This window comes from Lissotriton vulgaris, chromosome 5, assembly GCF_964263255.1.
Source record: "Lissotriton vulgaris chromosome 5, aLisVul1.2, whole genome shotgun sequence".
Classification (NCBI taxonomy): domain Eukaryota; kingdom Metazoa; phylum Chordata; class Amphibia; order Caudata; family Salamandridae; genus Lissotriton; species Lissotriton vulgaris.
Genome location: NC_141693.1, coordinates 1,452,784,181 through 1,452,928,359, shown reverse-complemented (window position 1 = coordinate 1,452,928,359; position 144,179 = coordinate 1,452,784,181). Strand labels below are relative to the sequence as shown.

Below are 144,179 nucleotides of genomic sequence, written 5' to 3'. Positions count from 1 at the left end.
TTATATTAACTCCAGGAATATGTCTTGCCTTAAAAACAATGTTAAGTTGCAGACATTTCAGAATAAAGGCCTGTAAAAGCCGCAAAACTTTCAAATCCTTTACCCTCTGCTTGTTAATCAACTCAACCACAGCCAAATTATCTACATTGACAAGGACTGATCTGTCCTTGAATTCCTCTCCCCTAACAAACAATGCCACTAACAGTGGGAATAACTCTAAAAATGCTATGCTGTGACCTTGATTCAACCAATGTGCAGGCCAAATTTCGGTACACCAACGACCTCCCAAGAATATTCCAAAACCTTATGCACCAGACGCGTCAGAGAATATTTGAATTTGTCAGATCATATCTTCATCCGTAAAAAACAAAGACACTCCATTGAACTTCTCAAGAAACATCAACCAGATGCGAAGGTCAGCCCTGAAAGCCATAGATAACCGCACTCTGGATGAGGGAGAAAGGAACCTGACATGGACATGCCCAAACGCCTACAAAACGTTCTGCCTGCCCTGACCACTTTACATGCAAAATTCAGATAACCCAATAGTCTATGCACTTTTTTGAGTTCCAGTTTCTTTTCATTAATCACAGACAACAAGAAGGACGTTATCTCCTGAAATTTCACAGCTGGTAGCCTAGCTACCATCTCCATTGTTTCTATTTCAATTCCCAGAAAAGTTAATCTAGCGCTTGGACCTTCAGTTTACTCCTGTGCCAACGACACACCAAGGTCCTGAGCCATAGCCTGAAAAGTGTGCAAAGCCTTTCGGCATTGGTTATTGTTCCTTACTCCAATGAACATAAAAATGTCCATCCAAGTAGTAACAAAAAAGATTATAACCACTAAACTGGATAAAACACCATTGTAAGAAGGTGCTAAAGGTCTCAAATAGAGCGCAGAATATTGAACAGCCTATAGGAAGCACTTTGTCTACATTGAATGAGCCATTGGAATGCATGCCTAAAAGATAAAAATCAGAAGGATGGAAGGGCAAAAGACGAAAGGCTGGCTGTACGTCACTCTTTGCCAACTTTGCAGCTCTCCAAGCTGATCTGACCACCTTCAAAGCTTCATCCACTGATGCGTATGACACACTAGAACGTTCCTGTGCAATAAAGTCATTGACTGACCAGCCCTCTGGCCACGATAAATGATGTAATAAACTAAACTCCCTTCTGTTTTCTTAGGCACAACACCCAGAGGAGAAACAATTAAGTTGTCAATGGGACAGTTTAAGAAAGATCCTGCTACTCTGCCTGCCTCTGCTTCTGAATTAAGCTTCTGTTGAACGACCTGGGAAAACTCTTTAGAGGATTTTAAAATGTCTGACCTCCAGTTCTGCCTAGGTCCTTGGTAACCAATCTTAAAACCCCAAAATAGCTTTGATGCCGCCTCTGAATCTGGACAAAATTGTAACCAGTGCGACAAAACCTCCAATTAAATTGGCGTGTGGGCCCTTTGCTGTAAATGGAAATGGCTGGTCTCTTCCTCTCTGACCTCTCCCTTGCTCGCTAATTCGTCTGGCCCGCAAAACACTGAGTGAGTGGATGTTTCCCCCACAATGTGAACACTCATCCTTATGATAGCAGAATTGTCTGTTGCAGAAACATCTGTAAAAGTTTCAGCAAGTTCCTGAAACCTGCAGTTGTACCCTCCCATAAAACCCCACACCAGCCTGGGCAGGATGATACTGAAAGGGGCGATAAGTGACCAGTAAACTGCTTGCAGAGTGTGTTGTAGATGTGAAGAAGCCATTCATTACAGCCACAACTCTGAGTCACCATAACCCCAAGGTCTGTCATTAAAAATACTCATCCTGGCTCTAAAATCCTCATCATAACTTAACCAGGCTGAACGACCAAAATACATTTGTGCCTTCCTAATTATGTCCATGTATTTAAACATAGCTACCGCTCTATCTTCGTGCTTTTCACAATAAATGCTTGCAAAGATAAGAAAAGGGGATTTCCAATTCTCAATTGTTTTAGGTACTCTAGGTCTCTTCGCTAGTTCACACTCTCCCTCCTTGGAGCCTTCTTTGGCTTGAATATCTCTATGTAAAAGTTTAAAAACATCCACAAAATCATGTCCCCAAATTCTAAGTTTTGTCTTTTCTGATAAATGAGAATGCAATAGCATACAAATACCCATGTAAGGAAGTTTCTTATGAATATTCTTATCCTCCTCCTCGTCTTGGTCCTCTCTTGAATTGTCAGTTACCTCCTTATTGTGATTCATACTAATCTCCTGTACTGGCACATTCGCTTTTGTTTTGTTCCTAAGCACAACCTCATCCTGGAATTCCCTTTGTTTACTTGTCCAAATCAGAACCCAAAGTCCTCCCCCACCCCCAACACCAATGGATCTTGTCACTTTCTGCAATTTTTCAGATTGTTGCCATGCTGCCCACCATTTTGCCTTACCTCTTGGCAATTGTGGCAATCGTTTGCAAAATTCTTGAGGACCGACTTGGTGCTGTCCATCATTAGCTGTGTCCTGTTTAATTGCGCAGTTCACTTTTGACTTCTGCAACATGCTAAGAACACTGGTTTGCCCCCGAAAAAACCCCTTTGATCCCCAATGTCATGCATTGAAATTCCACCATCTTCCCACCAATCTGCTTCCCTTTATACACCTTCTTCCAGTTCATCACTTTCCTCCATCTGTTCTTCATCGCGGGCCAAAACAGCCCTGCTCCCACCTGGAATCTCCCTATCACCCACCCCACCATCATAAAATCTCCATTGAATTTTTTACATAGTCTTATCTTTTTCTGATTTAGAAAGAAAATCCATCCTGATCTTCCTTTGACTTCGGGTCAACGTGAAGAAGCTGCTACGTGCTCTGTTGGCAAACCACTCGCACCAGCCATCTCCGCTACTGAGCAAACTGGCGTTTTCCCTCTCAATCCGCTCAAACCCAACTTCTCTTTTGTGCCCACACCTCCTTCCCGCACCAAGGTATTGGTCCTAACGTCTGCCTTTGCCTTTAACGTTACGCTCTGCCCAAACCTACTGACCAGACCCAACTTAGGCAGTGCTGCCCAAAACTGGTCTAACAATGAATTTTTGCTCAACTGACTTTTCATTGGACGCACCCTCTAAAATTGAGGTATCCCGGTAAGCTTCTGGTTATGCCCATGTAGGCATGTTACCTAGCATGACACCGTCCCCAAGTTCCGGCTGCAAACCAACTGCCCCAACACTGGAAGTCTGCCTCAACAACAAACTCCACAATTCTCTCCTACCAATGTTTTCACTGGACAAAGCTGGGGAGCATACATATTGAAATGGGTGTGCAGCACTTAACAAGAATGTTTGTCCTGGAACATTAAACATATTTCTTTAACACGCATGGTAAGGTGTGGAGTCCAACCCACTGAGGAGGGGCCCATCTCCTTTAATTGTAATTGACCTGCACTTGCAGTGCAAATGCTCTTGGCCCACCTCCCCTCTCGCTCTTCAGAGTGGAAAAAGAGGCTCTATTGAGAGCGCCTGGATTTGGCCTCCTGGATCCACTCAGAGACCACCCCCTCCGCCTGCTAGCTGAAGCACGCTGTGCATGAAGCGAGTCTCGGGAGTTCAGAGTAACCTGCCCTGCTGCTGCCATGAAGACCGATGGCTCTTTCAAATCCTCAGTTGCAGTTTCTACGACTGGTGAGTGAACCGGTAATGCTTGTGCACCGTCCTCATTTAGAATCTGATACTTATCTGACTCAATAGAATTGAGTCAGATAAGTTCAGGTCCCGGAGAGTACTCCCGCCAACATCATCGCAACGATGATGTTGGCGGGAAAACTCAACGACTCAATCCTACTGGACCAGAATTCTGTCCTCTTTAAGAAATTTAGCCTCTAACCTTGTAGAATCACGAATGTTGCTTATGGAAGGAACCTTTTCCACCTATTAGACCTACATTGTATGGGACCTTATGTTATGTTATGTTATGTTATGTTATGTTATGTTATGTTAAGGCGGATTTATAGAGTGTCCCGGCGCTGAGACAGAGAAAAGATGCAGAAACACAGTCCGTGAGAGAGAGACGAGGGTCCTAAAAGTGGGGTGGTCAGCCTGCTTGTTGGAACAGCCATGTTTTCAGTTTCTTTCTGAAAACAAGAACATTTGCTGTTTGTCGAAGCGGTAGAGGAAGCTTATTCCAGGACCTGGTCACCAGGACCTGAAAAGAACGACCCCCACAACGTGCTTTAGCACATTTCGGAGTCACTACCAGATGTTGAGACGCAGACCTAAGAGGTCTGCCGGGGGAGTAGAATAAGATTCTTTTACTTGTGTAGAGTGCCCCCATACCATGCAGGACTTTGAAAGCGAGAACCAGAGCTTTAAAGAGTATTCTACAGTGGACTGGCAGCCAGTGCATTGCCTTCAGATGATGAGAGATCCGCTCTCTGGGCCCATGGCTGAGGACAGCCCTTGCAGCCGAATTCTGCACAACTTGCAATCTGTCGAGCAGACCTTCCGGGAGGCCCAAATAAAGGCTGTTGGCATAGTCGAGCCTAGAAGTAATAAGAGCCTGTATAACGGTCTTCCTATTGGAAATAGATAACAATAACAGAAACCTGCGGAGCATCTTCAGGAGGCCAAAACAGGTGCATACAACTGATTGTACTTGTGACTTAATGGGTAATGTCTCATCCAGCTTTACTCCTAAGTTCTTTACCGTCTTAACTGGGGTTTGAGGAGGGGACATATCAGGGGGCCACCATTGCTTCCAGGAGCGGGGTGCCGAAGAAGATGATTTCGGACTTCTCTGAGTTGCATTTAAGATGGTTCAATTGGAACCAATAGAAAACGACTTTCAGGCATTTATTAATTTTTTCCCCATTGAACGCCTCATTCTTTTGGCAGGTAAACAGCAGCTGGGTATCGTCGGCGTAAGATATAATAACAGCCTCACCAGCTTCCAACAGTGTGGCCAAAGTGGCCATATATAGATTAGAGAGAACAGGGCACAGGATGGATCCCTAAGGCACTCCCACATCAAGAGGAGGTAGGCCCGCTGAAAAAGGGGGTGACCACACCTCCTGATGCCTTGCCTCCAAGAAGGAGGACAACCATTTCAACACGGTGCCCCACTCCTGCAATCTCTGAAGGAGGCGGACATGGGGCACGGTGTCGAAATCTGCCGAAAGATCAAGTAGGACCAGTACTGCCTTACCGCTTTTATCAAGTGTCTCCTTAACATAATCCGAAATCTCCAGCAGTGCTGTTTCCGTACTAAGGTTCTGCGGGAAGCCAGATTGGCTAGGATGGAAAAGATTCTTAGTTTCCGCAAAATTGTAAATAACTGAATTGACATGTTTCTCAATAGTTTTGGCAAAGAAGGGCAGCAGAGAGATGAGTCTGTAATTGGTAAGCATGGTAGGATCAGCTGTTGGTTTTTTTAATAGAGGGATAATTTTAGCACACTTCCAGGCGGCCGGGACCCTGCCGCACATGAGTGACGTGTTCATTATCCTATTTACCGTAGGATTCAGAAACTCAGCCATCTCTTCCAGGAATTTCGCCGGACACGGATCGCTCGGCGACCCTGATTTCAGGCCCTTCATAATTGTCAAGGTGTCTCAAGGGACAGGGGGGTAAAGAAAGAAGGGAAGACTTATCTTTGTCATACTGAGGGGCAGTCTGTAAGGGGGCTGTAGGATCAGTTACCTCAGGGGCATCAAAAGAGGATTGAATTGTTATTATCTTGGAGTAAAAAAAGTTAGATAGTTTATTAGTCCAATCCAGGGAAGGGGGGGCCCTCCTCATGGCCTTCGGGGAGGAAAAACGTTTAACTATTTTAAATATAAGTCGTCGGGTGATTTTTCCCCCGAGACAAAACACGTGTCGGCTGTTTGGCTACATTTTGCGATGACAACTATACCGAATCACCATTGAGAAAATATTGCTTCAAACTTCTCTTTTTGTGTGACAAAGAAAATAAGAAAACAACAGAACTTTCACTGTGAACCATCAAATCTGGATGTTTTTTGGACTGATCAAATTGATATGATTGAATCTGATTACTAGGTTCTGTTTGCTCGGGATCAATACTTTGATTACATCATTAAGGGGAAGGTTGCATGTGTGCCAACTGGGGAGAGGGCTCTTAAGGGGAAGCTGTAGGGGGAAAGCAAACAGTGCTTTAAGGAGCACACCGAGGCATGCAAAACTAAAGAAAGGCATTCCAATAAGGAGAGAGGCACTGGAGGAGGTTGTCAATCAAGCAGTAAGGAAAAAACAAGCATTGGAAATGCAATAGGTCTCGCAGTAGTAAAGTTTGAGCTATAGGTGTTATTTATTTTTTTGTTTTTTATTTATGTGTTGTTTTTTCGAAATAGCTAAATTAATAGCTTTCTTCTTTACAAAGCCAATAGTTATAATTTTTGTAAATGTGACACCTCTAGCATTTGTAAAGCAACATGTTTTGTAATAACGGGACTTATATGTGACTTATAGGTATTGATATAAAAAAAATCAATGGCTTTAAAAAACAATTAATAATTAATACGTAAATCAAATAGATTTTATTTTATATTGGCAATAGCTTAAAGTTTATTAAATATATTTAGTGAAGATGCTGTGGTTGCGCTGAGTGAGGGTGAGGGTGAGTGAGGGTGAGGGTGAGTGAGGGGTTGAGGGTGAGTGAGGGGTTGAGGGTGAGTGAGGGTGAGGGGTTGAGGGTGAGTGAGGGTGGGTGAGGGGTTGAGGGTGAGTGAGGGTGGGTGAGGGTGAGTGAGGGTGAGTGAGGGTGAGTGGTTGAGGGTGAGTGAGGGTGAGGGAGGGTGAGGGTGAGTGAGGGTGAGGGGTTGAGGGTGAGTGAGGGTGAGGGGTTGAGGGTGGGTGAGGGTGAGTGAGGGTGAGGGATTGAGGGTGAGGGGTTGAGGGTGAGAATGGGTGAGGGTGAGTGAGGGTGAGGGTGAGTGAGGGTGAGGGGTTGAGGGTGAGTGAGGGTGAGGGTGAGTGAGGGTGAGGGTGAGTGAGGGTGAGGGGTTGAGGGTGAGTGAGGGTGAGTGAGGGTGAGGGGTTGAGTGTGAGTGAGGGTATTGCTACGAGCTTTACAATTCCCTGCATTGTATTCACTTAAAAAATTGTTTTCGCATCTGGTCCCTCCGTAATTAAAAAAAAAAATCCATCCATCCTCCTCTTTTTATTTTGTACAGTTTTATAGAGCGTGAACTTGACCCAAAGGTATTGAAGCACTTTAAAGGTCACATTAATTGGGGAGATGAAGTGATTTGCAGTGACAGGATGTTAAGCCGACTCCAGCACTTCAATCGGTCCCCAGTTAGAAAGTCGGCAGCTCCTGCAATAACCACTCCCTGTCCATTAGTGGTTAAAAGTAAATGTTAGGCCTCAGCCTTTGCTTTCAAAGAGCATATAAAGCCCCCTTCTGGTGCAAGCGGAAGGTTTGCTTTTAACACCAAAGGTGTTCAAACAGAGCCGAGATCCGTACACGTTTCTTGGTACTGCTGTGGTGGCTGTTTGGCAGCTGAATATTTTAGAAAATCTGGCATTTACTTACGTACGTTCGGCTCGAGTGCAGAGTTGGGTCCCAGGTGACGAGCTGGGAAAGGGTGTTGCTGGCTTGCAGCCTCTGAAGTGATTGACAGGCAGTCCCAGGAATGCAGGGCTTAGGCCCTAGATGCCCGGGACTGCTTGTAAATATGACACTTCTAAGCGTCATAAATGGGAGGTCTCTTTAGACCCAGATAATTGAAGTCCAGGGCCAGAATTTGGTCAGCCCTTAGCCTGCATAGTGATTGAAAAACATAAAAGGATACTGCTGTTTGGCACATGTTCACTGGAGCATGTCCCTCTCAAGATTGCTTGACTCTATTCTCAGAAGGAAGAGAGGCAGTCAGGCATTGAGGGCACCACTCTGCACAGGCTTAAAGCCCTTATTCTATTAAAAAAGAACTAATATGGATAGTAATTGCTCTTGACAATTCCCATCCATATAGCTTGCAAATCTTGGTGGGCGGTGCCCTGGTGCCCTCTACTGGCAGCCACTGCTGCCCGTTTCAATGCAGAAAGTAACCAGTAGATTTCAGTCCAACTCTATTCTACAGAAACAGGACGGACGCGTGTGTAAACAGTTATAAAAGTCGAAGAAATATTCGGCACGTAAAGGCTAATTATTAATTAATGTTCTAAGAATAATGTTAATTAGAATTTGAGGAAACCGAGATGAGAAGTTTTACGGATATGTAATACTTGTGGAAAAGATTTTCTACCAAATGCCATTCATGATAAAAGCAGATATTTTTCTCATCTTTTGAAAAGCTCATTGGTATTTTCGTCCAACATCCAGAAGATTAATTCAAATGAGTTAGAGATCTTACCAAAAACGAACAATAACTCAACTAGTAAATCAGTAAATATATGTGCACAGGTTAGGCAAACAATCCTTCCATTAAGTGATTACAAACCTCAGAGTGCTAAATAAAAAAAAAATACATGAACTAGCAACGGCTGCTGTTTCTGAGGTACCAAGGCTGTTTTGCTAGTCGGGCTTGACGATTTCTGATCTAATTTTTGCAAGAGACTACGCGTGGGGGAGGAGAGGGAAGTGAAGAGATCTAGAGAGCTGCTAACAAACAAATCTATGGCGGGGAGGGGGCGGAGCGGGGGAGAGGGTGTTAAGCAGCAGGGTACAGACGGCTGAGGGAACAGACGGCGAACAGACGGCGGGCATTCGGAAAAAAGTAAAGGCAAATACTAGTACACCTTTGGATATTCTTTTTTGAGTCTGTAAAACAAGGACTGGATGAAGAAATTCAGTGGATTATTACCAAACCCTGGTAATTACTAATACACACTGGTTGTTTTCAGCTTTAAAGTTATACCTGGGTTAATAAATTGGTTACTGTGAGGTTTTACGAAGCCTTTCTATATACTAGTGACAACCCAGAGGTGTGCTTATCTATCCTCTTTAGGCTTGAAGAGGGCTTTCATGGGTATATGCAGGAATGGCCAGGTGTATGCTAAACATTAACATGGTCTTATATGCAGATCATAATTTTTCTGCCAAAAGTGAAAGGTAAGTGTCTTGATCCATCACTGCTAGTCGAGAATTCGATTTTCAGGAACCCCTAACAACTATTGCCTTTCACAAGTGCTTTTAAGGTAACTCTGTATGTCGAGAGTGTATATATATAAAAAATTCCCCCTCCTTTTCTTTGGGGGGTCCCTTATCGGTTGAGCACGTTTCCAATTGTTAAATTATCAGTATGCAGGGGTCTGGCCATTTGATCCAATAGGTAATAAATGTTCGGAGACTTCGACTTTACTTACAGCTGAATATTACATGCCCACAATTGACATCGTGTCGACATCAAGGTAGTCCGTTGTCTAAGTTTAGCGTAGGGCAGTCGCTTGCGACGTGGCATGAATTTGAAGAAACGATTACAGGAGACTTCGACTTTATTTTTAGGTATATATTATATGCCGGTACTTGATATCGCGTCGATACTACTCTAAGATGGCGACATAAAGTGAGTCCGCTGTCTATGACGTGGCATGAATGTGAAGAAACTATTACAGCTGATAGCTATTACAGCGTTCCACCTATCCGCTTGCGGGCTATTTAAGTTGGAAGCATGCCGTGCACTTCGCAGTATCTAATAACCCGAGGACGATGGCGGAGAAGATTTTTTACGGATATGTAATACTTGTTTTGCTAGTCGGGCTTGACGATTTCTGATCTAATTTTTCCAAGAGACTACGCGTGGGGGAGGAGAGGGAAGTGAAGAGATCTAGAGAGCTGCTAACAAACAAATCTATGGCGGGGAGGGGGCGGAGCGGGGGAGAGGGTGTTAAGCAGCAGGGTACAGACGGCTGAGGGAACAGACGGCGGGCAGGGGAGGGGGCGGAGCGGGGAGGGGGTGTGAAAGCAGCAGGGGCCTGGAGTGCGGCTGAGAGAACTGATGTGCATGCGCTTTTAAGCTCAATACGCATGCGCATTGAGCTTAAAAGTCACAGGCACTGCAAGGAATCGCCACGATTCCTTGCAAGTTGGATAAAGAGTGGATAAGCCCCCATAGTCTCGCTTGCTCGATGCGCATGCGCATCGACAGGCGAGACCTAAAAAAGCCACCATCATTGATGTTAATTAGAAGGCAGCTGCAGTGTTTTATAAAAGTGAGCACCTTAAGACAGTGCCTGCTTCAACAGCGTCCATGCCCTGGTGGAGGGAGGGGGGAAAGGAGCGTATTTACAAGTTATAGAGCGACGCCCTTTGAGCAGGCGCTGAGCTGAGTAACTAATACACTATGAAGTGGCAAAGAGTTTGCAAGCTGTGCATACATGCGCAGCCACTGATGTTACTTGGGTAAATAAATGTAAATAAATTGTATAAAAGAAAAGTAGTTGGGTGAGCCACAAATAAAAAGAGAAATGCAAATGCAAACTCTGTTAAGGAGTGCCCGTCATTACTGAAGGTGACGTCTCGTGAGTGCTTTCTACATTAACTAAGTAAATAGTTCTTGGAACAGCTTAATGAAAGCTCCTGAGTTTGGACCCATGTAAAAGGGCCAGTCCTCATGGGAGGTAACAACAGAAGGTAGCCCATGGAGGTACTAAAGAGGGACTAATAAACCTAGTAACAAATCAGAAGCCACCATTTACAAAGAACAATGACGCAAGCCAATGAAATATATGGGTGTAGAGTGGGTGGAGCTTCAATTCCATACCTCAATACAGCAACAACCAGAAGAAAAAAGCCACTGATAGATCCCAGGGATCCTCAGAAACAAACAGCAGGACTTAACTATAATGGCTCAGTATATAAATATGCAGGAAGAAAGCACTATGGGAAAGGGGCAAGGGAAGGTGGGTGGGGAAAAAAGCCACAATCAGAGCATATAGGAGAGATGGCAATATGGTGGTCAATGAAGAAGTGGTAGGTTTACTTAGTTGTACTTACTTGTAAGGAAAGGAAGGAACCCACACTGTCTCAGTATGCACTTTTTTGCTTGTATGTGAATCATTCATTCAGGCCACTCAAAGGAGTTCAAGCTGCCATTTCTTGTGTGACAAAAACCTATAGGGTTTAAGCCCAAAGGACCCGGGCAAGGTAGGGCTATTAAAAATTCAGAACACAAAACAATAAACCCGGCTCCGTACTACCATCCACTCCTACTACTCATGGAGTAATGAAAAGTCAACACATTTATCTGTCTGAATAGGACTGAAAAAGAAACAGACTTATCAAATTCACACATGAACTTACACATATATACAATTCACAATAACATACACTTAAAGAAAAAAATGGACTTAGAATTGAGTCACAACCAGGCGCGGCTGGTCCATTTGGGTGAAAGGGCCCCGCCCGCCCCCTTTTTTCCCGTTGGACCAGTGTCTGCCAGGCTGAACAAAAGTCAGCCTGACAGACACTATTCACTTTCAGTTTCAGCAGCCAGGAGATAACACATGCGCATTTAGCGTTGGCTCCTGGCTGCCTTAAATGAACTTTGCTGGGCTGAGAAAGTCACAGCTCCCTTGGGCGTGACTTTCTCAGCTTAGCAAAGGTTAGTGTGGCCCTCCCCTCAGTGACAAGGGATAGCGCCACTGATTGCCTCGCACCTGGGTGCTTCAGTTTTAAGCCCTGAAGCGCCCAGGGTCGAGTGTCAATCAATGACACTTCATCACAGAGTAGGGTGGGGTCAGTAGTCTCCCTGACCCCATCCCACTCTGTGATGGGTATAGGACTGCTGCCTTCCCTTATTGGCTGACCTTAGGTCAGCCAATGAGGGAAGGCAGCAGTCCCAAGCCTCCTGGAATCTACGAGGCAGAGTAGAGCTGGTTGAAGGTAAGTGTGATTTTATTTTCTTTTTACATTGTTTGGTGCGTGCGTGCATGCATGTATGAATGTTTGGGAAAGAGTGTTGTGAATGAATGTGTTTTGTGTGCGTGTTCACCTGGTTGTGAGTGTTATGTGTATGTGAGTGTGTGTGTGTGTGTGTGTCCCCCGTCCGCCTCTCCCCCCAAAACTTACCGGCCGCCACTGGTCAGAACCAGCATGGTGCACAAGGTGAATATTCCTTCTCTTTCTTGAGTGAAAAGTAAGTCACTGTTTTGCCCCTGTGTTTCTTTGGTTAAAAGTTACAATGCTAAAAAACATAGCACTGTATGCTTAAATGGGCTTACGTTTGTACTTCTTATAGATTATACCCGTGAGGGATAGCACGCCTGTATTGAGCAAAAGGATAGTCTATTGCATCCAGATTTTTGAATTGGTGAAGATGCGGTAAAGTGCGTCTGATTATTAATAGTGTTTTAAATTGCTTCATGCCCTTTGCCTGTTTCGATACATTGTTAAATGAGGACAATATCGTTTCTTCATTTGTAGAATAAAGAGTCTTCAAGGAACTCAGTCCTACCCATACTCTGCAGTAAAGTTACATATCTTTTAGTGCTTCTCTCCGGGTTGCAAGTTGAGAGTAGAAGTAGATATATTCAATACTTTGGTTCTTTCTTTTCAGAAATGTATACTGGCAAAGTTAAGGGAGTCTCGTAGGCAGTAACATAAACAAGTCCAGTGGCAGAAAAGCCAAAAACTCTTTAAGTAAACGAGCTGGAGCGGCTGCTCCAATGCTAGAAAACAGGTACACACTAAGTTAGTTACATGTACAAGAGAGAGAGTCAGTTCGGGTTGACGCTGTTTTTGAATCATTTATTTATTTTGGTTTTTGTAGAATATCCGGTCCATTTATATAAAGCCCTGATGATAGTCCCAGTACTATTCGCCTGGGTCTTGAAACGCATTGGCATTTTGGGAGGCATTTAGTTAATAATGAATGCGGCGAGTGTAGAAGGAAACTACTGGATAAAGGATTGATACATTATTCAGATACTCTTTTGGCGCTAGAGCTGGAATAACATATGTGGTTCATAACATTGGATATGTTTATGTTTATTACTAAATTTTGTATATGATGTAAATGTTTTTAAAAATGTGTTTTGCATCAGATTAATGTATGAATTAATTTGCTCATTTTGTCATGTTGCAAGCTGTTGCTAATAATTTGTTCACAGTTTCTAAGTCCATTTTTTTCTTTAAGTGTATGTTATTGTGAAATGTATATACGTTTAAGTTCAAGTGTGAATTCGATAAGTCTATGTTTCTTTCTCAGTCCCCCCAAAAACGTTTTGATTAACTTTTGAAGAAACAGGAATGGTCTAATAAAAAATTCCATTCAGACAGATAAAAGAGTTGACTGTTTGTTACTCCATTAGTAGTAGGAGTGTATGGAGCCGGGTTTATTGTTTTCTGTTCTAAATTTCTTGTGTGACAGCAGCAGTGTGGGTTGTTGCCATTGGGGGAAGTATGCACTTCATAGACGTACTAAGCAAAGTAGCCATCCATCGATGTGCATGTGAGGATGTATCAGGGAAATAGGAGATATCATGGAAAATGACCAGCTGAGGAAGGGGCAAGATCAATATTCTTATGGGATTACGTTGTCAGAGTCTTCCCCACACATGTTCCCAATAAGCTAAAAGAGCAAGACAGTACATAGGATGTTGTAGAAGTTATAATGATCAGCACTTCACCTTCAGCAGAGGTCATGTGACAAATGGAAAAAGTATCCTAGGGGATCAGTACCAATCATTCACATTCTTGAAAAATAGAAATGCCATATCAGAACTCCTGGAGAACTCTGTAAAAGTCAAGGAGCATAGAGGCCCAAGTGCCCGGGCTATAGGCATTCCCTAGGATTAGCTACCAATGGAGTCTGCTAGCTGGAAGGGTCGGGAGAGGATGCAGGACTTTAATAAGAACCCTGTAGAGCAGCTGTCCCAAAGGGGGGTGATCAACCATGAAGTTAGTAGATCGCATCTTTATTCCCACCTTGTTGACCACAAATACTGGCGAGATAGTGGCTCCCTCAGCGCCTGAAAATTGGTTGTGACGGGCCTCCCAAGCAGGTCCAGGGAGTGCAGCCCCTCCCCCAGCCCAGAGTAATGAGTGTAGTGGTTTGCAGGAACACGGTTGTCCACTGCAGAGATGACGAGCGGCGGCCTAAAGATGGTGGTCGCTCATCAGTGAACAATGCAGATGACTACCGCCACAGGAAAGTCATGGCTGCCCACAAGACCCAGCAGGAAGACACAACAGCAAGACCTGACCTGATGTGCACTTTGACTGAATAGCTAGCCAGTGAGAAGTGTGTGCAAGGGTCTGGTGGACTTCTGAACCAGTGCATCACAGGGAAGGGGCAGCACCTGATGAGGGCACAGGTCAAATCGGAAAGGCAAAGCCTGGGGATCTGGGCCTCATACAGGGAGGTGCCCAGCAGCAGGCAAGGCTTCGTACTAGTACACTATTACTCCACCACTGAAGACGGGCGGAAAGAGTGTTGTTGCGGCACATAGAAGGAAAGCAGTGGCAAAAGATGATGGCTGTCTGACATTTACCCAGCGGTGTTCCACCTTCTCGAGGGCCCACTTGCAGCCAACATATACTATCACCACAGTCACTTTGAGCCACCACACAGAGCACTTAGATGCAGGGGCAAGGTCAGGAGAACTAGCCTAATATCTGCCTAGGAGTGGACAGAACATTAGGGGAGCCTGCATTATGCAGACTAGGTTCAACACAGACCAGGGGCACATCCCTAGGATGGCAGGGGGAAACTGGAGCAGATACAGCAGTGGGTGAGCACCCTACAACAAGTGCTTCCCTGACATTAGATTACTAGATGGGGATCTCACTTCAACAACCAATACTGTAAGAACTGAGATTTACAGAGGGCCGCAACAAGTTGTGGTGAGATAACATTTGTGGGACATTAAGAGCACTGAGAGAAGCTACTACGTCCCCACCCTGGGAGAACACACTCCGAGCCCACAACAGACCCCAGGATTGACAGCACAGCATCATGGCCTCCAGACAGCGAGGAAAACACCTGGAGACACCAAGACTAGGCTGAAGACCCAAACGCACCGGTGCCCCTGGTGGTATGAAGGCCAGATCAGAAGCTGGCACCAGACAAGCCCAACTGTGAACCATCCAAGCTCAACAGAATTTTTAGTGCCTCAAGGGAAGGATGAGAAGCTAAGATTGCTGCAGTAGTAATAGACCTGGAGCTCCTGCATCAGGATCATAGGAACTTGGTGGACAAGTTTTGCAATAGCGAATCAGTGCTTGAAGAAATTCAACCACCAATGGCTCGAATGAAAATGAAGTTGGCAGACTTTTTGAATAAGCTATTAACATTGAAAAGTAGAATGGAGGTCACAGAAGGATGCAACAACATTTGAATGATGGGTTTGCTGGAGGGGGAAGAGGCAATGGACATGGTTGCTTATTTAGAGAACTGGCTCAGCAAATAGGTGCTCCCTCCAGGCACTCACATAGTTTTTCGCACTGCGCACTCAATGCACCTCGTATGATGCACCGCCCAGGCAGGTGGTGGCCCGGTTGCTCCACCACAAAGACCGAGAGATTATTCTGCAGAAAGCTAGACTGGTGGGAAATTATAAAATTTGCAACCACAAAGTATCCATCTTTCTATATTATACCCTGGCAGTCCAGAGGTACCGAGTGAAATTTGTGTGGGTGAATAGAGAGCTCGAGGAACAAGGCATTCAATATGTGCTGCTGTAACCAGCTAGGATGAAAATTAAGCTGGATGGGAGATGGCTTCTTAACCCAGGCATCAGCTGCTTGGGACTAGTTGGAAGCATATAAGGCCAAACCGGGTGGGAAATGATTACACCAGCATCTTGTGCCTACATGGATGAGTCCCCCAAGACACTAGCAAAACGAGTGCACACAAACCTACCAAAAAAGAGGAGGAAAGCAGGGAAGCAGCGTTGGTGACGAAATGGCCCTAGCGGAACTCGCTAGAAGCTCCTTAGGAGAGGCCTCATCCCCAGAGGCCACATCCCGAGGCCTCGTTAAGGACTCAGAAAATGACCAAGAACCATAGGGGGGAGGAGGAATTGCCAACCATCACCCCAAGGACAGCTGATGATCTATAAAAGCCTTTCACCAGGCAAACTCATCGCCACCCTTTGAAGATTGACTGAACGACTGGAGAGAAGGGTTTGGAGGGCCTGGCTGACATGGTATATTAAGGGTCTGCCTGTATAACATGAATGATTGGGGAAAGCTGGACAATGAAAAGAGAGATGAAATTGTGAAGGGAATAGGTCATGTGGGGGACCCAGAGGTGTTTACACCAAACCACAACCCCCATCAACCTCTTGCCCGAGGAACAGGTGAAGAGTTGCTTGAGGCACACAAATCAGATGTTGGTTTTTCATTCAACGGGCAGTGACCATTCGTGGAGCCTGGGAGATATGGTATGCTATTGGTTACTGTTTTACAAGTCATTGGTTAAGAGCGATCAAGGGCGCTGACAGACATCAAGAAGCAACAAGCCTACACCATCAGAAGAAAGGGGGGAAGCTAAATACCATTATGACCTAGATGGCTATCGCTAAACATGCATTTCTTACTTGGAATATTGGGGGTCTGGGCTCAACAATTAAGAGATACAAAGTCCATGCATATTTGAAAAGAAAGGAGGTACAAATTGCATTTCTTCAAGAGACACATCTGGCACCGCTTGAGGCAGTGAGATTCTAAAAGAGACAGAGGGTATTCAGTACTGAATATTCCTCCTATCAAGTGCTTTGTGCATTCGGCCAAGGGCCCTATTTGCCTAGTCTGATATCAACAGGGATGCAGAAGGGAAGTTTGTTCTAGTTTTAGATATGCTGGATGGTGAATGGGTCACTCTAGTCTGTATATATGCACACAATGTAGACCAGCAGTCTTTCTTCCATTCACTCTTGGCAAAACTGGCTACGAAAACAGCTGCCCCACTCATATGTGGAGGTGATGCTAACCACGTGGTAGACCTGTCACTAGATTGATCTTACCCTCCCTTGCACGCAGCGTCAGTGGCCAAAGCAGATGACTCGCTCTGGAAGTGGCTATGAGTGTCAGGATCACGTAGCAGCGCCTACCTGATCATTAAACTACATGCCCCATAATGCACTGTGTGGTTCCTTGTCTTATAAATTGGGGCGGGCTCGGGACTCTTTGTGCGTGATTTTGATCTGCACCTGTTTCCGGAGTTTCCCGTGTTTGAAGAAGGACTCCTTGCTGTGCTCTGCCCCCTTTTGGTTGTCCCGGAGATTCCCTTGCTACGTGCCTTGTTTCTGCTCGGGGTCCCCCGAGCGCGTTGCTTGCCGAGCATCTTTTCTCTAGACCTTCTGCTTCCGGGTCATTGTTCTCTTCATCATGCCGAGTCGGCTGGTGAGCAGGCTGTTCACCGGCCGCGACCCGGGGTTTCTGTGCCGAGGATTCTTAAACATCCTAAGCGTCAGTAATAACGCTGAGTTACTTTGAACTATTGGCATCTATAACGGTTTGTGTTTTCTTTCATTGGCCACACGGAAACACAATCATTGTTTGCTTAGAGAGCGGAGCGCCGTGGCTTCGCTGCGCGTTACCGCTACGAAGTCCCACATAGCTGGGGGGAGTTGGAGGTATCATTTATAAGTGCCAAAGCAGAAAGTGGTAGAAGGATCTACACTTTACCGTGTTTGGAGACTGGTTTCTAGTTTGTTTGTTTTTCCTCTGCTAGAAGACTCATAACTGAACTTTGCAGCGGAAGATAGTAGTAGGAGGTTACATCTTACCGTTTGTTTACCAATTACTTTGATGTTTTCGATTCGGGTGAAGGAACCCTTTTCTACTGATTTTGGACTTAAATATTCTCGGAAAGAATAGGAGGAGAATTTCTCTTTCATTCCTGGGAATAGTGCTATGGAGCATCTTCACTGTATGAACACAATACTAGGGGGTGCGTTATTGTTCCAATAAAATGTTCTTATTAGCGTTGCCCACACATGTATGAGTCTGAGGAATAACTTGTCTTTTCTATCATCAGGGATCAGGATCATATATCGTTATATGTGTGTATATACCTACTGCAGCAGGAGGGCACCTTTGGATAATCTGAACCAGGTGAATAGAGAGACGTTAGCGAGAATGAAATGAGAGTAGCATTTCATTTGTGAAGTTAACAGCGGTGTGTTTTCTCTTTCAGCTATCCCTTCCCTGCTGTTCCCTTCTGTCCCTCCCTGTTTTCTTTATTTCCCTCGCCCGATCACTCAAGCACCCTGTGTAATTCATTATCAAGGTGTTGGGGAGGTCAGGAGGTGGAGCCAATATTGCTGCGATTGGACCCTGCGGAGTGCATCCTGACAATGAGATCGGTCTGAATGACTTGTGGCGCAATGGCCATTGGGTTGTTAGGGAGTTTTCCTTTTATTCAATACCACAAACCTTGCACACATCCTTGGATAGATTCATAACCTTAAGGGTGCTGACCTTGAAGGACACCCATTCTGAGTATTTGGGACAGACTATCTGACCACAACCACTTGGCATTGGATGTAGAGTGGGGTGCACCCAGATCTCCAGTGCCCATGTGGAGGTCTCAAACTGCAATTCTGCAGAACTTTACATTCTGGGAGGGGTTGCGAAAAGTGATAAAGACTATTTTGAAAAACAATCAGGGGACATCTTCCTTACCGATGGTTGAAAGAGAAGCCTTCAAGACACTAGTGTGGGTCATTGTGATGGAAAGGTGGTGAGGGTGCACAAAGCTCTGGAACGGGAAATACACTCATTGCAAAACTCATTATACACTTCTCTAAGACATATGAAGAGATGGGTAGTATCAAATCTCAATTGCAGGGCATTGATGAGGTAGAGATGGAGAGATATACCACCCTAATAGAGTAGCTATGATGCGTGAATAACAAATAATACCTTTGAAAGTAAGCATGTGGAGGGAAACAAGGCGGGCAGGCTTTTTGGTCCGGCTCATGAAAGTAGATACTAAAGAGGGAAAAATAATACAAGTCCTGGATGGACAGGGGGAAGTGAAAATTTAAGATTGGCTGTGTATTCTGTAAATACTACAAAACCGTATACATGGAGGGCTTACCGGCAACTGAGTAGGAAATCGAGGCCAATCTAGCATGCAGCCAACTGTCCCCCATGACTTCCGAGCTGCATTGTAGCCTTGGTGAACCGATGAAAAATAGATATCAATACAGCAGTCCAAGACCTGTGACTGACAAGATGCTGGAGCTCGCTGAGTTTTACAGCACCTATAAAGATATCTTGGCACAGCATCTTGCTAAAGTCTAATTAGTGGCTATGAGACAGTGGGTTCTTGGTTTAGTGGGGTGTTAGCCCTGCTATAGAAACAGCCACAATCCGTCAGGGTGAACCACTAATTCCACTAAATTAAACTGTGCTTAACCCTCTGGTACTTTGGCTCAAAGCAGTCAGGCTTAACTTGGAGGCAAGTATTTTCGTGAGTACTCATACCACCATGTCTGAGCTTGTGGACAAGCAACCACATCCTATGCTCACTGGGATCCAATCTAAGACCAGCAGTCTCGAAACCGTCCTCCGTGCCCTTACTTGACTTCAGCCATAGAGGTATAATCATAGGTCCCTATCGGTATCCTACAGTCCACTTATAGCCCCCTATTTATACCAGCTGTGGGATTGACCCCTTTCTGCTATTTTCTCTCCGATCTCAAACACATAGACCACTGATCGCCACCAGCTAGGAGGGGCACAGGGTGAGAACACTTCTTAAAATCTCTCTCCTTGTCAAAAGGATTAAAAAAACACCCATGTCCCACCCAGGGTCTGAGGAAGCCAGGCCCTGGTCTACAGTATCACCCTTGTAATCCAAGAAGAATCAACTTTGGGTTTACCTCCATTGCCCTCCCAAAGATATGTGCAAACGTTTTACCCACCAGGGACCAGAAATGAGCTCGAGCTGGACAGGAAGCAAACTTTTAGAGCTCATCAGCATCCAGACTTCCACCTCTTCTAAATCTCGGGCCTCTGGTATTACTAATCTTTGCCAGTTTCTTGAGTGACAAATAAATCCTGTGGAGAGTGAACAAGGGATTTTTCTTGAGAGGGGCAGATTTCACTGTAGAATAGAATAAGTTAAAAGATAGTTGCCAAAGATCCTGTAGGACCTCTTGCAACATGAAGTCTTCCATACGCTGTATACCAGCTTCACGTTCTTCTCAGCTGCCTTAGTCAGATGTAAATACCACTTAGTTACTTACTTCTTCAAAGCCCTAGTGTCCTGCAATTGCATATCCGCAATGTCAAGGAGTTCGCAATTTGTCCAGTCTTTCGTTTTAAACCAATTTACCACCTGACAATACTTGAATCTTGACATACCAGTTCTTACAAGCCTTGACCACTCATTCTCAGACAACAGAGCATTCACAGTCCCGTGCACAAGTTTAGAATTATAATTAATATTTATATTGATAATGGGAACAAAAATTTCAATCTTGTTGTCTTCCTCTTTTCTTTATTCTTTTTCTGTAATTGTGTTAAGTTTTTAGCCAGCCAAAACGTGTTTTGTCGCCAGAAGGGAAATTGTCCCGCGACTTTTTCAAGGCTAAATAAACAGATAAAAGCACAAAGCCACTGTACACCATACAGATCTCTGGTCTACAACAGACAAGTTAAAAAAACTTTACTGTGACTTTTCACAAATCCAATCACAGATTGAACTTGTGCTGGGGACTGTGCATGCTCTGTTGGGATGGCCTAGGCCACTTTATAGGGGGATTGGTGGTTTTCTCTACCCTGCAACACCGTCACACAACTAGTAATTTGAACGGGTATATGTGTGGACTTTTCTTAGTGGCGCCATCATCCCTATAAAAGCACCACTGATCCAGTTTCTCCATTCCCCTGGCAACAACTTATCTCCTCTGGTTATCTTCCCCCTACTCATAATCCCTGCCTTTCACAGAATGGCCACTGAAAAGTCCTTTAGGCATTCCAGAGTCCCCGGAGAGTGCCAGATTGGTGATGAGCTACTGTATAGTCCTCAAGAACCCCAGAGGACCAAAAGCCCTTTGCTAATTGCCTAAGAACTCCCTTGGAGTGGAAGAGCTACTCCCTTGCAGCTGCAGGCACCTAACTGCAGATGGCGGTCCACAGACTTGCAGCTCCCTGGCCCAACTGGCACAGCAACCAACCAGGAAGAAGTACTCGCGCTCTGGAAGGTCAGATCTCTCTCCCCACAAAGTGTTGAAGCACCACGACCAACCGGAGTCATGCCCTACCAATCCTCGGAGTACCGGACGCCCTGCAACAAAGAATGACTATAAGAGTCTAGTTGGGACTCCAACTGCCCAGGAAGCAAGCACCGGACGAGGGACATCAGCATCCTCGAGACCCGCTAAGTGAGTAGGCCAGCAGTCCTGATTCAGTCTCTCCAAGTTGCTTGCCCCTGACTGCGAGGAGCACCTTTACGCATCGAGCGCAGCCGACTTACCTGCTCTGTACTTTACCTGCCCGGCCTGGGTAATGACAAACCAGCTGGGCTGTCTTCTCTCTAAGGCCCTTGCGACATCAACCCATTTGGGAGCCCTCAGACTTGCTCACAAGTGCTCTTTTTCAGCCGATTTACTGTAGCACACCAGCTATCAGCTCACCAGCACCCTGCTCCCGGCAGAATCCAGGCCAATCCCAACATTCTGCTGGTAGTCCTATGAACCTTGGCCCGTTACTACCAATAACTCTGAAGGTAAACCCTTGAATCTAACTGTACTTACTGATATTGTATTGTGCATAATTGCGCACAACTGTAAAAGCTTGATTTTCCTTGCACGATTTATTGCGAAAGAATGTACTTCCCTTTGAATATAGTTCTTGGTTCAAATTTGTATAAAAAAGTGTATTTTTCTAATTTGGGCTCGGATTTATTCTTTGAGTGTGTCTCGTTTATTGCCTCTGTGAGTACACGTGCTTAGCACTACCCCCTGATGAGCCTAACTGTTCACCTACACTACCACATAAGAGAGTATTAGTATTCTCTACCGTTACTCTGTAAGCCAATTGGGAACATTCTGAACTCTCTGCACAGTGTACGTCATTTTAGTACACAACATAGAGTGCCAGTTTCCTACATAGTCTCACATCAGACCATAGTCTGGCTGCAGACCTCAGACACTTCAATCCTACTTTCTTGAAGTATTTGGGGGCCCAAACTTGTGGAGGAACCCTCCATTCTTTCCCTCACCTAAGATTGCCTTATAGAGAATTAGCTGAAATGCCTAGAAACACAACTGGATATCAGGAAGTGCAGGACCAGCTTCGACTAGTTTCCTTATTTTCTTTTTCCAGTATAACCTGATATCTTTTGAAGTCCTGGCAATGGATGACATTCTTCCCTGTTTCTCATTTAGGATATTTTCAAATAAGAAGGTAAACATGAGCAAAATAGTCATCTTCACAAGATTAACCCACCCATAAATCATGCCACTTGACCATCAATTTGGCTACTTCTTTCCTCACCTTCTTCTTTTTAATCTTGATGAGACTATAAAGGTCATGTGCTATACTTATTCCCAAATACCTGATAGCTTCCTTGACCTGATCACCCTCCAAACCCATGTTCCACACCATTATCTCAGTCTTAGCTTCGTTAACTTTGTATCCAGAAAAATTCCCAAAAAAGTACAACTCCTGTTTTATGTGTGGTAATGACTGGGCGATGTCTAAGGTGTACAACACCAAATCATCTGCATATAATGCTACCTTCCTAGTCACTTCCCTGTACTTAAAAGGAACTGTTTCTGCGTTTAACGTTGCAACAATGGTTCTATGTATAATGCAAGCAAAAGTGGAGATAGAAATCATCCCTGCCTGGTTCCCCTCCTAATATTAAATGAAGCAGATAGGGACCCATTAACTAGAACCTTTGCCGTAGGAGTGGAATACATTTTCCGTATCGCCTCATCCATGGCAGCTTCGACTCCTAGGTATCGAGATTACCAGCAACAACTACTCCCAGTTAACTTGGTCAAAGGCCTTGTCCGTGTCAAAAGTAAAAATAGCAAGGGGTAAAGATTGTTCGGTGGCAATATCAATCATACCAATTAAGCTGCACATTAATTCCTTTACCTGGCCTAAAAACCCTTTTGATCGTGATGGGTAACCCTGCCATTTACTTTGCTCAAACATTTAGCTAAATAATTAGCGAAAACTTTATAGTCACAGTTTAACATAGATATGGGTTGATATGACTGGCACTCTCTCAGCTTCTTGCCCCATTTTAAGTTAGCAAAACAGTTGCCTCATTCTACGATGAGGAAATGGGAAAGCTCTCCAACAAGATCGAATTAAAAAATGCTGCCCAGATGGGACTATCTTGTCTGCCAGAGAGATATAACACTCATTTGGGACCCCCATCTAGACCACCTGCCTTCCCTCTTTTAATACTTTTAATAGCAGACTTTGGGCCCCATCCAGAATACAGTGAATGTTTCAAGCTACTGAGATGGGGCTGCGCTGCTGGGGCCGAGGTGTGGAGTAATACCTTTGGGCCGAATAGTGTGGCGACGCGATGAGACCCCATATCGTGCCCTGCAGACGTAGGACCTCTATACAATACTGGATTACTCCGCAATTCAAGAAGTTGGCCTTGCCAGACGGAGACGGTTGGAGGCGAGGGGTGTGCTGGTGGTCCAGCGAGCTAGGTCCAGATAGGAGGCTATGCTCTCTGCTGCAGGCTGCGGAGGCGGCTTGCTTAGTCTCAGTGCGTCTTGCGACCTGGCAGTAGGGGATTCTGTGAGGACCAGCATGTAAAACACTCCCTGGGGAGACCCCAGAGTGGCATTGTCTCATCGCGACTTAAAGCAGAATATCCAACCGTGTCCCCCGGCTCATGTGAGGTGCCTCATTCGTGGAACGCAATGGGGAAAGATAAACAGGGCTCAGCGGGTTTGAAACAAAGTACACTGGATCAATACGCTTTGTAAGCTAGTGGAGGAGTAGCAGATAACTGGCCCAGTAGCAGATAATGCAGCCCTCTTGGCGGCCATTACGGATGCCAGGGACACACTTGAGGGTAAGATTGGTGCTGTTGGCACCAAAGTCTCCTTCCTGCGCCAAGACCCGTGGAAAGCCATAGATTGCATTACATAGGCTGAAACACGGGTGTCCTCCATAGAGGATAACATAACGATCCCACAGCAGCAATAAACTGACGGTCATTGCTCAAGAAATTGCGCCTGAGCCGAAGATGCGTAAGGCCGCACTAGGTGCAATAATCTCCAATTTGTTGGTTTTACAGAGGGTTGTGAGGGCAATTCGATAAATCACTTCCTCACCCCATGGCTCAAAGATTTGCTGCCCGCCAATTCGATCTCTACGTGCTTTGTATTCAAGAGGGCCCACCGGGCACTAGCAAGCAAACCACCTCCCGGCGAAACTCCACTGCCAGTCCTCATCAAGCTGCTCAATTACGCAGACAGAGACGTAGTGCTACAGTTTGCTCAGACACATAAAGACAAACTTATCTTTGACTCAAAGCCTATAATGTTCTTACCGGATTACACCCCTTTGGCACAACAGCAGAGACAGACCTTCACAGCAGCAAAACGGAGACTGCAGGAGCTTAATATCTCATAAACGTTGCTTTACCCTGCCAGGCTTCAGGTTGTGTATAACTCTAAGACCCACTTTTTTGATTCGCCCAAAGCAGTTTTCATCTGGTCTGATGAAAGAGCCCATTTGAAACAAAATTCACCGCCAAAATGGAGTCTGACTGTTCCAGGGCGTCGCAGAGGAACAGATCGCGTAGGACGAATACAAAGAGACGACATCACTCCGGGTCCTCCTGGCGCTCCTCCAGTCCTAAGTGTACCTCCTGATCACTCCACAGCCTGTGAATCCTCTTTCTTGCTCGTATTAGAATGTCCAATGGTTGGATACACTCTGTCTATCTCACTCCAAGTGGAGATGGACATAGTACATGGTGGCTGACCTGACCCGGACTCTTATACCCCAATGTTAATGTTCTATGGGAATGTTGGCATCCATTGCATTGAGAGCCCTAGGGTCTCCAGTTGGGGTCCTTGGGTGGTCTGTACCGCAACAGACGCTCCCAGTTCTTGGCAGTATCAGGGGAGGGGGGACGGTAGGGGAAGTGGGGTTCATCCAGTTTTAAGTTTTGCTGTTTTCAGTTTTCTTTCCTTCGCAGACGCTCATTCCAGACCTCATTAGGTAGGCCAGTATCTTTAGACCAAAGATCGCCATATGGCCACACAGCAATTTGCCTCTCCTTTGGGTGGCCTAACCGCAGTAACGTGTAATATTCGTGGGCTGCTTAATAGAATCAAGCGGGGGCTGTCCTTCGTCAAGCTAAACGATATGGTGCTGACATTTTTCTCCTGCAAGAGACTCATCTCTTCGGCAGCAAGGCCCTCTGTTTGGCCAGGTTTGGATTCCAGCAGGTCTATCACGCGGGTTTCACTAGGGGCTCCAGAGGAACAGCTATCCTCATTCACCGACGAGTCCCCTTCATTCATAGTAAACATTGGGTGGATCCTGGAAGTTGATATCTCATTCTGCTGGGCACAGTCTATGGGGAACCACTTAACGTAGGTCGTGTATTCGCACCTCCGCCTTTAGGGAACACGTTTGTCAAGTGCATCACTTGTCAGTGGAGTGATCTCCCAGAGGGCCTGTCTCTCCTGGGAGGCGACTGGAATGACACTTTGTCATTTCTTGATAGGCGACGGGGCTCAGGTACACACCCTCCCACAGTGACCTCTAAGCTGTCACTGCTGGTCTATGCATTGGAATGGGCAGACAAATGGCGCAAATATCATCCCACTGATATAGGTTACACATACATGTCCACGGTTCATGGTTCCTTGTCTCGTTTAGATTACATGTTCACAGCATGCAATTACATTGATAGGGGGTTCCACCATCCCAGAGGACTGTCTGATCATTCCCCAGTCACAGTGATACTCCTCCTACACTTTCAAAACCCTTGGGCAGTCCAGGCATCTCTGCTTGCTCCTGAAGCATGTCGACCTCTTCTTCTGGCGTCCTGTGCTTTTACAGCGTGTTATCATCTTTCACCTGTTCCTCCATCTCAGATTTTCTCCCGATCTCCTTCTCTCCCAGTGTTCCTGCTGTCAGCATCTTTTGACGTTCTAGGCCCCCCTTTGTGAACGGGGCTGATGTTTGGAGACTTCCGGGTTGTACCTGCCCTGCTAGAGCGGGATGTCTGTTTCCTATTCGGGACAGAGCAGCAGCTATGTTGAAATTATCAGGTCATTCGCCAGTGTCGGAATCAGAGCTGTCACATAGCCCATCGTCCTCCTTCATCCATTCTACTTCCTAACCTTAATCCCCACATTCGTCCTTATAAGAACTGCCACCATCTTTGTACAATACGGCTGGTCCGTTGCCACCATCTTACTGACCCAACCCTGATTCAACAACAGTTCCCTACACTCTGACCTCAATAAGTGGGTCTCTTGCAAAGGCATAACCATAGCACCACAATCTTTCAAATAACTCAAAACCTGAGATTGCTTGCTCTTAATTCTAAGGCCATTCACATTCCAACACAGTAACTGTAGTGCTGGTCCCCGACGTAACCCTCTTCCTGCACCTACGAACATCCTGACCAGTTAAGCTGGAGGTAGAATTTAACCCTTATACATCCATTGTGACTTTTAAAAAGAGGACTCAATTTTTTTGATTTTTCTACCCCATGCTCTCCACCCGGTGCTACAACCCCCAAACTACCTGTGAGCACCCTTTCTTCTTACGGGTTAGGCATACAGAATGTCTGTTTGAGCTCCACGTCCACCGGTCATCATCCTATCACACCTAAACATTGAATTCCTTCCTTGCCTGAATTCAAGTTTTGCAGAAACACATCTACCTCTTCGGAGTTACTAAAGTTGTACATTTTGTTATTACTCATATCTCTCAATAGCCCTGGAACCCTGATCTGAGCACTGATACAAAGAGGGAGATATAAAAGCCCCTTGCACCACTTTTGCATCATTTTTAACATGGGAAAAGTGAAGCAAGAGTGGGGCAAGGGGCTTGTAAATTCCTCCATTCTCTTGCCCAGTTCCCACTGACTGTCTAAAGTAAAATAGGAGGAATCTGACTTAATGGAGAAAGAAGCACCCTGTACCATAAGGAATTTCTCCCTTATTGCAGATTCTAAAATTCTCTCTAACTGTTTAGGATGCAAAATTAACCAGAATATTACTAGGTTTTATCCTCCTAGAGCTCAGCTTAAAGGGTTCTCTGTGTATTCTCAGAATTTCAGCTTCAAGATTGTTGGGCTTGGCCCTTTTTGGCTAAAGTTCCCTAAACTTTTTGCCTTCTCCTAGACCTTTTTTCTGACATGGTGTTGCCAACTTAGATACTTTTGGCACTTTTCCACTGCTAAACAGTGTCAAAGTGCAAGTGCTTCCTGTATAAAGTGTCATGGTAATTGATTGTCCATAACTGGTATGTTTGCCTTACGAGTAAAGTCCCTAGTAAAGTACATTATGTGTGACAGGACTGGTAATGCAAATGCTACTCATGGGCCAGCAGCACTAATTGTGCCACCCACAAAAGAAGCCTTAAAGAGAGAACTCAGGCCTGCCACTGCAGTGCCTGTGCACAGTTTGCTAACTGCCTTGTTGTCCTGACAAGTGCACCCAATAGCCAGGCCTTACCCTTCCCTTTTTATGCACATCAGACAATCCTATGGTAGGCCCAAAGTGCCCCTGGGCAGGGTGCAGTGTTTGTGAAAGGGAGGACATGTACAGAGGTGTGTACCCTGTCCTGATAGGGATATACTCTCCATTTCGGTTTTCACTGTTGCAAGGCCATCTTGCCCATAGGACAGAATGGGGAAGGCTGTGTAATATGTTTCCAGCCTATCTTCCCATAGGCTTAAGATGGAGAGGTGAGGTTTAGTGTGCCTGAACTCACAATTTAATAACATCTTTTGGTGAAGGTGGTTTTTGCTTTGTGTGTTTAGAACCCGCACTTTCAGAAGAGACTGGTTTATTTGTTATAACAATTCTGTGTGTCTCTGCCTGGTTGTGGATTGACTGTCTGGATTTGAATGTGATAGGCTCTGGAGAATGTCTTGACCCAGGGGAGGAGGTGAGACAGCAACAGGCTGACCTGCAACTGGAGTGTAGAAGGGAGGAGTAGCCCCTGGAGTTAAAGAGGCTTGGGCTGCTGTCATAAAATAACGGCTCCATCTCCTGCTGAGTGATTGAGGATCCAGACCCCCACTATCAAAGGAAGAAGGTGTCAATGGCAGGGGGACACCCAGAACTGGTTTGGATAGGTGTCAGTGCCCCCTGAACACAAGGACTTCAAAGACATTTAGGGGGGGTATAACTATGAGAGTTGAAACCCCTGAATCTAGGAATGATCAAGACTGAAAATGATTAAAACTACTTTGTGGTCAAGAGGGCCCTCTGCCAAGGAAGAGCAGCTGAAGCGACTGAAGAGAAGGACTGACCCTTGCTGTGTCTTCTGGGGCTGGCCTGCAGTTTGCTGATTTAACTAAGGAGAGGCAAAGGGACTCTGCTGTGTCCTGAAGTAACTTATCCCCAAGGGCCCAAGGAGAGCTGGCTCCCTGTTGTGGTAACTTGTCCCCAAGGGCCCAAAGAGAGCTGGCTCCCTGTTGTGGAAACTCAAGAACATAAAAGTTTCCAAGTGTGTCTCAGCAACGCTGTGTGTGTGCTTTTTGCAGCCTGAGACCGTCGTCGTCATTCCAATATAAATTTGTTTATGAAAACTTCACCCATTATACATTACCTGCATTGCCTCTGCAAATCAACCTTAAGTTGCTTGAAGGCAGCATGCTTTTCACTTTATACCAGCATAAATAAATCTACCCCACAATTGAAAGCGCAAGAGCTAACTAGGTTTTAGCAACCCCAAGCCGGAGTGGAGAGATAGAAAGAGGATCCCCACTGCCATTCCGTGACTAATGAAGCAAAGTATGACGAATCCGTCTTTGTCAACCTTAGGAGAAGCTACATACGCTTACAAGGAAAATGTTCTTCTCTGCATTTGGATAATATATTACTTTCTCCTCCTTTGCATCCACTACTGTTCCAAATGTGTATTTGCTATCCTTTTAATTGTACTTACATTTTGCCATTTTTTATTGTTCCTGTGAGTGTTTGTAATATTAAACTGGAGATATTGCATTAACATGCCTCCCCTGCCCCGCCCTGCCTCTCCCCTCTTTTTCACCATTACTTAACAAGTCTTGTTGTGTTGTGTTATACGTATATATACTCAAACTCTGCTAATCTTCTGCGCAACAGTACCCTTCGCCCCTGCACGTTCAACCACGGCATCCGATTATTGGCACGGGAACTATGTGATTCTGCTAACATGAAAATGTCCACATACTTATTGTTTTTGCGATTTTGATGCATAATCTTACATCTGCTACATCATTAGCAGATTTAAACAGAAATGTTGGCTCCAATAGAGCAGGGTCTGGTGGCCTAGTAGACTAATTTGTGACTGTAGGGCCTTGTGTTTGACCTCAAGGTCACATTTCAAATCCCGGCGGGTAGACTCGGGTTCACCCTTTTGAGTCTCGATAGAGTTGGTAACAATAAATATCTGTTCTTCAGGGCAAGGATACCCACGGGTGAACGTGCACTTTAAAAATAGATGGTTCCGAAATACCGGTTAGATCAAAAGCTATTTAAAAAGTGTCACACACGTTGTTGGGCAGTAGCAGTTTCTGACTCCTGCATTAAGGTGTTAAACCTGTAGTAAGGATATGAAACTTTTCTTCAGTAACAAAATAGTTAACTAATACTCCCAAAGAATGTGCCGCCTTAGGATGAACATCTGGTATTTTCTTCTCGTATAAATTAATCAACAATGCCATATCATTTGACCTTCCACTACTGTAAAATTCAGATGGATCTGCCTATAATACAGTGTGCGCTGCTTTTCTTCTCTCCTTTCCCCCTTGTCCTCCTATCAACTGTAAAAACCCCAATGTGTACAGAGGTCCTTTGCGTTGCAGCCAGTTTCGAGCTACAGATGTCACCCAAGTTAAATGCGTGGCAAAAAACTGAATGATATTTCCAAGCACTGAAGCCTATTTTAGGCGAGTTCATTTATGTACAAATAAGGTTACGATTATTAACTTTAAGTTTCCAGACGTGGCCGTTTTTTTGTGTATTTTAAGAAGAAGCACCATAGAAAATATTAACATTCCTAAATCCACAGCGTATCCCACCCCTTTCTGAAAGAATGCTTTGTTCCACTCCAGTTCAGAACAAGCACTTCTCCTTAGACTGCTCAGGCGGGTCCTTCAGAAACACACGCACCGGCACTTTGTGACTTTCCGAGGTGTAAATTCACGGGCTGCGCGAGGCTTCCCTATGAGACACAGCGGTGCTGCTTTTCCCACAACGAACATGGGCACATGAATGGGGCACGGCTCCTGCACCCGGAGAAAGATTTTTAAAAAAGGAGAACTGAGAGAAGATGGTCAGGGCATTGAAAACTGAAGGGCAGCTAGACAATAAATAGCGCCAACAATTACAACAAGCGCATGCCGCCTTCGATGGCAGCAGGGGTAGGGGAGAGAGGAGGGGGCCGGTGCGATTCCCTCGTGGGAGCGAGGGGCTGGCGCCCCGATAAATGATAACATTTGGCACCAGCTGCTCGTTCCCGCGAGTGAATAGCCAGACGTGCATGCATTGCCATTGTAAGCAATGCAACCTGTGCACGTTTTTGACCGGAAAGCTCCACTGATGGCTTAAGGTCTCTTTCCTCTGCAGCGCATGCACACTGCTGAGGCGAGACCTAAAAACACTGCTGAAACAGGAGTAAAGCAGAGGCCACAGGAAATACCCCATGGCAGACTATGGAGGGAACTCATATTGGTGTTTGAATGCCCAGACCAGACTTAAGCCTGCGACCAGAGGCGCTGACACAGGGACCTATCAAGCCTTACAAGGAGGTCTGGGTGGAAACCTGCATACTGTCCTTGATACGCAAAAAATGCAAAAACAAGCAAATCACATATCATCTCACGACATCAGACACCAATGAATGTTTTGTTAAATGTCACAATGCTGTTCAATTTCAATATATACTTTATTCGCCACAAAAACAACACCAAAAAAGCACAGGTTAAAAAACAATTCATACATATGAAATTTCGACGTCAGGGGAGCATAAATAAATGAAAGTTGCTAACCCTGCTACCATCAAGTTGCTAGCCTAAAAGAGAACTCCCTCCTCCATAAATTTCATTACACCCACTTCCTATCTCACTGGGGGGAGGGGGGGGGAGGACAAGCAACGGGCAGATCACACATTCCCTCTGGTGTTCCTGAGACGCATTGCCACTCTTAAAAAATTTACAGTACAATACAAGGTTAAAATCTCAGAGGAGAGGTTCAAATATAAAAGAGCCACTTTAGCCTGCCTAAACCCAACTTTTTTTTAAAAATCTTAAAAAAAATATTTCCTAGGGTGCATATAAAACGGACATAGGAGTACAAAGTGAAGGGTATCCTTCATAGATCAATGATCGCAGCCACAGGGGCCCTTCTGGCCTACCATCTTAGTAAAGCCTGCTGGGACCGCAAGGCTATGATGTAAGGAATCCAGCCTAAAACGTGTCATTAAAAATCAGTCTTGGGCACTGTGAATGAGATATAAATAAGGTTCAATGCCCAGGCAGGATTTAGTTAGAATGTGCATTCTCACCGCAAGTTTTCTTATCTCATAATCTTCCCTGCTGGAACCCAAATGTTTTCAAAAACTCCCCCTTGACCATAACCTTGTCCTTGGCCAGCAATTACATTGGGTGAGTAAAAAATTCGGGATGACCCAGGGCCTCAAAGGATTCCCTAGCCATGGGATTTTCATCCCTTTATAGCTTGCCATGCAATCCTTTAGGAGTTCTCTTCTCAATGTGGCCTCTGGGTTAGTCCACATTTTAACCCAGCAACTAATGGTTTTTAAAATAAGCAGCACCCAATTCCTCATGAACAGTGAAGCCTGGGGTACTTTGTGGCACTTTTAATAATCTTCTAAAAAATGTGTTCTCTTGAATATGGAGAGACTTAGCGTCCACAAAGCCCCATACCTTACTGCCATAGAGTACTTTGTCACAGCATATTGAATTATAAAGATTCAAAATCTAATCAGGAGCCCAACCTTTGTGCATAATTCATAATTGAACCCATATTTCTGGTAAGGCTACAACATTTGTCCTCCAACAAAGGTTTAAAATTGAGTCTAGAGTCAACTAATATCCCCAGGTATGAAAAAGACTGGACTTTTTCTATACAATGTGCCCCAATCATGTATTTATAATTCTTTTTGGGCACCTTTCCTACCTCCCTTATGTATGATTTGGCCAACTTTGCTGACAGATCCAGCCCCTCCATGAAATGGACAAACCCGTCTAACAATCTTTGGAGGCCCCGAGGGGTTCGGCCCAGCAATACTGCGTCATCTGCATCAAGCAGAACCCAAACCCCCCTGGCCCCTATCCTTGGCGAGTCTACTCCCAGACCGGCCAATGATTTCTCTAGACCATTAATGTACAAGGTGAATAGAAAGGGCGCCAATATTCAGCCCTGTCTGACTCCCCGTGTACATGAAAACAAGTCAGTCATGCTACCCTCTTCATTGTACCGAACTTGGGGGATGGGTATCCAGTGTAGGGATCTCAGGATACCCAATTTCCACTCCCAACTCTTCCATGAGTTCCCATAATTTTATTAGATTCAGCCGATCGTATGCCGCCGTCAGGTCCATAAAGGGCAAGTAGACGGTCTCTTGACTAGCAATCGTGTACTTGGCCGTCAGGAGGTACAGATTGAGGAATTGGTCAGTTGTAGAGCCTCCGACCCTAAACCCATACTGTGTGTCCGTAATAATCGTATTATCCTCTGCCCATTCTAATAAACGATTGGGTATGGCCTGACCAAGGACTTTCATGGACACAGCAATAAGGGAGATAGGTGGATAACAGGACGGGCTCTCCCGGTCTCCCTTTTTAATGATTGGTACAATTATTGCTGTTGACCAAGATGCAGGCATACCCGTACTTACTACAGCATTTTATTTTCCTCTGCCCATTCTAATAAACGATTGAGTGTGGCCTGACCAAGGACTTTCATGGACACATCAGCAAGGGAGATAGGTCGATAAAAGGACGGGCTCTCTCTGTCTCACTTTTTAAAGATTGGTACAATTATTGCTGTTGACCAAGATGTAGGCATACCCGTACTTACTGCAGCATTTATAATCCTGGTCAAAATTGGGAGCCACAAATCAGCTTGAGCTAAAAACAAATCAGGGGGGACCCCGTCTGGCCCCGTCGCTTTATTGCTAGTCAATCCCTCCACACCCGCCTTGATTTCATTCAGTGTAAAAATGATTTGTTCTTCCCCTCCTTGCCCCTCCTTAGTTGCTAGACAATCCTCCAGGGTGGTGTAATTGTATAGGCCATTAAAATGCTTGAATTATGACTCCGGCAAGATATGGTTTACGATCTTAGGCTTATCCCTATCTTGGAAGCATGGCTCATTATTGACCTGCCAGAATGCCATCATATTTTTGGTCTCAGCTGCTTCCCTTAAGTTTTCCCAGGCCTGCTGTTGAAGAGAGGTTTTGCGGCACTTAACCGCCTCTTTATATTGGCCTCGACATGCCGTAACCATATTTTTGTCCCTGGGGCAGGTTTTCAGTGCCAATTTCAGCTCTCTCAGGGCCTTGGAGCAGGCCTGATCAAACCACCCTTGTTCCGCCGTGCCTTTTTTCCCAGGCTTGGCCCTGAGGAGTCTATCGATATACATGGTTACCCCTTCATAGGCCTTGACTAAATCAGTCCCTTTTACTGCAGGGTTCAGGCACTTCCACACATGGCGGTGTTTGTCCGCCATTAATGCTCCGTAAAAGGCATCGACGCCCGTCTCGGACCATCTCAGCCTTATCCCCCGATCAACCGCTGTTAACACACCATTCACGCCCCTCTTTGCTTGGGGTATTGTCCTATTGGGGTCCCTCAGTACAATAACTAAGGAATTATGATCACTGAAAGCGCTCAATTCTATATCAAACAGCATGACCTCGTGTTTCAGTGAGTTTGGTACCAAAGATAAAATCTATAACTGAGTTGCAGCCTCTACCTTTAAAAGTTGGGCACACCCAACCTGAATCCCCTCCTTTCAATAGATCCAGAGTGTGTTGAAATGCATAAGTTCCCAGCACCTTTTCGAGCTCTTTTCCCTCTGTAGTATCCTCTAAATGGGGCCCTTTTCCAATGGGCAAGAAGACCAATTGTCCCTTCTATTTTTCACATTAGGATAAAGGTGACAATTGAAATGTCCTGCGAGCACCAACTGAGACATGCGTCCCCCCTGGTCAGCCAGCCTCTTATCCAATACTTTAAATCTAATCAGTGGGGACCCTGCCTCTATCGAATTGTAAAAGTTCACAAAGAGTATCTTCTGGCCCCTCATGCATAGTTTTAAGCCCTGTAGGACATCCGAGTCCCTGCTCATATCTTCCCATGTCCCTTTCAGTTTTAAGTCCACATACGTGACCAGCCCTCCCTTGGCTCTTCCCACCAGCCCTTTATTTGCAGGAACAAAAAACATTTTAAATCCTTCCAGGGCTAGTTGGTCTCTATTCCATTCCCATGTCTCCTGTAAACATATGACCTGGAATTATTTTATATAAGGCAGCCACTCGTGATTTATTAATTTAGCTGAAAGGCCTGCTATATTCCAAAATATCATCTATATAGTACCTTGGCCTGGAATAACTATACTGGGCAATGTCTGGCCGCCTGTAAGCAGGTGCTGGGCTTGTAGTGTCTGCAAATTCCCATTTTTACAGCAGCTATCATGTGCTCTCTCCAGAGGGACAATAATTGGTGAGCTCCCTGGTCTTTCTACGGAGCCTTCAACTAGATAACTACGTGGTGCTATGGCCTTGCTAGAGCTATCCCCAAGGCCAGAGCTCTCTTTGCGTCAATCGACATCTTCTAGACCCTGGCTTTTTGCTAGTGGGGCATAACGATTGTTTGTGAGTAACAGGGGCCCTACTCCAACACTTCCACTATGCTTTCGCCATTCGATCTCACTAGGAGGTCTTGTCCTTGGATCCTGATAGAAGAAGCCCAGCGGTAGCAGTTGGATAGATTGTCCGCTCTCCCCCCGAAAGCCGCCCGAGAAGAAGCAAGAAGATCCTGTACCAGCCCCATGAATCTAAAATTTAAAATCACTGTGTCTCCAGCAAAACACTTCCTGCTAGGGCCTATCCAGGACACCCTTCTGGTCATTAAAATGTGCCTATAATGCTCAAGCTTGAACTGGGCGTTATTACTTAACCAGTGGGCTGCCTTATTGATTAGCTTTTGTGTAGTTTCTTCTAGAGATTCAGTTGATGCAGGGACCCCCGTCAACACTATTGTATATGGGCTGGCTGTGAGCAGGAGGTCCAAGACGGGCAGGTCCACCGAACTCCTGACGTGCTCATCCCCACCAGGCACAACGGGTTTCAGAGCACCCGCACCCTCCCCTTTGCCCCCCGGTACCCTCAAACTTTTCAGCCGATTTAAAGGTTGCCCTAACTGCCCTTCTTTCTTTTGGGTCAGGGCTCTCTCCTCCCACCTGTTTCTCCCGTCTTTGTCAGACCTCTGTGGCCCCACTAGGTCATTACCCATGTCATCGGCTTCCCTTTCTCCTTGTTTTAAATCCATATATAATGCTCCCCCCTGCCCGTTGGTGCATCGGGCTACCCTATCTTGAACTTCAATAGATTTGGAGGTAACTATACTAGGGGAATCCCTCTTCAGTTCTAACAGTAAGTTCACTTTTTCTTCAATCGCATTGATTTTTATATGGAGCGGAGCTAATTGGCTGGTGAGGAAAGTTTCTAACCTTGACCATAATGCCGATTCCGCCCCATCACCCTTCTCCGCTCCTCTACACTTGATGCAATAAGAAGAACCCTCCCCCTCCTGGGTGCCTTTAGTCCCTCCCTTCTTTTTCCCTTTGCTATTGCCCATCTTGCTCCCCCCACCTTGCCCCCCCTTCTTGGACACTTAATTATAACTGGGGGAACGCTTACAGGCGCACCGGCCCTACTAGTCAAGTGTTTGTCTAAGAGCGCCCTTCTGGACTGGGTTACCACCTCTGCGATTCCCTTTTGAGCTGATTCACCATTCTCCAAAACTTCAACCAGCGACAACCCCTCTTCCCCAGCTCCCTCCCCATTTAGAAACGTCATATCTAAAAACGTAGGGCTGCCCTCCTCACTCTACAGTGGTGTGGTCATTCTTTTCAAACATATTTTGTGGCGACTCCACTCTTTGTTTATCCACTGTGCTCCCCTGGGGCGATAACACAATTACTGCCGCATTAGTATCGGGAATCTCGGACACTCTCTGTGGCGTATTCTCACCAACTAGAGGTCTCGTGGTTACTACCTTCGTTGTCCCTTTCTTTGCGTAAGCCCCCAATGATAACCTTTTCTGTGCCTTGGTCGAGTCCATAGAGAGTCTTTTTTCCGTTGAAGAGATTTCTTGCGCCAAAGCAGACTCAGCCCTTACAAAAAAGGCATCAAGTGTCCCTTTTAGACTCTCCCCCCCCCCCGCCCCTTGTATAACTTAGGCCTCCCTTTATTCTTCACAGAGGTATTTTTCAATAACCTACCCGGGCGAACCAAAAACCACCCTTCTTGCTATATACACATGTCTAAACAATAATATGTGTTTAGGTTAACAGTCCCCGGCAACACTGTAGTCCTCACTCATGTGTGTAGGTCAAGTTTTTTACCGTTCTCCGTGACCAAGCTATTCAGTCCCAGAACAAATGCTTCCTTAATTTGGGATGACAATGCCGCCCGGTATTCCTCACCTCTACTCGTTACCAACGGGTTGACGCAGAAACAGTCCAGTCGCAGAGTAGAAAGGAGAATGTCAGGGCCCTGGCCCAGCCCTGCCTCCTCTGGCTACGACGGGCTTAGACGGGCCCGCGCACGTCCCGCGGGGCAGGTGGTATAAAGTGCTTAAATACCCCCAGTGCTGGCAAGGGAGGGGGCTGCGGGTCGGCTTCCTGGCACGTTGACTCCTGGGATTTAAGTCCTTCACGGAGCCCCCAGCTGTTGCGCGATGAGTCTCCCACGAAGCAGGAGGCGTGAGAGGTATTTGTAAAGCCCCGGTGATGGCAAGGGAGGCTCTGCGGGTCGGCTTCCTGGCACGTTGACTCCTGGGCTTTGAAGTCCTTCACGGAGCCCCCAGCTGTTGCGCAATGCGTCTCCCGCGAAGCGGGAGGCGCAAAAGGTATTTTAAAAGCCCCGGTGATGGCAAGGGAGGGGCTGCGGGTCGGCTTCCTGGCACGTTGACTCCTGGGTTTTGAAGTCCTTCACGGAGCCCCCAGCTGTTGCGCAATGCTGTTAATTGAAAAGAAAAACTAAACAAGCTGCCACCAGACCAGAAAGAGAAATGTATTGAAGGACATATAGATTACATAAACATTGTATTGCCTGACTAAAATGCAGATATATGAACTCTAACATTGTGATGGAGTGTCATTGTACTTTATTAAAAACACAACTGATTTTTATTTATTAAAAAAATGCTCAGCTTTTCCCAAACTGTGGTTCATGACCTGAGTTGATATTTGATGGATTGTGAAAGTCCAAGCAACAAATAATGATGCCTTTAAAATCTGTATTAATCTTGTCACGTATTCTGTGCTTAAACGACAGAGATCAAATGTCAGTTTGTCTTCTGACAAATCGCTGCTTATGTTTTGTAACATGGGTTTTATGTTTACAAACTCCTCTTACTTTGCAGTCAGACAAAGTAAAGTGAATTATGAGACAATCTCGTTGGGGTACAGAGTGTGACTACAGGTTATCCTGATGCACAAATCAAGCATCTTAAATGAAATGTTATGTTAAGTGATCTTTTATAGCACTCTACTTCACCCGGGGGCATCTCAGCGCTTGGCTAGCACTATTCCGGAGGATGAGAGAGAGGAAAGGTGAAGGTTTTAGAATAAAAAGGCTTTCAGCTGTTCCTGAAGATGCTGTAGGTCTCCATTTTGCGCAGATGGTCAGGTAACTCATTCCAGTACCTTGGCGCTAAATGTGAGAAGGATTTTCCTCCCAACCGGCAACGCCTGATCCGCGGTACAAGTAGGAGGCCCTGTTCACCTGACCGGAGATAACTGTTGGGTACATACTTAAGTCTTTTCTGGAGATATTTGGAGCCTCTGCCTCCAAGCGTTGTATAAGTGAGGCAGCAGATCTTAAAAAAAGATCTTTTCCTCACTGTTAGCCAATGGAGTTCCCGCAATAGAGGGGCCGAAGGGGTACCCTCTGTGGGATTCAGTACCATCCTAGCTGTAGTATTTTTGAGATACCTGCAGTCTGCTCAGCAAAGTCTCTCCTACTCCTGCTAACAAAGCGTTACCATAGTCAAGGCGGCTGATAAGCATGGCCTGGACCAAGGTTTTATGATGGGGAGTAGGCATAAATGGAAGAATTTTTTGCAGCAGCTGCAGACTGTAAAAACAGGAGCTAGTCGTTGGGGCAACGTGATTTTTCATGGATAGAAGCTGGTCCAATCTCAGCCCTTAATTTTTAACACATTGGGCAGGGATGGGGGTCGCCCCCAATTGGGCAGGTCACCAATCGTCCAACCACTTATCAGAGGCTTTGCCCATGCGCATTAGCTCAGTCTTACCTGGATTCAGCTGGAGACAATTCTGTTTCATCCAATTGGAGATCTCAAGCATTCCTCTGGCAAAACGTACTTTCTCAGCTCCTATATCAGAACCAATCGAGAATAGGAGCCGAGTATCATCCGCGTAGGATATGATCTCAAAGTATAATTGTTCAGCTATCCCTGCCAAGGGAGCCTTGTACAGATTGAATAGGGCCGGGCTCAGGCAGGAGCCCTAAGGGACACCCTTGTCAAGGCTGAATGAATCTGACAGATGTGGGCCCAATAGGACTGTTTGAGCTCGGCCAGACAAAGTTTTGCAGCCACTTTAATGCAGAACCCTGATTACCACACAAGACGTATCTCACCACAAGCCTTTCATGAGACATAGTATCAAATGCTGCGGAGAGATCTAATAAAATAAGTATTGCCGATCCCCCTTTATCCATTTGTGTTCATAACGAATCCGTGACTGCTAAAATCCTTTCGAAATCCTGATTGGGAGGAATCCAGAACTTCGTTTAGCTCCAAATATTGGCTAAGTTGTTTATTAATCCTACTCTTCAGTATTTTAGCCAGTAGCGGCAGGAGGGAGATTGGCCGATAATTGCTGAGTTCTTGTGGGTCTGCTGTGTTTTTTTTAGGATGGGGCGTACAAAGGCTTCCTTCCAGGTTCTAAGAATGACCTCCGATTGAATAGAAGAGTTAAATAATTGGAGAATCGCAGGAGCACAACTAGAGCCTAGCAGAGCCATAATCTTACGTGGGCAGGGATCCGTAGCTGAACCTGATTTAGCTAAGACAAGTGAAATAGAGACTTCCTCCAAGGTAATCAAGATAAAGCAATCCAAAGTACTTTCAGTCCTTTTTACCAACTCCACCTGCCTGTTAGGGCTCACAGGGATGTTTAGACTTTTTGAAGGGAAATTAGCATAGATTTTGTAAATTTTTTCTTGAAATAAAACGCTATTTGGTTACAAAAAACCTTTGTTTCTATGACAGAATGCCTGCAGGCATGGGGAGATACAAAGTCTTTTACAATGTTGAAGAGCGCTCTGGGGCTATTAGCAGCACCTTCCATTTGATTAATAATAAAAGGACATCTTGCTTTTTTTAAATTCGAGTGATAGGTGGTTAAGGACTGTCCTGTGTTGCCTTACTGGTACACCAGACTCTCTCCAATCTTTTACATTTGGACTTTTCTAACCTCAGCTCATTAGTGTATCAAGGGGCTGAGGGTTGGCTATGCAAATGACCCCTGCTTTTCTTTTGGGGGATCACAGCGTCTAAGGCAGTGATGAAGGCCTCATTAAAGTCCTCGAGGGTTAACTCGTTTCCCTGCTCCCTTTTCCCTATTTTTGAAACAAAGACCTCCTCAAAGTCTACAACCGAGAGATCACTCCAGGCCATGAACATACTGAATTTCTTAACTAGGTTTGGGATTGGCAACTCAGGGGTGCGCACTTTGATGGAAAAACGAATTATCGTATGGTCAGACCATGTCAGAGGTTCTGGGGGGCTACAAGCCAAGAAATCCATATTAGAAAAAACAAGGTCCAACATATGCCCTGCAATATGGGTTGGGCCGGTCACTCTTTGGGAAAGGCCCAGCATGTCGATAGTGGAAACAAGTTTGTTCACCTCCAGGCATGTAGAGTTTTCTCTATGAAAGTTAAAATCCCCCAACAGGAGGATTGTTTTTGTTGCAAGCACATGTGTAGCAATCAGTTTGGTCAATTTATCCGAAAAACCAGACTTACATCCCGGAGGGCGATATAACAAAGCTCCGTTCCAGCTATCATTTGGAGAGGTTGAAACCATAAAATTTTCCAATTCCATACTATCATTTCTAACTGTAGAGATCCATGTGATTCAGAGGTGATTTTTAAAAGCTGTCGCTATCCCACCACCTGTATTTATTTCCCTGTTCAAGTGCAAAAAGGAATAGCCATCCGGGATCGCCACCTGAATCAGTGGATAGTTAGTGGAGTTCAGCCATGTTTCTGTGAGAAAACATATGTCTGGGGTATGCAATGATATCATATCCCAAAATTCACACGGATGCTTTGCCAGCGATCTCACATTACACAATATACCCCTGAGATCCCTGGCATTATATTCTGTACCATTTTTTCCCGTCTCCGTGCCCATAGTCACCCTGAAACTGGCAAGAACTAAACACCACTGGGCACTTCAATGTACTAGGAAATTTCTGCTGACAGCACAGATAAATCTGCTGGTTGCCTAACTCTCTCTTTCTAAGCCCCGCTAGCGCCTCACTAGAGTAAGAAATCCGAGTGAAAGGGGAAGAAATTACCTCAAATCGGGCATGGGTTGTGGCCTCTGGGCTCGGTTGGGCTCAGACGGGCGCAGACTGGCTTGCCTTTGGCGCATCAACGGCACACCCGCTGCACACATCCCGTGCGCGAGCGCTCAGACACGTTCATTTGTGTCGTCAGCCAAGCTCCAACAACTAGCCCACCACCCTTCTTTACCCTCAAGATGTGCGCCCGCTCCCCAGGCCGCCTCCGAGGTTTCTGCAGTCGTTCCTGCCCAGCACCTAAATCGGCTGAGTCAGGTAGGTGGGGGGGTGTAATATCCCTAGTGCAATATAAAGGAGAAAATGAGGAGGAAATTTTTAAAAGCACAGTTCTATTAAAAAATAAAGCAGCAGCCAGATACGTGCGCAATTAGCATCAAGGATATCCCAATATGAAGAAGAAGTTTTTTTTTAAAACCCATTTAAAAACAACACATCAAGCAGTGCACAATTCGTAGCAAAGAAATCCAAAGCAAGACTTCTCCCGGCTTTCCGCCTCAGGAGATGCTAGGAAAGCGCGAGCGCACAGGCATGCACATTTATGTCGTTAGCCGCGCTCCGACAACTAGCCCGCCACCCTTCTTTACCCTCAAGATGTACGCCCAAGATACAGACTGTAATCGCCAAGTAGGTGGTAAATTTATAAGGACTAATTTCTAAGCAGAGAATGAGTGTGTTCAAAGCAGTACAGAAGGAGTGGTGCCAGGGAGTTAGGTGCCCTAGGTTCTGATGAAAAGCCATAGTTCAATAGTAAACATATCAACCTTTTTAGAAAAATAGGCACATGATATGCTTCTTTTCAATTGCCCCACTGATTTTAATCATACTGACTAGAGACCAGAATAAATAGGTTGAACATACTAGCCAGGTATTTTTTGTTTCACTTTACCATAGACCCACCCTCCTATTTTTGTCTCCACCTCCTTTATCATTGAACACTCTTGCAAGTGCTCCCGCATAGTTTGTAGGTTGCAGCATGGCCCGTTCCGTAGTGGAACGGGATGGACACAATGATGAAGCATGCCACCAAGGGGTCACTTCAGTTTTCTTCAATGGAGGTTTAGTTTCCACAATACAGCCAGGTTCCCATTTTGAGTTGATGTTTTACACCACGACAAAATGTAAGTGGCTGTAGATGAACTGTAGAGTCAGCAAAGCAAAAATTGTGGAAATTGTTTTGCCATTCTGAAGTGTGATGAAGCAAAGATTTTAATAGGATCAAAACAAATGTAGACACTTTACTTGGTAATGCACAACGGATACATTTCACTGAAACCCACATTATCATTTGTGTGCAATATAATTTTATCAATAAAACTAAGTTTGTGACAAGTCAGTGGCCATTTTAATGGAAAGTGTAAGGTCTGTAAATGATTGGATGCTGCCATACAATGCTTTTGTTACATATAAAACTTATTTTAAATCCCCTTTTAAATCCCCTCCTCTTGTCCATTAAAGCTTGGTGGGCTGCGAAAGATTGTAGTTCTAAAAAGTGGATCATGGATCTAAAAAGTGTGGAAAGCACTGCCATAAAAGCCAGAAGGCTAGTGTCTATCGTTATTGGAGAAGACAATGCAAAGGCAGCCCAAATTGTGTCCTTAATGATGAGAACAGCCATCGCAGGTCACCCTCATACCAGGGTGCCCAGTAGAAACTGCATTATACCATAGTGGGGCCTTATGGCGTAAAAAGGCGGGAATGGCCATGGATTCATTAGCCTCCTTCCATGCTGTTGTCATCATATCCAGGATCAGGTTTGACGCTATCGTGGAGTTGGCAGCATCGGGTTCTGGGAGTTAAGAAGCTCAATGACTTTCTGATACTAAATTGCTGTAAGCCTGTGCACATGTCAAAGTCGAGTGCAGAGTAAGAAAGTGGGTGTTCTTCAAATATAAGAGGGGTCCGGAATTCAGAGCAAGAGGTGGAGCCAAAGTATGGGCTTCACTCAATACCGGTTATACTTCCATCCTGGCTCTAGTAAAGAGGTGAGGGTTTCTAGGTGACAAATGGTCCAGAGTAGGGACCATGAGATGAGGCCAGAGAGAGGGCTTGTCTTACACAGTGTGCTGTCTGTCATTTACGATCACAGCGTCTTGGACCCACTTTCTTTAACCAGCCGGGACCGAGGTACAACCGGCAGAGAGAATTAAGATCTCTTTTTGGTATTGCCTTAACCCCTGAAGAAGTCTTGGGGTACTTCCCCAGACGAAACACGTGTTGGCTGGGAAATCGTTCAGGAGTAAAAGAAAAACATACTACTCAAGATTGTAGGTCATGTTTTTATTCTCATTTTTTTGTACATTAAATGTTCCATCATAGTTTCTTAAGGCAAGGAGTACTTACTCTGCACTCAACTTTGAAGTGTGCACAGGCTTGCAGCAATTTTGTGTGATCTATGATTTAGGGGCTTCAGGGTGTTTCCCCCTCCTGTTGGCACAGTCTCACACACATATAAACCCAAGAACATGCACACTCGTTGTAGGCGCCATTTCCGAACCACATATTTTCAAATCCCTGTCCTTTGTCCACTTTCCGATACTAGAAGGGAATTTTGGATTGATTTTGCTGCTCATTTGGGACCTAGGATAATTTTTACTCAGCTTATTTTCTGTATTATCTGATTACAGAGAGCATTTATGGCGATGACTTATTGCATCAATATTAATAATTACTATATTGCACCTTTATATTTTTTGTCATATATCTTCCTAAAACATCTATTTGTGTCTTGTATTTGGATACGTTGTATGGTGCCTTATCAGGGGGAGGAGGGGGCATCGCCTTGTGAGATTGAGTTTAACACAGTCTATGATTCACCCACCCATCAGCATTTTGTTGAGTTGTATTCCGGGTGTACAATATAAGTGGTTTCCCTGGGCCCTCAAGTTGTACATGATTAAGATCTGGGGCCAAATGTTATCTGCAAAAAATGAAAAGTTAGTGTTTGGGGCAAAATACCAGCTTTTATTTGTGGAACTAGTGTTAATTTATCCAAAATAAAAATGTGATATTTCATATTTAGGAGAAAAATGTGAGCAATTTCAGAACACAGAAAGCTGATGTGTCGGAACTTTTTACTTTCCAAAAATATTTTTGAAGCTTCTAGTTGAGCGGCAATTCACGTTGCATTAAGACATTAGTACTTACTTTACTTTGTACTGGAACAAACTTGGTTTTGTGGCTACTGCAACACAACACATCCTAGGGATACTTTAGTACCAGTCCTTATTTTGATCCTGTGGTTCCGGCGCTCAGCATCCCCACTTAATTGTCAGCACCAGAGCTTTGTGACAGTCTACCACAAGGTGGCGATGTCTGTCTAATTTAGAAATGACCACAACAGTTTATTATTAATCCGATATACATTAAAAATGACTTATCAGTCACCCAAGCCATTCTTATAGCTTTGGGGCCTGAAATAGTCTGAACTGTCACACCAGTAGGAGTGTGATGGTTAGTAGTTGTGTTGTTACCATCATTGCGGTGCAATGTGTGGTGCAGGGGCCCAGGTTCAGATATATTAAGAGCAGCGCACCGTTAGTTATATTTTCTAAACACGAAAGGTCTCAGCTACACAAGTGGTAGGCCGAATATTGGAGTCTGTGAGGTCTGCCAAACCTGAGGGATAGCTCGAAGTAACACTCCTTACACATAGTTTCTCAGTCTTAATATAGGACTGGAAACCCACATTGAAATAATAGGATGGCAACATGAAAGGAAGTGTCAGGTAGAAGTAAAGAAGAATGGATGGGAAGTTGGAAGACTTTGGATAGGTAGTGAGGAGAAAGCTGTTGGGGGAACTGTGGTCTAAGCACTTATTTTCTTTTATATGTGATCGCTCTTTGACAAATATTTAGCAGAGTGACTTTATAGTTGGCTTGTTAGGGTCAAAGCATTTTTGACAAATGTAAGTCAAGTAACATATGTGTTAATCTGTCACTGTTTAAGGGCCTTTCAGAGAGCTCATTTAAAGTTTAGGTCGAAGGAATGTGGAATTGTCTGAAGCTAGATTTGAACTAATTCTTTATTGGAGCTTGTAAGAAACTGGGTTATTAGTTGCGCAGTATGGGAGTCCTGTAATAGGTCCTACATTGTCTCCTTACTAGGAACCAAGTACCCCATTGTCGCACTTGACTCTTTCAGGGTAGCGAAGCCAAGCAGCCCAAGGTCTACTCCGGGAAGGTGGTGTGGGGCAGTAATCTCTATCCACTGGCATGCAACAATACCATTCAATAAATCATTGTCCAGTCAGTGCTTTTTTTAAAGAGGGAAAAATACATTTATTATACACACCACTAATACTATGAATTAATGTACAAATATATACAACAGGCAGATGCAAATTTGTTTGGTGAAATTCCGAAATTATATTTGATCTCTAGTGGGGTATGAAAAGGGTTACTGGAATATAAGAAAAATCTAAGGCTGAGGTAATATTCGCATAATTAAAGATTTACTGCATTCATCACATAATCCATTATCTGCTGTAAAATTTCCAGATTTTAACAATAAAGTGTTTCTTGCTCAAACGTATCAAAAGTTACTAAAATATGGCGACTCAGGTGCCCGTGCACCAGAAGGTTTTTCACAAAGGTTCACTTCTCATCTATTAGTTGCTTGGTGCCGCATTTGGGTGTTAAATTGGTACTAATAAGGTGATCTCTTTTCCCAGACACTGTTGCCAGGTGTAAAAATGACAAAATAGTGAAGTCATACCATCACAACATGTGCCACATTATGCTGCATAATTTGTATATACTTGAAGCATAATTGAGTCAACAGTGCAATAGAATTGGTCCTCCTCTACCGCATAATTCCAGTAGCCCTGTTATTTTCCCCAAAATCACATTATCCCCGCTTATACCAGCTAGAACATCACAATATAGTGGTGGGGGCATCATTCCAAAGAAAACAGGCCTGTTGGCTTTGTCAAGGGGTCATCTGATCTATATATAATGCTGGCCTGTGGGCTTCGTCAAGTAATAACCACATGAGAACAAACCAGAACTGGTTCATTGGTAGAGAAGACCTTTAAAAAGACTCTTAAAAAAAAGCAGGTGACAATACAGAAGAAGATGACACCGCTTTTTTCAACTCCATCCAAAAGAGTAGCCTAAAGTAAAACTAAAAAAGACTATTCAATTACTCATAATCTCTGAAAGTCAGTTCTAATAAAAAAAAAAAAAAAAAAATAGAACAGGACTGTGCAGAATAGAAAGCTCAAAATGAGGCGAACTACACCACACCTGCGTGTTAACTATTACAACATCGAATCTGGCACATCAGTTAAACATTTCTATGACGTGTGTGGCGTTCTAATAGAAAACAAACATGAACAAATGACTCCATTCAAGCAAAAATCCTGCAAAGCCAGATACGCCCTCACAACAAAATAAATGAATCATTTCATAAAAACGAGAGAGAGAAAGGTGAGAATATCAAACTATCACCTTGCTGTTTTTTTTTAATAGACCGCAGGACTCTTTCAATGAACTTTGGTCCTGACAATCGAATAATTCGAGTCTGGAGTTAAATAAATCGGAGGGCTAGCAAACTACTTATTCACATTCTAGAAAACTCATTCTGCCGCTCTATCCCGTAAAATTATTTTGTAAACTTTTTACCATCTTCAACTTTTAATATGTCACAAAAAAATGCCTCTGGAAAGTGGTATAAAAACATAAGGCAGAACATTCACTTAGGCATCAAAAACGTTAAGGCTCTTATCCATTTGAATAGATTGTGTTTTATTGGTGCCTTTAGGCTTGCAGACGCTGTACTGGAACAGCAGAGTCTAAAATGAACATTAATTTTGCATCCGCATAATCTGAATATAATAATTATTTGCGGATCAATATTCAGCCTCGCAAGCACCAAATTGTTAAATCAAGATGCGAAGACACTAGGCGAGTAGCAGAAAGGATGAAGAAAGACAGACTGGAATGCAGGAGTTGCTGAAATGCCGCTGGCCGCGCGACGCGAAGGGGAGATAACGCGAGACAGCGTCTTAGTGCCACATGCCGCGCGAGTAAAACGTCAGCGCGCTGGCCCGGGTGCCGCCCCCTGTATGAACGGCCAATGAATGGTGAGCTTGAAGAGCGGGAGGCGGACCCACGGGCCTTTATCTGGAACAGCTTGGCTTTGTTCGGTCTTTTCTCGCCGCGTTTCCTGACTGCTCTGCGCTGTTCGTGCGTCGTTGGACTCGTCGATTGCAGGTATGAGTTGCTACAGGCCTCCCCCCGGCCCCGTCCCCGTCCCTGGGCATGACCAGGTTGATAGGGCCCAGTGGTTCGTCCACGGGGGGGGGGTTGGTAGTAGCTGGACGGCCGTTGGCATCGGACGATAGGCCGAGTGGGTCGAATAGGGTCTCGCTGGGCGGGCAGTGGGGGAATATGGCGGCGGGGGGCAGTTTGGATGCGCAGTCGGGTATAGCGGCCGTGCGGGGTCTTTGTGCCGGGCCGCGGAGTAGTGAGACGGAGTGAAGCGGGAGGTGTGTAGACGGGCCTGGTGGGCCACCCCGGAAATTGCTTTGTTTCTGTCCTCTTAAACAGTCAGTACTCAGCGGCATGATGCAAGAAACTTGTTGCGAAAGTGCAGGATTAAAATAGAACAGACATTAAACAACTGTTTCAGTGGCTGGCACTTCCATTCTCTGATTTGTATTCTTGGTGTGTCGTCAAATCGTTGTGCTGCCAAAGGGATGCACTTTTCATTCAACCGCGCTGGGCATACTGGTGCTCGTAGTTTTCCCCCCCTGTTAGCCAAGCAGCGTGATTAAGGTTTGGGCAGGCAGGGCTGTGGGCCGGTGTGATCGGAGCTAGGCGGGAAAGGAGCGTAAAGTAATCGTACTTCACTATAAAATTCAGGATACACCTAGCTGCTGTAACATGGTATCGGGATTGCCTAGCAAGGATGGCACGGGCCACAAGCGAAGTGTTTCCCAGATATTCAACATGGCCACGGGGACTCAAAACCACGCGAGACGTCTTGGCTTTCCTGGTGTAGGTGGGGTTATGGGGGTTGGCTCCGGCGGTTTACCTTCTCTCGCCAGTCACTCTCCTGGACCCAAGTGTTTCCCAGATATTCAACACGGCCACGGGGACTCCAAACCACGCGAGACGTCTTGGCTTTCCTGGTGTAGGTGGGGTTTTGGGGGTTGGCTGCGGCGGGTTACCGTCTCTTCGCCAGTCACTCTCCTGGACCCTCGGTGTCTCGTGGGTGTTAGGCGGGGCTTTGAACGCGGTTTCCATCTTAGTAGCCTGGCTTTGCGGGTTGATTACCGGGACAACATAGCACTGTTAGGCCTGCTGTCGGGTGCGGGTAGGAAGTGTTTCGCATGTGACTATTATGAGTTGCAGTAAAGGGGTCCGCCTTACCATGCCTTACTTCAGCGGGAAACTCGAGAGATCACCCGTAAACTATTTAAGGTTTAGGACGTCCCGCATAATCCCCCGCAGCCTGCAAGTCTGCGTGGTATCCTCAATACTGCTGATAAGTGGCATCCTGCACCTAATAAAGGGTGCATCAATCTCATTTAACGGGCCGCTCTGGTCGACCCACTCAGACCTTCATCCTCTCCGGTCGCAAACAAAATCGAACAACCAAACGTCCCCGGGATTATATTGAGACCACATGTGAATCTGTGCTGTGCTGCTGCAAATGCGCACCTTGGCTCTGCATTAGAGTGACTAGGTCGTTAATATCGCTAGCAATGGGTATCACAACAATGCACCAGAAGAGGCGCATTTCAGAGTAAACAAAGTCAGGGGAACCAGACGTAAGCGACCGAGCTCGCAAGGGCCCAGGGTCCAGGTGGGAGTGGCGCTGCTAGTCCGGTTTTATATTTTGATAGTTGTTGTGTAGTTTGCCGGGCTTTTCACGTACACGGCATTACTATCCGGCGTGTTTAATTTACTGCGTCAACGGAAGCGGATAAGACTACAACGCCCAGAATGCATTAAGCAACTCCCGCGTTTTAGGATTACAGCCACACGTGTAATGCCGCGTCTACACAATGGTGATGCGAGATTAGACGGAGGACACGTTTCATGTAAATTAGGACATTCTCACACCTCACCTTGATTAGTTCCTTTCCAAAAGATAATTAATTCTGCAGCATCCTCATCCAATCACATAGCTTGATTAATGTTTTATGGAGGCCTTAATGTCACTCTGCACTACAGGGCTGAGTTTAGATAAATTCCGTCTTGAATTGGCACGAGTATGTAGCAAATGTATTCTGCAATCCAGCGGGTCTGCTCTTGATTCATTGGTTTTCCTTTCTAATTTTGTGTTCAGTTCGCAGTATTCTGATTGGCAAGAGCTCAGCCTATTAAAGCAGGGAACTAGTAGCTTTGCCAAGGCTTGTTTAAGTCGGGCTTGACTGTGCGTCTGTCGCCGGACTTTTAGTGCTCACATACAAAAGAGTTTAAAGATGTAGTCCTGAGAGGGAGGTTTAGGCTCCACTCACATGTTGATTGTTCTTCTTCCACACACACTTCAGGAGAGTAGTGTGCTGGTTCAACAAAGGAATATTTCTGTTGCTCATACCTGTTAGGGGATGGTAACAATGACCCCCCAAGTGAAGAACAGTAGGAAGGGCCTTTCCATGGTGCTACCCCATGACCATCATTTCACATTATGTCTTACAAATGCAACAGAAGGGGGTTTTACTTTGTGAGCTTTGTGCCATACATTACGATGGAGTTTTACGGGGGCACTGGAGTGGAAGAATAATGGGTTGCTCGCATGTCTTCCTCCGCGATCTCTGATAAGTTACAAGGTTTAATGTGTGGCTTCAAGAAAATCCAAGTATTAGTGATAAAAAAAAATAAAAAAAAATAAAAAAAAAAAGTTGGCCAGGTTATAACACCATATTGTTCTTGCAGACGCCACGTGGGCCACGGCACGAGATTAGCTCCTGCGAGCGCGCGGGCAGGGATCGGCAGCGGCTACTTCGCAAGACTGTCAGGTAAAGCGGGGTTGCGTACGTCAATTACGAGCGGGGTGTCGGGCAAACCACGGTTCTTTCTACAGGTGCAGGCAAGGATCCGTGTGCAGTCGGTTAATGCAATTTATTTTACAGATACGTCCAGAATCGCGGGCAGCGACCGGTTGCGGCCATCTTAAAGAGCGCCAGGTAATATAGGTGTTACATACGTCGTTGTACGGGCCAGCGGGTAACGCGGGTTTCGTTTCAGGTTTGCGAGCAGGAAGTTCGTGCAGGTTGAGTAACACGTGTTGTTTTGCAGGTCGCGTCCGGCGCGTTCGGATCTCGGAAGGGTGTGACAGCGGACGTTTTTAAAGAGCAGCAGGTAACACTCGCTTCGATACATGGCACCGTTGTAGACTCTCGAGTTGCGTCATTTTAACCTGGAATAGAAAGCGGGAAAGTCCCTGTTGCATCAGAGTTATATATGTTATGCGCACTATGGGTCTAGTCGATTACGTTCCGCTACTGCTGGGACCTGGTAGGAACGCGGGGGGGGTAACGTGGGGTTCAGTGGGCATTTGCATTGAACTGATTTGGACAGATGTAGTGCATTGACGTTTACTTTCTCACTCGTAGGGATTCCGAGGGGTATGAGCATTCGCAATGAGCTCCCGCGGTGATGCCTTGCCACAGGATGGGCTGTGGGCAGAATTCCTGGCGGGCGCACAGTCGAAATACCGTGCAAGATGGCTAATTAGACATGCGGGTCAGCGAGGGGCTGCTTCATTGGATCGCCTGTAAGATGACCCACCTTATCTGCTACTTGTTATGCAAAATAAACCTGCACCACCGTTTTCCACAATTATGTCTCATGAGTCTCCTTGGTATGTAAGTGTATGGGGCGCAAGGTGGAGCGAGCGCTGGCGGTGTGGGCACTAAAGGAACCACAATTCAATGAGTGTTACATGTAATGTAAATGTAAAGGTAATTTTACTTGTAAAGCGCACCAATACCTCAACTAGGGTGTCCTGGCGCTGTAACGCATACCGCTGTGGAACCCTTCCTGGCTTTTCCCTGTGAAATGTCCACTCCTGGGCACCCCCAAGGTGAAGCCAGGCATCCCAGCACAGTTGGGACTGTTGTGGAGATTAAGCAAGCTATTGCCCAGAGTTGCAGAGTGGGACCCATGATTACAATAGGCACCAAGGCGAGAATTATCAGGTCCGAGGAAATTGAGCCCAAGACCCGCTGAGGCGAGAATTGAACCCTGGTCCCGGGCCAGACCTCTGCATCAGGGTCTGCCGCTCTAACCATTGAGCCACACTTCACCTGGTTACATAAACCCAATGTTCAAAATACCCCACAGGAAGGGCAACCAAGAGAAATTGGTGAGGTCCAACTAGGACATGGTGGGAGGATTTGTAGTTAGAAGCAGACGAAATTAACCCATCCCTTCCTGCCTCCCACCACCCCTTGCCCTGCGTGGGTGCCTCGCTCATCCCAAATCTAGCTGGAAGAAGTGACTTGCATATTAGAAATACTTCTACTTTGATTCTCAACTGGTATCTGGGCCCTACCAGTAGCATAATGAGGCAGGTTCAGAGAGTGCTGGACTCTCTCAAGAGGTTGAACTGTGATAGGAAAAGGGTGAATATGTAAATACAAACCCACTGCAGAAAAATCAGCCATTTGGCAACTCAGGACAGTGAAGGAAAGCAAATGATGATGATGATGATGTGATGCACCAGGAAGTATGTGCAGCTTATCAAGCAATTTATTATAGTGCATCAAGTTATACACGGCCCACCCATCAGGCTTCACTCCCGCAGATAGGAAGGAAAAATTACAAAGCCATTTGCTGTAAATGGAAATTGAATCGTGCTCATTTTGAAATAGATGCTATGGATGGTAAAATAAAGATTGAGAAAGTGCACACTCCCATCAACTGTGGACATTGTTCTGTGGGTAACCACTGGCAGATAAGACAGAGAATGACTTTGCTCAAACCAGTGGGTTTATATATAGGCAATGTGAAGGCACTTAGATATGAACGGAGATACATTTCCTCCCAAGATAACAGCATGGCATTAAGACAAAAATATAGGTAAACAGTTGATGGAGCAGGTTTTGCAAAAAGAAACCTGGTCGAATTAACACCCCCATAATACGTACTAACAGTGTGCGGTGTGAACTAATATGCATATTACATGAACACGAGGGAAACTACTTTTGCGCACGTATGCACTAACATGAAATAACACATGAAAGAACTAAAACCGTATTTATATTGTGTTTTGAAGGAAACAAGAATTAATACATGATTAGGCCGCATCTTGCATTCTGCTTTGAAATTAATAAGTAATGCCCACCTGTCCCTTCTCTCGCTACCCTTGTACAAAAAGAAACGCCTAGGTGGATCTCGCTTCGCCTACCTCGCCCCCAAAATCTGGAACTCCTTTCCCCTGTCTATTCGGAACTGCACTAAGCTAGTAGAATTCAGGAGAGCCTTGAAGACCTGGCTATTCAAACAAGCGCACGGTTAGAGCATTGTCACCTCTGCCTCATCAGTTACCTTCTGTCTCTCAGCGCCATGAAACCTCTGGGTGACCGTGCGCTTAACAAATTCCGAATAAGATAAGATGCCGCTTTTGCTTTAAGTTTTGCTAGGAAAAACATAACAGGGGATAGTGCAAAGGTGGGTGGTAAACAGTGAAAATTACATTCCTGTGTAATTAATGAATGTTTATGTTCCATTTGCCATAGTGAGCTGAAATGGGCCTCCATTACCCTAAAGTTGTCGGGATAGAGGAGGGTCTGGAAAAATTAGTGAAATAGACCTGTCAATGGCAGACAGAGGCACTGAGCACAGCAGAAGAGGGGCGGAGGTTCAAGGCCGATATGTTCGCCTGCCAAAGGATGTGACTGACCGTGGGACTAAAGTCTCCTTCCACAGACATTGCTATAAAACTATCTGTGAAAATGCTGAATTGTATCATGTTTTAAATTGTGTAAATGATTTGAATATGATGTAATATGAAGGGACCTAAAACAATAGTCTTTAGTAGACATGAATGGGAAGCTGATGGTGTGACCCACCACCTCCAAAATCAACCCAATCAACTGTTGCATTTTGTGAAATGTTTCAACTCATGTGGGACGGACATAAAGGTTTTATGGTATAACTGGGGTGCTTTTGGGGGTGTGGTTAAGGTCATCCTGGGTTGTCTTCCGAGGAGAGAGCACAGGGGTGATGCGTCGCTGTCCGTCGGTTTTGCAGAGAGGTCTAGCTGTTCCGGTCCGGTCCTGAAATCTTTGTTCCCTGACTCTATTTCAGGGAACCCCCACCACATCCTTGGCCAGGGGGGTGTTTTTCTGCAGATCCTTTGGGTCTGTTTTATTTCTCCGCTTCCTACTATGCATAATTATTTGCAAATATATTTTTGTCTCTGAATCTTATGTCTCTTCACCTAGCCACTCCATTAGAAGTATATTGTTTCGAATCATCGATCCTCTTCATTAGTTGTATTATGTTTTGCACCATTTTGCTGAAACTTTGGTCTCTTAATTTATCCACTCCTTCATGTGCATTGTTGAAATTGAACGATGAGTTTGTCACCATTTGCAATTTGCAGATGTTTTCTCCCCCTTTTGTGAATTTCATTGTTTGCATTTGTGACCGTTTGCATTGAGGATTTTATTAGGCATTTTTTAGATAAAACTTTATTAACTTTGGGAGTCTGATTATTTAGCTGACTGGTTAGTTGGATAGTACTATCATTACCATCAACTATTCAACTAATTGGTCCATCGACCAAGAAGATGGAAAGTTGATATACAAGTTAGATATATATATTTTGGAAATGTCAACATGAATCTGTGATGGAAACAGAAATTTGAAGTCACTATAAATTCGACCCCCAGCACATTAGGGATTTGGGTGAATTTGTATGGGTCATAGTTCTGTGATGTTATAGAGTATTGATCCCTGATCAATTATGGTGAGCGCTGGATTCAGTGTATAAGCCCAGTAATATAGTACAACAGAATGTAAGATCCTGTGAACAGAAGTGATCCTCACTTTGGTGAGAAAATAGAGCAACAGTTTTCTAGCTACATAGAACACCCACAGATTTGCTTAGTGCCTAGAAGACAAAAAGACATTGAGCAAGTAATGTATTGAAGGTTCAAGGACCAATTATGTGCATTCAGCTCAGGCCCCCTACCCAGGACCAAGCCAAGAAGAGGGTCCGACCCCATGTGCGAACTGATTGCTTTGGTACCAAAATCCTCATTTGCTTTATCCCTCAGCTCTAGAAGAGTAGTAAACTGAAGCCTGGGGCCTGCTTTCTTGCCTAAGGCAAAGAATGTGGTGCCCATCCAAGAGAGAATCAGTTAAGTCACATTGGCTAAGTGGAGAGAACAGGGTTTACAACGATATGCAGTTGAGGATTACGGACATGCATTGTTGAAGATTGAGAATCGCATTAAGTTCAAAACCCTCTGCTATATGCATAGGATTAATGCAGGAATAGCACCACACTACTTTCAGGCGCTAGTGCATCAATATCGTCCCTCACGATCCCTTCGATCTGCAAACCAGCACAACTTTCAAGTTCCGAGGATTAAAAGAACTAGGATGGGGGGGCAATCCTTTTCCTATTTGGCCCCAATACTTTGGAACTCTATGCCTTTCTCGTTGCGTATCGAACCTCAGTACCAGAAGATCCGCAGGAACTTAAAGACCTGGCTTTTTAACCAATAGATTGTCTGCACCGGTTATATGCTTATCTCTGTTTTTAGCGTGTTATAGCACCGGGAATCCGGCGGGTAGCTGTTGCGCTGAATAAAATCAATTAACATAACTTAACATAATAGCATCAACCAAATCATTGCATCACCCCTTCCCCACCACATAATCTCCATGGCAGAGCATATCTGGAGAGGACTTCGTTACTATGACCACAATTTGAGACCATGAATTCAAGGTACCAGAGATCCAGGGCCAAAACATTCTAATCAATACCTGTGAATATCAGGATATCCTATTGCCTCAACTGGAATTTGAAAGAGGACAGCCTGCAGAAAGCCCAGCTAGAAGCTTGGAGACTCCATCCATATTTACAACTCCCATTGGTCAATGAATACGAACTACTTGAGTGGTGACCAAATTGAGTAAAGATTAAATAGTATCCTTATACTTAAGGATGGGTGCTAAAGTTCAACAGCAGCTACCGATGGCTTGGAGAGCAACCACCTTCCATCTGTTGCGTTGCTGATGGTTAAAGCTTTGGAGATGGCAAAGAGTAAAGGACTAGACTCAAGAAAAAGTCACTGCAGGTTAGTAAAATGGCCCCTGGATCAATAGCAACAGTAAATAAAATTCACGGGATATCAAAATTTGGTAGTGACGACAAACAGCATGGGGAGTGGTAGCACATTGTTCTTTTAAATTCAAGCCACGTTAAAAATGAATAAAGCTACATAAACTCACATAGGAGGTTAAATCCGGTTCTGAAGTCATCCCAGTTACATACAATACAATAAAACAGTAAAAAACTATAAAATGGATAACTTGTAATTTTGTCTTTCCAGAAAGAGTCATGAACAGACCTTTGTGAACATGAAGGTAAATTACTGTCAGACTTGACCTTTTTGGCTAAAGTTCCCTAAACCTTTTGCTTTTCCCCCAGACCCTTTTACTGACAGAGTTGCCAATTTAAATGCATTGGGTACTTTGCCACTGCTGATCAGTGTCAAAGTACAAGAGTTCCTTATGTAAATTGTAATGGTAATTATTTGGCCATGATTGGTATGTTTGCCTTACTAGTAAAGTCCCTAGTGATGTGCACTGTGTGTGCCAGGGCCAGTAATGCAATGGCGTGTGGAGAAGAAAACTCAGGCCTGCAGTGTAGGGCCTGCACACAGTTTGCTGAGTTAGCATGTTGTCCTGACAAGTGCAACCACTTGTCAGGCGTTACTTTCCCTTTTGCACACACCTGTGGTAGGTCCCGGGTAACCCCTGGGCAGGGTGCAGTGTAAGTAAAAGGCAGGACATATACTGGAGATGTGTGCTATGTCCTGACAGTGAAAAACACTCCATTTAATTTTTCTCCAGTGAAAGGCCATCCTGCCCATAGGACAGAATGGGGGAGGCTGGGTATTGTCTTTTGGTAACCTAGTTTCCTATAAGTAGAAAATGGGGAGGTGAAGTTTAGTATGTATGAACTCAGTGTCCTAACACATCTTTCTGTGAAAGTGGTTTTGTCACTGTGTGTTCAGAAACCACTCTTTTAGAAAGTGGCTGTGTTTTGTGCTTTAAGCATTTCTGTGTGTCTCTGCTGAATGTGAATTGACTGTCTGGTTCTGAGAGGTGATAGGGAGGTCTTGACCGAAGGGAGGGGTTGAGATGGCACCAGGCTGACCTGCATCTGGTGAGTAGGCAAGGAGAAACCCCAGGAGTTGAAGAGGCCTGGGTTGCTGCTATAAAACAATTGACCCGGCTCCTGCTGAGTGATTAAGGATCCAGACCCCAGTATCAAAGGGAGAAAGGTGACACTTGGAGGAAGACACCCAGAACTGATGTAGGCAGGGGTCTGGGAGCCCTGAGCACAACGAACTTCAAAGATATTTAGGGATATAACAATGAGAGCTGAGAGCCCTGAACGTTGGAATAGAACAGAAATGGATTGGGATTGAAAAGGCTCGGACCCATTTTGTGGTCAAGAGGAACCTCTACTAAGGAAGGAACAACCGAAGAGACAGCTGGGGAAAGACCATCCCTTGCATCGGGATGAGGGGCTGGTCTGCAGTTTGTGATTTTAACCGAGGAAGACGCTGCCGGGACTGTACTTGATGCGCTGTGTCCCCCTGCTGACAAAGACTGTGCTTTGTGCTGTGTCTTGTTACCCCAAGGGCCCGAGGTGAGCTGGCTCCTTGTTTGGAAACACAGGAACATAAGTTTCTGCAGTAGTTTCAAGTGACGCGGTGGACGAGTGTTGTGGCAGTTGGAGACCCTTGGAAGATGTGTCCTGTGACCTTGGACACACGGAGGAAGAGTGAGACTTGGACGTGCTGGGTGCGTGTCATGGTGCACAGGAGGGGCAGGTGAAGAGCGCCTGCTCAGCGTGTGCACCAAAGCTGAAGTGAGACTCTGACACGCAGGGTGCATGTCGTGGTGCACCACAGGCACTGGTGAAGAGCGCCTGGTCGGCGTGTGCATCGGAGGTGGAGTGAGTCTCGGACGCACAGGGTGCATGTCGTGGTGCACAGGAGGCGTTGGGTGAGGAGCGCCTGATCAACGTGTGCATTAGAAGTGGAGTGAGTCTCGGACGCACAGGGTGTCGGGGTGCACTGGAAGCGTTGGAGAAGAGCGCCTGGTCGGCATGTGCACCAGAGGAGAAGTGAGGTTCGGACACGGTGAGAGTTTTGTGGTGTGGACAAAGGCGTTGGGGAAGAGCGCCTGGATATCGGGGCACTGGAGTTGGAGAATTCTCAGTGAAGCAGCGTGCGTGCTTTGGTGCCACCTGGGACTGTGGAGGTGATTGGCTGATCATAGTGTGCACCGGAAGAAAGTGAGTCTCTGTAGCGCGGTGTGCGTGTCTTGGTGCAGGAAGGATTGCCTGGTGAACGTGCACTCAGCATCGATGTGGAGTCCCATCAGCGTTGTGTGTGTAGCTACCTGCCAGAGGAGACCCGGAGGGTGCTGTGGTGAACATGCACCAGGAGTAAAGTAATCTCAGGGGCGTGGGGTACGTGTGCCCTTTGGCCACCTGAGACCTTCCCAACAGTCGCGGCCCAGACCAGCAGCCCCGGAGGAGCTGAGCTGCTAGGCCGAGCCGCTGAGGCCCTTTGAGAAAGTTCTGCAAGGAAGGCCCAGTTTGCTGAAGGAGGAGAGGAGAGTGGCATCGCACCCCAAGGTAACGTGGATCACTACCTGAGCAGGGTACGGGCTTGGAGGGACACTCTCTCGGCCTCTCAGTCCTTCTGATGATGTGAGCCTTTGCTTCGGCTCAGATTGGGGCCCGTACTGACAAAAGGAGAGGCAGTACTGGGACCAGAGTGAGAAGCTGTACTTTGTGGCATCATTGATATGTGTGTGGGCAACTGTTATCAAAGAGGCTGATTGTCATAATATACATTGCCAATTGTGCTGCTAACAAACTGCTGGACTGTCATAACGCCTGACATTATTTCTGCATAACGAAGTACACGATTGTAGCGCTACGCATTGCATTATTTCTCCATTGCAAAGTACAGGATTGTAGCGGCCCGCATTGCATTATCTCTTCATTACAAAGTACGTGATTGTAGTTATGCATTGCAAAGTACATGATTGTAGAGGTACACATTGCATTATTTCTCCCATTGCAAGGTACCAGGGTGTACCATTACGCATTGTTTTATTTCTCCTTTGCCCAGCACAGGATTGTATTGTTAAGCACTGCACTATTGTTTGTCCATTGCAACGTGTGCGATTCTAGCATTGCGACCAGCATAGCATTTTGAAAGTGGTGGTTGGGATATGAACCTACTAGCCAGCCGGAATGAATACTACCCTTTATTATATGTTGGCTTTTGTATTGTGTGGTCTGATCGTATATCTTTTTGTATAAAGTTTATTATACTCGTATTTAACAAACATGTGTGGAGTCCATTTGTGGTGACCAGGGGGTTGCTGTGGGTGTGATTGCACATACTGTACATTTGTGCCTTGGAGATGGGTCTGGCTGCTCATGCCAAGCTATTGAGGGGGTGAGCAGGGCTATCTCAAACATTGTCCTGACTTGGCCTAAAGTTGAGTGAGGAGTCCCGGGTCTTGCATTTTGTGCCAATGGTGCAGGACGGGGAGTCTGGCTTCCAACAATCACCAAAAGAAAAAATATATATAAACCACAAAGACACTGCGTGATATAAAAAATATTTATTACTGGACTTAAAAAGCTTCTCCTGACAACTCAATGTGCACCCATAAAACAGCATACCATTCACTCAGAACACACTGGAAAACATACACTGCAGTGCTCCAGGAAGGAACAAAGCGCCAACTACAAATTGTTTCAAGGCACATAAAAGTCAAGCACATGGTCGTGTGACATCATAGATGCTTAAAAGCCACATACAATATTATTGGAATAGAACAGCACAGGAGAGAAACAGGTTAGACTAAAATATCATGTTAATCATTTAACACTTAGTAACATGGCTATTACATTTTGATGCACTCCCAACTTTTGCATATAACCACTTCGATGCGGATGACGAGCTGAGCTCGTCATGAGGCTTACCTGCCGTGTGCTGAGGACGAGCTGAGCTCGTCATGTAACGCGGTAATATTAAAAATGCAGCACACAGCGGTAAAAGCTGCCGCAGCGATGGGGTTAAAGAACGGAGGGGGTTTGTTTGTCGGGATTACAAACTTTTGTCAAGAGGGTAAATCAAGAATTACAACTGGTCTTCTGGTTCCAAGGTTAATTACAATTAGGGCATCAGATCACAACTCCCTTGAAGGTAATGGGGGAGTTTGGCAAGACTATCACATAATACACTGTTTACTTTCAGTGGGAAGCAGCACACCTTGATTTCATCCAGTCTCTGTGCCATCCCCACTGAAACCCATAATGAGGTCAACGGAACACAAAACTTCATTCAAAGGAATATGGATTGCTGTCTAAAAACTGAAAATCAAAACACCCTATTAAAAATATCATTGAGGTTCACTGCATAATACACACACATACTCAACATTGTACTCATAAATAACTATGCCATAGTTGCTTTCCATAAAATTTGTATACACATATGTACATAAAGAATTCCCTTTGGCTAGTATTTCATTCATAGGTTCACAGAAGTGACGATTTGAAGAACTCTTTTCCTCAATGGAAAAGTTACAATATATGCCACGTTTATTGTGCTTTGTGAAGCATGGGGAAACCGCCATTGGAGAACGTGAAGAACTGAGCTACAGAAGATTTGAGCCAACTCCCAGTGACTCTGAAAGTGCAGTAACTCTAGGAAGAACGAGTTACAGATCAGGCTGAAATAGAAGGCGGGACTACCGACTGCCCAAGTGCTTCTGACTATTCAGGAACACCGCCCAGTCAGGAATTCTTCAGACAGACTGTCTCAAGCCTGATATTTAGATGAACATTTAATCGAGGCAGCTCAAATATAGAAAGAGGAAAAAAAGACTAAAACAACTGACTCCAAAACTATATCCAGCCAAAATACCGACCATACATAAATATCCCCCTAGGAAAATGTCAATCCATAATCAAACCCACTTACCTCAAAACATGAAAAAATTGAGGATAAAATATTAAAAGTCTGCCCAGTTCTCTAATACGTGGACAGTGGGTTTGACATATGCCTCAGGAACAATGGGTCAAACGTTTGTATATATTTTTATATAGTAGCTATTTAGCCAGTAGATGTTTTGAGCCGTGTTTATATTTTACAAGATCGGTATATATTTATATTCTGTAGTAACGTCTGCTTTACCAGCGGTCCCCCTGCTGGGCAAGTTCACCTGAAGAATTGAGCTTGTCCATAACCATATGGAAAACGATATGTCTCCCTTACTGCTCGATATAAAAACAGAGGCTTACTTCCACACAACCTTGGGATGGCAGTGTCAGTAGCTTGGGCACAGCAAGTAGTTTAGGTTTGAAGAACAACTGGACTAGCAACAGGTCTCCTCATAAATTTCCGTAATAACTGCAACGTTTATTTCATATATAGATATGTATGTACCCGTACTACTGTTCAATGTTCAAACCTTCCCACATTGCTGTACATCCATCCACCTTTCTGAGATTTGAACATTTCGCATGCACCTACAGCAGTGTGGTTATGCTCTGGTAAGAACTAGATCTAGTGTGCACCATCCATTTACAAATACGTAGCAAACCATTTCGGAAAGAACAAGCGCTGTGCCAGAAAATATATAGGGCTATATTACTTCCAGCCGTGGCCCATCTATCATATCCCCCAAAAAGTGTAAGTTTCCACTTGAGACGGTTTTCATTGGACAAATTCTATTTTTCTGCATTTTTCTTACGTTTAGAGTCCATTCATATGGTTATACTTAGGGCAGATATTTTCATAACTATTCATGCAAAAGGCCTAGCTTCTTCAGAGCCTCTCTGTGTTCATCAGCAGAGTTTTTGGGAGTAATTTTGACACTGATGAGAGAGGTTGGACGAGGTCTGGAAGTAAAAAGGGTGAATGGAGAAGACCGACGGCTCTCAGGCTTGGCCACAGGTGAGTCACTGGCTGGGACACCAGCCGCCTCCTGGATAGCTTTGAAGTCCACCGCTGTTCCCATGGATGCTGGACGTGGCCTATTTTTCTTTAGAAAACTGGGAGTAAACTTGCTGGTTGGTGGTTTTAGGAACATAGAGTCACTACTAGAGTTGTTTTGTTCATGGTTATCCTTGTCAGTGCTCATGCCAATCCCAGAACGCTCCAGGGTGTTTGATTTGAAATTAACCTCCCTTAAACCAGGAGCTGGTCCCTGTGCAAACCGGAATCCAGGTCTTAGGTCATGTTGACTGCTGGACAGAACTTTTGTTTTCCCAGATAAGGATTCATTTTCGGTCATGATCTGGGAAGGTGGAAACTCAGACCGCAGACCTCCAGAAGTTTTTCCAGGGTTGTTAACTGGTTTGTTTTTCTGATCCTGCAGCCCATGTTTTGGACTGCTATGATCCTCCCGAACCTTGCCATTATTTGGTGGACACTCATTGCCAGATTCCGTATCAGTCTGGCGAGCAGGGAATTCCCTTGACCGCATGCCACCATAAACTTTCTCAGGGCTCACACTGAAGGCCTTTATTTTATCTTGCAATCCACCTTTTGGACCTGTGTAGTTATCTCCAACTTTTTCATGGTTTGGTGGATTGTTTTTGCTAGTCTGCGGAATAGGGATCGCATTGGTTTTGGACAGAACAGCAGGGTTTACTACGTTTGTATTTAGCGAGCTTGGGTTTTCCTGGGGAAGAGGAAATTGCCTTGACCGACTTTCAGAAATAGAGTTGCCATGAGTGATCGTTCGATTTGGTTTGTCTTGCAAACCAGTGTTTGTCTTGTCCTGCAGCCCAATTGTCTCGCTGGTCATCTTATCATTTGGCATCTTTTCCATTCCAGTCTGTGGAGTAGCAATCCGTTCCACCTTTGCAATAACCGAGGACGTAGCAGTACTGTCAATCACTGGATTAGCCATAACTTGTGACAATTTCAGTTTCTCCAGTGCCTCCTGTCTGGCGGTTTGCTGGTCTTTGATAATATGGGTTTTTACACTTGAAGGTCTATTTCTATTTGGAACAGGTAAATTAATTAGAGATTTTGTTCTAGCCCTCTGCTCGGGGTCTATGTTGTAATTAGTGTAGCTTGGTTTTACAATAATGTGAGAGGGTAGTTTTAAAGGCTTTGGGTGAGTAGGAGGTCCTTGTTTGAATTGTGTATCAACCATCTTTCCCTCTGGTTGTTGAAGATTTTCTTGCAATGCACTGTGCTCTTGCTGTGCGTGTGAAGTCAAAGGCACTTTCTTCTGGTCGGTATCACTACCAACCTGTTCAGCCATTGACAGTGGTAGGATTTTAGTCACGGCTTGCCCGTTCGGTGGGTGGGAGATCTCTGGTTTAGGAGACTTTAATTCAGAGGTCAACTGTGCATCTTGTTGAAATAAGAGTTTAGGACCTTGTGATTCCTTTGCAAATTCAACATTTCCAGGTACTACATGAATTCCTTGAACAGGCATCCAACGTGGGTTCCTCTGCACCTCCAGTTCTTTTTGTGGTTCAGAGATAACAGGTGACACAGGGTGCAACTGTTTAGACTGTTGACAGATAACAGGTCGAAGATTCACCTCTTCCTTTTCAGGTTTAAGGTCACCTGCTGATGCTGGAGTTGGAGGGTCATGTTGTTGTGGTGGTGCACATGTAAGATCTTTGGGGTATTTTGGAGGATCAGTGTTTCTCGGTGATGCAACAGGAGACTGATGCTTTTCCAAAGCTACCCCGGATTTCCCATTCAAGCCTGTACCATCCACGAAATCAGATTTCGGAGCTTTGTCCCTTATAGGAAGTGCATCTTTCTTCAAAGATGTGTGCTTCACAATTGGATGCATATCACGGAATGGCTCTGGGGGTGGAATGAGACCAATCTCTGAAACAGATGACACATGTTCACTCGCAGCTGCCAATGACCATCTTTTGGGCTTCTCAGGTGTCAATAAGGTGTGGACTGCAGAAGGTGGTGTGGTGTGAACTGAAGGTGGTGGTCGTGCTGTGTGAACTGGTGGTGCTGTGTGGGCTGGTGGTGGTGGTGCGGTGTGGGCTGGTGGTGGGGGTGGTGCTGTGTGGGCTGGTGGTGGTGGTGGTGTGTGGAATGCAGGCAGCGCTGCTTTAATCGGAGCTGGCACTTCTTGGACCACAGGAATCACGGATTGGTTCGGAGAATCCTTCGCAAGTTCTGCTCTTGGTATCACCAGGTTTTTAGGTAGGCTGCTGTAACCCGACTTTGTGGTCACGTCTGGGTTCCAGGAAGAAAAGCCTAAACTTCCGTTCTCATTCTTTTTAATCGTCTTTTGATGGGGACTTTCCTTCAAGGGGTCTTCATTCTCATATGGGTCTAGAGAGAAGAAAACATCTTTAATAAAAAATAAAATACAGAAGAATAAAATCATGTTAAAACATAAGACTCTTTGACAGCATCGCACAACTGAGTTCATCACAGAAAAGACCCCCCACCAAATTTGCTTCCATGATTTACTCCAGAAATAAACCTGCCTCCTCTCATGAATTTCAGAAAAACTAGCAAGACCTCAACCGAACTATACTCAGTCAGGGACACCCTCACAAGTTCTATAAAGAACTGTTAACTTGAAAGAAGCCCTTTATTGCTGAGGACCAATTCAGCTTCAGAGCTGCCTGTTAACAGAGCAAAAGCAGCATTACCTGGGGGCGGGTGGGGGAGGGGGGGAAAGGGGGGGTTGATGGACTGGTTTATACTTTCACATGGAGAATAACTCCACTTCCTTGTACATCCTCCCGACATGTTTTTGCCATTGTGTACTCTGAGATATACTAATAATGAACGTGTGCCCAGCGGAAAATATATTCATTACTAGGACAGACCGAAACCACACAATATAATGAAAAAAAATAATCCGACCTTGTTGGGGTTTGGTTTTTATGTGCTTCTATTTTCTTGTTCCTGTGGGTTTTCACCACACCCACAAGGCTATTTTTACTTTGTTTCTGGCACTCAGGAATGTTAATACATGCAAGCTGTACTCGTGGGCACAATTAAATTACGTATGCATGAAGCTTACGTAAGACTGGAAGGACAACATTCACTTGTGAGACACGCCCATTTACGCCATGACCAAAGGCAGAGGCAACTCCTCACATGCAATTTCATCCAAATCCCTGCTCATGTGCACTGAAACCTTGGGGTGTCTGCATTAAAACATTAGCAAAGTAGCTATGCGGAGTAGGAAAGGGACAGAAAAACACGTTCGCAAAATTTGATCTGTTTGCCAAGGATAAGGGACATGCATAAGTACCAAGTATGAAATAAAAACTGGAGGCAATGAGCAAACAAGGATTTGTGTTTAATGTTTTTAGAGCCAACAAAATATTTGCTTTCCTACTCCTCAGTAAGCTTTCAGTGATTTAATAACTCTTAAAGGTCTTGATTAACCAACTGAGCTAGAACCAAGTGAAGTGTCTGTACTGGTAAAAGTACACCCCATCAGCACAATCTGCAACAGTGAATTTCATGGCATCTCATCTGGCAGAGCCTCTGCCAGACCAGCACTCAAGGCCCTAAACTGGCTTCCAGTGCGACAGAGGATTGAATTTAAGGCTTTGTGTACCGCCCACAAACTCCTCAACGGCCTAGGACCTTCTATCCTGAGAGACATGGTCACCCCTTACAAGGCTCCCAGACTCTTGCGCTCGGATAATGAGCGTTTGGCCAATGTCCCTAGATTCAGGAAGGTGCGCACTGGCGGTCGACGCTTTGCAGTAAAAGCCTCCTCAGGATGGAACTCGTTCCCCCGCTGCCTGCGGCTGGAACCCTGCCACCTCCTCTTCCACAAAAAACTGAAAACCCTCCTTTTCCCTAAATAGTCCCTCTTCCTCCTTGGTCACTACAAGTTCCGGGTCACCATGCGCTCTACAAATCGTTAAATAATAATAATAATTGATGTGCCCAGGAACTCAAGTCCTACTTGTTGGGTGAGGGTTTCATACCTTGCATCCGTGTGTCCAGTCAGAGACCATGTCTGCATTTTTTTATCTGCATCTCACAAGGGCTAATCCTTTTTACTGATAGAACAAGGTGATTTGACCCAAAGGCTCAATCGAACTGCCCCAACTCTAGTAAATAAGTTTGTTCATGTACTTTGGGATTGCCATAAAACCCTCGTGCACTCAAACAAAGCTGGCATGTTTAGCACACCACAGTCCTGACCTTGGTGTCTCCCTAGCAGTTACCGTTCACCCTTCCTCACTGCTAGGCAGGATACAATGCTGCCAGTATACATCAATGTTGGGATACAACGCCCATTACTACTGAGATCATCAAGCCGAATTCTGATGTGCTGAGGGGCTACTTAAGGACTGGGGCTTACACAACTCTGGCAGTCTCCCTGATGTACCAAGCTAGTGAAGTACGGAAATCTCACGTCACTCGTGACATGCAGTGTCCATGGTTACTTAGATAGGGAGGTCCCACACCGCTCTACCAGAGCACTTCAATCTGGATAGGATTCAATCCTATTTTGGTTTTTCACGTATCACCTACCACTGCTACTTCACTGAAGGTCAATTTCACAAATCGTGAAAACTGGTCAGAAGCCTATAGTCCTAGACACAATTACATTTAAAAGAAACCATTAAAACATAGAGGATCTGAACACCAATAGTGAAAAAATACTTTGATTTACTTTCAGGGCTTGCTTTTCTTGGGGATGTGGGTGGCACAGGTACATCTTCGACACGTTCAGAGTCATCAGTGGAGAGTCCGCTGTCTCCCTCCGCATCCAGTGAATCAATGGTTTCTTCCAAGTACATAAGAACATCCCTTTCTTCGGCTGACAGGTAATCATAGCTCTCATCGCTCTGAAAAGACAAATGCACATTTGACTGCACCATTAAACAAACCACTCCCTCTATTCGCAAAGCGGGTCTCCCCAACCTATAGCTTTTTGAGCGCAGGGAAAAAATGTAAATGTATTGCGACTTATATAGCGCACGTATCACCCGAAGGCATCAAGGCGCTTGCCTTGGGAACCCATCCTGGCTTTTCGCTGTGAGATAACCCCTACTGGGCATCCCCAAGGTGAAAGCCAGGCATCCCGCAGCGGGCGGGCCGCCGTAGCGGAGATTAAGCAAGCTATTGCCCAGAGTTGCAGCGTGGGACCCCATGATTAGAATAGGCACCGAGGCGAGAATTATCGAGTCCGTGGACATTTTGGGCTCAGGACCCTGCCGCGTCGGGAATTGAACCCTGGTCCCGGGCCAGACCTCTGCATCAGGGTCTGCCGCTCTAATCAGTGAGCCACACTCCTCCACTGAAAAATCAGATGTACTTTAGCAGCTGAGCAAATCCAGGTAAAGATCTACCGTCATCCATCATAACTGGACCTTCAAGATCTCTACCCAACAAAACTTACCAAGGAATGGATCTTGAGCTACACAACTATAAAAATGATTCAAAACACATCCAGAGCAGAATCAGGCAGGAGCATTGCAGTGTAGACGTACGTCCATAGGAAGATCAGAAACCAGTTACATATAAAGGGGGTGAGAAGCTTTATTCCACAGTTTGATTTATTTACTTTGAGGCCAACTCCAGTGGTTTACAAAACTCAGAGTGCTTTAGGTACTAATCATCTTTCTGGTGAGCAATAAAATAAGTGTACAGTCAAGATGTAAAAACCTTCGAGAGGAAAAATACAGTTTACTTCTAGACCTTAGTGGAAGTTAGTGGTTTTAGGCATCTAACAGACTCAAAGGTCATGGAGTGAAGTCAAGTGGACAGCTCCTAGCCGACTAGCCACAAGAGTGACTGAAAAGATATGTTTTTAAAAGCTTTCTCAAGACTCTAACATACACTCCGGGCACGTTCCATAGGAATGATATTTGTGTGTAAACGGAGCGTACTCCAGATTTTTTGGGACGGTAATCAACTGATGGAAAGCAGGTTCTAGTTCATGGATCTCAAACTTGTGGATGGAAGTGACAGAATTATTAGCTTGGTCAAGTGGACAGATGATCTGATGTGTAGAGTTTTATAAAAGAGGCAGAGAGCTTTAATGTTCAGTATTTTTTTTTGTTGTTGTTTTTTTTTTTTACAGGGAGGCATTTAAGGGCTTTCAGAGAGTGTGAAATAGTCCTAGCAGTTCAGGCCAAACATACAAGTAACATGATTTTGAGTGGTTTCGAATTTCAGAAAGGATTTGGAAGGTAGGCTGATGTACAGGCTGTTACAATACGAAGATGGGAGATCATAAGGGCAAGCATTATTGCATTATTTTGAGAGAGGTGGAGGAAAGGAATGACGCCGCTCAGCAGACCAGGGCGACAGAAAGCAGATTTGGTGACAACAAATACTTGGAATATGAATGAAAGATCACTATCAAACCACAACCATGTTATTGGCTTAAAACACATGTTGGGGAGGAGAGCTCAGTGACCTGTTCATTTAAAAGGGCAGATGGATTTGGTTGGTAGTCCCCATGAAGAGGATCCAAGTTTTGTTCCCGTTCTTGCACAGCACATTTTCCTGCATCCAATGGTGAATGTGGAAGAGGCTCTACACCACATCAGATCGGTTTCCGGATTTTCTAGATAGCTTGAGATGGAGATATGTTTCATATGAATGGACGTGATAATCAATATCACAGGAATTAAGGACCATAGTGAGAGGATACATGTGGATATTAAAATGAAGTCTTGAGAGACTGTGTACAGAGTAATGGCGGACTTGGATAAAATGAACCAATTTTAACATGACGGGATGGTTGAACTGGAAGGAGGTTAACCAAGATATCAGAATTCCACGGATTCCAGTGCAAGGTTCTAGCCTGTTAATACGTATGCAGTTGTCAATGGGACCAATTCTGCCCTTGTGCAGGAGTACTATGGCATAAGGAGGATGATTTTCCCTAGAGCCAAATAACACTCATCTGATGTCTTGCAATACCATTTTGGTTTCCCTCTGGGGTCTAAAGCCATACTTAAAATCAGTTATGAGGCCCTTTCCTCCAGCTGGGATGAGAGTTGGTGGGAGACAACAGTTTTTAATGCATAAAAACACAAGGTAGGCTTCAGATAGCTCTATAGTTAGCAAAATTATTAGGATCTGCTGCACTTATTTTTGAGGATTTGTGTGAAATTGTCATGCTTTACAGATGGATACACTGTTGATGTAAGGAATTATTACCAAGAGGAGCAATGCTGGAAGGGCCAGATATTTAGAAATGTACATAACGTGGCATGAGAATGAAACCTTCCTTGCAATGAGGAATGGTGGTGCAGATTGTCAAGGTCATGATTCAGGGACAAGGTAGCACAGTATATCAACAAGCACATCCAACAGGCACTAGCTATGAAGGAGATCCGTCCCCTCTACTGGCTGTCATGATGACTTATGACATTTAATGATTAGAGAAGTCATAGCAGGGCAGATATTAAGTAGATCAAAGTCTGCCTAGAAAGGTGTGAGTGGATAGGGAGCGATAGATTAATTTTCAGCTCTTTTCTAAATTTACTGTAAGGAGAGCAAGTCTGTGGTACAGGCAGTAGTGGCCTCGCCAGCCTGGGAGCATGAAAATTAAAATGCCACACACTGAGCTCTAGACTGTACATCATTAATCCTCATCATACAGTCACACTCTGTTCTGATTACAAGCACACACAGTGTCACAACATTACATCTCCACCTTTGTTAAATAAAAAGTATAAAGACAGTTACGTTATATTTCTTTGATGAGTCATCGAGGCGCTCGGTCTAGTCATTGAGAAAGTCGCATGAAGTGCTTGAGAAGCACTTTGCTTAAACACTGATAGTACAGGTTCTTATGCTGGATCTCGGCTGTCCAGTGAAACTGCCTAGTTTGTAAGTGCAGGATCTGATGATCACAGAGGTAGGTGCTTAAAACATGACAAGTCCTGTGTGATGGACTGTCCAGGACGATGTGCAGTCACGATGCGTCGTTTGTACGTCACAACCCTCAGAGGATCGACAGCAAACGGAGTTTGTTTTCACTTCTGGTTGACCAGGACTGAGACATCTTCATTGAAAACTGTTTATTGGGCTCTCTGATGCCAATCAGCATACATGTTCATCTTGCACTTTCAAGAAGTGTCGGTGACACAAACCTTGTCAGCACTCAAGAAACTCCATTATACACTGTGGCAGTTTGGTTCTGATGGCACTCTCAAATGGCAAGGTAGTGGGACTGTCATACGTTGTGGAGTGAGGAGTTGAATGATAAGCGTAGAGAGCTTGCTTTAATTTAATTCTCTCTATTGATGCCCACTGAATTATTCTTTTGAGGGTACCCATAAATCGTTTTATGACACCGTTTGCATGGGAATCTGCTCGGGGTATTATGACTGAAACATAGATAATGCTGGGTGAAGTGAGTGATGGCATCTCACCAAATGTTAAGGAATGTCCTCACACACCACCTGGTGTCCTGCTTCATCATTAGCAGTCCTCACTCTCCAAAAACTTGGTTTGATGGAAAGCGGACCTACACCTGGAGACAGGGAGGCACTTTTAAAGCTAAGTGGGGGCCCATAAAGTGAGGGAGTTTAAAAATCAGTATAATCACCAGAACTAATTTCATTAGCGGAGGGAGATGTCATCACCAACAGAGAACAGATGCAGAGAACAGATGCACACAGTTTATGGCGAGAATTTAACATTGATGAAAGTGTGACTACAGGGGGCTCTCCCTCACTCTCCTCCCATGGGGCGTGTAGGTTTCCTTAATAGGACTTCATGACATGCATATTAGGTAGCGCATTGACACAGGTCAGCCTACACAGTGGTGTCATCCTACCAACGTGTGTGGTAAGATAAGGAGTCATTTTTCTATTTATCTTGTCCTGATGAATGCCACAGACCCCTTGGGCAGAAACATGTCAACAGCACTTACCACTATGGCGATGGTACAATTAGATCCCCACACTCACCGGTCTTGTATGTTAATATCATATATTCCCCTCCTCAGAATAAAATTTATTCTGGAAAATATACTGAATTTTAAACTCACTCACTTTATGGGCCCCCACTTAGTTTTAGAAGTGACTCCCTGTCTCCAGTTGTAGGCCCGCTCTCAATCAAACCAAGCTTTTGGAGAGCGAGGACTGTGGATGATGAAGCACGACACCAAGTGGTGTGTGAGGACACTCTTTAACTTTTTGTGAGATGCCATCACTCACTTCACCTAGCATTATCTATGTTTCAGTCACAATACTTGGAGCAGCTTCTATTGTATTTACATGTTAGGTTGGAGGCTAGCTGTCTCCAAGCGCCCCTCTTCCCCCTCCCCTGGTATCTGCTAGGTTTAGTGTGTTACAGCATTTGCATAGGACCACATAGGTGTACTCTTTTGATGCTTGATATACCTACTGACTAGAAAATCTCAGAATTTTGTGCTGTGGAATAGTAAACCGTGGTCAGATTTGAAACAAATGGTGGGGATATCCCACGCTTCAAAAATGTTGTCTAGCCACTCAATGACCTTGTGATGGGTTGTTGATGAGAACTTCTCTACTAAAGAAAAACGTGAATACTCATTAATGACTACCATGAGATGGTGTCAGTTTCTTAGGGCCCAAAGAAATCAACATCAATCCTTTTCCCAACATTTGTAGGAATGCAGACATGGTCAATGGATGTTGTGTCACTTTGGGAAAAAGGCAGTTGCAAAGATTACACTCTTAGTTCTCGCTCAACTCGCTTTTCCAAGTATGGGAACCACATTCTGTATTTTACGGCTCCTTGTTTAGCTAGAATGCCATGACGTACTTCATGGGCTATTTAAGTGACCCGTTGTCTTAGGCTCTCGGTTATGACAATTCAGGAGCCTTTCAATACAACACCTTCCTTGGTCACAGACTGTTCATACTGAACATTTTTGAATGTTTTAAATTTGAATTAGTCAGCAAGAGGTCGAACACTCCTTTTCCAAGATTGAGTTAAAATTATGTTTTTTTGTCAGCATTAGTGACCTCAATAATCTGTTTGATTGATATGGCCGCTGGTGTACTGGATTTCACAATGAAGTTGATGTACTCAGAGGTTTTGGATGTTGAACTGTGACAATGCAGTGGTACTAATGAGAAATAATCAGCAGGGTTCTAGTCTTTTCCTGGCTTGTGTACATTTGCATAATCTTATTTGTGCAGTCTCAAACCCACCTCTCAATATAAAGGGGCATCTTAGCTTTCGGATTTCTGAAGATATTGAGCAGCGCTTGGTGGTCCATCACAATAGTGAAACATTTGCCCACAATGCAGCAAGACTCTCCTTCTGTGGCTGAGAATAAGCATGTCCTGTGTCAGACAAACTCCGACTGGCATAGGCCACAATGTGTCTGAGCATTTAGATGACCATTATAATGAGAAGGATTGCCCCCAGGTCCAACCAGCTCGCTTCCATTATGATCTCATTCTGTAGCTTGGGGTCAAAGTAGGTCATCTTGGTTGCATTCTCAATTGCATGTTTTATGCTTTTGAAGCTTTTAGCACAATCAACAGACCATTGGAATGGTACATTTCAGTTTGTCAACTCTTTTAATGGGGCACTTGCAGTAGCAAAATCACAAATATACCTTGAGCAATAACTGGCCATGCCTAAAATGGATAGCAGCTTGGTGACATCTTGCGGGGGCAAGTAACTGACAGTGATTTAACTTTACCAGGGTCAGGAGTGATTCTCCCATAAGAATATAAGTGTCCAAAGAATTTGAGTTTGGTTTTGTGAAACACACACTTTGCTGTGTTCAGAGTGAGACCTGTGTCAGCCAGTAACCAGCACACTTTTGTAGGAGTCTTGTCATACTCCTTTTATTTTGCTCCAAATACCAGTAAACATGTCATCACTATAATTAAAAGCATTTGTGACAGATCACATTATTTGGTGTAAAACATCCTGAAATGTTTTTGCAGCTGATGACAATGTAAAACACAACCATTTACATCTAAAATACTCAACATTAGTCGAAAAAGTTGGGATGTTCCTGCAATTTCATTAAAAGACCTGGGGCTATCGTTATGCAATAGTTTTTTATTGCTGCCTCAACATGCAGCCCTTTAACGAACATAGTATATATCAAACAAATGTGTTTCATTCTGGAACCAATACACAACATATTTGTCCATAGCAACAATCCTCTTCCTCTTTTATTTGCTGCTCCTCAGTCAGATAAGTATCACTTTTGCTACTGGTCATTCCAGGATCATTTGTTATTGTTTCACTGTTTTATAATATCATCATCATCATCTTTGGCAATGCTATGCAGGTCACTTGTATACATAGACTTTTATTGTGCAAGATTTTAATTTGTGGAGTAGACTCATTTTTGTGGTCATTTTCTGGTTTTGATACAGTCTTTGTTTTGGTTTGTCCTGGGGTTACTCAAGTACTTCTTGTATGGTATCAGTAGTTAAAATGTAGAGCTGTGCTTGCAAATCACGCATTTAACTGCAAATTTTCATTCCCCAGCCCCAACCAATTCCGGTGTGTGCTGGGGTTGTGAAAAGGCTCGCCAGGAGAGGAAAAAAGTAAAAATATTTAGAGTGCTGGTCTCATTACACTCCGCTTGCACTTCCCGTACCATTGACCGCATCCTTCAAATGAAGTTCTGCTGCACCTGCTCAATTAGTCATTGACCACAGCTGCTCGATTAGTCATTGACTGGGCCTGCCCGATCAGCCGCTTCGAAATTGCTTTGATGTGCTGGGAAGCGGTCATCACACTTCGAACCATTGCAGTGACAGGCACAGTATGAGGGAAAAGGCAAGTCCCTTTCACTGGCCTCGGCGGGGACTGAGCCATTTGAGCATTACGAAGGCTCCCAAGAGGCGGACGCACCTTCATGGAAGTAAAAAAATGGCCTTCTGTTTTAGCTGCCATTTTGAATTGGGAATAACAGCATTGCCAACACAACATTTGTTTCAAAGCCAAATGCTGGTTATTGTAATTACTTCAAGCGGGGGTTTCTCTTAGGATCAGTTATTTTTTTGACGCATGTCGGTCAATCTAGTGTTCGACCTTAAAGATTGTGAACCAGGTTCGAGTCTAGGCAGGGACGCTCGACATCCTGTGATTATGGGCAAATCACAATCTCCCTATGCCTACCAAAAATGTAGGTGTCCATCTGAAACATAACTGGGGGCTCATGTAAAGTGCTCCAATACCTTTGGGGTAAGTTTGCGCTATACAAAACTCTTTTAAATAATAAAAATAAAAAAAAGGGAAGAAAAAAGTGTGGAACTGTTGCTAATCAACCTAAGGATCTATGCTTGGCATGCCTAATAACCCATAATTTCTAAATGTGACAATAGCATATTATCAGTGCTGATATTATTAGTTTTGAGTATTAACATTTTTGATTTAGTTAGGATGTTAGCTTTTCTGTCACATTATTTTGCACAAACTAAATTTTTACTAGGTGATTAGGGTCTTACTGCTATATTTATGATATACAGTTGACCGCAGTGGTGTTGCCGCGCTACTCCTTTTGGTCCTCTCGGCTGCCTTGGACACGGTTGACTATGACACTCTGAGACAAAGACTCTAAGAAGCCGGCATAGAGGGAACTGCTCTAAACTTGATTGCGCCCTACCTTTAATACAAAACTAATGTCATCCATATCCCACCTTTCTCGTCCAAACCATAATCCACAAAAGCAGGGGTCCCTCAAGGTTCTATTGTCTCGCCCATGCTTTTCAACATCTACATGAAGTTATAACTGGCACTTATCAATTTCTCCTCACGCGCTATAACTTTGCAAATGACATGCAAATACTCCTTCAACTGGAATGCCCCAAAGAGATTGAAAACTCCCAAATTTTCAGTTGTCTCAGAGCCATAGATCAGTGGATGACTTGGAGCGATCTTAAATTGAATGCTTCCAAAACGGAAATACTCGTGTGGCATTTGGAAACATTTCGACCTGCGTGCCGCCTGGCCTGATGAACTGGGATCACCACCTAAAGTATCTAAGGAAGCAAGAAACCTCGGAATGACCATGGACTCCAAGCGGTCGATAAATGCACAAGTGAACAAACTAGCAGGATCAAGCTTTTTCACTATAAAAACGCTGTAACATTTTCCCTCATTTGGGATTTCCAGAAAAGGTCCAAACTACTATATCGATTGTTCTGTCCAAAGTAGAATACGCCAATAACTCTACCACAGATCAACTTTAACGACCATTAAAAGACTATAACAGATGCTGAACTCGGCTGCCAGACTACTCTTGCATATCAAACCGCAAGACCACATCTTGCCTGCCTTGAAAGCCCTGCATTGGTTACCGGTTGCCAGAAGATCCACGTTCAAGCTACTTTGTATCACCCACAAAGCAATCCGTGGAATGGGACCACTCTTCATCAAGAATAAAATCACCAAACACATTCAACAAAGGAACCTTTGCTCTACAGGGGCATCTCGCCTCAAAATCCCAAGATACAAGAAAAAAAATGTGTGGCACATCCTTCTCTGTTCAAGCAGCCAAACTATGAAATTCTTTATCCCCCACATAAGATTCACCGACAACCACCTTCTCTTCAGAAAACTACTCAAGAATTGGCTTTTCCCCACATAAGCGCCATAAGCAAACAGAAATGTACAGCATATTCCTCTGTATATAAGCATTTATTTTCACTATAGATATGTACCTATCTTTGTGTATTGCTTTGTATAAACATGTAGAATAATTATGTTGTAAATAAATCAAAATCATCTTTGGTCTTACTTCCATTGTGCATCTATGTACCTTTCATGTACTTGGATCTGTGTGTCAGTTACCTTTCTCCTGAAAAAGGATATCCAATGCAGTACCCTATTTCTCATCATGCACTTCTATCAATATCTTTAATATATATACTTACCTCCTCTATGCATCTATATACTTTCAATGTACTTCTGGATTTATATATGTTTATCACTTTCTTCCTATTTAGCATTTCAAATGCACTACCCTATTTCTACATGAATGCAAACCTTTCTTCCCTTTTATCCCTCTGCTACCCTTCTCACTCCAAATAACTGACTAATAGCCACCACTCAAAATTTATTTGCATGTTTCACTATACAGATTCAACACTAATCCCCTATTGGTCCCGGAGTAGCGTGCTACTCCCCGAAAAAGCACTTTGAGGCCTTGTCAGGGGTAGTAAGCGCTATATAAATGCAATTACAATACAATTACAATACAATGAGTATATTTTGGGGCAATTTGGTTTACCTCAGCTAGGGTAGGTGAATACATATTTAAAAATACTTTGATTAAGTCTTTAAAGCTTCCATTAAGGAGGCGGTTGAGGCAGCAATGTCCAAAAGACCGAGAGGTGAACCCTCTGAGGAGTATCTTTCAATCTCAGACGTTGAGACACATTTGAATCCCAAGAGTGGCGGTAAGGCCCTATTCAAATCAAGGCATTTAAATAGACCCAGGACCGCAGGGTTCTCTACCTTTGGTAATCTAAGCGCTGCAAGAGATTATGGGAGCCACAGCGCTACAAATGACTAGGGTGTCCATCGTGGCCCAAAAGTAGATGGTGTTCTTCATGGCACAATAGAGGACCAGGACTCACAATGCCTGGATGTGTCAGAATTCAATTAGGATAATGACACAGGATTTTCAGAATTTGTGTTCGATCTTAATGAGGCCCCAGGTGCCCTTGATGGGCTAGATAATGACTTGCAGGAGACCTCTGCTACCAGCCCTGTGAAGGACCATTTGGGCCAGGACATGTTTAGCCCCGATTCAATCAAACACCCTTGTTGCTCCGAGTGGTGGCCACTCAACCATGTGGCAAAATTCATATCACAGTGGATTAGGAGCCCCTAGAAAGACAACACCGCAATCGGATAGGGGCCGAGTGCCCCATACCACTGCTGGATGATAAGGCAGCGTTACGTTCCCAAAAAGGGTATACCCAATTACTGTCCCTAGGACCTGGGTGTATAGTGGTACATTGGGAATGGGTCCCAGTACATGTTCATTACAGACCAGGAAAAAATTAGGAAGAAAATTTGAGAAAACAAGAATATAAACCTAGTCAGACAGTCAAACAGGAAAACTAGTATTTAATCACAATGGACCTCTAGATAGTATCTTACAAAAACATTGTATCATTTTATTTCAAAATACGTTGGTGCCCCAACCAGTGAGGGAGAAGGAATTGGGAAGAGGGTCTGTTTATTTACGTGCAGGGATGAAAGGTTATTCGGGAACGGAGTACAGTGCAGGTCAAGTGACCCTAATCAAAAGGCAAGTACAAATAGCTGGCTTCCACATAGAGCCACAACTGAAACAACAAATGTTAACAATCATTACATCACCATGCTTAGAAGGTCTTCGTGAGCATATTCTAACGGAGGCGTGCGCTGGCAGATACGTGAAATCAATTACTGAGGACACATAGAAAATAAATGTATAAGATACTGCATAAAAGAGCATCACCTTGTTGCATATAAACGGCCCTGCCATCCAGTCGGCCCTCTGCATCAGCACGGTTACAGCTTTTGGATCCCTGCAACGGAGGGACTGGTGATTGACCCCATCCCTAGTAAGTGTATGTGATACAGTCACCTTTACACTGCCCTTGAAGGATTGTTCTCTCCAAGGACCCTCTTCCCAATCCCTTCTTCCGCACTGGTTGGGGCACCAACGTATTTTGAATCAAAATGATGCAATGTTTTTGTAAGATACAATCTAGAGGTCCATTGTGATTAAATAACAGTGTTCCCGCTGGACTGTCTGACTTTGTTTATATTCTTGTTTTCTCAAATTACCTTCCCAATTTTTTCTTCCTCTGTAATGAACATGTACTGGGATGATAAGGCAGGACATACACCTAACTTGGACCCAGAACTAATTACGTTCTTATTTAAGGCAGGCAAAGATCAGGGAAGGGTCAGGAACTGGGCCTGAAGCAATGCCAGGATCGATTACTCGATGTGTTGGGCCCTGTGGCTCGTATTTTGGATATGGTAGAGGAATCTTATAATAATGACTTCGATACAGACCAAGACCATCTTAGGTAGTTGGAACCAGCTGGAAGGCTGAATGCTGCGAAATTTAAAGACTGGGGTCATAGCAGAAAGGAAGATGGGCATCCTTATGAGCCCAAAGCTTGCTGAGCCAGTTAATAGAGAACCAGAGGGTAAACTAGGAGGCCTTCTGTTTGGTCAGGATTTCATAAAATTACTTGGCAAATATGTGTCTATCTTAACTACTATGAGCAAAGCTCAGTATATTCTACGACGTGTATTTTGGTCATGTATTTTTGGAAGGGCCGAGGCGGTCTGCTGAGGTGGAACAAGAAAGTCCCAGTTTTATACGCAGAGCCCGTACAGTCAAGGAACCAGAGGCTACGGTCGAGGTTACCAAACCTTGCCAGGATTCTACCCACAGAGGGGTAGATCAAGACAAAGAGGGGAAGAGCTAAATCGACATCCTCTGAAGGTAGGTAGAACAAGGTTTGCCGTTTCTTCCTAACAAAAGTAGCCGGAAGGTTGGGACTTTACTCACAGATGGGAGGAGATCAAGCGACCCCTGATCTCCGGTTCAACATAGACCTCTGAGAGAACCCAATTCAGACTTCAACCCAGAGAGATTGTTTCGACAAGGAGAGAATGGCTTCAGTGGATATGGAAGTGGTCCAAATGTTACAAAAAGGTGCAATAATGGAGGTGGTGGACACTCAAGATGGTTTTATGAGCGTAATTTTTCCAACACTGGTTAGTGAAAAGATCTGAAGAATGCATATTTCACGATTCCTTTGGCAGAAAGTTCCTAAAAATATTTCAGTTTCAGGTGAAGAGGGGTAACATGTCAGTTTTGTTGCCTTCCCTTTGGGCTTTCTTCCACACCCTGGTGCTTTACCAAGGTTCTTTGACTTGTGGTAGCCTTCTTGAGGAAGAAAGGAATCCGGTTAATAATAGATCTGGATAATATTTTGTTGAGGAGTCCGGACAAAGCAGTGCTGTTAGTTCAGCTAAGTATGACAAAAGATCTCTTGGAGAATCTAGATTTCATCATAAAAGTGGAGAGGTTAGTGTTGATACCCAGCCAATCCTTGGAGTTTCTAGGCTTTCAGGTAGATCTCCTACAAGCCCCCTTCTTTAGCCCCAGAAAACGTTAAGGAAAATAAGAAAAGAGGTGAGTTACATCTTAAGAATGGAGGTTGTGACTCTTGAGAGACTTAGCACAGAAGCATTGGTCTACTAATGGCAAAACAATGTTTAGAAACAGATGCCAGGACTGTAGGCTGGGGAGCATGTATTAACTACCTGGAGACAGGAGGGGTAGACATTGGTCAAGTCAAGAGAGCTCTCTTTATATTCATTTTCTAGAACTAACGGATAGGTTGAGTAGTCTAATGAGTTTTAGCCACTTACAGGCACACAGTGTGGTCCTGATTTGTTTGGACAATGTCTCTGCAGTTTCTTACATTAATCGCCTTGGTTGTTCCAAGTCAACGAAATTGGCGGATTTAGCAAAAGACATATTATTGGTCTGGAAAAACAAAATTACTCCGACAGCAGGTCATATTCCAGGCACAAAGAATCGGAAGACAGATTGGACCTCTTGCCATCTCAGGAGTAGTAACAGAAATTGGATGTTGGACCCAGTGATTTTCAGAAGGTTTGGTGCACGTTATATTTAGATATTTGTGCCAGCATGCTCACCTATCAGGTGTTAAGGTTCTTCCGTTAGAGATCAGATCCAGAGGCACTAGCAGTAAAAACTTTCGCTCAGGGAGCTTATGCCTTTACACCTTTTGCCTTCATTCAGAAGGTTCTCTGGAAAGTGCGGAAGGAGAAGTGCAAGCTAGTACTAGTCATCCACTTTTGAACTTTCCGGGTTTGGTTCCCAGAGGTGATGGAACTTGCAGTGCAAGAGGTCTTCCTTATTTCTGTTGATCAGGGTTTGCGGATCGTCCCAGATGGGGATGAACGTCTGTTAGTGGTAGGATGGAAGTTGGACCTTCCTGTCTGAGGATATTAGGGGTCCCGCAAGATTCTCAGGACTTTCTGGAAAAGCTAAGGACTTACTGGATGAGTCTTGGGCACCAAAATTAGGAAAATATACAAAGGGGTTTACTGGACGAGGCTTGGGCACCAAGAACTAGGAAAAGATACAAAGGGAGTTTGGTGCAGATGGTGTTGTTGGTGAATGGAAAGGAATCTGGATCTCATGGAAACCCTTGAAACCAATTTAGCAAATTATTTAGAGGGATTTTATCAGTCTAGTTTGTCTTAAAGGACCAATAACTGTCATGGATAAGGAATCTCGGCTGTCCATGCTCTCTTTATAGACACCACAGTTGGCAATGGCCCACTTATTTGTAGCTTAATTAAGGGTATTAGGATCAACCGACCCCCTAGACCGTGTTACACCTCCCTTTTTTATGTAATTATGGTCTACAAACCTTATGATGAATGGCCAAGTAATTGGTATCCTTTCTTGAAACAGATTTTCCAGAAATTGGCTAATCTTCTTCGTATAATGCTACTCACAAGGGTTTTGGATGTCACGGATATCCTTCAGGATCTTGTTTGCGCTATATAAAACTTTATAAATACATTAATAAATAAAGTGTTGGAGATTTGCAGCAGAGTTGATTCAGCAGATGGTCTTAATTTTGATATCTTGAAGAAGAGGACAAAAACATGCTGGGTCATATTTTCTATCCCGGTTTCCAAGATTTGTGTTTCCAATCTTTGTGTGGTAGACTGTTGAGGGTTTATGGGCATTAGGATGCTTGAATTTAGACATGATGGTGAGTATAAATTACTGATTTCTTATGTGAAACCACACAAGGCATTATGTACTGCTATAATAGCTAGATGGGTCAGGACAAAGAGTGAAGCAGGTTTCAATGTCTCTCTCTTTGGTGCCCATTCAGCTAGGGGTGCAACGGCAGTAAGGAATTCTGGGCAGGTGGCACCCTTTCTGAGCTCCTCAAAGCGGCATACCGGTTGAAATCTGGTTCATAAGCACATTTTTTATTGGGGATCAGTTAAGCATGTGAACAATTTAGTAGTCAACAGCTTTAAACATTCATAATGATAGCCTCCGGTTTTGTAACCAAATGATGAGGCTTCAATTAACATGCAAAGAGAATCTTGATTTCATTAAAGACTATCGAGACCATTATTATCCCACCAACATGGGGTTGAGGCAATAAGGTTGGGTAAAAAGAAAATGGCAGTTTAAACTGCTTTGCAGAGTCTTAAAAATCAATTAAATCATATGAATTTGTATAATACTACGTTGCAATGTTTGCATATTTCCTTGCGACATGTTAAATTTTAAATATAGTTTTTCTTAACATTTCCTGTTATAGGAAATATTTCCTGAATGGATCACACCTCAATGGGTCTTTGGAATAGTTCCTGTTAGCATCCTGTTTATTCTGTATTACATCACCTTTCTTCAAGTCACAGCCTAAAAGATGATTGTTGCAAAGTACATATATGTTTTATAATGGTTCCATAATGGAAAATGTTTGTTTATGATATATACTATGTTCTTTAAAGGGCTGCATGTTGTGGCAGCAAAAAAAGGTAATTGCACAAGGATAGCCTCCGTAGGGTTTATGAAATCAAGATTTGCTTTGCATGTTAATTGGAGAACTGTCATTCTCTTCCAACTTATGTTAATTATCCCTTGTACAGGTCCAGACAGGAGAAGACTTTGATACCGTTCAGTTGCATGATCATATCTGCAATGTGTTAACCAGGATGTCATTCTCTCTCGATTGATTTGCTGGCCTGGTGCATATCAACACAGATGCGCACTTCACCCTCACTGTCCTTTTTTGGCACCACCACTAGGGGCAACACCCATGGCGTAGTACCAGTAAAGCGCTCAATGAAGTCTAGTTCTTTCTCAATTGCTTCATGTAATAAAAGGTCACAGGACAATTGTGTACCTTTATTGTAATCCTGGTTTTTGTTTTTTCATTTGGTAGCTGACTGTTGTCGTCAGTTCTTCCTTGCAAGCAGCCAGACATACATGTCCCTGTTCGAGGCCATCAGCACACATCCATCTCCTTCACTGGCACTCGATAAGGGTGTTAACGAGCCTTGGTAGGACAAGCTTGGTGATGACAGACTTGGTCTGGTTTCTACTCATCATAACTGATGTTGCCTTTTTGTGTGGGCATGGCGAGAATGCTTCAGGAACTTTCTGGAATCCATTTTCTCTTCTCGCTGTGAAGCAGTTAGTCTCACTCTCACTGCAGAACGTTATGAAGTGGTTCTCTAAAACATAGTCTTTGCATATTTGGCCTATGGCTGGACATTTGTCTTCAAATCCACACCGGAAGCCCAACCTTTTCTTCTCCGTAGACACCGACTTACATGCGTCTACTAAGGGTCTGTTCTTACTTTTCATCAGTCGGCCTGATTCACTTTACACTGTTCCACCTTCCATGTCATTAGCTTGTTGATCTGCACTTTCTTCGGCCCTGACTTCCATTAGTACATTCTATAAGAGGAGTGTCTCCCTCAACATACGTCTTCTGAAAGAATCTGAGAGACAGCCACCGATAACTCAAGGACGTATGGCTTTTTCATCATTAACTTCACTAAACTTGCTGTGATTTGCAGTATTTGATAAGCACATTAAGTCTTTCAAAAAGCTCATCCATCATTTAACCAGCTTGTGGTCGTGCTTAATTGAAAATGTACCTTTCATAGTAGACGTTCGGCATTGGATTGAACTTTGCTTCCAACGCTTCCTTGATTTGGCAGTTTGAGTTTATTTCTTTGTGATATTTTCTTTAGCACTTCTTTTACTCCATCACCATCAAAAGTCCTTTACTTCTTCTAGGGCAACTATGAAATCATGGAACGTCTTAATCCATGCAGTTCACCTGGTGCCAATGTTCGACATTTTCACTGTGTCGAATAGTGGCTGCGGTTTCAGAAACATAGCTGCATGATACCTAGAGCTTCTTTTGGCAACCATTGAAACATTACACTATTCCGAAGGCCTTTCTGTGCACCGAATGTCACTCTCCACTTTGCACATGTCGGAAATTCAAATGGGCTTAGTCATCCCGCTTGAGTTGAGGTTGTGCTGGTAAGTACATTTGTACTCTCGTACCTGGTTATCACTTCCTTTAGTGGTTATTTTGTATCTTCGATGGCTCAGTGTCAGGCTGTGGTGCAGTATCTCTTCTTTTGGCCTTACCAGTGGGTTTCTGCCGGATTTCTAATGCACTCTTCTGCAGAGCCTTCAACCTCTTTAAGAACCGCATATAGGCTGGAGCAGGCTTTGATTCCACACACAGCAACTGCTTCTCACTGAAATAGGGACATTGGGCACACAAGTAGTTTGCTGTACCATTGCAAAATCTCATGGAGAGCAGTGTGGTGTCTTCGGTGCACAGATCCCGCACACGTCGCCAGTGTCCACCTCAGACCGGGAACATGTAAATTAAGATGCAACTCACGGAGGTCTGGATTGTACGTCTTTATTCCTCAGCATACAATCACACTCTGTCCTCAGATTATGTCATAACTGTTAATAACCACACCTTAACACCCCCCAACAAGTCGAGTACTTCCTCTGTTGAGTCCGCCCAGAACCGCAAGGGTCCTAGCACACAGCCTCAAGACATTTCAAAGGGGTAGCTTATTACAGAGAGTATGAGTTTATGCAAAAATACGAAGCTTATTACAATTTTTTTCCATTATATACTTTCTGAATTTCTTGTCCAGTGATACTCAAAGTACTCCTGGGGGCCGCTTTCGTGTCCCCCAACATTTAAATGTGCCCCACCATCCCCTGTAAACAGCAGCATGGGAGCTACTGTTTACCGAGCGCTAACGTTCATAAAGATGTTAAAGTGGCAAGCATTTCTTTACACTTTCATTGAAATAAAGGAAAAGAAGCAACCATCTATTGCACCACTTAGCTTTAGCAACATGTTCATTTTTAAACATCTTGAAATGAACATGTAAAATATAATTACAATTCAAACATATTTAATTAACATGAAGAAACTTTTTAATTTATTACATCAGAATATATCACTGCACGGACAGGCATTTATTAAAAGTGATAGTTTACAAACATGAACGTATAACGATTCCTACTTCCACCCTCCTCTCTCAACAATGCCACTAGTGAACAAGTGGCACGTCAGTTGTCTTGAGCGCCTTCTGGATGACCTAGGTTGTTCATATACATGGCAAAACAATATAGTTTATTAAATCAAACACAAGAGAAGCTTTTCTGCAGAGCCCATCCTGAACTCCAGTGTTTCATTGTGCTTCCATATGCGATAATAAAGAAAGAGGAGGCACAATTAAATAAATCAATTGCCTAGGGCCACACAATTTGGTCAAGTGTCAAAGCTATGACTGAGCTCAGGTTTAGTGTCATCAAATTGTGCAATTCTGCCTTTAGATCGATATCGCTTTGTCGCTCTCATTTTATATCTAATGGTTATGCTGTGCCATTAATTCTTGCCACAAAGTATATAGTGTGGGTGAAGACAGAAGCCACATGAAGGCGTGCTGCTTCTTAGACTTAAATGTCCAAAAGATCCTCGAGTTGAGCCTCGCCCAGGCATGTGGCTCAAGCTGTTCCCACCAATTGTCGGGAGCCTGCTTTCCCCTACGCCGCAGGCGGACTCTGGCAGCCGCGAGTGCTATCTCTGTATAGATGTATTCCGTATTGGTCTGAATATGCACAAGTGAATGCTTCTTTCTGGGAGACTCGACATATATTTAGATTCATATTGCATTTTAAAACCCCATTTTGTGGAGCCTGAAGAGCACCTTGCTTGCCCACTCCTCAGCATCCATCATATTTTCTCAATCCTGTTTGTTTGAGCTGGTCTCAACTAATTTTTCTATTGCGTTTGAATTACCTGGATACCCCCCATTAAGGCACATCTTTTGTTGTGTCCCACATCTGACCTGATCGCCCTGATGAAGGTGTGACCCACATTGGGTTAGACATCAAAACACGTGTTGGCGCTGGAGAATCTCGTGCCTCCGTATATTTCCATCTTTCACAGTAAGAGGACGCACAAAAGACTACCGACTATGTTGATTCTTGCTGTTTATTTACATGAATTTGAACTGATTTGGATCTCCGACCATATTACTAATGATGAATTGCTCGTGAATGGTTAGAGTGTTTGAGCAGGTTTGTATTTCTGGTTGTTAGTATGTTCTGAGTGTGAGAATGTGGGACCTCATTTACATTTATTGTTTGTAGTAACGAAATTGTTATATGTTATTTTTGCAAACCTTGACAAAATATTATAAATAATAAAAAAAATACATATATTTTCTCCTAAACCTCTCTATTTGGGGGAATTTTTCTGTTTGTAAAGCGATGATCTAACGTATTAGTGACTTCACGAGCACCCCAATATCATTCGAAGGCAGCTTGGGTCTCTCAACTGTTTTGGTTCGCTCTCCCATGACTGACCTGCCTGCTATACGATCTCAGGGGCCACCTTTTGTAGTAATGGTCAAGCTTGGCTGAGCCTTCAGTGGCTCACCCACTTCTGCTGCATAATGGCAATGAAGGGGGATTTGACCATCATGAAACAATTTGAACAATTTGGTAAAGCTGTGGTAACACCAACACAGTGCAGCACTCTTAGTTTAGAGGTCAGTGGCGCAACACAGGCCCCCGCAACCACTGCAGTGTGGGGGGGGGCAAGCTCCAGGGGGCCCCCTCAGCACAGTAATCTTTTCGGAGAGCTCCTGCTTGAGTCCAGAAGAGGTCCCTCCTTGCCCAGCAGGTACCCCTAAAGTTTTGCTACGCCAATGTTAAAGATCAGCATTCTCACTATACCATAGTATAATGAGCATCCTATTTTCTTATCACATACTTCCTACCAGCGTTTAGTTTGTTATTCCTATCTTTGTATAAATAAAAGGATCAGAGAAATTCGTTCAGAAAGTAATCACTAAAGAATGCAACATTTGTCACAAAAGGAGGTGACAGTTACATTTAAAAAAACATGCCCTATGGTTCCATAATTTTCATCTTCTTCATTACACAACAACTTGGGTAGCTTGAATGGTGAGACTTGAGGACTACTCTCACCAAAGAAATGACTCTGTTGTGGAACATGCAAAGACTTAAATTCCAGAGTGTTAGACCTAGCATACCTTGGTGTGCTTACCCCTGACTTTTTGCCTCTGCCTCCTTTGCAATTAAGATGCTTTGGGTACTTTGCCACTGCTAATCAGTGTCAAAGTACAAGTGTTCTCTATGTAAAGTGTAACGGTAATTGGTTGGCCATGATTGCTATGTTTGCCTTACTAGTAAAGTCCCTAGTGATTTGCACTGTGTGTGCCAGGGGTAGTAATGCAGGGCGAGCGGAGAAGGAACTCAGGCCTGGAGTGTAGGGCCTGCATGCAGAATTTTAAGTTCGCATGTTATCCTGACAAATGCAACCACTTGTCAGGCCTGACTTTCCCTTTTACAAACACATTGGGCACCCCTGTGGTAGGTCCCAGGTAATCCCTGGGCAGGGTGCAGTGTAGGTAAAAGGCAGGATATATACTAAGGCGTGTATTATGTCCTGACAGTGAAAAACACTCCATTTAGTTTTTCACTGTTGAAAGGCTGGATAGCCTTTCCGTAGTGTGAGGAGGCTGGGTGTTGTGTTTGTTAGCCAAGTTTCCTGTAAGTTTATAATGGAGAGGTGAAGTTTAGTATGTATGAACTCAGTGTCACAACACATGGTGGTTTCTCACTGTGTTCAGAAAACACTCTTGAAGAAAGTGGCTGAGTTTTGTGCTATAGGCATTTATGTGTGTGTCTGCTGAAATGTGGCTGGTCTGTCTGGATCTGAAAGGTGAGAGGAGCTGGGAGAGGTCTTGACCCAGGTAGGGGTTGAAATGGCACCAGGCTACCCTGAATCTGAAGAGTAGGGGGGAGGAGAAGCCCGGGAGGTGAAAAGGCTGGGCTGGTGCTATAAACCAATTGACCCATCTCCTGCTTAGTGACTAAGGATCCAGACCCCCAGTATCAAAAGGGAGAGAGGTGACACTGGGAGGGAGACACCCAGAACTGATTTAGAGAGGGGTCAGGGCCACTTGAGCACAAACTAACTTCAAATACAGTATGGGGTATAACTATGAGAGCTGAAACCTGTGAACGGTGGAATGAAACCAAAATGGTTTGAAAATTAAAAGGCTTGGACCCATTCTGTGGTCAAGAGGAACCTCTGCTAAAGATGGAGCAACTGAAGAGACTGCTGTGGAAAAACCAATTGTTGCTTTGTGATCTGGGGCTGGTCTGCAGTTTGCTGTTCTAACCAAGGGAGAGGCTGTTGAGACTGTGCTTGGAGGCGCTGGGTCCCCCTGCTTGAAGAAGACTGTGCTTTGTGCTGTGTCTTGTTACATCAAGGGCCCGAGGTGTGGTGGCTCCCTGTTTGGAAATACAGGATCATAAAAGTTTCTTGGGAAGTCCCAAGCAACACATTGTGTGCATACTTTTGCATCTTGAGACCCTCAGAAGTTGTGCCTTGTGATCGTGGGCAGGCAGGAGTAAGATGAGACTCTGACGCGCTGGGTGTGAGTCGTGGTGCAGGCCAAGGTGTTGGTGAGGAGCGCCTGGTTGTTGTGTGCACCAAAGGAAGAAGCGAGTCTCAGACGCGCGGTGTGCGTGTCGTGGTGCAGCCAGGGCAAAGGTGAAGAGCGCCTGGTCATCGTGTGCACCGGGAGAAGACGTGAGACTTGGATGCACAGAGTGTGTGTAGTGGTGCAGCCAGGGCGTTGGTGAGGAGCGCCTGGTCATCGTGTGCACCAGGAGAAGGTGAGACTTGGACGCGCAGGGTGCATGTCGAGGTGCAAGCAGAGGCGCTGGTGTAGAGCACTGGTTCATTGTGAGCACTGGGGAAAAGGCGAGTTTCAGGCGCACAGTGTTCATGTTGAGGTGCAACCTGAGGCACTGGTAGGGTGCGACTCACATTTGAAGAAGTAAAGTCTTCACAGTGCTGAGGCCAGGTCTCGGTGTTCACTGAGACTGCCAGAAGGAGGGCCAAGTCAATGGGACCTTGGAGGAAAACAGCAGCTGCCCGGATCGGAAGCCCCAGGAGGAGCCGAGCCGCCAGCCCGAGCTCGCCACACCCTGTGATGGAGTTCTGGATCAAGGCCCAAGTTGCTGACGTCGGAGAGGAGAGTGGGGTCGCACCCCTCCCCCCCCCCCCAGGTAACGTAGATCACCACCTGGGTCGGGGTGCGAGCCCGGAAGGACACCCTCTCAGCCTCTCGTTTCTGTCAGCTGCGCTAGCCTGTTGCTTCGGCTCAGATCTCGGCCCGTGCTGACCCAAGGAGGGTCAGTACTGGGGATGGAGCGGGAAGCAGTACTTTTATGTCATCATTGCTTTGTTTCTTCCTAGTGCCGGACATGCTGGTAGTAATACACATTGCATTATTTCTTGTATTGCAGAGTACAAGACTGGGGCGCTACGTATGGCATTGTCTCTCTGTTGCACAGTACAAGAGAATATCGTTATGCATTGCAGTATTTGTTTTCTTTTGCAACATTTGAGATTTTAGCAATAAGACTGGCCTAACGTTTTGGAAACAGAAGTGAGGTTAACTGTGGGTTAGAAGTGGTGGTTGGGATTAGAACCTACCACACCAGAAAGAATACTACCCATTCTTGTATGTTGATTTTGTAGCGTGTGGTCTGATCGTAGCACCTCTTATATTAAGTTTATACTCATTTTATAAAAACTTGTGTGGAGTCTATTTGTGGTGACATCATTGAGTTACTGTGAGCGTGGTTGCACATACTGTACACCTGTGCTTTGGAGATAAGCTGGCTGCTCGTGCCAAGCTACTAAGAGGGTCAGCAGGTATATCGCAGATGGTGTCCTTACTTAGCCTAACGTTGAAGCGAGGGGTCAGGGACTCCCGCCTCCAGATATTGGTGGCGGTGGAAATCAATAAGGACCCCCCACTTCCAACACCGAGCATAATTTGATGATGCGATGAAGTCAAGATTAAGGACTACGTTTCACAGTGCGAAGGCTACAACGTTCCCACTGTCGCATGTCTAGCAGTGGAGGTTGGATGTATGCGTCTGTCCTGATCAGCGAATGGCACACTTTGCTGAGGGGAGCGGCTGAAGGAGGAGTCTTTGTCAAGGATTTTGTTTAGCAGTTGCTCCCTTAACTAAGCAATCCTAATGGTTACAGATAAAAGATTAAAGTCATTCTGAGATTGTAAGGCATTAGACTTTATTTTATTCCAATTCAATAATCAACTTACTTCCTTTGTACACTTAACTCACCAAAGGAAATGATAGAATATGCAGAAGGCTTACCACTGGTATGGTAGAGGGATAACAACTCTGGTACAGCACACCACTGTATTGTAAAATCTATGACGTGACTAGGGGCTTAATTTAGACGTCGGTATGGAATGAAAACCCTCACACAGTCACAGCGGTCATCAATGCAGCCCTAAATCATGCCACAGCCTATACTTTTTGGCCCCTGGATTCATGGTTGTGAGTGCCCTTATTCTAGTCCCACACATAGAGGTGCTGTTGTTTGGATTAGTCTGCAGAAAAGAACTAGCAGCAAGGTAGTTTGGGAAATGTGAGTGAATTGTTTATAATCCACAAATTACAATGTATATTGCATGTGGGTGGTTTTGGTTAACCAGTTAAGTGGTTTCAGGATTGAAGTGATGTGGTCGAAATCCCTTTAGTCTTTGAGGAGGAATGTGGCAAAACGTAGGATAGAAGTGTATTTCGGTAATTTAAGGGTTTTATTGAAGGTGCTGAGGTGCCAATGATTGGGATGCTGTGGGAATGAGTGTATTAGGTGGAATATAGCTGCAATGACATGTCTAAATAGGCATGCTTTGATCTTTGTTGATGTGGTTATTCTTTGTGGGGCAGCATGGGATAACTGAAAGGAATTTTCTGGCTATGGATAAGGGGTCATGACTGGTCAGGAATGATGTTGAAGTAACAACATCCGACATGTATTCTTTGGAGAGGATGTACACAGCTGTATGTAAGGTGAACTGTCATAATGCAGATGATACAAGCAAAGGTAGAATTCGTACTTTCTGTTAAAAGCACTAGGGAAGTTGGGAAGGCTCCAAGTCAGATGTTGCTGTTGGCTGTAGATGTGTAATTATGTGAATAATGAGATGACATACTAGCTGTAGCACAGTGGTATGTTTGTTAGGTTGAAGGGATGGCTATGAAGTGGTTGAGGATCAAAAGGCTTACGAAATAATCAAGTGAGGTGGGCAGGAACAATTTAAGTGTCCAGAGTTGCAGGGTGTTTTTCTGCAAAATGTCAAGCCGGTCACTGTAATCTTGTGGATGCCTTGCTGGTGAGCTAGCATTCATCTCGGAGGCCTTTGAATATGGAGGATGAGGTGGTGGCAGGTACTTCTATGATGAGGATGCTAAAGTTATTTTTTGCGTGTCGTGGAAGTGCAAGATTTGTGGGATTTGGAAGGAGTATATTTTTTGGAGAAGGTTGGGTAAAGATAGGGGAGCGGCATGGTATTTCCAGGTGATTGTAGGAAACTGGTCCAGCACCACAGAAGCACATAAAGCATTCATCGTGATTCAGATGCAGAGATGGCACCGATTACTCGGGTGGCACATTTATTTCACTTGCAGGGAGGCACTTCTTTGGAAAGAGTAGAACGATATCAGCTGCGTCAGTGAGATCAGTGCAGAGTAGGACAATATTCAGGTGCTTCAGAAGTCTGAATCCTGTCCAAAAAGGGAAGCTCTAGATATAGCGCAGTTTTGAGACGGCTAGAGGAGATAGCTTGTGATGAATCCCTTAATGGCATTGACGAGGCAAGTCTTCATTGGCTGAATAGAAACTGAGTTTTCCAGTGCTGTTTGTTCAACTCGGTTAGGTTCTTTGACAAGGGTGCATCAAAGTAACTAGTGTTCTCATTTTTGTGAAACAGGGTCTCATCCAAACACAGGCAGCCTAATCTGCGAGATGCCTGTCCACAGGACTCTCCCTCGACCGACAAGGTCCTATTTGCAGCCCCTTGAGTGAAAGCAGAGGGGTGCTGGCCGACCGTGCCCGCAGCGCTGTGGACCCTGCCTACAGTTCGGTCTAAGTAGTACAGGTGTATCAGTGGGGTCCCAAAAACAAAACTATCATACTGGTTCTTGGACCTGGTCTGCCATTTTCTCCAAGCTGCATGGTGGAGGTTTTCCAGAATTCTAGGGGAACGTGCAGGTTCCTCAGAGGCCTACTCCAGTCAGTTACCTTTTTTTAAGTTCAAGTTTATTGAAACCAAACACACAGCATAAAATACAAAATTAATACAAAATTAACACACTCTCAATAGCTTTACAATTTCGATATTTGCTAAGCACCTGAACAAACAAAACGATTAACCACCAGCAGTAAAATTAGACCCAGTGCTTCAGTTTCACTTACCAGAGCGGAGTGGTTGGAAGTAATGCTGGCCACGCTGTCGCAGCTGCCCACGCCGACTACGGATGCCATACCCACATACCCCGGCCCCAGTGCCTTCTCAGGCATCACACTGTGCCACGTCACAGGAGGCTGGGCCACCACTGCCTGCAAAGGGAGAGAACAAATAGCGTTTCATTGCTTATGTACAACTGGCCATTTGTCTTTCACCACATCATTTATTTTAATAAATTACAGTCCATCACGTTCAGTGGCAGAGGGAGTTTACACAACACCACAATCTGCTTCAAAATACTTCTAAATACTAGAGCAAACATTTAAATACAAACGTTTGACATGCTATCATATTGAAACGCATTGACCATTCACACACTATGCAGAATTGTCTTGTGAATAAGGATGCTGGTTTATGGAATTAACTCCAGTCGTTGGTATGCTTTTTATCAATCTCGCCAAGGACCAGTGTCATGAAAGTACTTCCCTTGCTGTCTTGGTTAATAAAAATAAAGAGGGGATATGCAAGCTGTTGGCAGCAGTGAGACAGAACTTAAGAGTTGAAGAAATCTGCAAGGTAAGATTCTACGAATTTCAGTCTTTTCATAAAAACCACTTCCCTAATTTTCAGAAGATTCTGAAAACGCCAGGAGCTGGTTCACCAGTAAAAAAAAAATATGTATTCTGTTTCTGCATTCGTTTTTCAAGGCTCTTAACAGGTCTAGTGCACGAATATCTGCCACTCAAAAGTAAAGTTATACTTATCATTTTTGCTCCTAAGGTGGGCCCCGCGCAGAGCATTGGTAAAGTCCGGGACGAGAGACAGCCTTGAACGGCGCTCGGTTTTCTAGAGATGTGGCATCCCCAGGTCAATGACCTCACCAGAGGGAACCAATAATGGTGTAGGAAAGTTTAGGGTGGACCAGGAGGGGAGTATCTTTGGGGGTCCCAGCAGAGGGTTTTGTATGTGTATTCACCTACCTCATCCCAAATTAAGGCGGGGGAGCGGGAGAATTGGGAGCGGCCCCAGGGAGGAGAAGTGGGGCCCAATGACAAGCATTGGCATAGCCAATAGGTCTCGCCTTTGGGACCGCCTGAGGGTTTAGGTATGGAGCAGTGAGCTGTGAACAGATGCGATTTTGTTCAGGGGATGAGAATATGATCGGTAATGAGATGGGGTCAGTTGGGAGAAGCTCCTAAAATCATGTGGATTGGGCAGCTTTCTCTTCAGCTGAGAAAACTGCACGAGTCCAACAAAGGTGTGTGTACTTTTCAGGGGAGGGCTGCTGGCTGGCTGTGTGGAGAGAGAGGTCACATGACGGTAGCCAGAGACACAAAGGGCTGTCTGAGAATCCAGGGAGGGAGAGGGGCTGGCAAAGGTGCAGGCAGGGAGCGCGCTTCTCTCTGCTGCTGGCTTTTATTTATTTATTTATGTATTTATTTATGCGTTTTTGTATAGCACTGACTTTACCCGAAGGTGTCAGAGCGCTTCACAATAGGAACAGAACTGATACATGAGAACATTACAAGTGAACAAATTACAAAAGCAAACGTTACATTACATGAGGCAAAAGTGACAATCGTGAGCAAACAAAATACAAGAGGTAGCAAACGGTTCATTACAGGAGGAAAAAGTGACATGTGTGCAGGTTACAAAAGCGTACAAAGTACAAGTAGAGGTAAAATACTGCAATAAATGGAAGACACTGAAACACAAGAACAAACGTTACATAGGCAATGGTGGCACTTGTGCAAGTGTCAAAAGCAAACAAAATGTAAGAGGTAGCAAACAGTGTGTTACAGAGAAAAGTGACGTGTGCAGGTTACAAAAAAGAGTACCAAACACAGGTAAAAGGGTAATACTGCAAAAACTGGCAGACTCTCAAACCACAAGAACACACTGGGAAGGCACTTCCATAGTCATGGAGAATAGAAGTTCATACTAAAAGGTCTTCCTTCAGATAATAGAGAGCATGTGACCAGCTCAATATTTGAATATTTCTCCAGCACCTGACATGTGTTGGTGAGAATTCACTTGTAGAAATAAAAAGTATGGGAACGCTCCACCCGGGCGAGATGGCAGTAACAAGGATCAGAACTTCATGCATTTGTTAATTGTCTTCTGCTGCACTGAGGGGTAGTTTGTGCGGCGGAAGCAAAAAGGTGTAAGTGTTGACTGTGAATACATTGCACGCACCAGCGTAGTGCACGTTGCGCTGCGCAGCTAATAAGAAAGGGCCAGCACTCGGCTAGGAACACATGGAGTTCTGTAGAGTCTTGCGCCAACAGTTTAAAACAGGCACACCTAGAATTAAAGTTTTTTTCACTCTCCGCAAATCACAGATGTTATAATATCTCAGAAAGTTCTGTAAACGGCTGCAATCCTTTGCATTACTTCCTTCCTCGTCTGATGTGATCCGTGAAGAATCAACCAGCAGACATGCCCGCAAATCCATGTCTAGGTACGCACACTGTATATGCCAATCGCTAAAATGTAATATTAAAACTCTTACACCAACATACTTCCAAAATGACATTAATATCAAGAAATGTATCCACGACCAAGTCAGGTATGGCAAGCCTCAGGTCCAGTATTTTAGGCCTGGTTGAGAACCAGGACACCAGCACGCACTACTCAATTTGCAATTTGGACGTTAGTACATTTATTTAAATTTTCATCAAAAAGTCAACTTAAATCAGCATAACATTTAAATCCATGTTACATTTGTTAAAGCGCATATTAATTTGTCAACATATACATAACTGTCTTCAAGTATATATCATACATCACAATGACAATACATTTGATGTCCACCCAATGCATTTCGGGGCACGAGCCCCTTCGTCAGGGGTCTGTATGTGTAAAAAAGAAGAAAAAAGAAGAAAAAGGAATCTTATTACTATTGATGCACTGTCATCAATGAGGATGGATAATTGCGTTGTTTATGTTTCTTACCGCAAACTAGATGGAGTAGTATTGCAAGTTACACTTCTGGTTGAAAGTCGATGTAATCTGGTGTCCTGGTTCTCAACCAGGCCTAAAATACTTCACATGTCATAGTTTGCAGGCTACATACCAACACAGCACACATACCGAATTAACGCTCTTAAACTGATTCAAAAGAGTGCAGCTGCCCTTCCAAATTCATAAGCCTCAGGTCCAGGCAGCAACTGACAAACCTGCCACTACCAGAGCCTGGTCTCACCAATTCAATTTCAGAACGTATGAAAATATAAAAAGAACAAGTTTTTCCTACTGTACAATAAATGGATGCTATGTAACTCCATACCGGTGGATAGAATAGGTAGTTCAGATGAGGGGCAGATGTTTTTGGAATGTATGAAGTGGAGGTGTAGTGTGCCTACACTCTGACGGGCACCACATTGATGTCAAACTTACAGAAGTTGCAAATCCGACTGACAAAATCGAAGACGTTGTGGACTTCTAAGCAAAATAGTTCTTCATCATCATATGCAATAACCAAGGAATACATGAGCAACAAAAGGACTATTTAGGAGTTTCTGAACGAAAGGAGTTCATCTAGTGCAGAGCCTCAACATGCTTCAAATAGAATGACTGGAGGCTTTGTCAAGGCGAGTGCCAACTGATATGGGAAATTTTCATCAGAAAACAAATCTACACAAAATCTAATATTGGTAGAGCGTCAGTGAAGTTGCAGAGAACAAATTCACCAATTGAGACGAGATGTGAAAAATATGAATGATAATGCTTACTATATTAAAATATTTATCATGCCAATTAATCACTCTGGTTCGAGCACTACTATTTGGGGATTTGTCTTATCTTAAATTCGAAGGTGTCCTTAACAAACTTTCATTTGATGGGCTACCATAGGCAAACAAAGCAAAACAAAAAAGACATGCACAAACGGATATTTCCTAAAGTATGGTAATGGAAAAGGCAACAGAAAGGCACATGCACACACATGAAATAAAGAGTTAATAACAGGAAGGAAACAAGAATGAAACAAGCTTTGGGAAAGACAATAGCTTTGGTTTTAATGTGCGAAAGCATTCAGATATAGGTATGCAGAAAAGTCAAACTCATTGGCTTTGTCAATGAGAGGCGTCTTGACAGTAAGCAGCACTGGCATGCAATACCACAGGTTGTTACTAGATATCTCGAGATTAAGCAGCGGTGCTTTAAAGTAATTTACATCATTTCAAAATTATTTAAAACACCAGGAAGTACTCATGTTAGCAAGGTTGCATGAAAAGGTTTTCACTGAATGTACTACATAAAAGAAGCACATCAGCATTGAAGAAGGATCACAGTGAAACAAGTAATGTTTGTGAAGGACACGTGCAGATTGAATAGCAACTGGCTAATCCAACCTCTAATCAAGCAGGAGCCAGAGTTAAGTAATAGCACAGCTCTTCAAGAACAATATGTAAATGCTGGGTACAAAATTCCAGATTTTCTTTAAAGAGAAATCCCTACTGTCACAGAAGTTCTTGACAAATTGAAGTCACCAACAATCCCCAAATGAACTTGTCCTCAACCCTCTTGTTGGGAAGCACAGAGCAGCCAGGCTTAACTTAGAGGCAATGTGTGAAGTGTTTGTGCAACACTTAAAACAATAATAAACTGAAAACACACCACAAAAACGATCCCACACCAGTTTAGAAAAATAGATTAAATGTTAATAAATAACACAAGCAATACGCCAAAAAAATAATTAGAACCAGAATATGCTGGTTTAAAGATTTCAGAGAAAACCGTGCCAAAAAGCACAAACTGCCAATCTAGATACTGGTCACAGTAGACAGGGACAAAGTCATAAGTTCAGGCTACCCATATTGGAACACAGGCCAGCTACAGGGACCCAGTTAGGCAGGATGAACAAGACTATCTTACCATCCTGGTTGCGGAGCTGTTGCAAAGTCATCCTGTGACCTGGGCACCCCCATTCTCTTTTTGGGTTGACTGGTACTGTTGGTAAATGACTAGGGCTATCACTGGGCTCTGCATCATCAGGCCCAGGGCCAATGCAATGCTGAAAACACTTTGAATACAGTAAAAACACCTCCACACACTAGGGTACTCTATGGGTTAGTGTACCCCTATGATTTGCATGACCTCTCCTAGAAGTCACAAGTACATAATAGGGCAGGGGGATTAAAACTAAAGAAAATCTGGAAAAGCCCCAAACTTTATTAAATGGGACGTGCATGGTAATCAATCACCCCTGATCCCCAGTACTAGAATTGCATGAGTTACCTAATTCAGTGTGCCTCATTAGTCGAAAAACAACACCCCACACTAACGCCCCAGTAGGCTAATAACACCTTCTGTAAACTGGAATCACACAATGATTCAATGTATGTTATGCTTTTCACTGTGTTTTACTAGTCCTTCGTTTTGTTTAGTAAGGATGTGTATAAGGATGCGCAAACTGTTCTGCTTCTCGGCGTGACCAAGACGAAAGTCGAAACGCGTTGCTGTGCAGTCTTTGTATGAATAAATTACCTGCAAACCCATTCAAGGCGTCCGTGAGATTTTTCCATATTGGAAATTGCTGTTGGCGATAGTGTACAGGGCTGCCGGTGCCCTGATCACGGACCGCCCTATCAGACGGCCTCTTTCACTACCGGAGCTATATATAAACAACAGCTCCGGTAGTGAAAGAGGCCGTCTGATAGGGCGGTCCGTGATCAGGGCACCGGCAGCCCTGTACACTATCACCAACAGCAATTTCCAATATGGAAAAATCTCACGGACGCCTTGAATGGGTTTGCAGGTAATTTATTCATACAAAGACTGCACAGCAACGCGTTTCGATTTTCGTCTTGGTCACGCTGAGAAGCAGAACAGTTTGCGCATCCTTATACACATCCTTACTAAACAAAACGAAGGACTAGTAAAACACAGTGAAAAGCATAACATACATTGAATCATTGTGTGATTCCAGTTTACAGAAGGTGTTATTAGCCCACTGGGGCGTTCGTGTGGGGTGTTGTTTTTCAACTAATGAGGCACACTGAATTAGGTAACTCATGCAATTCTAGTACTGGGGATCAGGGGTGATTGATTACCATGCACGTCCCATTTAATAAAGTTTGGGGTTTTTTGAATATATCGTGCATTCAACTCGGAATTCGAGCAATAGAGCCTTAAATATTTTATTCCACTGAAAGTCAGTCTAGTATGGTACAAAACGTTTTAATTTTGTGATAAAATCAATTAAGACAATATTATGACAATATCATGTTTATTAGTCTGCCATAACATTTTGAATTTGTATATAAGGCATTGGTTGTTTCACACCAGCTGTATTTATTGAACACCTCATAACAGTGTTGACCATGACAAAATGGCGGCGCCGTTCCTCACCTTTGATTCAATGTATGTTATGCTTTTCACTGTGTTTTACTAGTCCTTCGTTTATGTTTAGTAAGGATGTGTATAAGGATGCGCAAACTGTTCTGCTTCTCAGCGTGACCAAGACGAAAGTCGAAACGCATTGCTGTGCAGTCTTTGTATGAAATATCGTTGTACAGGGGTTTCAGGGGGGTTGAGAGAGGGAGTGATACTAAGTCTCTCACAAACTTATGCTCAGCTGTAACCAGATCTCTCGTGTTGTCATCTCCCCACAGTTCAGAGCATAAACCGCTGAGTCCAGCGCCTTCCCCTCATAAACCAGGAGGGCTGATGCTATTGGCCTACTAGTGGTCGCTCGCTGGTCTCTCAGGAGAACTCCCGAAACCCTTTTCAGGTTTAAGAGCATCTTCGCTAAGTGAGAGTCCCATTTTATATATATATATATATATATATATATATATATATATACACACATATATTTTACACACAAAACATAAGGGTTGCCCCCTCGGAAATGCCACACAAAAGGTAGGTATTTGTTTCTGTTTATTCAGGAGGTTGCAGTGCAGCTGGCTTGACACAAGGCATTAAAATATTCAAATCGCCGACGCATTTCATGCTATGAAGCACTTCTTCTTAGGCAAGTTAGTCTTGGCAGCGCAATGCAGTCTGTGCATACCTTTTCTAGTCCTGATACCTCGCCCATGTGGGCGTCAGCTTCCCGCAAAGCCAGGTTAGAGAAACCTTAGTGTGCATATCTGTTCGTCCGGCGAAACAGACATGTGCAATTATAAGTGCACGACATTCCTCCTCCCCCTCCCATGGAACGGCACGGCACGGCCCCTCCCTACATGCTCTGGCTCAGAGCCAGCAGCTGAAAACTAAAATAATAGTAAAATATGTTTTTATTTTTTAGCTGCTGGCTCTGAGCTAATGGGGAGACGCTACTCCACCATTGCGGAGGAGCCGCCGCTGTCTGCACTCTGATACTATAAAAAAAATATTGGCAGTCGGCAACCACTTTTAGACTGTCGCGCTTAGAATATAATTTCTTTAGACCCCCCTTCCCCAGACATTTTGGGAATTACAACTATTTAGCTATGAGGAAACATCCATAAACAGAGCCCCATAAACTGCCTCCGTCACCTAGCATACCCTATTAATGAGTCCACGCTTACATGCCATCTGCTGACAAATTAAGTCTTCCCGGCATCTGTTTCGCAGATCCAACCCTACTCAAAAGATTACCGACACTTTCTCCTTTAGGGATGCTCACGACCTATATTTTTGGGACGCCCTCCCTTAAGTTTACACCAGTGATTTCTTTTTTTTTTCTTGTTACACCTTGTGTAAGTGTTTTGCAAGTTATGGAAGACTGCATGAATTGGAGCTTGATGCAGGCATTTTTTGTTTTAATATCATGGAATTCAGCAGTAAAAACTGTCCCAGCAGGCCATAAAACAGACCCACAAACAGCCAAAAAATGACACACACTGACCTATCAAACCAGTCCACTGGGCACTGTCAGATTTCCCTATTGGTCAGTCAGACACTGCATAAAACCACAGTATACGTCCCCACAGGATTCCATCTCTCCATGAACCCTGCTCAGTCCAATGGCCATAACTAAAACAAACAAAAAAACGAACGTGTTCTCCACAGAACCCCTCACTTCTCTTTTACATCTCTGATCACCTTCTCTCTAACCTTCCTCCTGCCTTCTTTCCTCCATCCCTCTCTTAAAGCGTTCCCGTGCCTACTGCAGTTAATCTCAGGGTGTTGTGAAAAGCAACATACCACGAGCTGCCCTGAGGTTTCAGAACCAAACTCCAGGGGCTTCAGCCAACTAGGGAAATATCTGGTGAATTAAAAGGTCAGTCCAACCCTGCCAAGCACTAATTCTGTACAGCAGAGTGTGCTCTGTGGACAATGTGCAATAAGACCACATCTTAACCCCACCACTATAAGTGCCCCACCCAACATACACAGATGTCATCTCCTTATTTGAGTGCTTCAAACCATATGCTCGGCACTAAAGTAGAATCCAGTGCTCTCGAAAGGGACCAAATCATCTAAAGCCAACTCATCAGCACCTTGGAACAGCATAGATCTCAAATGGCAAATGCACCACCGGAGGCAAGACAAAACCTAGCAAAAGACAGCGCTCTAGAAGTTCTTGAGAATTTGCTCTTGTAGCCCAAACCTTAACACTGATGCAGAGGTAACACTACACCAACACCATCAAAGCAATCACAAAGAGAAGCAGAAACAACTTCAAGGTGATCAGGCACTGTGTCAATCTTACCACTGACCCCATCCCACTTCTCCCTCCACCTCCAGCTTCCCAGCATACCGCCACCGACAAAAGTGATCACTTTGTTGATAAATGCAAATCAACCAGTACAGAAGCAGAAAATAGAAGAAAAATGTTGACATTGTTCACTCCCTCTCCATTAACACCAGAGCAGCCTCCTCAACTCGTTATACTCCATGTCCCTCTAAACCAATATAATCCCTTCCTCAATAGACAAGTCCATGAAAGGTGAAGCTCTCAATCACTACTGAATGTCATCAACATTTGAGTCTCACAAGAAATCTTGCCAGACCCTCAAAACCAGACAGATCCTCAGATTACTGAAGAAGCAGACTTAGGCCCCAGTGATCACTCAAACTGTGGCCGTCACCTTCCTATCTCTTCCCAAAGTAGACACAAATTAAGAGAGTCCTCTCACACTGGTAGCAAGTAATAATTGTCCTCTGCTTAGCCTCATATCCTGCTGCCACTTGGCGTTGCTTGTACAGAACTCCACTTGATTACAGCTAGGTTTGCACCATCAGGCAAGCGGTGTCAACTACACCGACCTCCAGTTCTAGAAGACCATCATAAGTGTTGTCAACCATCCTAGAGCTCACCTACTGGGGTTGGCATATTGCACAAAAGAGACATTTAGTCCAATCCTTGTATTCCTTAAAACAGCACAGAAAACAATGTTCTTTTGGAGGTAGTTCACAGAAAGCTTAACTGAATGGATGCCAAATTCAGAAAATCAGAGCGGTAAAAAATCTTTTTTCAGCGCCTCATCTACCTCTATTACTAGACATCCTACTATTTTTTATAGACATTTGTATTAAAAAGTGAGTTACAAGAAGTACATTTCTACTACTACTAATTTAGCCGGCATGGGTAGGCTCAACTTAACGTAGGACCGTCGACCAGAATAACCTAAATAACGTGAGAGAATCCCTCCAAATAGTGGAAAAACGATTTCCTGAAACCGCTTGTGTGTTCCATGAGGTACATCCAATATAGCGGTTCACGAGGAATTGGGGGTCCCGTATGTAAATGATGCACTCTCCCTACGTCCACTGATTTATTGGTTAAAGTGTTGGCTGAACCCAGACTTCCTGCTGACTCACTTGATTATAAAAGATTGCATGTTACTTGACAACTCGGCTCTTATTCCGTGACTGAGGTATGTCAAGGAAAACCTTGATCGGTAAGGCGGGGGTTTTATCCTCTAAGCCAGAAAATATTACTAAGAGAGATGTGGAGGAAATTAAAACCGCCTTCTTGACAGGTAGAAACCTGGATAGAGAAGCAAAGGAGGTACAGAAACCAAGGGTGCGGACATACATAATGCTCAAAACAACCCAGAGAGCAGAGCCTTATCTTATGGGGTATTGTCCACGCACGAAAAATTCCTTTTAACCAGGTTTCGATTGAACCTATTTCACCTCCTGCTTGCCAGACCTAAATGTTTTACTACAGGTACAGTGGTAGCTCCCTGCGGCTGCGACGGCAAGTCTCCGCAGGGCATGCTCCATTTTATGTTTATGTTTTTATGTCAACTGTATGAAGTCCCTGGCAAAAGCTACCTGGTTCCTCTTTTAAAAAGATTGAACTTCAGGCAGATTCGACCTGCATTGGTGTATCTCCAATTATTGAAAGAGGACTGTATATTTTGTATTGTGGTTTTTTTTTAAAGCAGCTGTCAACTGCAGACATTATATGGACCAGTAATGAGTGTCTCCCAGGTTTTTTAATTATTTATTCACGCGTTTTTGCTGTTCTGGATATCTTCTTAACAATGCACTGTCACTTATATTGTATTTTTGTTGTGTAACTTTTATGGTTTACACTTTTAAACCGAATAAAGTTTTATTGAATTGAACTAAATAACAAGTTGCAATCTAGAGAAAAAAAAATCCTGAATCCAAGTTGAATAAATGTTTGCACACCCTGACTTGCACAACTCTCGGTGACATGGAAAAGCACTCGACTTTGCTCTTGCGCGTTGCCAATCATGCATCGTGCTGCCTGCCGAGGCGGTGAGCATCCGTCGAACCAAAGCACAGAGGCAATTTAGCTTGCAATCTCATTAAAAACAAATCTGGCATGGGAGCGGAAGATTCAATGCTAGTTCAGAATCATACTGCATGACCAAAGTTCAGACTTGAACTAGATAAAGCAGTATTCAACATACTCAATTATCTGAACGTGCTGGGCATATTCTGATAAATGTAGACTGCAGGTTGAGTCACCATCATGTGGGTGTGAGTTATTATCCCACGAAGAAGAAAGAAACATTCTACTCACACCGAGCGATACTCTGCTCCCTGGCATCACGTGCACCCACTAGTCCAAGTGTTTTTTTTATTCCAGTGCACGTGTCATGGCTGCCTCCAAACGCCTTTTGAGACACAATGTAAATACATCCATCACATTCAGAAGCAAACTGACGAGGTTGTCAACATCAGACCAACGAATAACTAAGCACATCTGTTTTATTACAATGCCCATATATGCAGAATCATAACGGGTTCTAATTATTCACAACAAAATAATTATGTAATGCGACTAACTGGCCAGGATTGTTTTGCTATTATTTTCGTTCTGAATCTGCGCTTGTCTGGATGCAACAACAGAAAACTCAGACTGTAGGCACACAAACATAGGTCAGTGGGCACGTTGTAAGAAACACAAAATTATTGGTTATGTTCATGCCATATCTTTATTTATATCAACGACGTATCTTGGAAAGGAATCCCCGGTAGGTTCCTTTTTCTTTGGCCATATGGACCACTCACCACTCTACCCTCCGCCCCAAACACTCGACTTTTTTTTATTCAATTTACTGTTGCCGGTACTGGGCTTTCATTTTTTTTAATGCATTCTGGGAGTTGTCGTTTTGCATGAACTTCTATTGGATTAAAGTAGCATAGTAAAAGCATTGTGTAAGGCCCCAAGACTGGAAACAAGATACTCTTGGTGACTCTCGGTTCCTATAAGGACTTCCTTAACTAAAGCTCTGCTTAGGATATTCGTGGCTGCCGATTTGACATGCAGGCCCGAGTAAGGCTAGAAGCAAACGTAATGGATATGGGTTTGAGAGTTATGATATCACGCCGCCCGAACTCGTGTCCACACACCCAAGCACGGGAGTTAAAAATAGCCGGCACGTTACAGCGCCACGTAGCGCGCTGTTGTCATCACTCACGGGGACAGACGTCAGAAATAGATGTCACATCGAGTGGTTGTCGGAAGCCAAGGGACACAGAGGCAGTTTGTTTACATATGACACAATTATGGGTGTGTCTGAGGAAGGGCCCAAACTGTAAACTAAGCAGGGCAGGTGCTCTGGGCTCCAGAGTACACGCAGAGTTCTGGGAAGTGCCAGGACGGTCTCATCAAACGTACCTCGACTCTGCTGAGAACTGCTGGCACTCCCATAGGAAGTGTAAAAGCTTTGCAAAGAAGTGCCATTATTGAAGCAGAAGATGCAGTCAACACAGGACACCCACACAAACTTTCATAAAGGGCCCTCTATAACAAATTCATTATGCCCCACTATCAGTATAGTCGTCCTACTATGTGCCGGTTGAAAGTACAACAGCTTTTCTTTTGTAAGAACAGCAGGTGAAGTGCTGTAAAATGGATTGCAGAGTAGTTGACAAGGCCTAGACCTGAGCTATACACCTTTCTCATATCCATGTGTGAGTGCCCACTTTCCACTCCAGGTTTTTTCTTTGTATTCTGGACCTTGTAGTTCCATTTTAAAAATCAACAGCATCCAAAACGTTCACAATGGAACTAAAAAATACTGGATGGGATGATCTACTGATGCATGGAATTAGCAAAGTTGAGAGCAGAGTAAATCTTGTCCAGTTGTGAAGCGCATTTCCCTTGTCATCCGGTTGCGTGCCTTCCACAGAGTTATGTATATTGGATCAGGTTTACAGGTTTTAATCCCAGCCAAGTGCCACCAATTGTTTGTCTTTCGGCAATCACATTAGATTTTTATGATAAGAGGACTGAAGCTCCAAAACGCCAATTAATTGTTGTGCATGGTGTTGGATATCTAAACAACTGAAATAATTAACTGTACTTGTAAGGTAGTCCTACTCGGAAGCATTGGTACTGTCCCACTACACTTGGATAACCCAACAAGGAAGGTATGATGCACTCCAAGGTACAGAGTGCACCACTCTGATGTTCCTCCTGATAACAGAATCGTCGATGTCATCAGGATTTGGAGACAAGAGTTTGCAATGGGTTATGTTGCCGTGGAGCTTTTGGATTGGAGTAGCCAGTTATACTTGGAGGTCGTTGTGTTCAGCTCTCTGTCGTAGGGGTGAGTGAAGGAATAAGGATCACTTACCTTGCTTGGGGTAATCTTTGATGCAACAACTGGCAACGATTAGCCCTGCGCTGAATTCAGTGCCTGATGAAAGTCCCTGTGGATGGCATTTTTTCAATTCTGTGCGAACCATTGGTTTGAAGGTAATATTAGCAGAGGACGACTGAAGAAGCTGGTCAACCATGCAAGTGAAGCGGTGGAAGGATGAAACTGCTGAAGCATTGCATGTTCCAAATGCATTTTGGTGGAGTAAGGCATGACTGAGGTACATAGGTGATTGGTCGCAACGTAGTGAACTGCATCATTGTGCGTTCCAGGTGAAGTGAAGGCTTGAGTGGCAATGTAGAATATCTCGTCAGGTTTTACTGTGCATGCATTGACATAGGATTTATGAGATAGGAAAGCATGTTGCATGCATATGGAAGGTGGACACGGTCGCCTACGCAGTGGCAATTTTGCATGTTTTGTTGAAAAACTGAAAAGAATTAACCGGATCGCAATAAAGCATAGACTTGCGTCAGGAATCATTGCAAACAGAAATATGTGGAGTGCGCAGGATTTCAGTCTAACCTTTGGGTTTGGTTACCCTACTGGTTTTATTCCTGTTTATGTACTAGTTGTTGTTGACATTGGTACAGGGGGGAGGGGGGAAAGAGTTGAAGAAATATATGCCTCCATAATTTTCAATAGTTAGGCATGGTGTTGGATAATGACTGAAACTGGATAATATTTGGAAATACATTGAGGAATACAGTTCTAAGGAGGAACTCTGGAATAGTGAGGAAGTTTTTCGTGAACATTACTAAGTCTTTGGATATTTCTCGGTTTTGTGCTTTTATTTTTGGAGAAACTGCGTGCAGCACAAACTTTCCCATTAACCCCTCCAGTTCTACTTTTGTCAGTACCAGGAGGACCGCAAATGAAATTGCAAGAATATTTTTGCAATTGCATGACAACAATTGATAAGGAGTCATTAACTTCTGAAACAAACAAATGTATATTGTTGCATTCATTAGGACCAAAACGAATTAGAACATATAACCAGATGGAAAATAAAACCAGGAGTCTGGATGAAACTGATTTTTATGCAACTTCTCTTGATGATTTGGATATTTATTACTCCAAGAATTAGCTACTGACGTCATAGGTTTTGTCATAAGAAACAAGAGCAATAATAGACTATTGATGATTATGTGTCTGCATTGAAGAAACTGACTATTTCGTTCAGCTATGGAGTGATTCAAGAGAAACTAATATGGGATCAAATTAGTATGCATAGAGAGGGTAAAAGAAATATTGTGGGTGAATAGCCTGCAGCACTTAAAGAGGTATTAGACATTGTAAGAAAATCAGATGTGTCAGGAAGGTGTGTGAAAGCAGTAAATTGAGGGTTCAAAGAAGGTGGATCAAATATGTCCAAAGGGAGTAGGAAAAAACACAATTATTTAGACGTTGTAGTGGGAAAAAAAAAGAAATCCACGCAAAGTAAAAAATAATGATTAAGAAAAGAGAGAGTAACATCAGCTGTTATAGGCGTGAAAGTCTCAGACAGTTAACAAATAGTAGGAATCTTACAAATGAACACATGTTCTGCATGCAGCAAGGTAGGGCACTATGCAAGAGCTTGTAGGGAGAGGAGAAATATGGCAAAGCAAAATATGTGACGAGTCAAAGAAGAGCTCTTATATTTGATGATGATTCCGGAAGTGATGATTGCATGGTGTCCTTGAGTGACAATGTGATGGGGGACACAATTCACAGAATAAACTTACTTGTGAGATAGCGGTTAGAATTGTGAATCATTTTGTTGCAGACTCAGTCGCCTTACACGATAATCAATAAGGATGCCCGGAGAACAAAAACTTTTGAGAGTGCAATAGGTAATGACCTAATAGCATCTGATATATACCAGATAGTTTTAGTGGTGAACCCATACCAATGTCAAGGTACAGGGTTGTTAGTTTAAACGAAGGATAGCTGAGGGAAAATAAATGTGGCTAAGCATTGGACCGTGTGTGTTGGGATGGACAGACCAACAAAGTTTGAATATTATATTAAACCCATATATTAGGGAACAAGGGTTGGCAGTGGATGCGTGTGTGGGAGGCCTTAAATAAGGAAAACTCACATGTGTTCTCAGGCAAGATTGGGAAACCTGTGGGCTTTGAACTTCGGGGACAATGCAAATCTAGTCATAAATAAAGTGAGAAATGTACCATTTGTGGTGAGGGAGGAGATCGAGAGGAAGTTGCTCAAACTGAAAGATGCTGCAATAACTGAACATATTGTATAATCTGAGTGGATATCTCCAGTTTTAAGTTAGTTCAGATTTAGTCAAGTTTAGTAACAAGACAAGTAAATGGAAAGATAAGGGTGTGTATTTGCTTAAGACACTTGAATAAAAATATATTTGTGGATAAATATCCATTTCCCAAGATAACCAGACTTCTCTCCAAGAAGAAAAAGAGACAGCAAATAGTTTTCAACATTCGACCAGTCTACCAGGTACCATCAAGTCCCACTGCATAGGAAACAAGAATTGGCATGGCCCATAGGTCTCGCTTTTTTGACAGTATAAGTATTTAGTTATGCAGCACAATATCCCTGGTGCAACAATATCAACAGTTGCATAGCTAAACACTTTTAAAGGTCCCAAAGGTGAGACCTATTGGCTATGCCAATGCTTGTTTTGTTGCAGATTTTGTATAGCGCAAACTCGACCCGAAGGTATTGAAAGCTTTACATGAGCACCGGTTAGGTTACACATTCTGGCACGGGGAGATTACGTGATTTGCCCAGAATTACAGGATGTGGACACGACCCCGAGGCTCGAAACCTGGGCGTCAGTCTAGCTGACGTACCACATCCTCTCCCTTAATCCTTCTGGAGCCCGACTATGCCCTCCACCCCATTCCACACAGTTGTAACTGAAATAGGTCCTAACCTTTTCTAGTAGTGCGGTTTAGGGCAGGTACACAGGCTTCCCTGAGCCCCACCCCTCCAAAGTGTGCAAATGAGGGAACTCTAGTGTGCAACAGTTTGGAAAGGGAGGCAGCCAGCAGGGGGAGGGGTGTGCCGATATATGTCTGTATCCTGGGTATTGTATTGCTCCTGTATAGGTGCTTTAGAAACGGATGATTGAGGAGTGACCCCCTAAGAGCTGACAGTCTGGGGTGTGTTGACAGATGTTGGGTGCTTGGTTCTGGTGTTCGAGGGCTCAGTCCGTGCTCCCTTGTGGGGACGTTGTGCTCCCAGGTGTGCATCTGGAGCTCAGAAAAGTGAGTCATAGGGTTTCTATGGAGTATTGTTTTCAGAGGACTGAGGATTGGTTCTTATGAGTGATTCAGTTGCATGGCATATTGTCTTGTTTTTAACATATGGACGTATATGGTTGTCATGTACGTCGATGTACCAAAATGTCAGGGTTATTGGAAAGGACACTGTACACCAAATAACCTCTATGACATCACATCACTTCAGGGAAGTGTGATATCTTAGGTTGACCTAGACGAGAGCACATAATTGACATAATTGAATATGGGTAGTAACCCAATAAAATGTGTATTATTACGATAACAAAACTGAAAAAAGCCAAAAAAGGACAGCGCCAAAAACATGTTCAGCACTCAAAGAAATGTTTTCAACTTACAAAGCATTGGAATGGCAAAACCTGTAAAATCAAACGAGGCTTCTGTGACTCCCTTACCCATAAAGTTGTCTGAATGTAAATCTATAACATGCTTACTGAAATTCTTCACCAACCCCCTACCCTACCAGTTATTGGAAGCACTCGAATAAACAAATGCCACTCTTGAACCATCTAGATGCATAGGCGACTTCTTAACCCATACCTGATGTAGAATTTCCAAAACTTAGGCCAGTGTTCGCCACGGTTGAGGTGCTTGGGGGGGGCGCGGGGGCGCGGGACAGGGGAGGACTCTAGCCTAAAAATATATATATATATATATATTTTGTTCCTCTACTTCTCCTTTTCAAAACGGTGTCCCAGGATGGCAGAAATAGCAAAGGCATTCAGATAAGGCTATGCTTGCTTTCGTGGATGTTTGGGGACAGGCAGAGAGAGGAAAAGGACTCTGTCTCTACCTTACTGCCCAGCGAAGATTCGGACAATGTCCTCTTCCTTTCTGTGCTGGCTGCTGCCCCCCCCCCCTTCCTTTCATTCCCTCTCTTTCAGTCTTGCTCCTCACTTACTGAAAACCGTTACTTGAGGAAACGGTTCATAACCTCTCTTTCCTTCTTTCATTTAGTTGCTTCCTTGTGAATTGGATCCCAAAAAGATACGCGCTCGTCTCGTGCTGACAAGGAGAAGGCAGCAAGGGGAGGGGAAGAGAGGAGGGGGCCTGTGCTAAATTCCCTTGCGGGAGCGAGCAGGAACCATATGTCAAAGCTTGCTCCCGCAAGGGAATAGCCCAACGTGCACGCTTTGCCATTGAAGGCAATGCAATGCGTGCACGTTTTTGACAGCCAAACTGAATCGATGGCTAAAGGTCCTTTTCCTATGCAGCGCATGCGCACGCGCACTGCGTAGGTGAGACCTAAAAAAGTGCAACAAAAATAAATATTAAATAAAGAACCTGCAAAACTGAAAGAAAGAGAGGGAGGGGAAGTTTAAGGTGGTGGAAGATAAAGGCATGAGAGTAGCCACACTTTAGCTTCAGCTCCAGTTGAGTGTTGTTAACAAAACGTTTGGGCCATGCTCAAATTTATTTTGCAAACTGAGCAGTGTATTGTATTTAATGTTGTATCAAATGGCCTTGTATAGAAAATTAGTAGTAATTTCCAGTCAGTGGCGAGTAGACGGATTTTGAAATCACCCCCCATTCCATGAGGTGCCCACTGAGGATGTGCGAGTTGTAGTTCTCATGTGGGGGTGGGAGGGCACGGGGGCGCAGGCACGCACACACGCATGCACACACGTATCCCCTACCTGCTGAACTGCTTTGACAAAGCCTCGCCCAGTGCTGTCGATAAATATGTGGGAGCGAGTAGGTGGTAAATTAATGAGCTAAAAAGAAAACACTTTATTCCAACACAACTCAAGGTTTGAAGAACTGGTCTGCAGTGGTAGCTATGGAATGAAAGCAGAGACAGGAGAGGGAGTACAGCTGCCCATAGAAACATGCTGTGTCAAAGGCAATGGTTTGGGCTTTGTATAATTGAAAACGTTTCCTAGAGTTTCAGCCAGAAACACAGAAGGTGGTAACATCATCAATAGTGCAAGCTTCCCTTGCACAATCGGAACAGGTACAGGGCAGGAGCAATGCAAGACACGCACCCAAAAATCACAGGCATCAGCCAAGCAAGTCAAGATGGCACACACATACTCTCTATGCTCTGGTAAATATACACCCTCTACACCTCATGTGACAGATGGCAGCCGTTTATTTCATTTAAATTCCACAGCACATACTAGCAGAAGATATGGCTTAAGATATTCTAAAAAGAGTACCCTCTCTTCTGAGGACAGTGATGAACGAAATAAATATTTTTTTTTATACAGAAGGAATCTATTGGTATATACTTCACAAGCCTGCAGAGGATGTCACCCGAAACTTGGCTTGTCTTCCATAGCAACTTCTTGAAAAACAGTGGCACAGCAATTCAAAAGTAAGACGTAGATCTTAAGGGGCGATTGTGAAAACCCAGGTCACATGCCACAATCTATACTTAATATAATAAAGAGAGAGTCCAAACCTTTGAGGCGGGTAATCTCAGGAACCACAGCACCAATCACAACACCCAATACAGCGTTGGAAAGGGCAGTTGCAGCAGAAGGACATAGGCTATGCAGACGCCCACCATATACATTTAAAAGGTAAAAGAACCGTGCCAGCAAAGCAGTCCCTTGTGGTCGTGTCTGCGTTGTGCTGTGGGCGTGTGCTGGGGGTGTGACAAACACTGGGGGCATGTGGTATGTTCCGCCCTTCATGCCATGTCTCATATCATGTGCTGTGGGCGTGTGCTGGGGGCATGGGATTACGGAAAAAATGCGAGCGTTGTGCCCAATATTTCATTGTTTTTTCTTCCCAGGTGCTGTACATTCCAGCTACAGGTTTCCACCCTGCTCCCTTTAAATACCCCTGCACCCCTAATCATAACCCACCCTTACTCCTTAAAATACCCCAACACCCTTAAACACTAACCCATCTTAACCCTATAAATATACCCTGTACCCCAAAACCCAAACCTATCCCTAAACCCTAAAAATACCCCTGTACCACAAAACCCAAACCTAGCCCTGAACCCAATACCCCTGTACCTCAAAACCCAAACCTACCCCTGAACCCTAAAAATACCCCTGTACCCCAAAACCCAAACCTAGCCTGAACCCTAAAAATACCTCTGTACCCCAAAACCCAATATTAGCCCTGAAACCTAAAAATACCCCTGTACCCCAAAACCCAAACCTACCCCTTAACCCTAAAATACCCCTGTACCCCAAAACCCAAACCTAGCCCTGAACCATTAAAATACCCCTGTACCCCAAACTTATCCTAAACCCTAAAAATACCTCGGTACCCCAAAACCCAAACCTAGCCTGAACCCTAAAAATACCCCTGTACCCCAAACCTAGCCCTGAACCATAAAAATAACCCTGTACCCCAAAACCCAAACCTACCCTGAACCCTAAAAATACCCCTGTACCCCCAAACCTAGCCCTAAACCCTTAAAATACCCCTGTACCCCAAAACCCAAACCTACCCCTGAACCCTAAAAATACCCCTACACTCCAAAACCCAAACCTAGCTCTGAACCCTAAAAATACCCCTGTACCCCAAAACCCAGACCTATCCCTAAAACCTAACACTACCCCTGTACCCCATAACCCAAAACTATATCTGAACCCTTAAAATACCCAAACACCCCAAAACATATACCTCAGTACCCCAAAACATATACCCCTATACCCATACCTACCTTATCAAAAACTTTTTTAAAAACATGCTTTTACCATTCATGCATTTACAACGAGTTTCGTTGTAAATGTATGCGTGGTAAAAGCATATAAAATGTAATGCCATGCGTTATAATGGCATTGCGGAGTCATGGTACTTTCGTAATGAAAGTATGCGGAGTGATGGTATGCAGAAAGAAAGTTGCGGAATAATGGGTGTTTACCCTCCCCCGTTAAGTACATTGGTGGCACGGCGGCCCACATCTTCAGCAACATACTCATATTTTTTCACCACCGATTTGAAAAATGCACAGGTCTCTCTCATTGATGGCCAGCACCGACATACACTTTTAGACACACCTCCCGCAAAGTTCTAGAATTGCAAACTTTAGAGCTGGGGAGCTACGTTCGAATCTCGGCATCAGCTCAACATCCTGTGATTCCAGGCAAATCACTTTGTCTCCCCGTGCCTACCACAAATGAATGTGTTCTTCTGTAATGTAAATTGTTCTCATGCCATGTTGTCTAGTTCGCCCTATATTATATTGCAAGGAAAAATAAAGTAGGGAAACTCTAGTTCACACACTGCTGAACGCGCACTCTTAAGTGCATCAGCAGTGCACTGTGAATCAGAGCGTTTCACAGGCCCGATACAGATAAGAAATGCTATCAAAACGAAATCCTACAAAACAATATACTACTGACCTGACCGGCAGCAATTCATACCCGGAAAACGTCTGGACGGGCTACTAGTGTTCTATAAACTCTAAGGTTACTAACTGCACCAGCTCGGACCTCATGTCACAAGAAAGTCTTGTTTCCATTCATAAACTGTAAACCACCACATCAGTGCATTGTCCCCTTCTTTTCTGTGCTGGCAGCTGCCCCCCTTTTCCTATTATTCCCTCTCTTTATGTCTTGCTCCTCACTTACTAAAAACCGTGACTTGAAGAAATGGTTCAGAACCTCTTTCCTTCTTTAATTTTGAGTTGCTTCCCTGTGAAATGGATCCAAAAAAGACAAGATTGCGCCTTGCACTGATGAGGAGAGGAGGAGGCAGCAAGGGGAGGGGAAGAGAGGAGGGGGCCTGTGCTAGATTCCCTTGCTGGAGCGAGCAGAAACCATATGTCAAAGCTCGCTTCTTCAAGGGAATCGCCAAACGTGCACGCGTTGCCATTGAAGGTAATGCAATGCGTGCACGTTTTTGGCAGCCAAACTGAATCAATGGCTAATGGTCTTTTTCCTATGTAGCGCATGCGCGCTGCATAGGCGAGACCCAAAAAAGGAAGCTAATTGCATTCATTACCCTGCGGGGTGTTTCCAGTTTATTAGAAAGCCTTTTGTCCCGGCTCTCGCTGCTTCAGTATTTCCAAAGGCTAATGCCTGAAATTTTGAGGGGCAGAAAAGGAGTTCTGTATTTCCAAGATGATATTCTATTTATGGTACAGATAAAATGGCACATGATCCGAGGTGGAGAAGTGTTTCAGATACATTGGGAGAGGTTGTATGGCTGCATTTGTAAAATATAAATTTGCCACTAGATCTATAAAATATTTAGGGCATGAGATTAGTTCTGATGGTATTTCTCCCAAAGAGGAGCTGCTAGAGGCAGTGAGAATTGCTCTAGTTAATAAGGATGAATTGCTCTCTTTCTTGGGTTTAGCAGAGTACTACTCAAAGTTTAAGAATTTGGCTGGGAAAACTAAACCTTATGGTTTTAGACGATTGCTAAAGGGAAAAGGTAAGTTTGTGAGGAATAGTGATGGTCTGTGTTTTTGAATAAATTAATAACATATGAGATGCAGCTCAGACTCTTGGTTTTGATCCTGAAGCCTACAGTGTGATGCAGTAGTAAGGGTCTTGGGGGTGTACTCACTCAAGTGAATAATGACTCTAAAGAAAGTGTTATTGCGTTTACGTCTTGCAGCTTAACTCTGGTAGAAGAGTGTTATTCCATGATTGAGAGAGGTTGACATGTGTTTCAGGTTGGAACATTTTTATTCATATGATTGGTGATCAGAGTTGGTGGTCGGAACTGATCAGAATCCTTTGGTAAAGCTATTCACTACTAATGGAATTTTAAATGCTTCAGCTAGTTTTGCTAGACTATACATGTGGTTTCATGACTTCAACTATCATACGTTCTGCTCCATGGACGTAAAATAGAGTAGATGGCTGTTTAAACAGGTTATCCTAATCTGTGAAGGAAAATCCATGTAGTGAATAAGAGGAGTATAAAATTACTTTTGTGGAAAATGAGTGACCTAAACAGATTGACAAGAGTGAATGGGACAGTAATTATGAATATGGCAGCTATCTGCAGATAGTGATATTGTTTATGAGGAAGGGATGGCTAGATGAAAAAAGAATTCCCCAGCATCAGTAAGAGAATTTTGGGAGGTTAAAAAAATTAAATATTGTTTCTGGATTCATCATGAAAAGTGAGAGAACTGTACTATGAAGTGTTTTAGGAGAGAGAAATCAGTCTTTGTTATGAGGGCCATATTAGCATTGTAAGAACCAAAATGAGGATTACGACATCGTACTAGTGGCCTGGAATGGATTTGAAGGCTAAGCTGACATCATTGTCCACATTGTGCTAATTCTTACAAGTTCTGAATATTATGAGATGGATTGTCTTTGATCCTGAACATTGAGTGTCCTGGCTTTGGCAACTGTGGATTTAAGGGAACCTGCTCAGACAATTTTGGGTGAGACCTAGTATATTGTCCTTCTCGTTTAAATTACCTCCAGTTCTACTCATTGGCTGATGTTTTCACAGGCTGATTTAGAGCCCATTGTGGAGTTCTTAGATGATTTGTTCTTGAGAGAAGGGATACCAAGAAAAGTATCGATTGATAATGGATTGCAATTTAAGTCAGTTTTAGTGGAGGTGTACCTTAATAGGAAATAATTAGCTCCTGTTAGTACCTCAGCTTACCATCCATTCAGGGTGCTGTTAAATGTTTCAATAGAGTAATGCAGTGTACAATTCAGTTGCAAGTGGAAAATGGTAAGAGATGGGAAAATTAAATATAAAAAAAGATGTTGTGGTCATATCGTCTTACATTGGCCTTGATAAGCAGCAGTGAGGCATACACTAAAGATAATTTAGGGTGAATGTGAGCAACAAAAAATAGAATCGTCTTCTGAAGTGGTGAGGAAGAATGTGAAGAAGGCTCACTTGGACTGCAAGTTACACAGTTATTCTACGCATTGTTTGGAAATAAGTGATTGAGTGAAAGTTAAACATGTTGGAAAAGTTCCAGAGGGAGAAAGCGGTTTTCTGAACCGCATAAGGTAGTGGAACTTGGGTACAATTCTGCAAGTTTGAGTGATGGTCTGGTTTGCCACTTGAGTGGTTTGGCAAAATTCAGGAAGTAAGGCGGTGACAATGTCTGTAAGGATCGCAACGATAACGCCATCCTACAGGAGGACATGATAATACACAAAATGGTAATGTGGAATGCATGGGTGTTTTGACTCGAGGCTTGAACAAGTGGCTTGGATGCATCTAGAGGGGACAATCATTTCAACATGAGGAGGTTGAAAGGGTTACATTCAAAGAGTACGTAATCAATTAACATGCTATTTTGGTATTATGTATTTAGTAAGAGTATGCTATGTGCATAGCAGGTGTTAGAAGACCTTTTTAATTGCTTCCGTTTTGTTGTAAAATGTGTTAAGGGAAAAATGGGTGGTATTCCTCCTGGTAACAGAATAGTGAGATGTCATAGGGACAGTGAGTTAAGAGTTTGTCACATTTATGTTGCCATGGTGGGTTCGAATTTAGGAGTATTTATGTAACGGACATCTGTTGCAGGGCTGAATAAATGAAAATTACTTACCTTTCTTTGCGTGGTCTTTGGGGTAAAACGCGCTTGCCAAAACGTGTCCAGGCTGTGTAAATAAAATAACATCCTTGCTGAGAGGTGTCGGTACTTCCCTAGCCCTCAAAGTCAACACTACCACTGCATTGCTGCCTGTTTATGAACTTTTAAATAAGTGTTATCCATACTACCTGACACGATAGACTGATGGGGGACTGAGACTTAAGGTTTTGCATGACAAACTCAGACTAACAGGTCAATAAAAAGTATACTATTATATTGTGTAATAAATTGTAGTGTTTCTACTGCACATAGACAATGCAGACTGCAATGTTCGATATTGTAAATGATATTATAAATATCTATACAAATTATATTTTTGAACGTGAGTGAAGCCAGCACACTTTGGACACCATCACTGGAAATGCGGAAAAGAACTTGGGAATAATGTGACGTGTGTTGAGTGTCATTTTAAACAGGACACTGATGTATTCATAGCTGGAACATTCTGCAGCCGCAGTGATGTCAGTGCTATTCAAGCCATCAGTTATGAAATTAGATGTTTGTTGCACAACAGCGGAGTGCGAGTCATACAAATTAACTTAGAAGTTATATCCGATGAGAGGACTAGCTGTCACAATAAAGGCCCACGCCTTTCCAGTACATTGGAAGGCGTGGCATGTGATGAATCCTGCACAGAGTAACAATTACTTAATGTCTTCCAATTAGGAATGAAATAATTTTATTAGGTCTGGATTTTGACTGCACATGTCAAAAAATACCTAATGTAATAGTACAAATCAAGATATTAATCAAGCTGGCTTTGACTCTGCCCATTGGCTTCCTTCCGCCAGCCTCTTTTAGTCATTGGCTTGAGACGTTACCAATCACATCTTGGCTCAGCGCATAGAAGCATTTATCTCTTACCCAATGCTTTTTGCGCATTTAAGTGTATCCTTCTTCCTTCATATGAGGAACTACATTACAACTACTTTCCAAGTGTCTCTATCCTATATGCCAATAGGGCATGTGTCAGCACATTAAACCTAGTCTGATTGGCTTTACTAATGCTTGTGTTCACTGAAACCAATAAAAGTTGCACTATTTTATCAGCAGAAAAAGCATTACTCTTCTGAAAATCAATTCTTTTTTTGTCCATTTAATAGGCAGAATTCTGCACCAACGACAGTAAGGTTTTCATTTTAGGGCAAATTATAAATAATAGTGGAATCCAAAAATGTGTTACGTTAGTACTTTCATAAACTAACATAAAATGTCTCTCAAACGTGGGCTATGGCTTTAACAGCCATTGAGTGTGGACATCTTGCATTATCATAGGTCCTCCATGACAAACAAGTCACATTTTTCCAAGCACAACTTCTTATACCCAAAGCATTTTGGTAATTTTAAGTATTCATGTGCTAAATGTTATACCGTTCTACACTCTTCTGATGAGCTCTGAAAAGTGCAAAATAGGCACTTGGAGTTGGGGAGGCAAAGTGTGAAGGAATGTTTACTACATGAATAACTCAAATAAATGGGACACAATGAGGTATGCACTTTTACTAATAACATTGTTATATGCACTTCTAACGTTTCTAAGCACGTGATTACTGCTACCCAGTTAGGCATAGGTATTACTGTAATCCAGTGTAAACCCTCATAACAGGTTATGACCAGTAGATCACAGCAGTTGTCAATGGACGATGCTCAACTAACCGAGCCATCTTGCCATCCTTACAGCTACAACATTCAAAATACAATGAGAAAGCGAAAAAAAAAAAGTCACAGATTCTAGTTGGTTGGATTGCGATCACAGAATACTTAGTTCAAAATACATATTGTTCAACGTTTGAACATTTTGGGTAAAGTGATGGACTCTCCCTACTTGAAGTACATAAATATTCTGTGAAACAAGATATATTCTGGAATTTCTTAACTTTAAATGTATTTATCTCTCGTAAAACAATTTTGTGGTCTCTATCCTTTGGACTGGGGTGGATCAGTGGGTCATTTTTTGTAAGCCACTGCAGACCTGCATACCACAGCCAATTATTTACCAATTTTCAACGTCCCTTTATTGAGCAAACCCACAGAAGAGGTGCAGAGACAGCAGGGAAAAGAACAACCTATTCCACAATGGACCATCATAATTCCAATAGACTAGGGAAACTAAAGTGGACCTAGCCAGCATCAAAGAGAAGATCTCATACTCGAACTGGAAAACACCTCCTCGACCTCTTGGTGACACAGGGCATGCTCGTCCATGAAATTCTGCTGAAAGCTTCCAGAATATATTTAAATCTTGGGTAGGGCCATGGAGATGATTTAATGTTTCCTTCATGAATGCAGACGGAAAGTAGGAATTGAGGTAGCCAAGGCCAATTTTACAGCTCTCCAAGTAGAATTATACACTGATTAATATTACTGCTTAAATATATCTAGAGCAGTCAAAAGTTCCGAGATGTACAAAAATCCACATGTCACCCAGTCTAAGATTTCAAGATAAGTATCCTAGATTTTTTGCAGTTGAGGGTCCAGGCTATCCAACGGCTGCCCAATCGGTGACCATGGACCGCATCCGCATGAGTCCAACAAAAACACAGGAGAATGCAAGTGTTTCGATAACCTTTGAAAAAGGTTAGCGGATGCAAGAACGGAAAATCATTTTCCACAAGAAAAGCAGACATTCTGCAACACTCGTAGACCGTAATGTAACCAGCCTACTTTTAAAATGACATGACCCACCACATAAGCCAATCCTATAAAAGACAATTGATGATACACTGAAAAGAACACTTAAAATCTAAACACTGTTCTAGTCTGTCAGATATTCAATAGAATAATGGTACTCATAGACACAGAGGTTCTGCAATCAATATGGCCAAAGGGATGCCTCATCTAACCAGACAAGTGTTTTCTAACTGCCCACGTCATACCTCATCAGTCTCGCCATACACTGCCCCCAGCATTACTAATATCCAATTGTGCAGATCTTTGATCCCCATCCAGATTCCACATGACAGCACCTACATTTTTACATAGTAGCATGTTGTGCATATATCCTCATCGTTATATGGTCAAGTGCCAGAGATGAAACAAGATCATTTGTACTCTCAAGACTCTCTTAATACAGCAACAGCAAAAAACCTCAAATGGTGCGTCAAGGTGGCCAAAAGACAACATCCCACATTACAAAATGCCATTAATAAATGCAGTTGTGTGGTGCTAGTGACATGATAGTGAATTACAAAGTCAAATGCACTGTGGTTTGTGAATATCACTAAAACCCCAAGAGGTTTTCGTCAGAGGACAAAGTCTTACCCCTACATGTTTTCTTTACCACATATTTTATATATTACACACATTCAGTATGAGTTCTTTTCCAAGATGGAAGCTATTTCAATATAAGTATTGAGTTCCTGATTGGCTGCAATAAATATATATACATACACACACACACACACACACACATATATACATACACACACACACATATAGTGGGGAGAGGTGTGGCGCAACGGCCAGGGCGACTGACGCTGGAAGCTGTGGATCACGGTTCGATCCCCGGCGCTGGTGGCAGATTAGCCCAGCACCATGTGACTCTGGGCAATAGCTTGCTTAACCTCTTGGCTGCTAATGACAAGGGTAACTCGTCATGGACTTTCCATTGATTTCAATGGAAATTATATGATCAGAATAATAATGCCTTAGCAGTAAAGGGGTTAATCTTCCCGATGGCCTCCAACGCCTAGAGACCCTTAGGGGTGATTGTTCGCGCTTTACAAATGTGGATTATATATATATATATATATATATATATACATATACATATACAGACACACATGTATTTATGTTATACGTGAAAAAATATTTGGTTTACAGCATATTTTGTCTGTAGTAGCTTAGGATTTTACAACTGCAGTGGTCATCTAACAGAGCTCTGATAGCAGATGAAATGACCAGGGTGTGTTTACCTTTACCTTTCCTAAGAAGAAGGTTGATTGAGTGGAGGGTAATGATTATGCTGGTCCCTGTGTTTGATCCTTTAACACACTGTCCAGGTTTTGGAAATACTATACAGCCCATGAAAAGCAAACAAAACAAATCTGTTATGTTCTAATATTCTGGGCCTTCAGTTCGTTAAAAAATCAGTAATTCACGCATGAGGTTATGTTATGCAGATTTATGTAGCGCACTATCACCCCGGACGGTATTCTGGAGCGGAGTAGGTGAGAGTCTAGCCACACCTAGGGCATACAATTTAAAAAGCAAGCTTTTTATGGAATTTAAGAAGTGAGGAAGAGGCTCTTATGTGTAGCGACAGGTCGTTCCACGCTTTAGAAGATGTAGGAGAAGGCTTGACCTCCAGATCTGGTTTTCCATTTGAGAGGGATATGTGCAAGTAGGAGTCCGGACGAGCGGAGGTGTCTGGAAGGTTTCTGAAATCAGATTGGATTGTTGAGTTATGCTTGGCCAGTGTTATGTAGCGGCTCAAAGGTGTGGGTGAAGATTTTGAATTGTGCTTATTTGTAAACCTGGAGCCAGTGGTGCTCTTTCAGGTGTGGTGTGATGAGTGCAGCATGGGAGGTTTAGGGTGACCCAGTGGTCCAAACTCAGAGAACTGTATCATAATAAGTGCTGGACTTCTATGTGCAGGATCACTGATCTGAAGCACTCTTTCTCAGAGCCAGAAGCCTTCTGGAGATCAAAATGAAGATACAGTAGAAGAGTCCTTGTCCCAGACTCCAACTAGGATCTACATAGAGTCAATTGGCAAAAACAGACAGAAAGGAGATTTTCATCCCGAACACCTCATTAGACTTCTACTGGTAGAAATTAAGATGTGAACACCAGTATACTAAGCTTGGAGTATAGCACCTTAAAAGCTAAACAAATTCAAAGATCTAAAAAAAATTGTCTGATTAAAGAAAACATTTGTCAAAGGAAATCCATGAGCAGAAAAAAAGTCCATCCCATAAGCCTCACACAAGCATGTGAGGAGGTTGGAGTCTTTGATGATTGTAATCTTGCACACTTGGAGAACCTCATCCTAAATGTTACAGAGCACATTAATAACTAGGGAATAATGCATCCTACAAATGTAAATGTTACAGCAACACTATATACGGATACTTATCAGGGCTAACTTTCTCGCACTGGTGGTGTTGGAGAATAAATAACTCAAATACCACTGAAAGAGAAAAATTCCTATATATTTATTGAAGTTGTTACAGATGATGGATGCAGAAGCCAGATATTAGTGAACATCCCAACAAGCCATGATATATTACTTTATTGGGATTCTATTCTTTGAAAGATCAGGACAGACAGCCTAGCCAGGTAATGCAAGCCATGACTTTGTCACATACACCAAGTCTCCCACTTTCTTAATGGCCGTTGGTGCTTAATTCAATCAATTAAACAGCCTTTGTAAAGCTCAACACTGTCTCCTCTAAGGGTATCTGTGCGTTGTGTCTCCGTCGAAGAGCCAGGTCTTGAGTCTCCTTCTGAAGTCTGCCAGTGAGGGGGATGTACTGAGCTGGAGGGGAAGGTGGTTCCGGGTATTGGCAGTGATGTAGGAGAAGCAGCTGCCACCTCTACAGCTGCAATGGATGCTGGAGAGGTGTGCGAGGGCAAGTGAAGAGGAACACGGGTATCTAGAGCAGGGGTCTCCAAACCGGTCCTGGAGGGCCGGATCCATGCCAGATTTTTAAAAATGACTACATGTATCTCAATGGGGATATCCCAAAAATCTGGCATGGATCCGGCCCTCCAGGACCGGTTTGGAGATCCCTGCTCTAGAGGGTTGATGAAAGTTCAGTCAATGGTTGATGTAGACTGGTCTTAGGTGGTGGAGGGCTTTGTAGGCATGTGTGAGGACCTTGAATTGGCATCTTTTCTGGATGGGGAGTCTCTCAGTTGTGGTGGGGTACACTATGGGTTAGTTTGGTGAGGCCCAGGAGGCATCTGCCTGCAGTGTGTGGTCTGTATGGTCTGGAGTGTTCTGAGGAGCTGTTTGGAGATGCCGGCACATAGGGTGCTGCCGTAGTCGAGGCGGCTGGTGACGAGAGTCCGAGTGACAGTCTTTCTGGTGTTGGTTAGTATCCATCTAAATATTAAGCCGAGCATACGAAATGTGTGGAAGCAGGAGACTGAATTGACTTGTTGCTTCATTGGCAGTTGGCTGTCTGGGATGATGCTGAGGTTGTGTGCATGGTCGGTCAGTGTGGGTGTAGTTCCGAGTTCTGCAAGCAACCAGCTGTGGTCCCTTGTGGAGTGATTCTTCCCAAAGATCAGTACTTCAGTTTTGTAGGTAGTGGTCTCTCATTCACCATTGGGAAATTACTTACTTGGAAGCAGGCCTTTCAAACAACTAGACACAGATGGGCTTTGCCTTGGTGAAGGAGTCAAGTTGTGGGACAAATTGAAGAGACTGACTGTACTCAGAGGGTGCTGGTAGTGTCTTACCATAGGAAAACACAAAGGCAGAATGCAGGTTCTGGAGCAGACCCAGTCTTCTGACAAGAAATGCTTCGCATTGCAACAATATTAATGATACATAGGTTATGGTGTGGGACATTTTGAATGGCTAACATAGAAAGAATGGTGACGGAGTCACACCTGAGCTATGACATACATGTATTGCATATATTCATGTTCAAACCATAGCACGATTCAGGAAGTGACAGGGGGACACCTGAATCTAGGATGACACAACAGGAGAGAAAATGACTCCTTTCTTTCTCCATTTCTATTACAAGAACAGTCTTGAAGGTTTGGAGAGAGGTGATGGAACATCCTTCAGTGGGGAGCGGTATCTACTGAAGTGGCCAGGTTTTGAGGTTGTGCAAATAGGTTTAGGTGAGACGAATAGGTTTAGGTTAAATGAGCAGAGAATTAGATTGCTGTGAAAAAACTCCATTACTTTAAAGTGAACAACCCAAACATTGCCCTCGGCATCACTGGACCGTATTACAGACAAGTTTTATTAGATTATAAGATAGCCCATGAGATTTAGATAAGATATGGCCAGAGGTTTGATTCTCTTCCACATATCAGATGGACTCAGTTGCTATGTTGGTTATGAGTATATATCTCAGCGAGTTAAAACTCTTTCACAGAAAGGTATTTGTAAGATGCCAATAAAATTAAGATCATATTTTTACTGCTGACAGCAGCAACAAGTTCTGCTGCAAACTTTGAAACTCTCCCAGATCTGTGCTGTCCAATATGGTGCAGATTTCAATGAATTGGGAGTCTGTACAGCAGCGTCGCGATTGGTCTAAGCACTGTTGTTCAGCACTCAGACAAGGAGTGGGAGGCTAGATACAAGTCTAAAAGGTATCGGCTGATGTCCGATTTAAAAGAATACAGTCCCACTAATCTCCAGGAAACTTGCCTGACCCCACAAAGGCTGGAAGGATATACCCCAGCAGATTCAAAGCCTGTGTCACATATGGTGCACCAACTGCTAATTGAAGTTCCTTGGGAATGTTTCCAAACACAGAGATTCTGGTTTGATGCAGAAAAGAGATTGTGACGTGTAACAGTGTATTTTCTCAAGTGCACTCTAAAACTGGGAAAGAACGAGAGATTAAAAACATGCTATAACCTAAATTCACCGGTCTGGCCATGGTTTTGACTAAAACGAGAATTGCAATTCCCCAGGCTAGACGAAGGGCTCTCAGTCTTGATAGATAGCCAATAGATATGTTGGTGTGGAGATGGTAGCAGAAGGCCATGTGAAACTCTCAGATCTACGAATGACTGGACCTAGCAGAAAGGTCAGAAGCGTTGTAGCACTTGACAGATCCTGGATACCAGGCCACCATGCCTAAACACATTGGTTGTGAATACCACGATACAATCATCAGAGAGGGAAGAGGCAAACGTAGATAATATTTTGGCTGACTCCTTACAAGCTGGAATGCATTTTGGCTGGAGGGGTCCATGATCCAGTCTATGAAAAGGGGTAGGAGATTCTTCTGCAAAAAGAAAAGGGGGGAGGAAAGAGTTATATGGCCTTTTAGTATTGGTAGGGCAACTCGTTGTGCTTCTCTGTCGCCGATTTTTGGATACCAAATACTGGCCACACGTTCGTAAATTGTAGAAGAAAATGTGCCCTGCCCAGTGTTTTGCTGTGAAGCTTGCAACTGGTGAAATTGAATGTTGGTGCGCTGAATAAAAAGACTGTGCAAGTCTTGATTCCACCTCATGCCTCTTGAATTCACTACCAGGTGCCCTCTGCCTCTTTATCCCACTCTTGAAGGTTTCTTCTTTCTTCCTTTGTTGAGGTTTGTCAGTCTTTCTCTTCCACGTTCTTAAGCACTTGTGTTTTTCACTCTTCCCCTTGGTCAAAGTCTAATTTGGTCAAATAAGTGCTGGTCCTCAAAAAAATAGTGACTGTGGGCCCCTCCTGCGACCACTGGGTCAAATGTAATACTGCTGGTCATGGTTCGATTATATGACAAATGTTATAGTTGCTACGGTGGTTATCTTAAGGAAATATTTTAATAATAACTTACGTTAACAAAACTACGCAGAAACAATTTAAAGAAAAAAGTTGCGTTTTTTACAGGCCTCAAACCAAAACGGCCTCTGGTCTACAATTGTGCAACTTCACTCATGTAGCACGTTCCCGCATAGCAGAAGAGTATGGAGTGCAAATATTCATGATACAATGTATACATGAAGAGGTTGTACGGAGATGTGATAGAAAAGGACAAGAATAAACTAATGATGGTATATCAAAATAGGTGATAGCACGTCCGAAGTGTAGTCAGGCAGGTGGGGTATATAAATGCAGGAAAAAGCAAGCCCTGCAAGAACAACAACCCCTGATGAAATTGTGGTATAAAAGAAAAGAAGCCACGAGTCAACAACAAGAGAGGGGCAGTCTATTTTGAATTGAGAGAAGAGCAGGCTTAGTCTGACATTCTGGCCAACACGAGGGGGGTACATCTTGAGATGAGTAGTCTAACAGTGGGGTGGTTAGGAGCACTGGACTTATTGAGGTGGAACCTTTAGCAAAACTAGGTAAACTCGGAAGAATAAAGGATCGCGTGAGAAGCAGTTTAGCGAAAGTGGTGCAGAACATTCTTTGCTCTACTCAGATTCAGTCCAGGATGGCATCCATTCTCGATTAAAGGGTTAATGAAATAGGCTCATGGCCATACCTCGGAAACTTCTAAGAGGGCCTTGATTGTGGTTAATTGTTAAACCGCTGGACTCACATGGTCTATTTTTATGTCCTTCTCTTACACTATGAACAAGCAAATATTTCCTTTGGCACAGCATGGGCCTTTCTTGTTTACACAGGGAATAAAAAAAAGTGTCCCACACCAGCAAACAACATGAGGAAGAATGAAAGATCCCCAATACATTAGTATGTATGGTGGTCGGGGAGCCCAAGCAAGATAAAACATCATTTTATTACAGAACTTTAAATCAATTTAGGTCCAGTGGACAGAGTGAATTCTGTTAAGATGAACTTCCCGCATTCCTACTGACCAGAACCAATGTGGGTAAAATATCTCTAGCAGTCATTCAACTGGAAAATTACAAATTGCTCCTGCTTGCAAATGGGTAGGCAGATCAAAATAAATGCTATCCAGAAAATCCCATTTGTTTTATGCACATCTGTAGCTGCTTCCTAGAGGCAGCAAATTATGTTATTGGTGTCTATTGATTTTTTTAACAGACGTTTGAGCTGTTTCGTTGCACTCAAAATCCACATGACGTAAATGGATTGAACCTAGTTGACATTTTCCATGGGAATGCTTCTTCCTTGCTTCGTTTTCATAGAATATTCTCTGTCTAGCTCTAGAAACAAACAAGAGTAATACACCCAAAGGATACTATTCCTGGCTGGTCAATGGAAGGCACAAAGCTTTATATCTTTAGACCACAGGAGATGAGAAAAAATTATCCATCCAGTTTCGGACTCTACTGCCCAAGCAGCCGAAGATAGATTTAGTGGTTAAGTGAGAACCGCAGCAGAAGAGCACAAGATGGTTATCGGAAAGAGTCTTTATGTGAAAGATGGAATAGCTTGGGTGAGGCCTACACCCACAAAATCTGATGGTCACCACTTTCCACAACACATTTACAGAGGCTTCACAAAACAAAATCAATGAAAGCTATGGCCTTAATCGGCACGAAACTGACCACAAGTGGATAAAGCTATGCCGCTGCTGTCTAGACAACATGATGAATGTCTGTATACAATGTAAAGTGTGTATAAAATGTAATGTTGCTGCTATCTAGGACAGAGAGCAGACTGTTAGCTGAGCACAAGTGCACAGTGGCCTGCTGTGTTTTTGTGGGATCACTTGTAGACAACAAGTTGAACACGAGAGACCAATGGCCTGCTATGGTTTTCTGAGAGCGCTCATAGAGAACAAGGCGAACACGAGAGACCAATGGCCTGCTATGGTTTTCTGAGAGCGCTCATAGAGAACATGGCGAACACGAGAGACCAATGGCCTGCTATGGTTTTCTGAGTGTGCTCAGAGACAACAAGGTGTACATGAGAGTGCAATGTTAGGATGCATTCATAGGCAACAAGCTGATCACGAGTACAGAGAGTACTGCAGTGACTTTCTCAGAGAAGCCACAGGCAATATGCTGAATTTGAGTCAGTGATAATATGCTGGTCCTCTCTGGGACACAGCAAAGGTAACAAGCTGTACCTAAGTACACAAAATAATGCTGCTGCTTTCTCAGAAAAGTCACAAGCAACAAGCTGAATTTGAGTGCACAATAAAATGCCGCTGCTTGCCATGCTATGCTATTCTGGGAGGGCAGAGGGTCAACGGACAGGATAAGCGCGTTAGAAACTCTTCAAGGAGTCTATTTGCAGCCTATTACAGATCCTGTTTCGGAGGAGTTCGTAGGTATGACAATGAGGGTCCTGGGTACTTTCGTGGCTAGTAGGAATTGCTCTGGTCATGACGCCGAGGTCTACATTTTTTTGTTTTTCTGTCTTTTCGATATAAGTTTGGCAGTTACATTCCCATTTAGTTTCTTTTTCGAAACACGGTTGGCAATTACATTAGCATTAAGTTACCTATTCTTTTAGATCAACCATTCCCTTCATTTGAACGCTGGTGGAAAAGACCAGAGTTAAACTCAAAAGAATAACGTTCAGTTCTGTATTTTAGTCAGAATCCGAAAGGTTGCCCAACAAGGAAAAGCGAGGCGATTCTTGCAAGATCCAGCCAAGAAGCAAGTCTCTGAAAACACAAGGTCCGCCCGCAGGACTTGTTGACATTACCGAGCGTTTCCTCCCCACACCTGCACCACCGCGTTATGATCCTTTTGAAAAACTATCCGGCCCAACCGACCACATTCTTCCTCCGTCGCTCTCACGCCATCATAATAACGTCAACGACTTTTGACAAGTTTAACAGATCGCACCTTTTGGGCCCAGGTTTGCTTTTCTAGGACTAGAGCCCGAGCGACAAATGATTCATGAAAGGTGATTTTTTTTGTTAATATTACGACGATTGCAATAAATGTAGATAACTGCAACGCCCAGATTCTCCTCACTCTGTGTCAGTCTCACACCACAGCATCTGAGAAGTTTTCCAGACCACTTTAAAAAAAATATTATTAGAATAGTAACTCTAGTCCGCGTGTAGGAGCCATATGCATCGACAGTTTATACCTCAAACTGAAAGAACGAAAGGCAGAAGAAAGCCACCTCAGTAGTTCAAAGGCCCCCATGTTATCAGGGGAGGCCTTCGGTTAATGGTAAAACTAAGCATGCTGGGGCTTCCCACTAATTATTGGCATAAAAATACCAGAATGCATAGTACTGCTGCTTGGAAAACCAAGACTGGTTTGTTGCACGTCACATTCACGATATGATATTGCCACTAGTTACAGCTGTAGCAGTACAGTCTGTCCGTGTGCTTACCGTCGTCACAAGCACTTTCACAAGCAAAGTGCCCTCAGATTTCAGGGCACCGCCTCAAATTCTTGTTCCAGCTAAATGGCTCCCGAGAACGGGCGCTCACGTGGAGCCGCCATGAATCCACGCATACAAACGAGGCTTAATCACAGGGCAGAGAGAAACCACGCTGTGGCTAAATTAGTGTCTTTGAAACGTGTTTACCATACTTGTAAAGGTTTCACTGTCGCTATATGCAAAGCACATGGCCTATGCACTATTTGCCTCTTGCCTTATACAAAAGAAAACAAAGCTTTTGTTCTAGTGCACACTACATGCAAAAAAGAAGCATTAAACAAACATGACGCCGTTACTGCAAAAGCAGTTTTCTCCTTGTTCATTGGTTAATAACATGTCACGGTTGATCCCAATTACATTTCTGACTTCAACAAGTGACAAATGTGTTGTTTTGGACAAATGAGTACTTCACATGCGACCCTCCCAGGACAGGTTCATAGCAGAAGCCTGCGACAGGGCATTGCTTTATTTTAATGTTCCTGTCCCTTCAAACACTTCTGCTGTAACTTCTATTATTGATTCTATGCGAGGCGGGGGCTGCTGGTCGCACTGTGTTGAAGTACCTGAACCCCATGTAGGCTCTCCCTGCTCTGGGTAATGAGGTTTATTTATTTTAATTAACTCAAGAGGAGTGGTAATGCCAACCTATTAGCAGTGGGCGCTCGCATCTGAAACACCTTCTCTGCCCTCTCATCCACCAGGCTGTTTAACCTGATTGCCGATCAAAAGCAATTGAGCAAACGGCAAATGGCTGTTTCGCTTTTCAAAAGGGTGAAAAGTTCCACCATGATATGATACCATTAGCCATCCCTGGGTTTTCAGTGAACAACATATTGCATTCTGGGGCTCGTAGCTTTACTTTTAATACGGTTATGGGCTCAGAACCCCAAACACGGAAAGGGATGTTGGCTGAAGGTATCATATAAGCTTGTAACAGCCAAGTTTTACATTTTATAAAGTGTGCTAGTCCTTTTCCAAAACTTCACTTGTTTCACACACAAAACCAAAAGTAAGCTTGGCCCACATAGTATTGAGAGTTCACTCATTTATCTCATACATCAAAATAACAAATGAAAATGCCAAATCATTTTGGCTTGTGTGAAGTGAACAGGGGCGTAGCCAGAAAATTAAAATAACCCCTCCATCCACCCACTCCACTATCTCACCTTTACATTATGCTATCTAGTCATGTTTTCCTCCATTATCCAGACGTGCCATATACCATCGATCCATCCACTCTGCCCTCCATTCATACATCAATCCACTGTGCCATTCATTCATCCACTCTGCCATCCATGCTTCTAATTATCCTTCCTGCCATCCATCCATTATACATTCATCTACTGTGCCATCCATTCACTCATGCTTCCATCCATGTTGTACTCTGCCATCGTTTCACCTGGGTACCCACTTATCCATCCATCCCTTTACTCTGCCTTGCATTCAACCAACCATTCACTCACCCACTCATTCAACCACCCTTCCTTCCATGTATTATTCCTTCCGTCTTTCCCTTTTCTATTTACCTATCTTTTATTCGTCCTTGTCCCTGCTTGCCCGGCTGTATTCCTGTATAATGTAGAGCCTCAATTCCCATCTTCTGTCTGCCCAGTTGCAGACCGAAGAGGCACATACAAACCCCTGCGCTGCTGTAGCTGCTAAAGCTGAAAGGGAGGGGCTCATAATGTCCCTGGTAGTGAAGCTTGCATTGCATACTTCACTAACACACAACACAGGTGCAATATGGGCGGCAGCAGTGGACTGGGCTCGAACACAAAGAACAGGTAAACAGCAGGTGGGAGCAGCACACGGTTCTTTCAACCTTTCAAGACAGGCAGCAGTAGTGTAAGCTGCCCTTTCTCACAGAACAGGTCCAGCTGGAGCATCTACAGTGCAGGTACAGCGTGCCAGCAGCGAAGCAAGTTTACCCCTCACACACAAGGCAACAGGAGTGCAAGCTTCCCTTCCATGCAGAAGGGATCCAGCACGGCAGGAGTAGAGCTTCCCCCGCTCACGGAATGTGCAGATGTGGCATGAGCGGCCTTTAGTTAGAGGCAGCTCTCTGGCGTGGGTGCTACGCCGCTCTCTGGAGTGTGTGCTTCATCCACAGTGGCGAGTGCGTAGGTGGATGAGTGAGCGGATGTTACAGTGCTGCCACCATACGTAACTTCCGTCACATTCCATGCCAGGACACCTGCTGCCACGCTCCGTCGCGCCTCGTGCTTTCACTTGTCATGCTGCCCAAGATGTTTCTGTCACATCCTGCTGTGGTCACTCAAAGAAAAGTACAGTTGTAATCGTATCCTGTGGATGTGTTGTAGTCACTTCATGTAAATCCTAATGCCAGTCTCTTGCATCTCACAGGCTGTGGGCACTTTGTATACCTATGGCCATTGCCCAGTAATATTTTTTAAAGACAAAAAGTGCCTCTATGCTACTTCTGTTTTTCCACCCTCCATTTCCTTCTGTAGTCTGTTTCCCCTCGCTCTGTCAGATACTGCATCTTACACACACACACTTTATTCGTTCTTCCCTCCTCTTTTTTCCTCTGTCCATCATCTTCTCTCTTCTCACTAATTTCACATTTCCTTCCTGCTGCACCTTCATTTCTAGCTTCCTCTTCTCACCCTATCACCCTCTGCTCACTCCTGCCAATTTATCTACCAATCCGCTGTCTTACACACCATTTTTGCCACACTTCACAGTCCTCCATTCTCACCCTCCCTTATCACCTGGCCCTTCTCTTATTTACCCTTGTCTCCCATCTTCCTCTCCGCCTTGTGGGGAAAGTAGAAGGCTTTTTGGCACCAAGGTGAAGGGGCATGTTTCTGTACTACCCCCGCTAGAGATGGCGTCCCACTGGCGTCTTGTACCAGTAACATGGCCTGCTTGTGTCAGTCTTTCCTAAAATGTGCCCTGCCCTCTTCATCTCAAACGTCTTTTCTTTCTCAAACCTCCTCTTTTGGTCTTGTGATCAAATTCCTTTAATGCATTCTCATTACCCATTCTAATTCCTAACCACCTCAGCTCCCTTTATGTATATTACACACCATTCACCCCAACCTGGTTTCATTTTCTTTGGCACACCCCATTTCTCTCCATCCTCTGACATTCTGCACAAGCTCCCCTTCACTCCCCCACGCAAAAGTGTCCTCTCCTTATCTCACCTACCCCCCTCTCTCACACCTTTCCTTTTAGACATCTTCCTGTCTCTCTTTTATCTCACCTCGGTCTGCACAGGACGCCTCTCTCACACTTGCCTCTGGCCTTTTGGGCACTCTGGCAGTACCAGGTGGGCCATTGTGTTTTCGAGGATTTCGTTTTGGGCTGATTTGTCGTGACTGGGACAAAAGTCAAGTCTGTCTCCGAGAGCTTCTCTCTCGTCCCTGTCTGGCATCCCGGAGCTTGACCTCCATTCACAGCTGGAAATCTGGCTTCATCTGATCTCGTACCGAAATCTGTCTCAGAGCGAGGGGGGAGGGGCTCCCAAACCCCTAAATCGTTATCTTAGGGCGTGAGAGAGCCTACTGAATTCTACCTCGCAGTGGGGAGAGGCGTGGGATACACCCTTGCGGCTGTCACCCTTGCGGCTGTCTGTTCCACAGTATGCGGGTTTCCGGGAGCTCGTCTCCTTACAGTGGGCGGTCACTGTTGAACTCTGTGTTTATGCCCCAGGTTTGCGTTTGCTGGTGCCCTGCGGTCCGTGACTGAGGCACAAATATTTTTCACATGGCTGTTCCTAGGTCTGCTGTTCACCACCTTCCGCCCCCTGAATCCTGAAGTTATTCAGAGACTCTCACAGAGCCCACAGTCAACTTGGTGTATGTTATTGTGAACGGCGGCGTCTATAAAGTCACATTTATGCCCGTGGTGCCACTCTTCTCCTGCCTCGGTCTTTACAGCTCCCCTTGGTCTTTGCTACCTTCCCCTTCCTCGAACACTCACCCTTCCTCCCTGTACTCGAAGAAATCCGGTCCGAGTTTTCTCTCCCTTAAGTCCTCTCAATGCTCCCGCCGTCATTCCGGTCCCCACGTTTTCCTCTCCTTTTATACCACAGCACTTGTCTCATTCTTATCTCCCCTTTCTATGGTTCAGAAGTTTCCCTCGCCCACTTTCCCACCATCTCTACCCCACCCTCTCTGCTTACCTGCTGCTCGGTACTGCGGCTGGTCCTCTGAGATTAATAGCGGCACCCTGCACCGGGTAGGTCCTTTGTCCCCAAAAGTATCCCGATGAAGTTGCCAATGCCCGACTCCACTGCCCTCGCTCCGCTCTTGTCGCTGACCTCTGCTAATCTCCCCGGCACAGGTGCGCTCTTTACCTGTTTCTCCCAGACGGCCCAATCACAGCTCTGGCCCGAGCGAGGGCGGGCAGGGCAAAAGTTTCCACCAATCAGAGTTCACGGGATGGCGCTTGGACCTAGCGAGCGAGGGAGGCGGGGCCTGGTGTCAGCCACATAGAACAGGGACAGGCAGGGCTGGGACCGGTAGTTGGCACGGCTGTTAGAACAATATTGCGGTATAGCTGTTATAGCCCTGCACATGGGCTGGTGACAGACTGGGACAGCAAGGACTGTGGCAGGTAGGACGTCCTATCATTGTATTGTTCAGATCGCTACATTTATTACATTTCTGACGTGAGCAGCTTTTCCAGTAGCGGCATACAGCCTGACATTGTGGGCCAGTCTACTTCAGCTGTTGGGTAACTTCACCGTGAGGGACACAAACAGCATTCTTTACTTTCACAAACATCACTTCAACACAAACTAGTTCCCTTCAGGGGCCGTTATGGTAAGAAGCGTTGACAAAGCCAGTAAGCTTTGCCTACAGAAATTATTGGCGTTGTCAATGTATTGTAGGCATGTTGTACAGCAGCACTGGTGCTGTACACCATGGTTAAATGTAAAAAAAAAAATGTAAGTGCAATGACGCGGCTGTGTCATAGCGCTGTTTTCATTGGGTGGAAGGGTGGAGTGGAGGGCAAGATGGTGGGAACGAGGGAAGGCATGTAGGGGGAACACTGACCTCCCAGGGTGTGGGGCGAAATGAGGTATGATGCAGCCAGCAGTGTCCCCATTATAGCGCTTTTTTGTCGTGGTGGGTGGGAGCAACTTTAACAAGGGAGGTAGGACGTGTGGGAGGCAACAAAGACAATATAGAGAGGGCAGGACAATAGACACCAGAGGGTAACACGGACAGCGAAGGGAGGGCAGGTGGGGGCAACACAGACAATGGAGGGAAAGTGGTTTGGGCAACAGACAGTAGAGGAAGAGAAGGTGGGGGGCAACATACAGAGAGTAGGATTTAGAAGCTCGGGCAAGCATGCAGGCAGTGGAGGGTCGTCAGGCGGGAGGAACATGTGGATGACACAGGAGGGAGACACCTGAAAACCACACATGATGGTAGAGAGCGTAAACACAAAAAAGAAGAGCCTAACAAATGAGCAGTGGAAGGCTACCAGTATTGTGTCCATGCTCCAGGAGAGGGACAAACACATGAAGTGGAAGGAAGCCTCCAGCTGACCAACAAGAAGCCAGCAAATGAGAGTGATAGTGAATTCAAGCAATAAATGGTCTCTAAGCCCACTGTTAAAATATAAACGGTCTCATGGGAGACCAAGAAATGCCTACAAATGCCTACAAATGTGTTTTGTGAGCCCACAAAATATTTTAACCAATGTTTACTTTTTATATTGGGAAGGCCCGTCAGCTGCTCAAAAATAAAGTTTTACAAAAACTGCACAACATAAAACAAGAACTGATAAAGCTAAAAAGCTGGCAGCTAATGTTCGTACTATTGCCTTCACCAGTGCTTATTCTATTATGAGCCTGGGACTAAAAGTCACAGACTGTAAGGAAAACATAGTAGTGGGCGAGCTACAAACAGCTGATATACGGTCACTTTAAGCACCTTTTGAACAATTGCCTTGTTTGAGGTTTCCGAGGGTTGTGAGGGGCCAGGAGAGGCAGGTTGAGGCAAGGGTCTGGGTAGCACCAAATGCCTAAATATATATCATTATAACTCAGCACGACATTATGAGAGCCATTTTGAGGCAAGTGACTGCACAGCATCGAATGCAGGTGTATACACCTATCAGAGAGGCGCTGAGCTCGGGCAGGTGCATTGTGCAGCCAGACAAGGGATGCACGCGCTGCTGTTGAGATCTTGGACTGTGGCTGTACAGAACCGAGTACAAGAGGGTGAATTATGGCCATGAGAGTAAGTAAGTGCCCTCCCCCATAGCATATAGTTGTACAGCACAGAGTTTATAACTGCCAATACAATCTAATTGATACAAGAAGTAGCGCTCAAGAAGGGAGCCATGAAACATTGTGCACACGGTTGACCATGAAACTCTGAAACAAAGACTCTATGAAGCAGGCATAGAGGGAACTGCTTTAGACTGGATAGCGTCCTACCTTCGAAACAGAACTAATGTCATCAATACCCCACCTTTCTCGTCCAAACCATACTCCACAAAAGCAGGGGTCCCTCAAGGCTCTATCATCTCGCCCATGCTTTTCAACATCTACATGAAGTCATTACCAGTACTGATCAATAAATTTCACCTCACGTGCTATAACTATGCAGATGACACGCAAATACTCCTTCAACTGGAATGCCCCAAAAACATTGGAAAATCACCAATTTTCAGCTGTTTCAGAGCCGTGGATCAGTGGATGACCTGGAGCCATCTCAAATTGAAGGCTTCAAAAATGGAAATACTCACGTGTGGCGGTTGGAAACATTACAACCCGCTTGCCGCATGGCCTGATGAACTGGGATCAATGCCTAAAGTATCGAAGGAAGTTAGAAACCTCGAATGACCATGGACTCCAAGCTGTCGATGAATGCCAAAGTGGATAAACCAGCAAGATCAAGCTTTGCTACAATAAAAACGCTGCAACAAATTTTTCCTTATTTGGGATTTCCACACAAGGTCCAAGCTACTATCTCCCTTGTTCTGTCCAAACTTGATTACGCCAATAGCCTCTACCACGGATCACCTTTAACGACCATGAAAAGACTACAACTGATTCAGAACTCCTCTGCCAAACTACTCTTGCATATCAAACCGCGAGACCACATCTCACCTGCCTTGAAAGCCCTGCATTGGTTACCGGTTTCCAGCAGATCCACGTTCAAGCTGCTTTGTATCACCCACAAAGCAATACATTGAATGGGACCACTCTTCATCAGGAATAAAATCACCAAACACGTTCAACAAAGGAACCTCCGCTCTAAAGGAGCATCTTGCCTCAAAATCCCACCATACAAGAAAAAAAACATTGGTGGCACATCCTTCTCTGTTAAAGCTGCCAAACTATGGAACTCTTTACCCCTCAACATAAGGTCCACCGACAACCACCTTATCTTCAGAAAACTACAATCATCATTGGTCTACATGTACATACTTCCATTGGGCATCTATGTACCTTCCATGTGCTTGGATCTGTGTGTCTGTTACTTTTCTCCTGAAAAAGCATATTCAATGCACTACCCTATTTCTCATCCTGTGCCTCTATCAATATATTTAATCTACACATACTTACCTCCTTTATGTATCTATATACTTTCAATGTAATTATGGATCTATATATTTATCACTTTCTTCAAATTTAGCATTTCCAATGCAGTACCCTATTTCTCAGCCTATACTTCACTCAATATATCTTTTAGCCCAACCTTCTGACTCATCTCAAACTTCTTCTACCACTCCTTCCAATTCACTACCCTATTTCTGATCCTGTGCCTCTATCAATATCTTTAATCTACATATACTTACCTCCTTTATGTAACTATATACTTTCAATGTAATTATGGATCTATATATTTATCACTTTCTTCCAGTTTAGCATTTCTAATGCACTACCCTATTTCTCAGCCTATACTTCGCTCAATATATCTTCTAGCCCAACCTTCTGACTCATCTCAAACTTCTTCTACTACTCCTTACAATGCACTACCCTATCTCTCATCCTATACATCTATCAATATATCCTCTACATCCACTCTCTCATTTATCCCAAACCTCATACCACTACTATGATTGCCAAAATAACCCTTACTAGACTCTCCCCTACTCTACCCCTCCTTGCATCATCTGACACCTCTTTTACTATACCGATCCCCTAAAAGAAACCTTTTTAAACTCTTTCCTCTGAGTCCTCCCCTCCAAAACTCCCTTTTACTCATCCAAAAGCCTCCTCCTATTGCTAAGACCTAAAAAAAATAATCTTTCACTCTTTTATCCCTCCACTATCCTTTTCAATCGAAAATAACAGACTAACATGTTCACTTCTCAAATTCCATATTAAACTATACTAATATACTACCCAAATAACTGAATAACATATCCACTACTCAAATTACTCCATATTTTTTTATACTATACTAATTTTCAACAGCAATCCTTTCTGGGTTCCGGAGTGGTGTGCTTCTCGCCAGAAAAGCGATTCAACACCCATCAAAGGTAACAAGTGTTGTGATTGCAAATGTTTCTTCCCCTTTTATCCTTTTATCCCTCCGCTATCCTTCTCACTCCAAGTAACTGACTAATATCCACCACTGAAATTACTCATATTTCACCATATTAATTCACCACTAATCCTTTGTAGGCTTTCTGAAGAGCTTGCATCAACAAGCGCTTAATAAATACAAACCTTTGTCCTCCTCTATCCTTCTGCTATCATTCCAAATCAAAATAACTGACTAACCTATCCACCACTTAAAATGTACTTGCATGTTTCACTATACTAATTCAACACTAATCCTCTATGGGTCCCGGAGTAGCGTGCTACTCGCCGAAAAAGTGCTTCGACGCCTCGTCGGGGGTAGTAAGCGCTAAATAAATGCAATTACAATACAATACAATACAATACAAAGCAATCGGCTTCACTAGAAGTGGGCCTGTAATTCCCTAGATCAGTGGGAATGGGGCAGTGTCAGGTACATGTTATCTTCAATTGCCTTATTGCGCCCTCCCCCAAGCACTATTAGACTTTTACAGATAAATACATCCTCTCATTTGCCAATTGCCCCGTGTGTTTGTGAACCACGCCTCCTTTCATTGAACTAACACAGGACGTTGAACGGACTACCCCTCGCCCTTGTTTTAATTATTTTAATTTTGTCTCGGCATCAGAGCTATGCGACCAGCAAGGAGTGTGACTGGGACTGCATTTCCTAGACTGGGTTCTGCATTTCAGACACATGTAACTACAGGGTGTTAGAAAAGAACGGTGTAAAGTGGAGTCACACACGAGTGAGATTTAAATAAGATTTATTGAAGACGAAGCACCAATACAGCAAATGCCTTCTCTCACTGCTCAGCCCCAACGTCCACTGAACAGCACTTTAGAACTCATGCTGACGTGTGGACATTGCAGAGCGAGACATGAAACAGAATGAGAACATAAGACATCCAGCCCCCCCCCTTAAAAAATAAAAAAACAAACAAAGTTAAGACACTTCATCGCAAACAAAGTCTGCCATCCACATGGGCTTTGTGTGAATACGTTTGTCACAAAGTGGTAAACTGCTATTCACATTGCAACCTCCCCCACCAGGTACTACAACATTATCACCCCCAATAGAGGAATACAATAAGACTCAGTGGTGGCCAACCCAGGACTGCTGCTGCAGTTACCGTCAGAATTATATGGAACAGCTTCTTCTGCATTAATGTATCATTCTGAATGATGAGTATTCGCAGAACAAGAAACTGCAGGCACAGCCAAATTCTTAGAGGAACGGGGACAAGGGCAAAAAATGGCCATGCGTTTAAGGTTCCAGAACTTGCCATCAGATAATTGTACAGCATTTCTCAGGACTTTCTTAACTCTTAAAGGTTCGACAAACTGGCTTTCCCATTCCTAGTTTTCTAGGTTGTTTTTAACCTTGAACCAACAACCAACCTTGATTCAAACTCTTTTGGAATTATAATACTAATCCGATGGCAGTGGTAGCTACAAGAACAGTCAGCACCTCTGTTACTGTTTTGCACATGTTTTATCTAACGTGTGCTCAATATGAAAAACTGTGTCATCCACAATGTCCCCCTGTGCAGAAGCAAAGCCTCTAAGTACATACAATCTAAAACAATAACCAACAGAGCACAGCACCAGTATAAGTAATCTCTGACAAACTCAGGTCAGGCTTGTATTTTAATTTCCCAAGTACAACATAACATACTCCAATACAAATAACAATCCAAATAACAAGAAATAGGCAGCATATATTTATTTGTGCAAGTTGACACGTCGTTGTAGAAACTCCACAGCCGACACATGTTTAGTCGTAAGAATGACTTTCTCAAGGCTTAATATAGTAAATCCGTATATACAGTCAAACATTTACTCAGTAGTAACAGAAAGTTTCTCTTTGTACCAAATAAGTAAAACTCTTTAAAGGTGTTTTGCGGTTCGGATATCAACGTTGGCACTCATTAAAATTCTCACTTTGATTAGTGAATTTTGAAAGTCGTAGCTAAAACAATTTAATAATTGCGACAGGAATCTATAAACATTATCCGTAATCCTAATCAATTCGAAAAAGTCTTCATCCAAAGTTCCTTAGTATGGAACACTAATCCATTCCCCCATATCCGTATTGTTTGCCAGACTGGTCTCAACATGTTTGTGGACTTTTGAAATTATGTTTTAGGTCATACATCTTTTTATACTTGTTATGTCTGTTAACTATCTCAGACCTGATAACATCAACTGGCACAATACTGGTAGCAGTTTTTATCAGCCATTCTCGATTTCACTTAGTTCTGGCACCACGTCCTCTCATGACCTCAAAAGGAGACACTACCAAAGCATCAGGAGGGGTGGTGCTATACATCCACATGGTTTGAAAGACTTGAACTTCCCATTCACAACTATTCTGAACAGCCATTTGAATAGAGTTCTTTACACTCTGTGAATTCTTTCAATCATACCATTACCCGAAGGGTTGTAAAGGGAAGTTGTACTATGTCTGATTCTGTTTTTTCTGAAATTATTTTTGGTAATGTTAGATATGAATTGGACATCGTTGTCTGAAATAACTTGGACAGGTAGCCCTTCCTCAATAAAAGTCCTGTCAAGAAATTTCAACACTTCATCAGAAGTAACGTTGTTGACAATTTTTATAACAGGCCACCATGAAAAAACATAAATGAGCACTATGATATACTTTGCTTCCAAACCGATAGGACCCAAGATATCAAATGCAATGGTATGCCACGGTTTGGTGGGAACAAAAGACTCACACGTTTTGGGTCTCAAGGTAACCAAAGGCTATCCAAATTTGTGCACAGCAAACAACCATGCACAATTCTCTCAATAAGAAAATCAATACCGGGCCACCAGAACCAATGTTTGACTCTTTGCCTGGTCTTGATAATTCCGCCATGCTCCTCATGACAAAGTTTAGCGATCTTCAATCTCAAAGAAGAAGGAGGGACAATTTTATCACCTCTGAAGACCCACCCATTGATAATAGAGCGTTCGTGTCTAATCTGCCAAGATGGTTTGAGGACCTCAGGCAGTGTTGATAAATACAGACAGAATCTGTATATCTTTATCAAGACTATAACAGTCCAACCATTCTTTCTCTCCAAAATTGAGCATACCTTGGTTATGAATCAGAGCAATTTGTTCAACATCCAAATCAGTATTGTCACACTCCTGCAGACCAATGGGTAACCTGGACAAGAAATCGGCAATAATATTCTTCTTACCGGGAATGTACACAATTTTGTAAATAGTCTTGTAGACGCATAGACAGTCTAGCAATTCTCGCAGAAGCATTCAAAATTCCCTCTGTAGTGAGTAACTTGATTAAGGGTTTGTGGTCACTCCGTTTCTCACATGATTTTCCCCAGACAAAAGAACAAAAATGTTCCATGGCCCATACGCATGCAAGGTTTCTTTTTCAATTACAGAAAACCTCTGGATTGGAGACAAGGCATGAGAAGCATAGGCTACAATATTTTCCTTCCCATCAGCTTTGACTTGTGATAAAACACCACTCAAAACCTTGTTGCTGGCGTCCACAGTGACTACATTATCTAAATCAGAATCAAATCCCATAAGAGCAGGAGCTTTCATGATTGCATATTTGATATTGTCAAATTCAGATTGGCATCCCATGTCTCACAAGAATTGAACTCTGTTTTTAAGCAACTGCCTAATGTGAAATACCTTCGTAGAGAAGTCCTTCACAAATTTTGAGTAAAACTCCACCAGTTCAAGAAAAGATCTGACCTCCTCTCTATTCTTAGGACTGGGAGCATCGCGAATGACATCAATTAAGGAAGGTTTAGGAGATGTCACTACTGAGAAGGTGACCTAAATAAGTGATAGATTTGACTACAAATTGCACTTAGAATGCTCTCCTGCTAATCCTTTAGTCTCCAGAATAGTGAGAACTTCATTCAAAATCTTTTCGTGTTCCAACATATCTTCCCCAAAAACAAGGATGTCATCTGGGAAACACCTAACGTTTTTGATTTTACCAAAAAATTGGTACATTAAACTTTCGAAAGATGGCAGCGGCTGAGGCTAAACCAAAGGGAAGTCTCTTGTACTGGAAATACCCAAAAGGGGTAATGAATGCAGTAAGCTGCTTACTCTCCTCAGCAAGAGAAATCTTGTGGTAGAGAGCTGAAAGATCTGTAGACCAAAACCACTCAGCTTTTTTTTTACAAGAGATAACATCTTAGAGATCTTAGGGAGAGGAAATTTGTCCACTACAATGTTGTTATTTAAGTGCTTAAGGTCAATACATAACCTCAACTTGCCATTGCCAGGTCTGGCTACCACAATCGGAGAAATCCATTCAGCTGACTGAATTGGCTTAATAATGTCAGCCTTAACCAATTTGTCCAACTCTTTTTCAACATCATCTTTGAGTAAAACGGGAATTTGCCTAACCATATGTACTTTGGGACACGCATCATTTTTCAACACTATGTGATGTTCGAAATCATTGAGATTGCTAATACCCCCATTGAAAACTTTGGGAAATTTCTTCAAAATTTCCTCACAAAGTAGATCACCATTATTAAAGACCTTAACAGGATCAGGACTATTAGGGTTGAGGATAATGTCCAATTTTCCTTCGTCCTTCCAACCTAGAACAGCAGGTCCATTCCTAACAGCATCCAATTTCCTGATGGCTTCTCTATTCTTAAATTTAAATATTAAAGACTTGTAATCAACCATGTCAATTTTTTCTGAAGAAAATCCTTCTGGATGGATATCATGCTCAAAAGTCTGTCTCCCAAACACACAGCAAAGAAGGATTTCCAAGTATTTTCATCAACTATTGTGTATGGAGGTGGCGCCAGAGAGAGCCCGGAGCAAGATGGCTGCACTTTAGTGCTGCTCTGCTAGTCAGGACTACTATCCGTCTAAAATCTGCTTAAACTGGCGCCGTCCACTGCTAAAAGTGAAAGAAAAATGCTTCTGAGGTGAAGAGGATTGATTTATGCCCCCTACACTGGCTGCCTGAGGCTTCTAACAGCACCAACGCCACACCTCCTCGTTTGGCACAGTATGGAGACCCCGGAGGAAGCCGGCTACTGATATTGTCTCCCTAAGGTGGTAAATTCCAAGCGGAAAGTCCGCCCGGCAGTGCTGCCCTGCCTAGCTGCTGAGCTGCCCTCGGAGTGCTGTGGAGTGCCTGTATGCGGCGTCTCACCTGTCCCGTGGTGGGCTGGGTGGCTGCCATCTCATGCCCCCAGACATTGAGGTGAGATGTTTCCATTGCCACTGCCGCAAGATTGGAGGCTGCAGCGTTGACAATTGCGCTGAACCACAGGGCGCTGAAACCAAACTGGCACTAATGTTGTATGGCGTTTTAGATTCTGTATGGATTTTCCCGATTCATGCCCTTATATAGGAACAATTCACGTTTCCCTTATAGAGGCATAGAAATCAAGCCCTTATTTAGGCATAGCCTATGTAACCCAAATACAGACATGGCTACTTCCATCCGTTCACCAAACGTCACAACAATTTCTTGGAAAACCAGCTTAAGCAGTTAGGGACTTCCCTTGCTTGAATATTGATTTCTCCAAGAACTCAGTTGATTTTACTATGAACATCTATTCTTTAGGGGTACATTCATGACATTAATATGCCCGACTTTACGCCAAAGCTGGCATTCCTAAACACCTTCAAGTTATAAATATACCTTCACTTGCTATGGCAAAGCACGGTGGCTCGGAGCAGTTCGACAGCCTACTTGCCCGACGCACCTTGCTACAGCGAATGCCAAAGGAAGCCAACTCTCCAGTTGACGCACTCATCAGGAAGCTGCCCTCCTCTTCTGAGAAATCCAGCACCAGTGTTTCTGACTCCCCTTGCGGGGTGTTGGGAAATCGAGTCCTGAGACAGAGATACCAGACCTCTTTCATTCCAACGTATGGAGCTGATTAGAACCTAGAGCAACCTTTAGTAGATTCTTAGAAAAACTAAACCTATGCAAAAGACCAAACTTACTTCTTCCCTCGTACTAGACCTAGGTTAGGTACATTGGGGTCGGCGCATTTTAGAAGCACTAGTTGAGTATTTTAGCCTGTGTTATTTATGTATGTATTTTTATATGGCTTAGTAACCATACAATGCTATTACAGTATTATTTTATAATACTATTCTCTCTGTACACAATATACTTTGCATTCTGTCTAATGATTGTAGCAGTTCACCTCTCTTGCATGAGAAAGAAGACTGTTCAATAAACCTTTTATTGAAAACGCCTGTCTCAATATTTCTCTGCAAAACTCTGTAGAAATGCAGCATGCACGATTGACTGAGTGAAATACTTATCTATTGTTTCCACGACTCTGAAGATAGTTATTCCAGTCCTAGGGAAGCAAAGTTGTCATGTTTATGCGGTTGTCTGAAATGAATCCCTTCTTGTGTATTCGAGAAAGTTTCTAGTGACCTCTCAGCTAGCTGGCACTCACAATTAAGTTTAGTATATTCGATAGAGACCTACTGACATAAGTCCTACGTCATATCTATAGGCTATACTATTCCAATGTGCAGAGCCTATTGGGAATATAGGAACTACATGGCACCTAACGTTTGGTAAGGCACTAATTTAACGCTAGATTCTAAAGTAACCCAGTCGGGCTTTTCTCAGAGACCCATTTTTCCGTAAATACTCCAATAGACGTCTGGAGTGGATAAAAGGAAAATATCCGCCATAGTTGAATAGGACGAAAAATCCTATGTATTAGCTTTTTGGTTTGTTCAACATCGAAGGATACAGTGTTCCAAAATATTGGGCACCTTATCTTTGTTTCCTTGAAAGCTGCTCTGCAAACCTTCAGTCAACAAAATGTCGAATAAAAGCAACAACACAGAGAACGGTGGAGCTGCGGCTGATCCAGCCAATGCGACTCTTAACTGTTCAGGTTTCTAAGAAACCGACGATGATGCCATAATCATTCCTCCAAATTTAAGGAGAGCCATCTCTATAAAACTTATAAAAACTGGCCTAACATCAAGAGGTGGTAGGGCAGTTTTTGTGATCGAGGCACATGAATGTCACCAGACAGAGGTATTCTACTCATGGATAATTTTCCCTGAAGCAAATCCAGTAACAAATGTGTTTCACTTCAACAAAGAAGATGAACCACCAGCGGAATACCTTCCTTTCGAGGACATTGAAATTCCACTAACTTACCAAGAGCATGCGCTCTGGTTTAAAGGCGCCCTAAAACATATACTTCACACAACCTCGCTCGGTCCAGTAGGTAGACCAGGAGCAACATGGTCAGTTATAGCCAGCTATACACCACATCCTGAAATTAATTAAATGAGAGATGTGGAACTGCGAGCTCAACTCAAAGAGCTAATCAAAATCAATAGACAATTGGTTCAATATGTCATGAGGACTTTTACAGTCCAACCGGCAATAATAATTCCACAACACCCCATTCACCAGGGGAACACAAATAGAATTACACCACAGACTCTACATTCAGTCGTTGGTAAATTACCCGCAAAACGGGAACAAATTCCATTCTGGATAGCTAAAAAAATTACTCAAATCGAGGCAGTATTTCCTAATATTACCCCTCATGAGAAACACAGAATTTAAACAATTTGTTTACCAATGGGGATTGCACCACATCTGGAGGACTGCGACACTTGGGGTACAGTCTTTGCTACAATCTACACTAAAACACACGGCATTCCATCTTTGGCGGTAATACGAGATGTCCTGAAACAAATTCAAAATGAATACGGGGCAGAGCCTGCTTTAAATCTAGGTATGAAATTACTGAAAGATTTCAAACAAGTCTCAACAATAATATTAGCTAATATTAAAGGTGAAGCAGCATACATAGCGATCCGTCAAAAATTAAGGGAATTTGATGTAACTGAGCAACCACAGGAACTGGCCAGAATAATTGAAAAATCCTATGAAGAATTAGGCAGAGACAGCTTGGGTGGGAAGCCAGTTAAACCACAACTGTCTGAAGGTCCTGAAAAGTTCTTTACTAAAAACACTCCTACTACTTCTAAAAAGAAGTGGGAAAACACGAAACAAACTTCTAAAGAGAAGCGCTCTCACTCTAGAGGTAGGTCTCCTCAATAGGAGCCCTCTGAAAAGAGGTATAACCTCAGGAATAGGGATAATTTGAGAAAACCTGACAGATATCAAGATACTTATACATGTTCCTCTCGTACCTTTCAGAGTTCGTCACAGAAATCCAAAAGAGGAGGACGGTCAGAAAACAAAGAAGAACGCGTGAAGTCCAAAGATTATCAACACGTTCAGAAAAAAAGAAACCTCAATTTACCAAAAAGACGGTAGCAGGTCTAAAAATCAGACATGCTGAGGATCTTGAGGACACTACTCAAGAACGGGAAATGAGCTCAGACAATGTTGGACAGTGCAGCAGAGGTCACCATAGCTCGCAAGAACTTGAAGGATCATCTGGAGACAGTGGACTTGAATTAATTCATTCAAGTTGAAACTGCAGATACCAGGGTTAGTTGTCCACATAAGTTAAATGAAATAACACTCCGGATGGAGAGGGACATACCAAGAAAAGGGAAAGCACTCTTTTGGGAGCGACTTTCTGAGGGTTGTGACCAATGTTCCCTCTAATTTTTTTCCTCTGTGTGCGGCAGTGCAGGGTCTCTGTGCGCTGCAACCATGGCTATGTGCGCCAGGAACCAAAACGCGTGCGTCTGCGGCGCCAAATGGCACTCAAAAAGTTTACTTTAAAAAGTGAAAAGATGGTGCATTTTCACACATACAGCGCCACAATAAGGGTCTTAAAAGCAGTTTGCAAATTGGATAAGCACGCCATGACATGAATTGGTAAGCAAGGTGCGCGCGCGCGCCCGCATTACAGGGAACACTGCTGGTCACACCTTTGAAATACAACTTCAGCACAGACTGGCCTCGCCCAGTAATGCTGGGAAGTGCCTATTTTCACCCTTGCTTGAGGCATAGTTATTGTGCGTCATATTGTGTGACTCTGTAGTGGTAGCCACGCAAGTCTGTAATTATTGCAGATGCTCTGATCTTCTGTGCACAATGCCTAGGTTTGCAGGTAACCCTAACAATATTCTAAGAACCACAGTCCAAACATATTCAGCGAGTACGAGAAACTTAAGTGCCTTGGAAGCCAAGGACTGAGATGGCCTCAACCCGGACTAGGAAAGTCCAAGGCGGATATGTTCAGGACGATTATCCTGAGTTACAGCAGGCCAGACAAGAACAGTGCAGCATGCAGAATGCAGTCCTGCCAAGCGTCACGCAACACGTGTGACGCCCACGCATTTCGGTGCTGTGATCCGCATCACCACAGTGAAATGAAATGTCACGCATTTTACCAACGGCGCCTGTCACTGTGCCCGTCACGGTGTGGCTCTCTCTGCTGCTCGAGGTGCCGGCCGCCTGTGTCCCAGCAAA

At 43.9% G+C, this 144,179-nt stretch overlaps 1 protein-coding gene across 1 annotated transcript; it reads right to left on the bottom strand.

Moving 5' to 3' along the window:
- Positions 1–58,762: 58,762 nt before the first annotated feature.
- C5H1orf116 (chromosome 5 C1orf116 homolog) lies at positions 58,763–130,593 on the bottom strand. Its single transcript, XM_086923392.1, has 4 exons — positions 130,394–130,593; positions 90,555–90,698; positions 65,813–65,987; positions 58,763–63,489 (listed from the first exon to the last, which is right to left on the bottom strand). Exons 2-4 carry the CDS (start codon positions 90,657–90,659, stop codon positions 60,965–60,967), a joined length of 2,805 nt encoding a protein of 934 aa, XP_086779518.1. The 5' UTR covers positions 90,660–90,698; positions 130,394–130,593; the 3' UTR covers positions 58,763–60,964.
- Between the last annotated feature and the right edge of the window lie 13,586 nt (positions 130,594–144,179).

Bases quoted from the DNA above. Each gene is read 5' to 3' on its own strand.
- C5H1orf116 (XM_086923392.1), bottom strand. From the start codon at position 90,659: ATGCCTGAGAAGGCACTGGGGCCGGGGTATGTGGGTATGGCATCCGTA. The intron at 65,988-90,554 runs GTAAGTGAAACT...TTGTCTTTTCAG, and splicing joins CTTCCAACCACTCCGCTCTG to AGCGATGAGAGCTATGATTA. The intron at 63,490-65,812 runs GTAAATCAAAGT...TCTTCTCTCTAG, and splicing joins AAGAAAAGCAAGCCCTGAAA to ACCCATATGAGAATGAAGAC.